The sequence below is a fragment of the Phoenix dactylifera genome, chromosome 16 (genome assembly GCF_009389715.1).
Source record: "Phoenix dactylifera cultivar Barhee BC4 chromosome 16, palm_55x_up_171113_PBpolish2nd_filt_p, whole genome shotgun sequence".
Classification (NCBI taxonomy): Eukaryota; Viridiplantae; Streptophyta; class Magnoliopsida; order Arecales; family Arecaceae; genus Phoenix; species Phoenix dactylifera.
This window is the reverse complement of record NC_052407.1, coordinates 3,797,267-3,940,509: the sequence shown is the minus strand read 5'-3', so window position 1 is coordinate 3,940,509 and position 143,243 is coordinate 3,797,267. Positions and strand designations below refer to the sequence as shown.

At 39.1% G+C, this 143,243-nt stretch overlaps 8 protein-coding genes and 1 pseudogene across 18 annotated transcripts; 7 read left to right on the top strand and 2 right to left on the bottom strand.

The window, feature by feature from the left end:
- Nucleotides 1-3,434: 3,434 nt before the first annotated feature.
- LOC103705988 (sec-independent protein translocase protein TATA, chloroplastic-like) lies at nt 3,435-7,162 on the top strand. The gene is made up of 2 exons (XM_008789918.3): nt 3,435-3,860; nt 6,704-7,162. Exons 1-2 carry the CDS (start codon nt 3,543-3,545, stop codon nt 6,845-6,847), a joined length of 462 nt encoding a protein of 153 aa, XP_008788140.1. The 5' UTR covers nt 3,435-3,542; the 3' UTR covers nt 6,848-7,162.
- A 7,593-nt stretch (nt 7,163-14,755) lies between these two features.
- On the top strand, nt 14,756-24,316 carry LOC103705987 (transcription factor UNE12). 2 transcript variants are annotated; one of them, XM_026804226.2, is made up of 7 exons: nt 14,756-15,230; nt 15,413-15,514; nt 16,520-16,639; nt 17,015-17,080; nt 20,108-20,173; nt 21,499-21,573; nt 23,674-24,316. In XM_026804226.2, exons 1-7 carry the CDS (start codon nt 14,958-14,960, stop codon nt 23,902-23,904), a joined length of 933 nt encoding a protein of 310 aa, XP_026660027.2. In that variant the 5' UTR covers nt 14,756-14,957; the 3' UTR covers nt 23,905-24,316. The 2 variants fall into 2 exon arrangements, with proteins under 2 accessions (XP_026660027.2, XP_008788138.2); XM_008789916.4 differs by having other exon boundaries at nt 14,760-15,227.
- A 4,594-nt stretch (nt 24,317-28,910) lies between these two features.
- LOC103706009 lies at nt 28,911-36,976 on the bottom strand (annotated as a pseudogene).
- A 12-nt stretch (nt 36,977-36,988) lies between these two features.
- On the top strand, nt 36,989-44,242 carry LOC103705986. Its single transcript, XM_008789914.4, has 3 exons — nt 36,989-37,145; nt 43,004-43,282; nt 43,934-44,242. Exons 1-3 carry the CDS (start codon nt 37,004-37,006, stop codon nt 43,963-43,965), a joined length of 453 nt encoding a protein of 150 aa, XP_008788136.2. The 5' UTR covers nt 36,989-37,003; the 3' UTR covers nt 43,966-44,242.
- An 11,671-nt stretch (nt 44,243-55,913) lies between these two features.
- On the top strand, nt 55,914-65,848 carry LOC103705985 (rRNA-processing protein efg1). Of its 3 annotated transcripts, XM_026804224.2 has the most exons (8): nt 55,951-56,319; nt 58,132-58,297; nt 58,409-58,536; nt 58,858-58,996; nt 59,230-59,341; nt 64,162-64,225; nt 64,336-64,572; nt 65,602-65,848. In XM_026804224.2, the coding sequence occupies exons 1-8, from the start codon at nt 56,167-56,169 to the stop codon at nt 65,605-65,607; spliced, it is 1,005 nt and encodes a 334-aa protein (XP_026660025.1). In that variant the 5' UTR covers nt 55,951-56,166; the 3' UTR covers nt 65,608-65,848. The 3 variants fall into 3 exon arrangements, with proteins under 3 accessions (XP_026660026.1, XP_026660024.1, XP_026660025.1); XM_026804225.2 differs by lacking the exon at nt 65,602-65,848 and having other exon boundaries at nt 55,914-56,319; nt 58,168-58,297; nt 64,336-64,790; XM_026804223.2 differs by lacking the exon at nt 65,602-65,848 and having other exon boundaries at nt 55,945-56,319; nt 64,336-64,790.
- Nucleotides 65,849-70,722: 4,874 nt separating this feature from the next.
- On the top strand, nt 70,723-97,738 carry LOC103705983 (alpha-mannosidase I MNS4). 5 transcript variants are annotated; one of them, XM_039114286.1, is made up of 20 exons: nt 70,723-70,815; nt 70,892-71,050; nt 72,907-73,026; nt 73,128-73,220; nt 77,648-77,734; nt 77,878-77,949; nt 80,437-80,527; nt 83,658-83,713; nt 84,892-84,964; nt 88,710-88,819; nt 90,312-90,362; nt 92,024-92,112; nt 92,288-92,369; nt 92,446-92,559; nt 92,644-92,723; nt 93,894-94,029; nt 94,181-94,243; nt 94,315-94,385; nt 94,479-94,716; nt 96,981-97,738. In XM_039114286.1, the coding sequence occupies exons 2-20, from the start codon at nt 70,928-70,930 to the stop codon at nt 97,257-97,259; spliced, it is 2,028 nt and encodes a 675-aa protein (XP_038970214.1). In that variant the 5' UTR covers nt 70,723-70,815; nt 70,892-70,927; the 3' UTR covers nt 97,260-97,738. The 5 variants fall into 5 exon arrangements, with proteins under 5 accessions (XP_038970214.1, XP_038970216.1, XP_038970215.1 ...); XM_039114288.1 differs by lacking the exon at nt 77,878-77,949 and having other exon boundaries at nt 70,725-70,815; nt 96,981-97,342; XM_039114287.1 differs by lacking the exon at nt 94,181-94,243 and having other exon boundaries at nt 70,725-70,815; nt 96,981-97,342.
- Nucleotides 97,739-105,406: 7,668 nt separating this feature from the next.
- LOC103699568 (protein OSB1, mitochondrial-like) lies at nt 105,407-114,945 on the top strand. 3 transcript variants are annotated; one of them, XR_005506427.1, is made up of 6 exons: nt 105,407-105,845; nt 106,001-106,127; nt 106,253-106,337; nt 112,106-112,212; nt 113,638-114,346; nt 114,464-114,945. XR_005506427.1 is itself a non-coding variant. In XM_039114285.1 (5 exons), the coding sequence occupies exons 1-5, from the start codon at nt 105,454-105,456 to the stop codon at nt 113,824-113,826; spliced, it is 912 nt and encodes a 303-aa protein (XP_038970213.1). In that variant the 5' UTR covers nt 105,409-105,453; the 3' UTR covers nt 113,827-114,945. The 3 variants fall into 3 exon arrangements, 1 of the variants encoding a protein (XP_038970213.1); XR_005506426.1 differs by having other exon boundaries at nt 105,409-105,845; nt 106,001-106,139; XM_039114285.1 differs by having other exon boundaries at nt 105,409-105,845; nt 106,001-106,139; nt 113,638-114,945.
- Nucleotides 114,946-116,593: 1,648 nt separating this feature from the next.
- LOC103705981 (auxin-induced protein 22D-like) lies at nt 116,594-118,046 on the bottom strand. Its single transcript, XM_008789910.4, has 4 exons — nt 117,633-118,046; nt 117,333-117,538; nt 117,139-117,238; nt 116,594-117,036 (listed from the first exon to the last, which is right to left on the bottom strand). Exons 1-4 carry the CDS (start codon nt 117,845-117,847, stop codon nt 116,961-116,963), a joined length of 597 nt encoding a protein of 198 aa, XP_008788132.1. The 5' UTR covers nt 117,848-118,046; the 3' UTR covers nt 116,594-116,960.
- A 17,660-nt stretch (nt 118,047-135,706) lies between these two features.
- LOC103705980 (auxin-responsive protein IAA30-like) lies at nt 135,707-138,814 on the top strand. Of its 2 annotated transcripts, none has more exons than XM_017842499.3 (5): nt 135,707-136,138; nt 137,047-137,276; nt 137,803-137,944; nt 138,083-138,144; nt 138,460-138,814. In XM_017842499.3, exons 1-5 carry the CDS (start codon nt 135,885-135,887, stop codon nt 138,558-138,560), a joined length of 789 nt encoding a protein of 262 aa, XP_017697988.2. In that variant the 5' UTR covers nt 135,707-135,884; the 3' UTR covers nt 138,561-138,814. The 2 variants fall into 2 exon arrangements, with proteins under 2 accessions (XP_017697988.2, XP_008788131.2); XM_008789909.4 differs by having other exon boundaries at nt 135,717-136,138; nt 138,523-138,814.
- The last annotated feature ends 4,429 nt before the right edge of the window (nt 138,815-143,243 follow it).

Here is a 143,243-nt window from a genome sequence, read left to right as displayed (position 1 = left end):
TTCTCACGACAGTCTTCCGAAGTATCCTCTCTCTCTCTTCCACCCTTGCCCATCTCCACCACCAGTTGGCCATGGACCCCCTCCTCCTCTTCCATCCCCAAATGCCCCTGACCAATTAACCTCCTTGCTGTCGGCGGCCTTATGTTTCCGCTGGATCTTGCTACCATGGACCACCTTTTGGAGACCTTCCTCTTCTTCTCTAACCCCTCCCTCGCTCTTGTTCTCCATAACCCAAAATCAAGTAAGTGTTGATACATGAACCTCTTATTTGATGGTGAGGTAGTTGGTGGAGGTTTTAAGGTTTGCTTGTACTGTATGAATAAGTGTTATTTGAGATGGTGGTTATTTGCACGTATGAAGTAGCACGGATGGTTGATACATGAACCTCTTGTTTTTTTTTTTTGGTAAAAAAAAAGAAAGAGGGGAGGAAGAGACAAGCCCACCCCCGCGTAGCAGCTCCTACTGGGCCCCCACCCCACCAGGAGAATGTTCGATGCGGGTAGAAATGACCGTGTGTTGGGCACCCCGGCCGGTTTTACTCATACCCTCCCCACCCATGGGCCGATTCGGTTACCCGACCCGACCCTCTTTGTGAGTACGTCACACCTGGCACCACCCAGGCTACCAGCCAACCAGTAGCGCTTCCAGACCCCGTGTCCAGGCGTGGGGCATCCGGTCCTCAAATTTAATCGACGCCCGTGCGTTTCGAACCTGGAACCACTTAGTTGGAAGCAAACGCCCCGTTTCAACTGGGCTACCACCTTGGTGGCCATGAACCTCTTGTTTTTGTTGGTGCACTCACTCTATTTATCCAAGAGAGCAACAATTGAATGATGTTTGAGATACAAGCAAGGCTTGCCAAATGCTAGTCTTGAATTTGAAGATAGTTTAATGGTCAGGCATAATATGACCTTAATGTTACTTTAGAGATCATACCATTCTCCTTATAAACAAGGATTCATAATTTGAGTTTTGGAGTGATGCTATCCCCAAAATTTCACCCCCAGCAAATAAATTATGGAGGACTTCATGGTGGATTTATATACGGGTGGGGCTCCCAATAGGACTCCCACCTATTCCTTTTAGCATTTTCTTAGGTGGATAGAAAAGCTTTTGTTGACATGTTTACAGGCCCATCTACACTTAAGTTTTATGTATGTTTTAAGTATATACACGAAGAGATGGGTATAAGCTAAAATTGCATCTTTCAAAAGAGAAAGACGGACAAATAAGAACACTTTACTCTCAATCCTATAGCATAAAAAAACAATATGCATCCATCTAGTAAAAAGATCCCATTACCTATAATCTCAAATTTATCACTTACAATCAAAAACAGAGACAATTAGTTCCTAATACACTTATCCAGTCTAAAAAGATATTCATGTCTTATGATGAAGCTAGATTTTTCTTTTGTGTATATATGCATTTAACTCTTTCACTTTAGAACTCTATGCATGACCGTACCTAACTTGAATTTTTTCAATTGAGATCGAGTTATACATGGACTCAATTTGATCCGAATAACCTATTGGGTCAAAAATTTTGGCCATGAATTTGACCTGACCTGACCTGATATGTTATTGGGTTGGGTTTGAGTCCAACATTAACAAGGAACCATGTCGTGTCGAGGTTACTCATAACATGGTCCAACGCAACCTATTTGCACCCCTATATTTATCATAACGGTCAAAACTGTCTATCAAATCAATTATCATACTTGACCAACCTCAATCTTGTTAGAATGTCTTCATTGAGCCTACACCATAATAATTCACCTTGGTTGTCTTTTTTTAAACTGCCTATAGTATGATCCCACTACAAAGGCATCTTTAAACTGATTTGGTTGGCTGCCCCTACACCATATTTGTTTGCTTTGGCCTATCAAGCATCCTTTTCTTTCACCAATCCCTTAGGTGACCGCATGTTACAAAAGTTTTAGATCCTGACTCAAGACTTGGAATCTCTTTTTCAGATTCTATTTCAAAATCACATGTGTATGATAATCACCATGTATCAAGTATGGTATAAACAATGTCGATTAAGAGGATGATGGAATATAATAGACATGACATCTATAGCAATAAACATCGCACTTGGAAGTTTGAAATACTTATGCCTTTTGGAGTTGCTGCCCTTCTGAGGCACATGATCAATTAGAATCATGCTAAAGCATGATTTTGTATGTCACGGATTTCTTTTTAATGACTTGGAGGAGTCATCTTTCACCATCACTTCTAGCAACTCTTGCTCTCCTAGACCTCTTCTCCTTCCTTAAGCTCCAACGCCCTAATCCATGATTTGCAACAAGTTGTGCCAAGATCCTACTTTCCTCCATACTCTCACCCATGAGTAGTTGAAAGAACTCGAACCTTTCAAGGTTCTACAATCTATAGATCCTTAGATATTGATTCAGAAACCTTCCAATCATTGTATACGAAATGATGTTTTTAAATCCTAGATACCCAAACCTCTTTCTTCTATCTTTCCCCACCACCCTAAATAAACTTTTCTTTATGAGAGGCTAGGGTTTAAAACCTTGATTTGGAGGAACCCTAATTATCATCAGCCATAACCCATCCAGCTTTCGAATATTTTGGCCTTTTCTCGTTTCCTACTTGCAGTTAACTAACTTTTGCTTCTTGTTGTCTTGTGTTTCTGGTCTCCCTCGACCAACCCAAGCCTACTATGCTTCGATGTTTTTATTAACCTCACCAATTGGCAAAGTATTTAATGCCAATCCCCCAATTGACATCGCCAAAAATGATTTTGGTCTACCTTTGAATAAATCAACCAGCTATAATTTCTTTGTGCAAACTTTCCACCATCATATCGGATAGTTTTCTCATCAAGAATATATTATCTTTTTTATAGACTGGATCTATAGATACCTACTATGCTCTCAATTGATCCAAGTAGTCCAAACACACTTCAGGTTGGGTGCAACTCTAGCTAAAAATCATAGCCCTCGCTCTTCTTGTATTAGTTTGTCTTTACCAAAGTCTTAGAAAACTCAAAAAAGAATCTTTTTGCCAATCAAACAATAAGTTGTTGTCTTTATTTTTATCCTTAATTTATTATTTATTTTTTTAAAATTCTATGCTTTAATTTTATAGTAGAACTCTAATTTATCCATAGCAGTAAAATAAACTTGTAACTTTGGTGGACCTTATATTCTACTCTTGTGGGCAAATAATACTATGGTAGCAAAAGTTTTTGGAGGCTTACTTACCTGGGCGTATGCTAATTTTTTTTATCTTTTTTCCAGCTTTTGGATTTCAATGGTACATATTTAACGGTTCAAAATTGTAATAATTTTCGACTCTTTGTTTACCCTAATTATCCCATTTTTGTCTCCCGGTTGCCCTAGAACATCCAATTAGTTTTTCCCTGGCCAAAGGGGCATTTGAACCGTCCGATCGCTATATAAACCGTGGAGATCACACTATTTTTAAATTCATATCCATTTGCTGACGAGACAGAAAAAAAAAATCTTGAAACGAGAGCGAAGCGGACTGGGAACCAGTTGGAAAGAGCGATAGATGGAGATGGCTCGTTGCTCTACGTCTCTAATGGCGTCTCGGCTCCCGGCGAGGCCCCCCTCCCTTCCCCGCGCTTCTCTTGCCGCCTCCAGCTCCGTCTTCTTTTCCAACGGGGGCAACGCCGTGGTCGGGACTAGGCTCGCCGTCGTTGCCAGGCGCCGGCGGCGTCCGTCCGGGGGCCTCGGGTGTCGTTGCCTCTTCGGCCTTGGCGTCCCCGAGCTCGTTGTCATCGCTGGTGTCGCCGCGCTGGTCTTCGGCCCCAAAAAGCTCCCTGAGATCGGCCGGAGCATCGGAAAGACCGTGAAGAGTTTCCAAGAGGTCCTGTTCCTTTTGTTTATCTCTGAATCAATTGAATGCCTTGATTCAATTTCTCGTCTGAAGAAGATTTATAGGATTATTATGCTTAGTTTCTGTTTTTTGTTATAACAATTTTATCTTTTGGGCTTTTCAATGTGTTGAGGATTTCGGGATGGAGGTCTCTAGGTCTGTATGTAGAATCTAGTGCTGAGTAATTGAGACTAGTGAAGAACTAGTAATTTATCCACTGTAATTTGGTAGAATTATGAGAACCCCTGGAAATACCTACACTTGAAGTTCCAGAGATGCTAGGGTAAGTGTAATTAATTCTCCATCCTTTTTTTACTAGTGAAGAGCTTGTTAGATAATTTTAATCAACTTTGAGTCTGCTTTTGTTAAGTTTATATTGTTCTTGTATTTTGATAGTTCTGATCTAAGTAATAATGACTTTGTTCAATGAATTTGATAAGAAAATTATGTGCCAATTTACCCGCATCTCATCCACAAATTCTTAGTGTTGCACATCAGAAACACGCAGTCGAGACCTCTCTCTTTCTAAATATATTTCCGCACCCTATATTGCCTTATTCTGTCTTTGTTTGGAGTCTTTCCAAGTCCAGGAGAATCTTTCAAAAATCCCAATTCAGTGGCCTAGGTAGCATAATCAATATAAATGGTTAGGGCATAATGCTAACTGACGTCTAATTTTCATGGCAAACCTATGTATTGCTCAAATCTTAATGTTGCATTGGTCAAAAATGAGGTACTAATTTATAAAGTACTATAACATTGATAACCAAACATAAGAGGTTCTAAACAACGACTGATCATGATTTAATCCTTAAATTGACTATGTATAGATAGAAAAGGCTTTTCATTTAAAATAGAAAATATATAATAGTGTTACAGATATAAAACAAGCAAATAAATAGCTCCCTTTGGATTTAAGATATCGATATGAGATATTGTTGAATAAGCTTATAGTTTTTGTGTCTTATGTAGTTTAAACTTTTGAACTTTTAAATTTACAATTTCCTTAAATGATATTCACTCGGATAGTTCCAAAAGTCGATGGAGAGATGACAATAAGCTCTCCTTTAGAACTGCTTGACAATCAAAATGCTTCTGCATTGTAGTGGTGTTTCTGTGTCTTTCAAGTTAATGTTATAATTATAGACATTTGGTGACAAATCTCTGCATACTTTTATTATCAGCATCCATTTGGTTTCAGAAACATGGATAATGTGGTGGAATGTTGATGTGATAAAATCTACATGCAAGTTATATTCCTTAATAGTTTTGGGTTTTCTCTTTCTACTACTCCTGAGATGCCATTGACATGAAGATCAAGCCTAGGAGGAGGACTGAAGCCTTGATCATTTGCAGGAATTCGAGAGAGAAGATACTGAGCAATTTGTTCGTCTCCTGGATTCTCTTTGATAACTGTTAGATAGACCTGATGCAAGACACAAGGAAATAGGAAACTAAACACAAAGAAACCAAGTACCCTAACTAAGAATGAGCTGACAGAGGTTTGGCCCAAAACAATGGTAACTTCTCTGGGTTTTATGATTAGCACGCAACAACCACCTGTGAAACATCTCCATGGACTGACTTAGAATGGCCTTCCAGTCATGATTGAAAACTCCCATCGGAGTTCTCCAAAAAAGTATATAGTTATGCAATGTGTTGGCTTTTGCTTATGACATAAAATGCCAAAACTTTTAATCCAGAGCTGTGGAATCAAGAGGCTGCTTAAAAAGATTGGTAAGATTGTGAGGGTTTGTGGGGAAACTTTGCTATCAGAAAGTAAGGTGGCGTTGTGATTCATCTTGATGCTGCTGTTTTCACAGGAGTTCCCTGTATTCTGTGTTTGTTGTAGTTTTGCTGGTTTTTATTTGCTCAATATGAAAAGACTGGATTCTTTATCAAAGCAAAAGGTCCTTTCACAGAACATTCATCAATATCCTTTGTCTTTTTTCCCTGGAAAGAACCACCACTATATTATGAGCCCTCCCTTTTATTGCCCCCCATTCACAACTGACATCATTGGCTTTCCATCTTTCTTCTAGAACTTCCTTCGATTGTCCTTGTTATGTGGCGACCATTCGTTGCTTCAAAGACAAATTGGTGCCAACCTCTTCTAGGCATTAATCTCCACATTTGTTACCTTTTTTCCAAAATGCCCAAATAATCCACATGAACCATGATTATACTAAAATTTATTTGGAGCTTATACTTATGTTAGGTTCATCAAGCTTTCCATCCCACCTCTACTAGTTCAGCATCTGGCTGATTAAACTAGTTTTTTAATAGTGTACTGTCCTTCTATTGCCCTGTTGAGCTGGTACTCCTATTGCCCTGTTGGGCTAGTGCTCACTATTTTGTCGTTATCAAGACATGAGCTTCTAGTTTTGAGCTTCAAATTTCTTCTTCTCTTACCAGTTGTGATAATACTCGCAGGTCTTATTTCATTTATTTGTCTTACTTCCATTTGTTTGCTCTAGGCTTTATGTAATTGTTTCTTCTCTACATTTGCTTAAGCCCTCATTTTTTTAGTGATCCTTTCACAACAATTGCAAAACCAAGTTTTTCGCATTTCTTTGCGTTGTATGAATGTCACGACTCCTCCTGATATTGTTGTCTCGATCAACTTATCTAAATATATTTTTCCTGAGTTGATATGCAATCTATGCAGGTATTTTACTCTGTTAGAAAAAAGTTTATCTGAGTGACCTTTTTTATTTCCCTGAGAAAAGTTCTTGTATGTATGTCTGTATCATGTACTTACAAGATCTCTCAATGCATTCTTTACCCTCTTCAGTCACTACCTTGCTGACATCTATGTCTTTATTTGTATTCAGGCAGCTAAAGAGTTTGAAACTGAGTTAAAAAAGGATGGTGAAGATGCTAGTAAACCCCCGCCCCCAGCTGAGAGTCCCAAAGTTGTTAGCAGTGAGGATGAGAAAAAAGAACTTGAAGCATCAGGCACCAAAGAGAGTTCGTGAAATGGGACCATGATCCCTCTGTTTCCCAAGGTGATCTGTAGCTTCGATGTTGTATCAGCAGGTTGTATTGAGTTGACTATTTTTTTTAGATTAAATTTCCTTATGCAGCAGACATGGAGCTGTATATAAGTTACGGACCGAGTTTCTCGTAGTTACTGAGACATTATGCATGGAGGTTCCTAGTTGCATATCAAAGAATGTGGTGCCATCCTGCTGTCGCATCTGGTTCATCAGTCGGAAATTATAGTAGGATCAGACTGATTTGCAATAGAAAAATACTCGAAAATTGCTCAGGGCCTCCAAAGTTCAGCTTCATTCCTGAAGTGATGGAATAATTAAACCTGCTCATGTGATCGTGAAGTTCTGCAAGCTATTGTGACGCAGTGATGAGCAATGTCATTTGTTGCAATCAGATAGGCAATTGGATGGAACACTATATGTTAACCAATTTTAACATATAGTGTGTAGGGCTGAAAGTGGGCTCGGGCCGGCCCGAAGCCCATCGGGTCGGGCTGCCCTCGGGCCGGGCTCGGGCTGAATGATTAAGCCCATATCTATTTCGGGCCGGGCTCGGGTATTTCATTGGCCCGGCCCGAGCCCGTCCAAGCCCGAGCCCACACCCAGCCCGAATCGCGGCTAAACGCGTAAAGGCCCTAAACGGCTAAAGCCGCTAAACCCAGTTCAGTTGCCCTTGCCCACTTGCCCGACAGGCGACAACGGTGGAGGCGACGACCGACGAGGCGTGGAGCTAGGGTTTCTCCAGTCGTCGACGACAGGCGATAGCCCGAATCGAGGGATTTGCAGAGGCGGAGCCGCGAAGCGGACGAGCGGTGGAGGCGACGAGGCGTGGAGCTAGGGTTTCTCCGGTCGTGTCGTCGTCGACCATCCAAGCTCGGCGAAGTGGTGAAGAGGAGTTCCGACCACCCTATCGTCGGCGAAGCTAGGTTTTGAGGTACGATTACGAATGATATTCTTCGTTCTGGTTGGGATTTGCAGAGGCGCAGAGCAGACGAGCGGCGGAGGCGTGGAGCTAGGGTTTCTCTGCTTCTTGTTGGCTCGTCATCGGTCGCCAGCCGTCGTCGATGACCTTCCAAGCTCGGCGAAGTGGTGAAACCCTAGATCTGAGGGCTCTTCGACCGTACTCGACCGTTCTCAGTTCTCACCCCCATCGTGATCTGAGGGCTTTCACCCCCATCGTGATTTGAGGGCTTTCACCCCCCTCTGGTATCTATGTGATCTCTGCTTTGCTTCCATCAAAAAAATTATGCTTTGCTTTCTGCCCGAAGATGTATGTGTCTTTTTTTTTTGGCTTGTTTAGCAGCTGCAAATTAAGAGATTGGTTGGCTTGTCTTTGTACCCATGCAGGACATGCCTTCAGTTATATGCATGATGATCCTTTTCAAGCTAAAATAGTAGTTGATGTCTTGAAACTGGCTAAAATGACTTAATACCATCTCCAGTAGCAATATATAATCAACAGTGTGTCAATTCACCCCAAAAACCACACCCTTGTGCCCCCTTGTTTTTCAATATGCAATCCCCAAATTCCCTGATACTGTCTTGATCTTGAAGATATGCACAATGGGGCTGGCCCAAAGGAAATTCCCCAATCGGGCTGGCCCAAATGGGCTCGGGCTGGGCTCGGGCCTCGTTCCTGTAAAATTGTTCGGGCCTCGGGCCAGGCTTGGGTAGGGGTGTGGCCCGGCCCGGCCCGGCCCACTTCCAGCCCTAATAGTGTGTTCACAGAGCTGCATATAAGGGTCGACATTTACCTCTTTTGAGTTTCTGCTATCTATGCTATCATATAAAGGGAACCGAAGAACATTTACCTTGCTCTTCAACACTGGACAGTGTACTCTCTCTTCCTCTTCGGCTCATATTCCTTGACCTTATCTCTTCTTGAAGTTTTCAATTATTCAATGTCGAAAATATCTTTTTAATCACTAATGTCAGATAGATCTGAGCAAATTGTGCATTCATCAATTCCTGAATGCTCACCCTGCACTGGAGCAGTACATGCATCAAATGTGATGGCTTCCCATTCATGATTTGGGGGAAGTAGAGCCAGTTCTTAGAAGCTTTCTATACTATTTTTGAGTACACAAAAAAACATGGATGGCCGAGGTGAATCTTACATGTGATAAAAGAATTTTCTTTTCTAGCTTCACTTACACAAGAAGAAACATATATGGCCAGGTTGAATCTTACATATCTAACAAAAGATTTCTTTTTCAGCAGTCATAAGATCTGATAGCTATGCTCCTGCTTCTGGCCAACGTGCTTGCACTTTTCTCACTATTGAGAAGAAAAGGGAACCGAGGATGTTTTAAAATAAAAAACATAGAAAACTTGTCTTAAATACTAGCCTCCTACAGGGACTTGAGCAGGAGAATGCATGTGTTCTTACTAGTGCCGTTACGCGGCGTGCCGAGACTAACTCAAAAACTTGGTTCTGCATTCTTATATTTAAGCCCCTAACTAACATTTAATGTCAAATTTCCACTGGGTCTTATTGTTATAGGATAACACTTGATGCTAAATTTGAACTTGTCTTTAAAAATAACCATCTTCAGGGACTTGAACAGGAGAATGCATATACTTCTAGGACCGTCATTCTTATATTTAAGCCCCTAATTATCTTTAATATTAATTCCTACGACGTCTCGTAGTTATATGATAATACTTATAATAAATTTGAACTAGTCCCGGCAAGCAGCATGCCGAGACTACTCAAAACTTTGCATTACATTCTTAAGCACAAAGCTCTATCAAATTTAAAATATTAATACTAGAGGTAAGTGGCTATAGCATCTCTCTCTCTCTTTCTCTCAACAAAGATGCTATTGGCTCCCAATGGATGCCACTGGAATAGGTTCGATCCATGACTTCCCTCTTAACACGTTTGGAGATTTCAATTCAAATATTTGTTCCTGAAGAAATTTCTCATGATTATAAGGTTTTATCCTGCTTCTTATTCCAGTGATCTGAACCTTAACTCGAGTACTTGAGGGGGATCTTTTAGGCATTTTAACGTGTCCTGGATTTTGTGATGAAGGTCTGTACGCAGAATCAAGTGCTCGATAACTAAGAGCAGTGAAATGTAGTATTCTATCCACAATGATCTGCTAGAGATGTATAAACTCCTGAGAAATCACTATACAAGGCAATTATGAGTTAAACAAATGTGATCAAGTTTAAGAGTTGAGATTATCTTCTCTAGGGATAAGCTTGTTCAGATATTTTGATAGTATGAGTGTGACATCTCTGCTCAATGGATCGCTTACCTTCCTTAGAAACTCCAATATAGTTTTGTTGCATTGGGCTATAAGTTTTTCATATTTTGTGGGGGGTTTTTTTCCTCTAGCAGCCTAGGTTGTCTTTAATTTAAAGTCTACTAAGGTAATATATGAACCTAAAGAACAAGTTTTATTAATCAATCCAGGGTTGATGATATGAATCATGCTTTGCCAATGGTTGTAATCCAAGTCCAAGACCTCAAAAATTTATTTCTCCAAGTCATTCACCTCCACCTCCTCATTCCAGACCCATCAACTTGCAACCAAGATCCATTCTAGATTAGCTGTCGCTGTCCTGCATAATACTCGATCAAACTATCTCTAAACAAACTTATTAATTTGTGTCACCCATAACCTTTCACTTGATTCTCATCATCTCCTAGTTCACCATGTATACAACTGAACAGCCTCATTCAGCTAAAGATTTATTTCGCGTAAGGGTTTTTGGGTTTATGGGTTTTCTGGTTGTCTAGAGTTCCATTCTATGGCTAGTAGGAATATTACAAACATAATTATTAGAAATGAATACAAGCATAAATGATGTGCCTTCATTGAACTTGGGCTTGTTTATATGGAACCTACTTCACCATTCGCTCATATGTTAGGATAAAAAAAATTTCTCACTAACTTCTTCCAAATTATCTTTGGCCCAACAGCTTGCATTCAAGATTCGCTCCCTATTCTTGGCATTTCCAATCTGTATGAGACTTCTTGTATTCTGAAAATATTTGTATGTTTAAGTGGTATTTGAATATTGTTTTCCATTATAGAGGCACGTCTCCACTTCATCAATTCCTATATTCTGAATATCTTAGATCAAAGATCACAAGCCTTATCACCAGAATTCACAACTCACTCCCGACTAATTAGAGGTGCCTCCGTCCAAGCTTGATAGTATTGAATGCTCCTTCCATACAATCCTGATGCACTCATTCTTGTCCATCTTTGCATCCCTCTGTATAACAGATCCAAGCTAACAAAAGTGATCTATTTTGGAGTTTCTTGTCCTTACTCATATTGTACCTCCTCCACTGCTTTATTCCTTGTTAGAGTTGTTCTGATGTTGCAATCTTTCTCTATCTCACCATCTTTTTATCGGACAGAAGCAATTCAGATCTAGATTTTTCTAAAATCTACAAGTTAAAGGACTTATTTATGTTTAGGTAGGGCTTCCTTCACTTTCTTTTTTATTCATAATCTTTACTTCGTTTTGTAATTCAGTTCTTTAAAGGGTCCATCAACCATTTGCGATTGAAAAGTATGGAGTTAACCTTTCATGAGAAGACAGTGGAAGATCAGACCTTATCTATAGCTCGATCAGAAACTTTATAGGACAAGACAACTTTTCATGAATACTACTGCTAAGAACAATCCTTAGTAATCATTGATATTCTTTACCCCACCAGCCCCCCTATTCCCCTGCTCACAGAGCCTCATGTTATATTGTTGGCTTTCCAGCAGTCTCCTAGATTTGCTCCATCTCTCCTTGGAATGTAATTTGCATGTTACTCCAAATGCAAAGCCAAATGGACTTCTGCAGGCAGCTGAAGCCAATTACTCTACACAAACCATAGTTTTATCAAAATTCAATTGGTGCTTTTGTCAGATCTATCAAGTTTTCTGCTTCATCTCAAGCAGTTTATCACCCACAGTGGAATCCTTCTTCCTTTTCTGACTATCTGAAGCTATCTGCGAACATATAACAATTCATTCCATGCAAGCCATGCCATCTTTATTGTTATCGATCTCAGGTTTCAATACCACAGATTCCATAAACAAAGAATGGTGTTTAACCTGCCGGCCGCAAGTTACAAAATGTCTTATTAAAAATCTTGGCTGTCTGAAACCTGCTTCTGATATAGTTTTGTATGTCCCAACTTCCAACTGAAATCAAAACTGGTCGTGAAAACTTCAGGCATACAATTTTCAACTACTGTTCTTCAATCTTCAAAGGATACAATCCTATTGCTGGACTTGAGAGACTGAAAAGCAAGTATTTGATTTCCGCGAGAAATATAATTCGAGAGATGACCGAGGGAAGTTATTTTCTCTTATTGAAGAGGAGTACTTGATGGATGTGAAAGACCTGAAGTTGTGTCAATAGCTAGAGTTTCTTTGGGAATAGGAATCCGATTCCATGTTTCCATTTCCTCTTTCAAATAGGCTCTTGGATGAAAATATATATAACTAATATTGATACTAACTTGTGGAGTAGCTGTTTGTGAAAGTTAACAAGAAGGAAATATAGCGTTGAATGGCTGGTCCATTCTAGCTCTCAAGAGTTGCTCAGGCTGGAGAAAAATCACAGGAATGGAAAGCTCTCCTTAATCACAGCACGAGCCACGTATTTTTAGAGCAATGGAGGACTCTTCTCTATCTACTAGAGAGATTTGAAGAAAGAAAGGAATGTTTTAACTGTTTTGAATGATTTTGTGTGGTTAATCAACCATCCAAAACTCTTCCCTCCTATATCTCTTTTAAACTGAGGTTCACCATAATATAATTCACAGTATAGATGCGGGAGCCGTTTATCCTTCTCATTTTTCATTTTCCTTGAACAAACACATGGAATGATGCATTGGGAATTAAAGAAAGTTAGATGCAATTTACCCCGGGTAGAGCCATTGCCCTCAAGTGTTTACTTTGTAATGGTAGTAGAGATTGATCTTGATATGCACAATGTATATGAGAGGAAATGTGAATGACTAGAACTTGGGGTTGATTGAAAGCATCTTACAACTTTCATCAGTTGGTAAATCTAAACTAACTTTTGTATGGTACTCCTCTTTTCTCTCTCCTCTTAAAAGTAAAAAGGAGAGTATATATATAGTTACTAAAGCTACTACAGTTACGTGAGTTGGGAGGACACGCCTTCTCTTTTTTTCCATTCCTTTTCTCACGATCTGTTGGATTATGCACAATGGACTTCCCTATTTCCTTTGTTGCACTGCTTAAGTGTGCTTTTTTACCTTTTTTTGATGGATACATAATCTCTCTTTCTCTTTGACTAACATAAGACTTCAATAGAATTCTTTCTTTGAGCATTTAATATACATCTAATAAAAGTTACGTACGAGGAAGATATTAGTGCTTGGCACTCACAATCCACATGGTTAGTCAAAAGAAAAAAAGAAAAAAAAGCACTTGATGGTTGCCTCAATCCCATTACTTTGAAGTGTTTAAGGTAAACATGCTATCCATTTCAATCACTCTGCTCTCTTTCATAGCCATCTATAAGAGAGTGAGTATTGGAAGATATCAAAATGCGGAGAAATTTTGTTAAGAGTAAGATTCTATTTTTATGCATGACAAACTCCAAATCCATATATGAAGGAAGATAATTATTGCATGGATTAACTATAGCCTCACTTGCATCAACTCTCTCATGCATGAATCTCAGACTCACTTGCACATATTGTGTTACTCTAGTCTCATTCTCCTGCACGATTAACTACATATATTAATTTAATAAAATTTAGAATGATATATGATAATATATGCAGCAAGTAAATTTTGCTGTCTATGAAAAGTGCCCAGCTTTTTTTTATGCATAGAACAAATACCCAAAAAAAAAAAACTTTGCAAAAGGAATATTCTCTCAAACATGGCTGAGCACCTCCCTTCTTATTTTTCCAAATTTTCCCCCTTCATCTAACGTCTAGATTAAGCAATTATTTATTTTTTATTATTATTTTTTTTAGTACACCGGCTCCTCACACAAAACGAATATGAGTACCGCTAACAAAATCAAAAAAAAGAAGCTGTCTGAACAAGTTAGGAACGTCTACTTGGTTCACCCAGAGGAAACCTCCAGAGTGATACGCCACGTAGGAGGCCACCCAATTGGTGGTTGTGTTCATCTTCCGACAAACACGTGCAGCCCTGAAAACGCCATAGTCCTTGATCATCCTCCGTATGTCCTTGACTGGCGACATCCCGTCCGCCACGATGTGTCGCCCACCGATCCTTTCAATCACTGAGGCCGAGTGACCCTTCAGATAAATATACTCACATCCAGAGTGCATCCAGCGAGTGGCATTTCACTTCTAGCCACAACTCATTTGCAAATATTTTAGCATCAGTGAGTTTGGACGTCCACTTAGTTTCACCTGAGCTTTATTTTGGTTATAAATAGGTCATCCAGATTCAGGTTTATAAGCAGTAACAATCGCTCACAGAGACCCGTTTTTACTGCGGCTCCGATTATATAATATATATATTCTCTCTAAACATTCAACTTTTCTTAGTGATATATATCATAAATGCCTAGATTTTTTTCTAGCGTCATACTTTCAATTCGTGACTATAAAATATTAGAGTCTCGTACGCGCCATTGTCCCCTAAATCCAGAACTACCCGTGGTGTGGAGTGCCGTGCCTCTTATATTTTCGTTATTTTCCACATTGGTCTTGGCTACTGTAGACCGTACTGAATGGCTCATCCATCCGATTCTCCCCCAGATTCTCTACCCCATCCGAGACGCAACCCGATTAAAAAATAAATAAAAATAATAATAAATAACACTAAAAAAAAATTAAAAGTAAAAAAAAGAGAAAATCCGCCTTTTTGATTCCTTTCCTTTTTTTAACCTCTCCTCTTTCCTTATATTTCGGCTCCCTCTCCACCGCCTCTCCTTTTTATAAGCTCCCACCCCTCGTCGCCTTCTCGGCCTACCAAATCCTCTCTTTCTCCACCGACGGTTTCCTTTTCTCTTGCTCCCGAACCCTTATCCTTTCGATGCTCTTGGAGCTCTCCGGCGAGCATCTCGGCTTCGTAAGAGTTGTAGTAGCGGCCGCTTCGCGGGCTTCGGCACCATGGCGAACGCACCGCCTCCTCCGCAGGATGGCATAGGGGACGATTTTTTCGAGCAGATCTTCTCGATGCCGCCGCCGCCTTACGCGGGGGGGGACGGCGGCGGAGGCGGAGGAATCGCTGGGGGAGGCGAGGGGGGCATGCCCCCCGGGATGGTCCTCTCCCGCGAAGGTGGCTCCGGCGCCGGCGGGACGTCGGGGTTCCCTCTGGGGCTCAGCTTGGAGAGGGGCTCCGGCAGCGGCAAAAGGCTTCGGGAGGAATCGGAGGCCAAGGTGGTGAGCTGATCCTTTTTGTTTTTCATTGGTTTACCATTTTACCCCTTACCTTTCTTCTCAATGGCGCGTGTCGAGGTCTGAGGACGCCTTCCCCGGGAAATATGAGGATGACCTTGTCTTTTTTGGTGGTTGTTGAGGGTATTTTGGACTTTGGAGCTCACTGGCTATTTGCTGTCGGGCAGGAGAGGGATCCGGTGCAGTTAACGGGACTGTTTCCTCCGGGGTTTGGTCACCTTCAGTCTCATCAAATCCGGCCGAATCCTCCCGCTCCTACTCCTCCTCAGGTCCGTTACCTTCTTGAAAAACGCGGCGGCTATCACTTTTGTGTTCTTCTTCTTATCTTAGTTGACATTTAGAATTATTGGACGTCTCGGCACCTGGGAGTGAAGAGATTCCCTTGCTCAAATTGCAGTTTTAGTCGCTAATTAGTGCAGCAGAAGTAGTTGTGGGATTGCTTTGTCGTTCCAGTATTGTTTGGAGTTGCATGGTTTTTTCAGAATGGAGAATTTTTTTATATTTTAATGTTTTTCTGATTTCTCTTGCCTAAGTAGGCATGATACAATCATAAAACTCCACAAGTTTGTGTTTTTCACAAAGTTCTTATTTTTGAATTTTGTTTTGGTGCTGGTGACTTTGACTCTGGTGCTAGGGATTAAACTCGATGCAGAACTCAATGGGCTGACAATAGTGTCGAATTTGAGTTTACAAACCACAGTCAATTCTGCGGCATAAGAAAGAAAACATTTGGGCCTTGCAGTGTCTTACAACCTTTTGAAAGGCAAAGGATGTGGTAACGTAAACAGTTTGTAGACTGTATTGTGTAAGGGTAGGCTTTGGCGCAATGGCAAGGTTTCTCAATTGTGACCAGGGTGTCACAGGTTCAAAACATAGAAATAGCCTCCTTGCACGAGGGGAGAAAGGCTGCGTGCATCCGACCCTTCCCAAACCTTGCAATAGCAGGAGCCTTGTGCATCGGGCTGTCCTTTTTCTATTATTTTATGTTGTGTTTAATTGGTTAACATCATAAGAAATTATGTGGATGAATTTCCTATTTGGAAAGTCTTAATGGAATTCTCAGGACTATTTTCTTCGATATCACTTCTATAGGAAGAAAGGAAGCGCATTTTTAACACTCACCTGACTTGCAGAGTGCAGCATATTTGCTTGTATCTTTTATCATCTACTACATGCCAACGGAGGCTCATGTGTTTCTTCCATTCTGATGTTATTGGAGGGTTTATGTATATTGGATATTAATTTTCTTGACTTCTATCATTTGTCCTGTGTAGACTTTTCATGGGCAAGCGAAGCAAGGAGGGGTTGCTGCAGGGTCACAACCACCAGCCCCCCGACCAAAGGTGCGGGCACGGCGGGGTCAAGCCACTGATCCTCATAGTATTGCCGAGAGGGTAATGCCACATGATATATTTCCATTACAGTTTTTGCAGCTTGGTGCCTAATTGTCTGACAAGTGCTATCAAGATTGCTGTGCATGTCAAGGAAAAAGATTTGCTTTTTGAGGATCTGTCACATGTCAATTACATTAATTACAAACACTTTATTAGTCTTATTAGCACATATTTATCGTTCCTTCATATGCTTCATTTGAGTCTTATTAGCTGTTTTCTGATATTTCCTGAAAAGGATCTTAAGATGATCAATAAGTGTGTTGCTTTATCCAAGTTACAGTGCTTGCTTTACAGACCAAATCCTAATTCTGCAGTGATCCTAACTTATGGGACGGCAGCATTTCTAACATCTTCCTTTCTTTTCCACGAGTGCAGTTACGTAGAGAAAGAATAGCAGAAAGGATGAGGGCTCTGCAGGAGTTGGTCCCAAGCACCAATAAGGTCAGCGTATGAGTTATGTTGCAAATCAAAGTGTACAGATCTATGCATATGAACCGATCGAAAATTTATAATCTGAACATTTGATTATTTTCTTTTGAGTATATTTGAACATGTGTCTTAAGAATTTCATGTTCTTAACCGTTTTTCTAATGTCTTAGTTAGGGTTAACCCCATAACTTTAGGCTACATTTAGTCTGAAGGAATAACTCAGCTTTAGGCTTGTATCCAGGATGAGTTGAACTTCTAAAGCTTTTGAAGAAAATTCATCTTACAGACTAGAGACAGGCATTACTCTACATTCTTTTGCTATGCATTATTTCCTGTTATTGTCTTGGGTGCTGACATGAGCTCTCAAGAGCTATACAACATGCTTGTTCATATACATGTTTATGAGCGACAAATCAGACTACGTTTCATTTTAAAAAATTCATCTGGAATAATCTATTTATATGGGGAAAACAATCTTCAAGAATGAAAAAAAATGTTTTGCTGAGGATTATATGGAAGTATACCAAACTCATCAAATAGGAGTCAATTCGATGAAGGAATTTTTTCTGGTATTTAAGCGGAGATTTATCGTGTGAAGTTTGGTATTTAGAGGAGTTTTGATGTCTAGAACTATGAGTGACACCATCCTGATGAACTAAACCCATTTTTATTCTTTATATGGAAACAACAGATGAGGATAAATCATCTTTCTATTTGGTCTGTAAGATGCAGGAAGGGAGATCCAGTTGACTAGAGATTTCACCAAAATGAAGTTGGCCTTACACTAATTTGATTGGAGTCTATTTAGAGGTTGAATTTAGTGTTGGCACATTCATTATTTGCTAATAATTTTGAAAGCAACAAAGTTCTTAAAGGAGGATAATTTGCACATTGATAGAAGATTCGATGCAGCATGGACCATGTATGAAGATAAATAAAACTCATGATGTAGAGGAAGAAATAATGAAGAAATAAAGAGGGTATGTGGGACCCACCACAATAAAATCAGCACTTTTTCACAACTTCGTGATACACATTCTTATGTTAGCTTACATGCATCTCTAATTTGAATGCAGATCATTAGATTAAAGCCCCAACAGGTCACATGCTTAACAAGAAAATGTCCAAAAATCAGATTAAATTCATGTTCAAACTATATATGAAGCTTGTGATGAATATCTTTGACCCCTAGGGTATTGCAATTTTGCTCTGGTGCATGAGATAGCACCTACAGATCTCAATAAAATTCCAATGTGTGCGCGCACAAGCAGTATTGTATGCCTTGTTGAAGCTTGCTGGTTCTCTGAGATTGCAACTGCAGCTGGCCTTTCCATTTGATTGACCCTCGGGTTTTTTCTTCCGTCAGGTGATCATCGTTTGACAAATAGTTCCAAAAGAAACCTTTTTTTGAGGTTCTTGGTAGGTCTTTTTATTTTCTGACTCCAAGTTAATTCAAGCTATGTTTCATTCCTGGAGCATTAGAATTAAGTCTATGCTCAAAGAAATATGATATTTTTCATGTAGGGCAGTGTCATTCCCGTCCTTTTTAGATGCATATTGTTGTCTCATCTTACTTGATGTATTAGCTCTCTTTTTTTTTCTTTTTCCTCTCTTGGAGAAAAGGAAGGGGGTTACTCCCCACCCATCCAGCTGGCTATAGGTGGGATACAAACCTAGATTATTAGCTACTGCTGCCCAATGACATTACTAACTGTACTAGTTGGCACCCACCTTATTTTATTAGCTTTCAACTAGTTAGTTTCATCATTCGACAAATTTTTCTTTTTCTTTTTTATTTGCTATATCCAAATTTCCATAAACCATTGAGAAAGTTCAGCATTAATGTTACTCAGCCTGACAAGTTGTTGTATCTGTTTGCTGGAAATTGTTAGATGCTAGACTATAAAAGTATGAGAGATCAACAAGTTTCTTTTTATTTCATTATGGGTCCTTTGTTGGGTTCTTTTTTCTGTTGAGGTGTATGTATACCTTTTGGGTAATGGATCCATTCAAATTGGATAGAGCTTACTATTTCGGTTGGCATGGAACTTATAAGAAAGGAACAATAACATTCTATTTATATATATTGTTTTGTTCTTGTGCATTGCCAATAGTGGTGAGCTCACAGAAGATAAAGGCTTCTTCATGAAGTCTTATTTCTAGTTGATTTGGAGCACAAGAAACTGAATTGGACTAGCATCTTCATAGTTGTGTGTGATCAAGTGCACATGCATAATTGTTGACATCAGCATGATACTGCTGTAAATGTTCGCTGTTATAATCTCCCAAGGGTTTCTACTGCTGTGAGATTTTGCTGGTACCATCTGCACACCAGTTGTTGGTAGGAACGTACCAAGGTTCCGGATATCTTCTTTTTTCTATATACTGGACACCAACCATGTTTTAATTGGTCAAATTACATGTTCTGCATTCCCCTATTTCCATCATTTGTGGTTATCCCTGTTTGTGATTCTGCACTCCTGCTCAGCAGGCATGGATGTTAGGAAAAGTATGACCTATGATAAAAGGAACAAAAAAAAAATGCTACAAGAACTTTTGATAACAATTTTGTTTTGAAAATTTTCCTAAAACAGTCTCCATGTACTGCATTGCCTCTAGATGCTGATTATTTTGACCTCGATCTACTAGGTTCTCTGACATTTGTCTTCATCTTGGTTCCTCGCTTCCTATGTATTAGAGATGGTCCCATCTATTGTGTGTGTAGTAAAGAGAGACTTCATTGATCATAGAAAACTATATACTACTTGGTAACAGAGTGGAAAAAAGTTGAGCACTTTTACCTCGTGATCTAAGCCTTGTTAAATATGGAATCATAGAGTCTTGAGCTATTTAAGGTTTTCTTAAATGAGATCTTCATTTCATTATTATGTCTGGGAAAAAAAGGAATTATTCTATTTAGAGTTGATTTGTGTTACTGTCTCCTTTTCTTCAAGAAAAAAAGATTAGCTTCTTTGACAGTGACTTAGAGAGCTCTTGTTTTCATAACTCCATGTTTATAGCCTGTGTATACCTGTGCAGACAGACAGAGCAGCCATGCTTGATGAGATCTTAGATTATGTGAAGTTTTTGAGGCTCCAAGTGAAGGTAAGCTATTTCTATTTTCCATTTAATGAGCATTATTGTTGCTTTTTTTCAAGGCAACATCATACTACTTTCAAAAAGGAGTACTATACATTTACTAATTTATTTTTCAATTATTGTGCTGGTTACAACTTTTTTTTTTGGGGAAAAAACCCTTGTTGCGGAGATACTTTAAACAATCACATTTTATTACTTCTATTATGACAACAAATTTTGATCCAGTCTCCCTATGTACTTGTTTTAGAATGCCTTTGTACTTATATCTGTTAGCATCGATTGTAACCCCTCACATAGGATTGTATTTTCCATTGAGATGCTAGTTCTCTCAAAGGACTGTAAACAGGAGGTCTATTTATGCCCACTCCGCTTGCTTAATAGTTGGCCCTACTCAGTGGCAGATCGAGGACTGCATAACGTGGTTATGATGTTTGAAGCAGTATGTCTGAGTTCATAGACTATACTAGCTAAGCTCTATGGACCTTCTACTTCATTCAGGCCAGCTGGAACTGATTTTAGCAAATTATTGTTACCCTATGGTTTCATTCCAGACGAGAACTAACTATTTAAACAAATTATTGTTACACCATATGTTCATTTCAGGCAGGAATTAACTATTTCAACACTGTACCTGCCTTGTATTGATGCCCTCGTGAACTGTCAAGAACCACACAAGTCTGGCATAATTGTCATGTTGCTGGAACATGATATACTAATTTTATAATTGTCGGTAGCATGACATTGTGGGAAGCCGATCACTTCAAACTGTCACCAGCTTTACATGAAAGTTGCATGATATGGCTTTCAAATGTCAGCATATCATATCCATACTAATTCAACTAATAGCATCAGCGCACAACTTAAATGCAGCTAAAATGACATAAATTTTATCAAGCAGTATCGTTTCAAATTGAAGCAGGAATGTGGGATTCATATTAGGTTTGAACATATATCTCCTGCAGTCCATCTGCAGCAACTAGGATTTTAGTGAAATTTTTGGAAAAAGTACCAAAGTCAGGTGACAGGTGGCATAACCTAGAATGCGTAATCCTCTCTGAGGTATATCAACCTGGAGAACTGCTCTCGATCCAGCAAGCTGCACAATCGGTTCCTTCATTTTACAAGATTGTTGTTTTGTTACTCTATATTTCAAATAGGGTCATATAAGTTGCACAAGAACATTGCTCTTGTCAAGTGCTGGAACTGATGATAATCTCCTGTCTAATGTGCTATTTTTTTAAAACTATTACTTTGTACATATGCTTCATTGATTTCTTATTACCTTCTCTTAAACGCACATTTTCAAATAATGTTCTTCTACTAAATGACAGGTTTTAAGCATGAGTAGGCTGGGCGGCGCTGGTGCTGTGGCACAGCTGGTAGCTGATATCCCACTACCGGTTGAGGTAATACATTACAAAGGAGAGAGTGCCATTTTTAGCATGTTGCATGAATATCCAATATTTTTCAAACTACTATACACATGTAATCTTTCCTTGTCGATGGGATAAGGCTTGTCAATACTATACACATTATCTGCAAGTTTTTTTTTTCTTAATTTTTTGTTGTGTCGTATGCTGAAGAATGTAGGTTTGGAATTCTGTAGTTTTAGATTAATGAATTGTATTTGATGTTTGCTTGCTACATACGTATTTTGGTGTATATATTTTAGCTAATATTAATACATGGTGCAGAAGGGTTCTTGGAAGTGCATTACTTAACCAATATTTATTATATGAGCATTTTCATGTTTACATTTGTGCTTGGGTGCCAAAAAAAAAAAACCATTCATTTTTGTTCAGATTCATGTGCATGATCGTTGTTAATTCTACAACAGTGATAATAAAGTCTATAACCAAGCAATCATTTCCATTATTTGGGTTTGGCTATACTAGTCATTTACCATAAATTCTTGTTACATGATCTATAATTTTAATCCCTTCTTTTTTCCTCCAAACTTCTTCATCATAATTTTTGTCCATGTTGTCCCACTACTATTACATTTTCCCTCACAAATTTAAGCTTTTCAACTTGTGGTAGTGTTTGTTGCACAAGATGATAAGACCAATCTCAATCACTTCTCCCTTGCTTTATCTGCAATAGATGCAACTACTGTGCTCACTCTCACTTGGTGCAATTTCTATGCTTCCTCTAACACCAATCTTTAACCCTAGTTTTCCTTGTAGTGCCACATATTCAGTGCAGCGTTCTCAACAGCATGGTCCTCAGCTTATGTGCTTGGAATCTCTTCAATTGCAAATTCTCCAATACAAATAAAGAGTGATCGCTGTTATTGTCTATTTAAATCCACTTATGCCTCCAATGCATTGAGTTTCCCCTTCACTCTCAAAGTTATATAGCGATTGCCCAACATTGTCACCTCCCTTCTCATAATTACTGCTCCACCATTCCTTTTATCTTATTCTTGTTATATATGTCTTCAATGACCTCTTCATTATGATTGATCCAAGAGAGTGGAGATTTAAACATGGATATCTCTTCTATCAAGGACTCTGACCTCATTTTCTGTTGCATATCAGCTAGAATTATGTTTCATATTCTTGACATTGTTTTTCTAATTTCAAATGCCTAAAACTTTTAATGATAATGCCAATTTAGGATCCAAGCCTATTCCTGTCTTACAAGCTCAGTTATCTTTCTATCTAGTTCAAACAATTGACATTGATCCATCATCGGCATTCTAGATATAACTATAGTATATTGATTCAGTTTCATGGAATGAAGTATGAAAGACCTGCCAGAAGACTTCATTTTCTGTGCTGTTTATCTTCATGGAATCAGGGTGTTACTGGTTCAACGTTTCTTTAGACATGGACTGGGTCTAGACAGGGAAAAAGCTATGCTCAATACAAGGAATCACCTTCATCTTCAAGGCACAATCAGAAATCGAACTACAGGCTAAATCGTGATTTCTCTGACTTTTGCTTCAATGCGTACCAAATTACCTCCTAACTTTTTCTCTTTTTTTTCTCAGTTAACACTTTATTGCAGTTTTCTTTTCTTATCTCTAGATTTTTCCTTCTGTTGCTTAGGTAAGTAGTTTTCATGGTTAACTTTTATGACATATATCCAGTTAGGTTTTGAGGGGTGGTTGTCTTTTCTTCATCTTCGGTTTCATCGCACGCTCCCATGTCGTTATAATGGCTCATTAAGTTATTCTGTGATAGTTGGTGATGTTTTGGACACCACTTGTGTTCTTATCAGTGAGTACCAAACAATTCCCTATCATGTGACACTTTCCTTTTCCTTTTTAATGGTCTAACTGTATAGATTAGTTGGCCAGTTGCTTATTATATTCTGCTCCGCGAACACATTCAAAATACATGTTATGCCTCACGGTGGTTTCGCTCTTTGTTTACAGTGACATTATCTTGTCTATGATTGCGCCTGGGTATGTTAACATTACTGTTTCTCGTGCCTGTGCACTCCCGCAATATGATAAAATGTATCTTAGACCTGATAGTTCTTTATTCGATCCTCATCAGGGGGAGGCAAGCGAGAGTGGGAGGAAGCAGCAGGTGTGGGAGAAGTGGTCAACAGATGGCACAGAACGGCAAGTAGCGAAGCTCATGGAAGAAGACATTGGAGCAGCAATGCAATTCCTCCAATCCAAAGCCCTGTGCATGATGCCAATCTCCCTTGCCATGGCTATCTATGACACGCATAGCCAGCCTGAAGGCCACACAGTAAAGCCTGAACCCAACACCTCTTCATAGACCAAGACCATCGTCCATAGAACCCATGGACGGCTACTGCATTTTGGCTCCATACATGTGTATGAAACTTGCACGGTCCAATCCTCCAATAGTACTTCTGATAGAACCTGAGAAGCATCTCCGTAGCTGCACGAGTACCAGATGTCACATACTCATTTACCCTTTTTCCTTTCTTTTTTAGTGTGTGTCAAAGGAGCTGTAATTGAAAGGCTATGGTAAGGCAAAGAGTCTACCAGTGTCTCCATATCTTTTGACATTTTTGAGTGGGAGGAAGACGTTGCCAATGGTCATGCCTGCTCTTATTGTCCTGTGGCGGCTGTAGTGCACTAACCATACACTTTGTGGTGGGGACTTCTTTTTTGTAGTGCGTTCAGGGACTAATCAAAAAGGTGTGGATGGTTTTTTATATTTATACATATGCTTCACTAAAACGGTGAGAAAGATGAGGGGGATAATGATGATGACACTGAGGCTACAGTTTCTCATTCTTTTAAAAAGTGATATTGGAGAGTTGAGTCAATGATGGCCGATCATGCACTCAAGTTTGCTCGCTAGTGGAGCGTGTCTTTTTTGTGGGTTTGTTCTTTTAATTTCCTTTAGGTCATTGGATCGATGATAAGGACCGTTGCCAAGGGTTCATGCCTCTTCCTCTCATTGGTCTGTTTATCCACCCACCATGCTTCCTTCGTATTGGAGGAGGAGGAAGGTATTTGATGCATGTTTTATCGCTGAGTAGAGCAATGGCGTGCCGTGTCCGCACAGGGAGCCAGGCTGAGTCAGCCTTGAAATGGTATCGTTTTCTCTTTTAACACTAGTACTGTTGAAGTCATAGGGGTAGCAGAAGTAAAGTTGCAAGCGGGATTGTCCGCAACCATGGTGTGGTTTCCACCACCATTGGCTCACCACCACCACCACCATCACTAATGGTCACCATAATGAGTATCTGCTGACGAGTTTGAGCCGCACTTGAAAATGGTAGAAAGTTTTACGGAGCTAAAGGTCGGAGTTTTAAGCCTGTTTGGGGTATTTTTTTACATTTCAAAAGCATTTTTGAATGAAAAAGGATATTTGGTAAAAATTTTAAAAAGCTGTTTAGTTTTTTAGAAAGCTAAAAACAGCTTTTTGGAAGAAGCTCTATTTTGGAGCTTTTTGAAAAAGTTGTTTTGAACTTTGTCGGAAAGTTGTTTTTTGACTAAAATATCTATCATAAAATATAACAATTACATACTTTGTTTCTTTATAAACTTAAAAATCTGCTGGAGTCCTAATAAAGAATCCTAGCCATGGATCAGACTTTCTTTCGTCCAACAAAAGATATTCTTGTTTTCTATTTTTTTTATACATCTTTTGAATTACGTTTTAAGAAAAAAAATTTAATTTCTTTCTCTGTTCCTTCCGAAATCCATCCTCTTTTTTTTCATCGACATCACGGCCCACGCTGAGGTCCTCCTCGAGCATGGACCGTGAATAAGAGCATATGGACCGTGGCATCGCGATCCAGGCTCAAGCGGGGACCGCGACACCGCGGTCCTCCTTTGAGCATGGACCATGGCATCGCGATCCAGGCTCAAGCAGGGACCGCGATGAATGGTGGACCGCGGCAATATTTTTTATGATAATTTTGTCAGTACTTTCTCAATTTGTTTACCAAACACATATTAAAGTATCACAACATTTTAGAAATATAGTTACCAAATAGTAAATAGCTTTTTATAAAAGCTTCAGTTTAGAAAGCTCAACTGCTACTAGCTCTCCCAGGGCTTTATAAATCCAATTATCAATGGTTGTATAACTTATTGGAGGCATTGAAGCAGTTCAGATTCACTGCCATACACGGCAGGCTTTGATATTTGGAAATGGTTTACCAAAAAGCATCGACAATGACTCCAACTAAAAAGAGAGTAGCTATCAAGGAGGCACTTCCAAATCTCAAGTTTGCTGAGTATGGCAGGCAGGTCTGATGTGAAAACCTAGTTCTTGACTTTGTAGAGAGGACCTAAACCGCACTTTAGAGGCATAGCCTGGTGCTGAATTGCCTTGAAAGCAAAGGAAGGGCAGCTAAAAATTATTGCGTATAATACTGTGATTCTATACCTGCCAAAAGCCTTGCCAAGGCCAACTTGCCCGTGGAGCTGACATGTCAGGTTTAGGTTCTACTTCTACACATTTAAAACACCTATAATGCAGTGGGACCGGCAATATCTATCACTAACTTAAAAATTCCCCTTGGTGCTTCGCCCTGTAGCGACCAAAGATCTTTCCATCTTGATATCCACCAGATAAAACATGTGGGAGTAGCGAGGTATGGAATTCTGTTTCCTTCTTCTTCTTCTTCTTCTTCTTCTTCTTTTTTCTTTTTTGTTTTTACTGGGAAAACGACAATTTATAGTTCTAACATAAGTACATTCTACCAAATCAATAGAAAATAAAGAGTACAAAGGATAGAGAATATCTCCTATAGAAGTCCAGAGGAACTTCCTAAAGTGTCGGACGACGAAGGAAGCAACCCAGTCTACTGCTCAGTTCACCTTCCGAAAATATGTGCTACCTGAAGACCACCCATCTCCCGAACCAATCTATAAGACTCTCTGATGAGAAGGAAGCCATCACCATACCTATCTAAACTCGTATCCAGTCAATTACCACAGAAGAATCTTCCTCGAGATGCACCCGCTCGGCACCGAAAAACCTCCTTGCATATGACAACCCTTCGTATGCAGCCCAAAGCTCTGCCCCTATAACAGTGAGATCAGGCGTCCGCCGACCTCCGGCTGCTACCAACCTGCCAAGAGAATCTCTGATCACAAATCTAACACCCCCATATACAACATCTACCGACATGCTAGCGTCAAAGTTCACTTTGAGATGACCAAGGAGTGGAGGCACTCAAGAAACATAGGTGAACCTGGGCGCTGTGACAGCGGAAAGAGTACCCCATATGTTCCTGACCATCTCAGTAGAAAACAACGCAGTGGCTGCAGTAACCTCCTCCGCCTGCAATGTAGCTCTATCCACTACTATCCTTGGAGACGCCCTCCTGCCCTTGAATAGGCCAACATTCCTATCCAACCAAATATGATAAGCCATGTATGCTCTGGTAATCCATTCCTCCCAGAGTCTGGGACTCTGCATAGACACTCTCAACAGATGGATCAAGTCCTGAATAGACTCCACCGACTAGGGCAGGGGAACCCGTGATCTACTCCATATCTCCCTCACCCTGGGGCACTGCAAAAGAACATGATCAATGGTCTCCTCAATCTCCACACACACCTCGCAGCACTAGGTGACCCGTACTCCCCGCCGAGCTAGCATACTCCTGGTCGGTAAGCCATGCATGGGATTCTATTCATACGTGTGCCTTTGCATATGTGATGTGAATGACAAACAACGAAGCTCATTATCCAACCTTCAAAAACTTCTGTCCCAGGTGTTGCATCTACTCTCAAAACTTCCTTCTATTTTTGCTCCACCTTCAAGTTCTTATGAACCCTGCTTCCATGACGTAATCTTTCCTTCTCGTGCTACATACTATAATTTATTTGAGAACCACACACTTCGAGTTCTGATAACTTTAGAAATGATCTTACTCTAAGAAATAAAAAAACTTTAGGAATTATCAACTTCTGCATCTTTCATGCAATGAATAGATTTCATCAAGGTCCATCGAATCAGTACCGGGACCCATACAAGTCAACCCCCATTATGGTTCGGTACTAGCTCAGTATCATACCGAACCGATAGGAGTAAGGCATGCCAATCTGTGAACCGACACGTCTTTTTTTTTAAAGTTTTTCAAAGATTTAATTAGTAATCACTCTTTAAACTTTTTCAATGAATTTAATTTTATTTTAATATTTTTTTAATGTTCATGAACCGGCACGGCTTATTTTTTGAGTTTTCAAAAATATTTAATTGGTAATCACTCTTCGAACTTTTTCAATGAATTTAAGTCTACTTTGATGTTTATTTAATGTTTCTATGATTTCAGTTTAGCCTAAATAATGCATCTTATTGCTTTAAAATAATACAAATTATAAAATGAACAATATAAAAAATTCTCAAATCAAGTAGGGACGTAAAAATTTAAAAAAAAATACAATTAATTACATATATTTAAAGTCCAACATACATACCGATATCTAAAATCAGGTCGAATGACGATACCTCTCGTTTCTGATTTTACAGTTTTTTTAAATTTTTATTTATTAAAAAATTATTTTTTAATTCAAAAATATATTTTTAATTCTTAAAAATTATATATAATCCGAAAATTAAAAATTTTATGTCAGCGTGTAGATCGTCTATAGATCTATAATATATAAAAAAATCAAGTCCAAATCGAAAATTTTGGTATAATTAATTTTTGAGCTATTTTTTGAAGTCCAAAAAAAGAAGAGAATGGGGTAGGAAAGAGAAAACACACCTAATTTAGCCTTCTGATAGCCTGAACCACTGTTATTTTTTGAGTATTTGAAAAGAAGAAGCGGTCGAGGAAGCAAAATAGCTTTCAAAATGCTGCTCGGCCTTCTCAACAGACACCTAATACTTTAAAAAGCATTAGGTACAGTCTACGAAGTCAACCCAGTTTGAATCGGGTTGACTCGGTGCGAACCGGCCTATCAAGTGTAGTCTACAGAGTCAACCCGATTTAAATGGTGCAAACCAGCCGGTTCATACCAAGTTTACACCGAACTGACCAATTCTGACCGGTTCGAGCACTTATCGGCCGGTTTCGGTCAGTAAGGGACCGGTTTCAGCCGATTCTATATTGGTTCTGACTGGTACTATATAGGTTCCGGCCGATACAGAGCCGGAACCGAAAGTAATAGGCGAACCGACCCAATTTCGCACCAGGTCGGTTCAGCAGTCTTTCGATTTTATTGTTTCTGTCCATTAGTCATCCTATCACATTGCTTCAAAATGGATGGCATGGAAGTGCAAACCCGATTGTTCAGAATGAAGGATGAAGTAGCTATCTGAAAAAGACTTGTTAAGAGGATATATGAACGTTCCATCATACAGCACCTGGTAAAAATTCTGCATCAAGAGTTTCACTGTTGCTAACGAAAGCTAGCCAGACAAAAATTACAAGACAAACATATGAATGACCATTGGCCTTGAAAGCCAATGGAGTCTAGACGACCTTATCCTGTATCTCTATCCATAACCAGGAGTAGAGTGCTGTGCAACAGCAACTGGGCTTCCAAAAATGAAGCCAATAAACAAATTTGATTTCCATTAATGACAATACAATTCAATCGAAATTCAACAGGCATCAAGATTTCTGCACGGTGGAGCTTTTTGCTCCCCAAGCAAAGTTGTGTTCCCTCCAGCAGGTCCACTCCTCGTCCGATCTGGATTCTGTGTACCAACCTGAAAGAGCATTGCGATCACAAAAACAGAACTATAACCAGACTAGCAAAAGATTCGTTGCCCTCTCATTTTTAACCAACTTACCGGTGGTTTTTCTCCCTTTCTCAGCATCTCAACAATCTCTATCACTCGCTTGGGAGTGACATCTTCCTGAACAAACACAAGCAATTAGGAATCAGGAAAATATCACAGGAGAAATGAATTCTCCCTTAGTGACTACAGATAACTGTTAAATTAATCATCATTAGAGCTCGATGTTTAAGGGATCATTAGGGTCACATCATGGATTGTAAGACCCTTGCTTGATAATTAAAAAGTAAAAGCAAAAACTACATTAAAAGTAAGAAAATGACTCAAGTGCAGTCTAAATGAATACACAAAAAACCAACATATTTGATATAAAGAACACCCTTCAACAATGAACAGCCCACATATAACATATCCAGTAGACAAGTGTTTAATTGTCCAATACAGTCCTGTACCAACCATACAAGTCCAAAGGATATCTTAGTCTGACCAAGAAAGATCTGCACAGACATAGGTCTGAGGTGAAAAATCAAAAGACAAACAATATGCAGTCATTACATCATCATCATCACTTGATCCAGTATACAAAATTGCCTCCTTTCCTTCCTTTTGCTTCTTGAGTAAGAAATAAAATATTCTTTCTCGTCCTGTTGGCATATGGATATTGAGTTCCTCACTTTTGCAAAGAAACAGGTAAAGCCTAATATGCCCAACAAAGCATATTTAGCTCACCAAACATATCAACTTAATTCTCCTTCACCGTAGAAGATTGTAGACAAAAAGAAACCAAACTCTGTAGAAAAAGATTGCAATTTTTTTGTTTTAGCTAAACAAAACTCTAATATTTGTCTTTCTTTGTTCTGAAATGTTCAGAAAGCCAAGAACATTGTTAATTGTTTGTATTGGAGGCTTATATATGTTAAGAAATCCATTTTTAAACTCAAAAAAAGTTGGAAGACAATAAGAAGGCGTTCCAATTAACGGATGTGTAAATAAATATGAATTTTATATCTGGATTCGCACAGGAATTCCATGATCAGGATCTTATGATCCAACCTGATTTCAATCTAAGAATCCAAACCTGTGGATCTGGTCCAGATTGTTTAGGGATATTTTGATCCGGATTGCACAATCCAGATCATGGATCATAAGATTTTGACAACAGTGTGATGGCTTACTTGGAAAATAGCATAAAAGGCTAACTGGCACAGTTTCAAAACATTATACATCAACATTTATTTTATTGGTTTAGATCTTTCAGCATTGAAGAAATTTACTGCACAAACGCTAGATGTTCTGCGGCATCTCCAAGCTTCAATGCTATAGTCATGTCCCTTGAAATATCAAAAGAGAAGAAAAATGCTGAAATCTGAATTACCAATAATTCATTACCTCCTGCCCCATGATGTGGCATTAAGAAAGCATCTCTGAAGCTACTCTTTAACACAGCCCCTACCAAAAAGACAAAAAATCTTCTAGTTGATTATTCTTAAGCTTCATCCATCTTACACCACACTGGAAAATGTTCCATCTCTTGTGATCTTAAGCAAGAGTCCACACTGCACAAGCACACACACACACATGAACAGTTATAACAAAGACATCCTTCTTGCTGATGGCACTATAGTTGCATTTCATTTTTGATCTCTGAAAAGGTCGCACAAAGCTATTTACGAACTGTTTTCAACACTAAATAAAATTCTTATCCTTGCAAACTCCATAAAAAGAGGCAACCTCCAGCAGATGACCGAAAATAAAGCACTTTTTTTTCTGTAATAATATGCCTGTCCTAGATTTCCAAAAACCACATTACCATGAAGGCAAGGGGATCAGAGAAATCGAAGAAGTGTCATGCTGTACTTTTAAACAAATTTCAAAAAGTCTCTCTTATTTTTGTAATGATATTTGTATCAATTAGGAGGTAGGCACTCCATAAACAGAATACCAACCAACCACTGGAAAGTTCTCATTCCATTTCAAAACTTAAGAATCCAGAATTGCATTGAAAATGACTTCTGATAAAGTAGCTGAGCAGGTAGCATGGACAGTCTCCAATTTTGTCTTCGCTCAACACTCGCCTCACAACCTTTATACACAAGGGAAATAGTCCCTACCAATTCCAGCATCCACAATGACTTGTAAGGTGTAAGGGAACCGAGGAATGAAAACCTCCGAGCACCTTTAATAACACTATTTTGATCCAGAATAGTATTTTGATTGCTATCTAGCCTACGATCCCAAGAAGTATCCAAGATGAACCTAGTACAATTCAAAATAACTTAATTATAATTTAACACCCCCCCCCCCCCTCTTCTCAGGTCATTTCTCTTTAGGATCAAATATTTTAATAAGCTTCACGTAATTTAGCAAAGCCCCTCCATCCAATTTGCCATACGAAATTGTTTCCTTGATATAAACTGATGAACAAAAATTTTGCACTTCAATTTTATATATATTACCAGGTCATGAAACTGATGAACCAGCACCTCTCTCCCCTAGCACGAAGTGCCCTCACCCGGCATGGGGGGCGCAGGCCCTGGCCCGGGGTCCACAAGTCCGCAGGCCCCCTTCTTCTTAGACGGGCTTCTTGCCCGCTTTAGTGGGCCTGGCCTGTAGCTGCTTTCCCGAGCCTGACCCAGCTCCACGGTTTCTATCTAATATAGTGGTTTCAGAGTGATAGTCAAACCAAAAATAGATTAAGCATTTAAGATTCTTTCTAAATGATAAATTAACTAGAATGCAAAAAAAATGGAAGAGGATTAATGTGAACTCACATAGTAATTGTATGTATATCCATCTGAACCTTTAGTATAGTCAGCCACAGCAATCATTGGAGCATTCACACAACATCCCTGTGGTAGATAATAACTGCTATAAGAATGCGTTGAATTGAGTGAGTACCAAAACTAAAAACAATAATTAATGAGATATGGTCCTTTCACTTTCAAGTTTGCATTTCTCATGAATGAACCAAATTGACCAATTGCCATCCAACAGGTTTTATGGTGCAAGTTACATGTGAAAGAACTCCACCACAACCATAACAAATTGCAATCAAGCATCATTAAATCTATTCATATAAACATCAACAAGTTCATAATAAAAATTAAATTGACAACACTGCTGGCTGAGAAAACACATACCATGCACTCTATCTCCCCAACAGAAAACATGCCATCGTTTGTCACTTCTGCAAATAAAATGCAGCTAATTAGTTTACAGATGCATAAGCTTCAATACGCAAACTTCAAGCTATACCTGCCCTTCCCATACAACAAAATAACATTGTGCATGCACAATGAGGGGCAGAAGTGTGGGGTCCATGAAAATACACACCATTGCGCTTTACTTCCAGGTGTTTTAGCAAGGCCTCTTCAACATCACGTGATCCGTGTATCATACAAGGTGTTGTTCCACAAACCAAAAGGTGATATTTACCAACCTGCACAACATCAACAAGTTACTAAGGCGTAGGTCATGCATCTAAATACTAAATATTTGCATGACTGCATCTTTATGCATGGAAGTGTTATTATATACTGACAGCAATATTGGACAACTATGAAGCAGAAGAAAACATTAAATTGACATATTCACCTTAGTCCTATTGAACATTGAATAAAATGTGGCAACTTCATATACACGGATAGGAGCAACTTCAATGATCTTAGCTACCTGAAACACCAGAACATGAGATTAATAAATGCAAAACTTTTGATAAAGGATTATCAGCGCCTAACAACAGAAGAGAGAAATGAAAAAAAAGAACAAAAGTCAGATTTTGCATAGTTGTTTTAGCTGATTGGCAATAGTCAAGCTTCCAGCCATGTGAAACATAAATATAACAGAGGTTCAGCAAAACTATCACTGCATACAAGCACCACCACTACTGTTGCTCTAATTAGATGACGTTCTCACTAAAAAATGTGTCTATTGAAATTTGGAATATTCTGCCTAGGTTGTTGCACTGATGCTGATGCATCATTCCCATTCCAACACAAGCTTAAACAACTGACGTCATCCCACTCCCCCTGCCCCAAAAAAGAGTTTAAGGAACAGGAAAACAAAAAAAAAGAAGAAAATCCCCTTTTCCAATCAGGCATCTACTATCACCATCATATTTTATACAAAACAATCTTAATCAAGAAGGGTTGTGTTTTTGACTTCCTTGATTGTCTGAGTATTATATCATATTATTAGTTTTAGCGGCCTTATCAGCTTCTTCTCACCACATCTGATGTGAGTAATTACAGATTACTTATCTTCTTGGTAATGGCATCAAAAATCATTTAGTTTTAGTGGTATGAGTGCTTCAATTCACTCTGCAGAAGCCGTTTCCCATTTCAATGTACATGGAAAAAAAATATAAAGGGCGCAGAGGAAGAGATAACAAAATCGACTAAATTATAGAATGGAAGAAACGAATGCCCCCTGACCTCCCTTCCATGCACCACAATAAACCTATAAATGCATGTTGATAATAAAGATAATCTTCTAGTACTTTGCCAAGTCTATTGCATCAGATGATTCATTCTAAATGAGTCCAGATAACTGTAACATGATAAATACCTAGAGAATAAACAGATCTTCCATTCAAAGATGACATATATTGCATCTAAGTAACTTCATCGGCCAGGAAAAAAAAACATAATTAACCATCTATCTTAAACATACTGCATTCATTGAAGCAACTGGTAACCATCCACCATGCTGTTGCTGTCCAAGATCCAGTAGTGGGATAACAGCAGATTGCTTGTAGTTGGAAGGGTAGTGGGATAGTATCTCCTTGACCTGAAGATATGCATGCAGATGATCATTAACTTTCTGCCCATCTACATAAAGAGGCAACACAAAAATGGAATAGGGAAATCACAGTCATAGAGCCCTATACTAGTCAATGAACTAAAAATTACTGAATCAGTTATGCAACTGTCCAGACAACGGTAATGTAAGAAGACTTCAAGGCTATTTTTATGTATTTGAGGTATTGGTTGTCGTTGTAAAGAGTAAATGAGAAGTCTCCAATCTGCTGTCCAACTAATGTAACAACTCCTGTTATTTTACGATGTGGCATTGCTGGAAATAGTACAGACATAAAGCTTCCAATTTGCCATTGAATCAACAGTGATGTAACATGAGAATGGAGAGTTGATCTTTTGAACAGCATTTCAACAGTATACTTCAGCATATAGCATTCTGTTTGCTTGATTTCACAATATTTATGAAGGATGGCATACGATCTATCTTTTTTGTTTTCCCCCCCTGAGATTCTAAATATGATGAAGGATGATGAGATTGAGATTTTTAAATGACTCTTAACAGTCGAAATGTTCCTTTCAAAGGTAGCAGCATATTGACTATAACTTTATTGATGAAAATTAGGGCAGCATAACAAGGATGGAGATCCAGACTTACAAAAACAAATCAAAAAAATCTTCTAATGAAGTAGGCAAAGGGGCAATAGTTGCAAGTTGCAACACTACAACTCAACATGAGAGACGAATGCACCACACACAAATGAAAATGTGGTTACATTATAGTGAATCCAGAAACCAAATACCACTGCAACCCACCCTAAAGAAACAATAAAGGCCAGAAGTGGCCCAAATACTGCAACCTCATGTTAGCCATGAAGTGTTTCCTCAATGCAGCTCCAATGTCATCTTCTCTAGATATTACATGAAGTTCAAAGTTCTCTTGTTCCCTTCTAGCTAAGTCTTAACAATAAGAGAACTTCACAGCATTATTTGTGAATACATTCTGTCAAGAGCTCCTTGTGTTGGACACATTTTACATTCATTGCATTCTCAAGTATAGTTTACCTCATAGTGTGATATTCTTAACATGCTGGTTTGCACCTTATTTGAACATGATTTTGTATGTTGGGCGCCATAATGAGATATTGTCTGCATGAACCTTCTATCTTTTTATAAGGATACAAGAACTTACAATTATGTACAAGAGATTTGTGAGAATTTTATAACTTGCTTATCAGTGATAAGTCTCTAATTATTGCTCCAATCATTGGATGTCATCATGCTCATATTGTCACCGGGCTTCATTCTTGAAGCATAACCAATATAGGTAATCTAAGCAATATGTCAAAAAATGAGGGCATTCAACAGATTCAGGGTGAGTTTGGACCCTCGGGGATACATTATATGGTCTTAGAGGTTTGAGCCCATCTTGTCCAGGAAGTGAATAGTGTCATTTTACAAAACTTCTACTGCATGATAAATTTAGCAAGTTTTGACCCCTTAAATATTGTTAGTCTTTGTTAGCTTTGATGTCACTCTCCGTTGTACCACTTATTTTTCTTTTCTTTAAGAAATTAATGGAGCTTTGTGCTCTCCTCCCCATCACTGACCTACTGACCATTCAAAGCTGGTAAATGAGTCAGTCATTTTCCAAAACTTCTACTTCAAGATCAATTTGGCAAGTTTTAACCCCTTAAATAATGTTACTCTCAGTTTGGGGATCACTCGCTCCTATACCACCTCCTTTTCTTTTCTTTTAGAAATTAATGGAGCTTGATGCTCTCCTCTCCATCACTAACTAGTGACGTTCAAAAGCTGATGCATGATTTCGTCTAGCATTTCCAACCACATTTGTCACCCTTTGACTCCCTAAACTATCAACATTACTTTAACCACTTCTACTTTGCACCTTCTATTCCACTTTTCCCCCATTCTTCTTTCTTCCTACTCTTCTTTTTCACTAAATTTTCCTCTCTTTGCATATTTGTTCTCAGATTTGATTGTGCATTGGAGTCGCCAACATCTTGGCTTGGCTTTGGCGGTTCCCAAGAAGGGTCACGCTTAAAGAACTATCGCCAACACAGTTTACAGTCGCATTGGAACAAACATAAATCACAATAAGATTCATCTAACCAAAACCTTAGATTTCAAAAGTAGGTCCCCAGTTTTTTTCCCCCTCTTTAGATATGAGTTCCAACCACCCAATAGGTGCCCATTCATGTTGTAAAGGTAGAAACGAGATTTAGGCATTAATCAATGGTCCAGATCAATTTATGTTTGTTTTATTTAGTACTCAGATCTCAAATAAATCCAGGAAACACATCAAATGTCCAAAATTCTCACAATTAGTGTAAGGGAATAAAAACAAAAATTAACAAATAAAAACGAAACCACATACCCTTTCCATATTGGCTTTCGTGAATTCATGTCAGAAATGTTATCCGGAGAATCAATGTGCTGAGAAATGATAAAAATAAACACAAAAAGTTCAACACAAAAAAAAAAAAAAAAAACCCACAAAAGTTGGTAACTTCAAGCCAAATCTGATAATATCAACAATGAGGGAGCCAAAATCTATCAAGAACTCACGTGGTTCAAGGCGGTCAAGAAGGATCTGGAGGCGAAGGAGGGGAGACGACCTGGAATAGAATCCAGTGAGAGAGAAGTCGCACAGAACAACGAATAGACTGAAATCGAAGCATATAGTTGGATTGCAAGGGGAACGGAGGAGAAAACCCTACCGGAGGAGCGTGCAGAGCTCGCCGAATCTTGAGGAGGCGCTGGGCCGCGAGGCGGGCCGCCGGCGAGAACATCGTGGAAGATGGCCAGGAGAGGGTGACGGAGGGAGGAGTGATCCGAGAAATATAAATCTTCGGGTCGAGATACCACAAAAAATACCAATTATAAGTCGCCACGTCGCAGAAATTTTACAAAACTACATGTGGGGCCCGCGTATATGTTCCAGCTCCTTTCCCATTAATACCCCACGCGTTCATTTCGAACCCAGGCTCGCTCTCCGCTCCTCCGCCGGGGACTTGAGAGGGCTTCTTCTCTCGCCATCTGATTCGATTCTTCTTGAAGGTAAGAGACTCTAATAGCTTCGGCGCTTTTCCCAGATTGCTAGAGGAGAGAAATCCGGCAATAGAAAGAACCCTTCCAATCTTGTATATGGGAAACCCTTAAAACCCTAATAAAACTTCCTCCTTTGTTTCGTCCAATCTTTTATATTGGACGGAGTCACGGAGGGACGTTTTGATTTCTATTTTGATGCTAAAAAAATGATTTTTCTTGAAAAAAGTAGACGGCGGAGAGCTGGGTTTTTGTGATTTTTCTTAAGAATTAATGGAATGAGAGAATTGCTCTTTGTTCTTCTATAATGGCTTATTGTGTCTGTTTGCTATGAAATGGTTGTGAGGTTTTGATACTCAGTATTATATTAAGAAAACAAATGAACCGTTCCTTTTTGAATCTTAATTTGCCGTATATTTCGTGGCATCTTGCTATTGTTTTGGATATTATTGTGGTAGCATCAAATTTTCGCTTCTTCTAATTGTAAGATTGTGCATGTTGCTGATAATGAGGTTGTAAAATCTATTACTAGATGAAAGGAAATTACTAATTCTACTTTTTCCCGTTTTGGCTACTTTTTATATGTTCAGTTTTAAGTATTGCAAAATTAATTTTTTTATGTGAATATTGCTGTTATCTGGTTGGTGTAAAAACAAAATTAAATTTTTTTGTGTCACCCTTGGTGTTTTGGATGCCTGAAGCGATAAAAAATAGAGCTACAGGGTACAATATTTTGTTTTCTTTCTTCCTTCGTTGTTATAAATATCTCATCATGGTAAGTAATCCTGTGATTAATTTCTAATAACATCTAGAACATGCCTAATCCAATTGTAGCTAAAACTAAGCAAAATTTTAGTGCTTGTTGTTTGACTCATGGGACATGTTGTTGAATCTGAGGGTTGAATTCAAATCTCCAGGTACAGGGCAGGGATATTATAATTTTGTAGGATTTCAGGTGATTGTGGGGCACATGTTTCTTAGGTTTTGTGCTTGAGCCCTAGTTAATTATGCTCATTATGAAAGAGTGACCTCCGATCAAGCCGGCTGGAAATCAATAACCCGTCCAATAATATTAGATATAATATAAAGCTTGCATTAATTTATAAAGGCATAACCTTTTTAAAAAGGTATGATTTGTAGCGTAAGGGTGTTAAGGTGATTAAATAAGTTAGCATATTACTGCTATCCAATATGGAATACCTATAGTATTCGATAGGATGATATGATTATATGGCCTTGGTATACGAAGCCGTTATATAGGATATGATTAAGATCCCTAGATAATTAGGGTATCATGATAAGATGAGTACAAGATATTACAAGTATGCATGCACATTTTTTATGGGGTGGATTAGGAGTGTTTAGGTATGAACTTGATTATGCATAAGGTTGCATTTCCAAAAAAAAATATTATGCATAGGGTTAGCATCTCATACTTGAACCTTTAACCACTTGTGGTATTTATAGAACAATATTTTTGGGGTTAATACAAAATTGTAGGATGTTATATTTGAGGTTCGGGCTTGAACTTTCAATCCTAAAAGTGGTCACCTCTAATATTTAGGACATTCACATGGCTAACATGCGATACTCATATGTTGAGAAGACCTGACATGGGTTTAGGCTCATACTCGGAAGAAAAAGAAAAAAAAAACTTAATTGGGAACAATTCATGATCAGTATGTATGATAACATAAGCCAGGTTGTGTTTGATTGAATCATTTGGTGAGCCCTTAACCCAATAAAAATTAAATAAACTCACATCAGACCTAGGATCATGCTTGAACCTGACTCTTCTGAGTTTAGGTCAATTAATTAAAAATCAAATATGAGTAATATTTGGGTTTTTTCAGATTAATCCATGAAATCTTTCATATTTGCAGGCTAAGTCCTGTCTTTTTCATATTTTTGTAAAAATCCTTATAAAGTTTTTTTAAACAATAGTCCTTCCACTAATTTTCATTAACTGAATCCTACTTAATAGTGATCGAGTTTGTGAAAGGATAAAAATGCCCTTGGCTTAACAGCGAAAGAGGCTTGGGACTCGGCCTCTGCTCGCTCACTTCATCCTCTTCTTTTCTTCACCTTCTTCTCGCTTAAGAACTGATCATTTGGGGACGAACAGTGGAGGGGCACATGTTAAAGGGTTGGTTAAGAGAGAGAGTGAGAGACAAATTGTCCAGAAAATTAGCGCCAATAGGAGGATATAAGCTAAATATTCCAATACCATCTAGTTAACCTTAGGGATGTATAAGAAATAAGTTATAAGATTTCAGGGATCAAAAATACAAATACAGAGAAGATATGGATTAATACTCAAATATAAAATATTAGGCTCTCACCTTGAACCTTGTCTATTGGAATTTGAGTCCATCATAATTCCCATTATGAATTTATCATGGTCAGGAGTTGTTTCAGGAAACTGTCTGATCAGCCATTTTGAGTGAAGTTTTGAGTTATTTTAACCAAAATCCTATCTGCTCAACTTGGGACCTATCTATGGATTTGACCCCACTTCTTCTTGAACCGGGTTAAATCCAGCCATAAAGTCAACTCAAATATGTTCGGGATTGGGATTTGCATAAAAATCCACCTGATTATCCATGAGTTCATATTAAAGCCTTGCTGGTATGAGTTTAGGTTGGCCAAAACAGTAGTGGCTTCTTATACCTGATTTAGTCATCTGAAATCGAGGTTTTTATATGAAACCTTGTGTTACCTAGGCACCCATGTTCGGCCCCAAAAATCCTTGTTGGACATGTATCTGAGTTAGATACGTATCAGACAGTTGTATACATATAAAGTTCTGTGGTTGCCACTTTTGAAGATTGGTGGCGAGTTGAACTCTTCCAACAATGAGTTTGACTTTCCATTTTCATGTTAGAAGTGACTATTTTTCCTTTTCAATATAATAACTTTGAAATTACTATTTTTCTTATATTCTTAAATTAATTAGGAGGTTTGAATGAGAAATATTATATTGAAAGGTATTAACAAACAATATCTTTTTAATATTTTCTTTTAATATTTAAACAAAGAATAATAAATATGTGTATATATGTAATAATTTGGTTAAAATTATAATCTATCTTGCATATAATTGTAGCTCTTTTTCCCTGCTTGCCAAATCAGACACTTGGATATGCATCCAAATCTGATTCTCGTATCTATGGTAATGCAACACTGGTGAAACCATCTCATTCAATTAGTGGCCAAGCTTGATTTAGATCTTAATCAGGTTCAGGTGTGGTCTCAAGTCAAGTTTGAATAATATCTGATCACATGACCAACTTGGATCTGCTTTAGTTCAATTTCAGGCTTTGAACCATCTTTAACTTGGCGAGATCATGTTCCATCATTTTCCAAAATTTACAAGATTGCCATTGGCAGTTATCTTCAACCTCCAGTTGATTCTTCCTCGAGCTTTTCTTCTTTTTATTTTATTAGAGCCAGATGCCTAGACTGGAACAAAGAGCCAGGGTGAATTATTGTCATGTTTGAACCAGTATATGGCTGTGTCTGTTTTAAGCATGAGTTTGATTTTATGGGATCAAATATATGGGGCCTCATTAGAAATCGCATTATTTCAAATTTTCAATCTTGAAACCTGCTAGCCGGATCATATCTTAGATGAAACAATGAATTTACCTGAAACAGCTTGTCCTTGAATCATGAGGCTCCTTTCTTGGAACCTCTATGATAGAATGGATTTGTAAGAGAAAGGTCTCTTGAAACAAAGGTTGCATGCAACCTATGAAAAATGATGGGGTACCCCCATCTTATTTCTCTGCAGTGAGAGGGAAAAATTTGATTGAGCATAGGACTGTGGAGATATGCTGGCTGTGGAAGCAAGGGATATGACTAGGAACCTGCAGATTCCAGGCTCGATCAGAAGCATAGAAGTCTTCCTCTTTTTAGATTCAAACTTAGCGGCACCTCAAGGTCGCAGTCAAGATTTCTCCTTGAGACCTGAAATCAGCAGCACATTGATGTCAAAATTATATCTCTTTCGGCTTCACATGTCCCAGCAAACTCAACCATTGTAGCATCTGAGCATTGAACAAGGCAGCACTCCAACTTCAAGCTTAGGATCCTTGCGATGGAAGTGTTACAGCCTAGAGGAAAGTTTGATGAATCTCCCAAGCAAGGAATACTGAATCGGCCCGTATCGGCCGGTTCAGCCTATGCCGAACCGGTCCGGTCTCTGACGGGTTCGGTTCGGTGGTGGAAAACAGTTTTGGCCCCTATGGAGCCGAAACCAAGTGGTACTGGTCCGGAACTGACTGGTACTCGAGGCATACCGGACGGAACCGACTAGGAATTGGTGCGAACTGCACCGGTTCTTTTTTTTTTTTTTTGCCACAGTGCATCCGCGTTGTGGTCTGATTTGACCAAAGTGCGGACACGCTGTGGTCAAATCAGCCACAACGTGGACGCGCTGTGGCAAACCAAGATACTGGTTTAGTACCGGTTTGATTCAGTCCGAGTCGGTCCAGTAGCCGACCGGTACCGGTTCGGCATACCTTGCTCCCAAGACGCCAAGCGCTTCGGGTGCTCTTTCTGATTGCAAGATCAGTCTCTGGATGTTGAGGAAAAGCAGATGCTTACACCATGAGGGAACCTCAGAGAAGATCCAACACTTAAAGGAATCGAGGAAGAAGTCTCTCTTGATCATAGCAGCAACTGGGCGTCGAGCAAGGTAACACTCCAACATCGATGGAGAAGAAAGATCTCTCCCTCTCCTTGTTCATGGCAGCCTCTCTTTGTTTATAGTAGAACATAACATGTTGGGACACTGCATTGAAGTTTCAGACTTGATGATCCCACATAATGAGTTGGTTCTTACAAGGAGAATATTCACCTCATGTGTGGTGTCTCAAGAATGAAGTGAGTTGGCTTGAAAAAGGTCACATTTCTATGTGGACATCCTAAGATTGCACGTGCTATCTACTGGAGAGTTGCAAGATTAGTGGATTCTGGGTGTTCATGCAACCTCGAATCTCCTTAGATAACGTGATCACATTAGCAGAATCCAGATCCCTTTGAAAAGGTCCTCTTATTCTCTCCTTTTGTAGGGGGACTGAAGACTGGATTGGTGACGTGAGTCTCATGAACCCATGAAGAGGTGACATTTGATTTGTGGATAATTATACTGATTTTGAATCCGGTGGAGCTGGCCTTTTCTAATGAAAAGAGAGTGGGAACATGCAGGATTCTCTATCTTAATTTCTAATTAAAGAAGGAAACATGTGACTCCAACTAAGCCTGTTCCCATAAGGCACAAATAATCTCCTATTATAGAATCACATTCAGATTTGGTGTAGGCTCTCCTTATGTGACAGAACATTGGACGCCCGGTTGTTCATATGCTTACAAACCTTGGTCACCCTCTTCCATTGTGTTACCCCACATTCATGCTCATGATTGGGTCTTATCTGATTGAGTCTAACATTCCATGCATGGCTTGGCTTTAACTTTGAAAATGGATCAAATTTGAGTCAAACTCCGATAATGATCTCTAGAAGAGTTCATTAGTGAAAATGCATCACCAGCACTTGCCCTACGTATTTATTTTAAATTTTAGTTATCTGTGATTGTGTATTACAGACCAGAAACATGACTTACTTACCCTTCCTGTCATTTTATAGCCTGCTAATTTTGAAAATACCCTAGACCATCCCTCTAGGAAAACCAAATGGAATGATGAGTTAAAAATTCTAAAATGTATTATCACATTCCTTTGTTGACTGGATCTTCTGAAGTTCGGTATAACCCCAGTACATTCATCATTCTTCAAGATTGTCTATCTTGAAAAATCTTTTTTTTCTTTCTTTTTTAAATTCATTGATCTATTTTTGTGTATCTGGCAGTTGTCTTAATTCAGATCATCCAGAGCGCCATGGGAACTGAAGACTCTAAAGACCTACTGAAAAACATGGATTGGAAAACAGTGGGTGGTGCTGTCCCTGGTCAACCAAGTGTGTCGGTCACAAAAAAGCGGCTTCCGAAGAAAATAAGACAAGTCCCTGACTACTATTTTCTTCCTCGGCGATCATTACCCTCTGCTATTGCCGTCTATGGCGCTCTCTGTGCAGCTGGAGTTGGTGCTGGGATGCTAGTGGAGGTTTGGATAAACAAAAAGATTAAAGGTGCAATCTTATTGCTTTTAAGCTCCAATAAATATTTAATTATTCATATTAGGTGAAGCAACTCATCTCGAATGGCCTGCACAGGCATCATCAGCCACTGGTTGTGAGCCATTAGTTCATATGGTAAACCCTTCTGTCTATGGTATGCCGTACTGGTCCAAATTAGACAATAAAGGGCATACCGTACCGTCCCAATTCGGTACCAGTACTCGGTACAGATGGCGTATCGAGCCAAAAACTCTTCATATCATACCGTACTAACATTGTGCTAGTGTGGCACCGGTATGAGGTCCAGTACTGAGACGGCGAACTTTGATTCTGTCGATGGACCAGTTGGAAATGTATTGAATATATGCTTAATCACCATAATTAGACTTCTGGCTTACTCCCAATTGGTATATTAGTGTTTGGTGGTTGTCCATGGATAGGTTGCCTGCAGATGGTGGTGGGAGAGTGGAAGTTTATGGGTTACCATGAAAGATTATTGTTCTAGTCACTTACCTCTATCAGCATGTTTGTTGATGCATGTGGCATTTATAAGAAAAAAGCATATTGACAGATAGCTAAGTAGGCAGAGATATCTCTCAGTTTCAGATCGTTTTTTGTCCTGGTATTTTTGCATATTTTGAGGCAAACTATATTGAAATGCAGAGGATGGCGGCGTTGTCTGGGAGATGAACTGAAAGGGCTGAGCATATTTACGGGTGACAGTAGGAGGTGCTCTAAAGTTTTCTAGCATACTCAGACGCAAAGATGCTTTATTAGCTTGAAATGGATTATCTCTAACTGTATACTGTAATGATGGCCAAGATGTTTCCATTTATTTCGTTCCACAGGCATTATGCGGTGTAATGTTTCTTTTTTATCCCTAGTTTTTTAAGTCTTCACTGGATTCTTCATTCCTGGAAATCAAGTAATTTATTACAGTTATACATGTTGCCTCAGCAATTTTGACACTGATTTGGAAGCTTGTGACTTTAAGGTATGGATATAAACGACACATGTTTAGCATTCTGGAAACAGTGAACGAGAAAATGATTTAAAAAGGTTGATAACGGCCGATTTAAACCAGTAACTTGTGGGGTGTTCTATGTATGCATTCTGTGTGGATGAACCTACGGCCTGCTTAGAGAGCTATCATGCTGTCGAAAGGTAGCAGCTATCATTTTGGGTGCATTAAACATGTGGTGAGATAAAAAGCATGATATGTATGTGGTGTGTATATAAATTGGATCCACTTCTGTCATAGCATCTGTAAATTTTTTGATGGTCTTCTCAGAATTTGTGGTGGAACTCGGCATTGAACAATGATCCTATTTTTGCATGAGATGGTGCCATTGGAAGTGTTCGTAGGTTTTGGATCTTGTACTGTTGGCCAGTCAAGCTTTGCTGCCAAAGCAAGCCTATCAAAAACCATGGTTGTTACCTGAATAAAAATAGGCTTTATCAAAGTTTCCCTCCAGTGTGCAGTTAAATGTTTTTTGGAGATGAGACTGTATCGTAGAGATCTACCATTATTTATAACATTTTTTGATGGGTGATAGTATTAGCATCCAATCATTCAGGTTCAGCACATGCAATGCCATCTCATTTTCTAATCTAATACATTTGTTTTTGCCAACTATTTTAGTATTGGCCGTGGTAAGCAGATATACTTTCATAAAAGATCTAAGGGCCAAGTTTACGGAATTTGATGGAGCTCAATTGGATGTGCAGACATTTTACTTGGCTTATTATTTTTTAAGTTGAACTATCCTTGAGGTAAACTTTAAAAGTATTTATATTAGATTTTATTGCCACTTCCATAATTGATCGCATATGAAACATTTGATAAGCAATACATGAGACCTGCAATAATCAATGCATTTATTGTCTAGCAACATGGAGTAAGTTCAACAATTCTTAGTTCTTATTATCCATTATAACATTTTTAACTGTTTCTCTGCAGTGTGCAGTTAAATATGTTCTGAAATTTCATTAATGGTCAATGTAATTGCATTTATTCTAAAAGAGAAAAGAATCCATCCTTAGGCCTCATAAACTTGCCCAAACAATTAATCAAGAAAGGTTTCCATCAAACTTTGAGTTTGGTTAAACAGAATTCATCAAGAAAGGTTTCTAGCAGCCCTAGAATTTAGTAATATCATGGAAATTTTGAGTTTAGTTAGGTCTAGTTCTACTATGGATAAGTTTTTTTTTTTTTTTTTTTTTTTTTTTGGTACAGTGGCTGCTCACCCTATCCAGGTGTAGGTGCAACCAGCAGAGTCAAGAGCTACAAAATGGCATAACTGTGGAGGAGGGGTCTCCTGATGCGTCCAGAGGACCTCCTCGGTATGCTGCGTTGCTTAGGAAGCGACCCAGTCGGCGGCTCTATTCGCTTCTTATACACATGTACGGCCTGAAACTCTCTGCAATCTTGCACCATCCGTCGAATATCGTCAATAAGAGGGTGTCTGTCCGTCCTACTCTCCTCCTCTCGTATCCAATCGATCACCGTAAAATCTTTCTCAAGGATGATGCGCTCTGTCCCTAATCTCCTCCTGGCATAAGAAATACTTTTTCATGTTGCTCTGAGCTCCGTTTCTAAAGCTGTTAAATCATAAATGCATCACCCATCTGCAACTATAATCTATGAGTCATGACTTCTTATCACAAAATCCAAGTTCAATAAAGAGATTTTTCTTTTGAACTCCAGACACCCAAGTTGGTTGGCTGCTGAAAGAATGCTGATTGCTGGTAATTTGGGAAAGAGGCCTCGGCCATGACCAAGTTCTTTAAAATGTGCATACATGGCCTGGTTCGGTGTTGTCTTGTCAAGGATCAGAACTGATGCTAGGAAAAAGTGGTCAGGAATATTTGGTTGCGTTTGTCATTAGTCATACCAAGTAATAGTAAACTTAAAAACGGTGTTGATTTATTCAGATGTAAATATGTTTATGGATCTTTTATACAACATTCTTGTTATAATGTATTGCCACAACTTTTGCCTATCTTTTTTTATCAAAAATAGAAGAAAGGCTTGAGGAAAGGAAACATGGACCCATCTAGTCCCAAACCAAGTTTTTAATAATTCCATTACTTTGTCATAGCATATCCCTGCTTTATTGATCACTGTGATTATTGTAACCAATTGTATAAGGTTAAAATGAAAATAATCATGATAGTTGCTCTTGTCCATCTTAACAACCTTGCTTTAATCCTACGATAACGTCTTCTTCAGTCTCTCCTTTTTTATGACTAACTGATCCTAAGTATTGAAAATAATTATTTTTAGGATCTTCAGGATCCTCAATTTTTTACTCTGCTTTCATATCTAATTTTAATAAAATTACAAGTAGAGATAAACATGAAGTAAAAAATTGAGGATCGCGAAGTTTCTAAAAGTAATCAATTTTGGTATTTAAGATCAATTATTCATAAACAATAGAAATTTGAGGAGGATGTTATCTATAGAATTAAAATATGCTAGTTACAATTGAGAAATGCAATTGGGTTTCTATGTGATTCTAAGATATGGGTGAAATTGAAGAAAAAATTTTATAGTATAACCATACAACCAGCTATACTTTATGATATCAAATATTGGGCAATTAGAAAACAATGTGGGCAAAAGATAAGCGTGATTGAAATGAGAATGTTGAAATAGATATACGGTAATAAAGAAAAAGGTAAAATAGGAAATACATGCATTCATAAAAAAGATGGAGGTAGCATAAATTGAGAAGAAGTTGAGAGAATGATAACTTAGATGTTTTATATATATAATGAATACCAAGAGACGCATCAATATGAATAAGTAATTTGATATAAGTAGAAAGAAAGAATGTAGAGATAGACTAAAAATCACATAGAAGAAAGTAGTAAGGAATGACCTGATATTACTATATTTTTTAGAAAATATAGCTTTAAACTGAGTGGAATAGAGGAAAATTATCCATGTAGCCGGCTCCAACTTGTTTGAAATCAAGATTTAGTTAAGTTGAGTTAAGTTGCATTTATCATTGATGTTTTTTGGTGAGCAAAAGAGATTACCCCTAAAACAACTCACATCAAACTTTGCAAGTCAACACCATATGCATCAACAAGCTTTAACACTAATATTAGGTGGCCAATTGGGTGCAAACCATTAGGCAGTGTTGAAGAACAAACCATCCCAGCTTTACCACCTTGATTACGCTTCCGGCACGTACGGGAGTGGCTTTACACTGTAAGACTACAGAGACAATATCAAATAAGCATGGAGGAATATGAGAGTTGGAGCTGCCAATAGTGTTTGCAACTTATATGATATTTCTTATTATGTATGAGGGCAATTTCCTGTTGCTCTCTCTATGTCCATACAATAATTAGCCTCTCATTGATGATCGAGTGAAAGAATATTTTTTTATTATTATTAATCAAACAAGTTTTGCTTTAAATTAATAATCAAATTGAAATTTAGAAATCAATATATTTAGCAAGCAATGCAAATGCTAAGCACAAGCATTTGTGTCCCCTTAATTAATATTATTACCCTGCACATGCTATGTGAGAGAGGTGGCATATCCATGGTGGATATCTGTTGGATATCTCACATAGGGGTGGCAATCTAGTTGGGTTAAACTAGATATAGGTCGAGTAGGATACATGAGAGATCAAAAAAAATCTGTTACCTGTTTACTAAAATGCTCAAACATTCATACCCAAAGCTAGCCATTTTATTGAACAAGAGACCTAATCTGACCTCGTGTGGACATTTCCACTTTATAAAGTATAGCCTATATAATGTGTATGTATGCGAAAATTGTTATGGACGGCTTAAATTTTGTTAAAAACAAATTGCATGTGAGGTTTTATTTTTTATGTAGAGGCAAATCATGAGTGGGAAATTATAAGGAGTTTTGTAATTTATTCTAGATTTCATTAAAAATAAATCACAGGGATTTCTTTTCATGTAGAGCAACACATATGGTGGGGAAAAAAAAATAAAATATCTTGTAATTTGTTGTGCCCAGTTACTATTTTGTTTGGAAAGGACCTGCACGTATGCACACACATGTGTACGGTGGTGGTGAAGTGCGTGCATGTGTGTAAGCACATATGCATGCATGCAGGTATATATTTATCTATTTTAGTGATCAAGATATCTAGACATATGTTTTTATTGTTAGGAAAAATTTAAATGCGCACGCGGCCCGAAATTTGGCCGCGTGCGCGTTTAAGAGGGAAAGCAAAAAGGTAACGCCCAGCGGGCGTTACGCGTTTGGTTTCGGAAACAACCGAGGATTTTCAAAGAAGGAATTAAATGCGCACGCGGCCGGTGTCGGGCCGCGTGCGCGTTTGAGAAATAAAACGGGCATGCCCGTTTGAATTGGAAACGCCCAACGGGCGTTTTTGGTTTAAATGGGAACATGCCAGCGGACAGGCGCACGTTGCCCACGTTCGCGTGAAGAGCGCGGACGCGTCCGCGGAAGGCGCGGACGCGTCCGCCAAAAAGACCATTTTGCCCCTGCGTAAAACCCCTATATATACCTCCTATTTCATCTCTTTTGATACACGAAAAATTTCAGAAAAATAGTGGAAAAATTCTGAAAAAATTCTTCTCCCTCTTAGCCACTTCCAAATTTTATTTTACATTTTTTATTCAGTTTATTTAGTTCTTTTCATTCCGTTCTTTGCTGGATCTGCAAGTCCGATCGGGTTCGCTTTGACTTCTTCCGAGACGTGCCGAAGAAAAGGTTGTAGGGTCGTCGTATCTCCGAGAAGGATTGCCGGGTGACCCGTACGTGGGGGCAAATACTTCTTTGGGACAGCGTCTACGCGCTTCGACCTGCTTTCAATCAGGCTACTTTCTTCTACCTTTATTTTTAATTTAATATTAGTAGATTGGTAGGATTTGAAATTCTATGATATAAACTTATTAAATGCATAGATTTACTTTGTGCTAGAATAGATTTATTTTGTATTAAAATAGAATTATTTGAATGCCAAATGATATGCATGTATATTATTTCCTTTAAGATTTTTTTTTATTAATTGAATTTATAGATTTATTTATTTAGTTAGGAGATATATTGCTAACAATCCAAAGAAGTATTTGTTTTTTGTTAGTAATATATAATTAATTAAATTCTTTATTACAATTATGGCATGTTAGATTTTAATTGCAATAATTGTTTTTGCTAGCACATCATTAATAATAAATTATTCTAAAGAGTTAATAATTTGGTTAACCTCCAAGAGGTTTATTATACCTCCATTTGGACTCCTCAAGGAGTAATTTCCAGATCCCATTCAAACGAGAAATTCGGAAATTGGTTGATATATAATAATTAATCTATTGAATTGACTTATTAGATCTTAATCAATTATTCTAATAAAGAAATAAATCTTTTAATTCATCGAATTGACATCTTAATTACAATAATTGATTTGCTACAAAATTAGTAATTAATTATTCTAATAAGAAAATAAATCAATTCTACTATATATAATTTATTGAATTGATAAATTAGATTTCAATTACAATAATTGTTTTACTAGAATTAAATTTAGTAATCAATTGTTACTAATTCGGAAAGGTCAAACAAAAAAAAAAATTCAAAAATTAGTTAATTCGTTTAAATTTGCATTTAGGTTATTTTAAATATTGAATTTGTGTGATTTCTAGTGATTATATCCACTAACTAATAGTGTCTAAGAAAAGCTTGTCAAAAAGGCATACGTGCCTAAGAAAGGCTGGTACTTAAGTGAGCCTAGTGCTCCACCACCGATCTGGAGCTGATCTGGCTATTAGTTTTTAGATATATCAATTAGACATCCAAAGTTCAATATAAATATTAGTGCAATCTTTTGACATAGATTTTTTGCCTTCAATCAGGTTTCTGTCACTATTCTGTAACCCTGATCCTATGGCCTCAAACACTAGTGACCATCTTAGTGCCAAACCTGAAAAATTTGATGGCCATAACTTTAGGAGGTGGCAGAACCAAATGCGGTTCTGGCTCACCACATTAGGGTTAATCTCAGCCATAGGTGAAAGTACGACCGAAGTTGATAACGGATCCAACCCAACTACCTCTTCCAACACTGAACATTCTGCCTCCACTAGCACACCCTCTAGGACACCTGATGAGATAGATTATCATTGTATCCATAGAATCCTAGGTGCTCTTTCTGAGAGGCTGTATGATATCTATTACACAGCCAAGAGTGCCAAAGAACTCTGGGACACCCTAGATAGCAAATATGGTCTTGATGATGCTGGGGTAAAGAGGTTCAAGGCCTCCGATTTCAATAAGTTTAGGATGGTGGACTCAAAGCCTATGAATGACCAAATTCATGAATTTGAAACCCTGATCCACCAGCTTAGGGCTAATGGAACCAATTTGGATGAATCATTCCAGGTAGCCTATTTGATAGATAAACTACCTACTTCCTGGTCTGATTTTGCTAAGACCCTGAGCCATACCCAAGGAATTCTCACCCTAACCCAAGTCTTAAACTCCATTAGGATTGAAGAGCAGCATAGGCTTAGAAATAATACCTCTACTGGACCTAAAAATAATGCATATAATGTAGAAGCTCCTCCTAAGAAAAATCAGAACCGACCCTTCCGTAAGAATTTCAAGAAGAAACCCTACAACCCTAGAAACCCTAACCACCACTACAATGGGAAGCCTATTCAATCCCAGGAGCAGAAGAATAGGCCCTAAAACAGTGGATGCCATATTCATAGGTTATGCAGCCAATAGTAATGCCAATAGATTTCTGGTGATAAGTTCAGAAGTAAATGATATTAGTAACAACACTATCATAGAAGCTAGAGATGCAACATATTTTGAAGACACCTTTCCACTTAAGACTAGAGTAGATAGCGGTATAGCTAGTAGCTCTAGTAGAATAAGGACAAGAGAAATAGAAGTAGAAGCAGAACCTAGGAGGAGTAAAAGATCCAGGGTAGAGAAAACATTTGGAGATGATTTTTATACCTTCCTAATAGAAGACTCTCCAACTACCTTTGAGGACGCAATGAAATCTTTGGATTCACCTTTTTGGAGAGAAGCTGTGGATAATGAGATGCAATCAATTATCTAAAACCATACTTGGGAATTGACTGATCTTCCTCCTGGTTGTAAAACAATAGGATGCAAATGGATCTTTAAGAAGAAACTTAGGCCTGATGGCTCTGTAGATAAATTTAAGGCTAGATTAGTTGCCAAGGGCTTTACTCAGAGACCTGGGGTAGATTTCTTTGATGTTTATGCACCTGTAGCTAGGATAACTACTATTAGGGTCCTTATAGCATTAGCCTCCATTCATAGATTAGTGATTCATCAGATGGATGTTAAGACAGCTTTTCTAAATGGAGACTTAAATGAAGAAATTTATATGGACCAACCAGAGGGATTTAAAATCCCAGGCCAAGAAAATAAAGTTTGCAGACTAGTCAGATCTCTTTATGGTCTTAAACAAGCACCCAAGCAATGGCACTTGAAATTTGATGAAACCATAATGACATTTGGATTTGAAATCAATAGCACAGACGAATGTGTATATCATAAGAGAGTTGGACACAAATTTGTGATCTTGTGCCTTTATGTAGATGATATACTGATCTTTGGGACAGATCTTCAGATAATTGATGAAGTAAAACAATTTTTAAGTCATAAGTTTGATATGAAAGACTTGGGACAAGCTGACTTAATTTTAAATACCAAAATAATTAGAAGTGCAAATGGAATTGAGTTATCCCAAAGTCATTATGTTGACAAGATACTCAATAAATTTAATTATTCGGATTGTCAGCCTGTCTCTATTCCATTTGATCCCTCTACTCATCTTAAGAAGAACTTAGGAACTCCTGTCCTTCAAAGCCTATATGCTCAAATCATAGGCTCACTAGGATTCCTAACAAACTACACTAGGCCAGACATAGCATATGCTGTAAATAGACTTAGTAGATATACTGTTAATCCAAATAGAGATCATTGGACAGCATTAGAGAGAATTCTTAGGTATCTTAAGGGTACCAAGTCCTATAGTTTGCACTTTAGTGGGTTTCCTGCTGTTCTAGAAGGCTATAGTGATGCCAACTGGATCAGCGATACCTTAGATGTTAAATCCACCACAGGATACGTCTTTCTCCTAGGAGGTGCTGCTGTGTCTTGGAAATCCACCAAACAAACCTTAATATCTAGGAGTACCATGGAGTCTGAACTGATAGCTTTAGACACTACTAGCACTGAGGCTGAGTGGCTCAGAGATCTACTTATAGACCTTCCTGTAGATGAGTCACCTTTACCACCTGTCTCCTTACATTGTGACTGTAAATCTGCAATAGATAAGTGCAACCAAGAAAATGCCAATGTAAAAATGAACAGGCACTTAAAAGTACGTCATAAATCATTGAGATATAAATTGAAAAATAATGTTATTGCCTTGAATTTTGTAAAATCAGAAAATAATTTGGCTGATCAGCTTACAAAAGGTTGATCTAGAACAGTGGTTCTAGAGTCGTCGAGGGGGATGGGGCTTAGCCCATAAAGATAGATCACCACGGTGGGAACCCAACCTTAAAAGGTTCAATGGGTAGAAACAAACCGGAGTGTGACTAAGAGGAGCACTATTTCATGTTTTCCTCATCCCTATGGCGCTAGTGCTCATAAAAGCAAGCGGTAGGATGAGTTCGTTTGTATAACTCTTAATGAGTCCGAGACCCAAGAGGCAGGAGCTTCCTTGCTAGCTTCCTTATTAGGACTCACCTATATGTGCAATCGTGAGGCCGCGATTATGGGAAATGGGCGATTCCCTAAAAAGCACATGATAGATACCTGCGCATGGCCATAATAGCGCAACCCGCTTAGAACCCAGATCGGGCTATATTATGTGTGCTGTTGATTTAATCTGAGCCATGGACCGAGGTTCAAGGTTAAGACCACCTTGGCTCCACAGATGTAATCAATTGTCACTAAGTGAAGGTTCAAACCGAAAGGTACCTACACCTATTACATAATATAAGATATCCAGCAATTTATTTTGATTTTAAAATTATTTAAATTTTTGTGGGGGATTGTTAGGAAAAATTTAAATGCGCACGCGGCCCGAAATTTGGCCGCGTGCGCGTTTAAGAGGGAAAACAAAAAGGTAACGCCCAGCGGGCGTTACGCGTTTGGTTTCGGAAACAACCGGGGATTTTCAAAGAAGGAATTAAATGCGCACGCGGCCGGTGTCGGGCCGCGTGCGCGTTTGAGAAATAAAACGGGCATGCCCGTTTGAATTGGAAACGCCCAACGGGCGTTTTTGGTTTAAATGGGAACATGCCAGCGGACAGGCGCACGTTGCCCACGTTCGCGTGAAGAGCGCGGACGCGTCCGCGGAAGGCGCGGACGCGTCCGCCAAAAAGACCATTTTGCCCCTGCGTAAAACCCCTATATATACCCCCTATTTCATCTCTTTTGATACACGAAAAATTTCAGAAAAATAGTGGAAAAATTCTGGAAAAATTCTTCTCCCTCTTAGCCACTTCCAAATTTTATTTTACATTTTTTATTCAGTTTATTTAGTTCTTTTCATTCCGTTCTTTGCTGGATCTGCAAGTCCGATCGGGTTCGCTTTGACTTCTTCCGAGACGTGCCGAAGAAGAGGTTGTAGGGTCGTCGTATCTCCGAGAAGGATTGCCGGGTGACCCGTACGTGGGGGCAAATACTTCTTTGGGACAGCGTCTACGCGCTTCGACCTGCTTTCAATCAGGCTACTTTCTTCTACCTTTATTTTTAATTTAATATTAGTAGATTGGTAGGATTTGAAATTCTATGATATAAACTTATTAAATGCATAAATTTACTTTGTGCTAGAATAGATTTATTTTGTATTAAAATAGAATTATTTGAATGCCGAATGATATGCATGTATATTATTTTCTTTAAGATTTTTTTTTATTAATTGAATTTATAGATTTATTTATTTAGTTAGGAGATATATTGCTAACATTTTTTCCCTATGAAAAAGGATACATATGAATTAAAGAGGGAGACTTTAATCTTTAAAGCCTCTTGGTGCATTTGAAAATGCTAGAACCATGGGTAGCTTCAAGATTTGGGGCAAGTTGCTTGAGGTAAAACCCATCATATCATCGTTTCAATTGCCAGTCCGACGTGAAAGTTGGTCATTGACTAGCTTGTGATATAGGCGCTCAACTAGCACAACTTATTCACCCTTGTACCTCACTAGACTATCACCCTTGTACCTCAACTAGCACTCCTTATTCCCATTTTATTGATCGTTGCTGTAACTATGATAGCTTCTATTTACTTAAATATGCTGAAATTATAACATTTAATATTAAAATAAAGATGATCATCATAATGATTGTTTTTGCCATTACTATTCTTAATGATTGTTTTTGCCATTACTATTCTTGTGTAAGCAAGAAGAATTATAACCAACACCTCATGCATTGGCCAAGATTTTAGTACTAATACAAATTAGCCAACTAGAGATTTCAGTATCAAGAAGTGTTGATGAGAAAGCCAAGTTGGCTGTATGGTCTACCACTTGATTACCCTCCCAAGATACAGGTGATGTTAACACCCTAAAACCATCAAGGCAGACTTCATATTAAATAAGCATGGATAAATAAGAGAGAGTTACGAATCCAGTCAATTTAAAAGATTATGCCCTCTAAGCTCCTTTTTTTTTTTTTTTTAGCCCTTTTTTAATGGACGAGCGCAGATGAAGAAGCGGGAGCGTAGACTTTAATTGCCCTTTATGAATTTGTAGGATAAGAAGTGCGAGCAAAGTTACCTATGTGGCCTTCAATCGAGAGAAATTATACTCTACATAGTATGCACTGCGCGACCATGCATACAGCCAATCACAACCGTTTGTTTTTATAAAGGTGTGCCAAGATGAGCCCTTCATGAATGAGGCTTATAAAAATGAGCGGTTATGATTGGCCACGTGCATAGCCACATGATTCATGCAGTGTATAGAGCCAAAGGATTATATTTTATAATAGATATATTTTTTTGGGTTTTTTGCATGAATGCTCTCTTAGATATAGAATTTTGCATGAATATTCTTCCAAAATTAATATTTGCATGTATACCCTTGTAAAACACTTATTTTACTATTCTACCTTTTTTTTATCTTTGTTTTTGTATATATACCCATACCATCTAACGCCATTAAAAAATTAACAGTTTCAAATTAAAATGACTAAAATATCCTTAATGGGATAAATGTGCAAAACAAAATATATATAAGGCCATCGCGATGGAGGACCAAAAAGTAATTTCAAAATTTTATTTTATTTTAAATTAAATAAATATGATTTTTATTAACGGTGTTAGAAGAACCATTATATTAGGGGTATTTGTGCAAAAACAATATTTTATAAGAGTACGGAACTAAATATAAATTTTAAGAGGTTATTCACGTAAATTTAAATTTTTAGAAGAATATTCATGTAAAAAAATCTGTGTTTTTTAATCTGGTATAATATTTTAAATTATATTTAAAAACTAGACCAATGATACAAATGTTAAGTAACAGCCTTATATATATCCGTCACAAAAATATACAACGTAACGAATCTTTTCCCCTCAGCTGTTATTACATAATAACAACCGTTATATTAACCCATGTCTCACGCAAGCCGGCTCGGGCGGTTCAGCGTGAGAAGATCGAGAAGCACTCGGGCACGCTGTGCGCTCGGCTTCCAGAGGAACTTAAAAGGCTCGATAGGATGCAGCGAAGGTAAGTCTGTCCCCGTCCCCCAAAAAGAGAAACCCTAAAGATTCCCCGACTCGATCATTGAATCCTTCGCTGCGCTCGCTCTCCCCCCAATCGTAGACCCGCCGGTGATCTGATTCGATCTCCGGCTCGGGGGAAGACCGGAGTAGATGGCCCATGGCGGCTATGCCAGGCGTCGGGTCGAGGAGCGGCGGCCCCTCGGCCGGCGATCGAAAGGGATAGGATATGATAAGAAGAGGAAGAAGAACAAATCCGTCTCCCTCAAGAACCAGATCCGGTCCACCGAGCGGTTGCTCCGCAAGGTATCCAGTTCCTCTCCTTTTCTGATTTTATTCCTGATTTTTTATTGGTTAATTAGGGTTTTTGGGTAATTGTAGTCTGATTCTTGGGCGGGAATTCACTGGCTTCTTATTCTTCTCCTTATTCTTTTTGGTATCTTTTTTCATGATTGCTGGTTTCTAATTGATAGGCTTCAGAAAAAAGGGATATGTATTTGCATGCATCGCAAGGTTGCCTTGCGTTCTTTAATTAATTTTATGTTTCTTTGGAGCTAGCGATGCAAACTTTGAGCTTTATAACTGAGTAGTCGGAAATTTTGTTTCATGGTAGTCGAATCTAATCCTACTGGGTTATTTTATGGTCATAATTTGTTGTTGTGTCTAATGTGGTTTTCTTGTCTTTCTCATATTATGGGCATTTTAGGCTTGCTTCATTATGGGGATAATTGTTTAAAAATGGCTCATCCAGGCACAGGAACCTGCGCATGTGTTTTTGTCATTTCAATCAGTCCTGCCCGATCACTAGGTGGTGATAGATATGAGAGAAATCTGAATGTCGATTAGTGCACCGCCAAATGCAGCCTCTCTGTTTGGATATTCCTTCTGGGACAATTGTTTAGTTCATAACCTTCAAAATATGTCAGAGAGATTGTAGGGTGAAACATGATAGTAGCAACATATGCAATTATGTGGGGTGTTGTGATTGGTGACACAGTTGGGCGTGGCACGTAACACATGCATGCCTTTTATTTTCTTTTTTAATTTTTTATAGCAACTTGGACCTGTCCAAATCAAATCATCATGTTATGTCCTGTCATTTTTTTAACCTTATAGTGTCTTTTCCACAATGCTTGTAATGATTTCAGACCTTTGCAGCATGTATGTTGTCCTTTGTTGGGCGAAAGTGGCACAAGTCAAAGTCGTTCACTTTGGGAGGCTTTGGAGCTTCTCCCACCGTAGTTGCCGAAGTGGGTTTTTATAGTTAGAATTTGTAGAACTAGATAGAAGTCCCAAACTGGCCAGACTTCACTGCGGTGGTTACTTCAGGCAACCAAAGAGCCTGTAATGTGCACTTATAGGAAAACTTCACTTCAGAGGTGCTCACTTTTGGGCAACCAAACATACCTGTTATGGAAGCCTATATGTTTTATGCGGCAGCTTCATCTTTGCATTGAAAAGTGTAAAGTATTCCGATGATGCATTGATTATGATGAATTGCATAAGTTTATTGTGAGCCTTTTTCAACCAAATTCACAGATAACCCATCAACATAAATCTATGTTAGAGTAAATATTAAATGATTATCACTTATGTTCCTTTATTTTTAAAATTTTATTTTGCCATCAAAATTTTGATAAAGCATTCCCTAAGCTTTCTAGTGGCTATTGAGTACTCGCATGACTTTCTAGTCCTGCAAGAGAGGAAGAAACACCTGGTAAGAATTCCACTTAGCACCACGAGATTTTGTTTCTGTTTGTTTAAGTGTCTTAAATTGGAACCAACCATATATTTCCATATTTTCTTGTTTTCTATTATCAATCTTAGATAAACTAGGGGAAATCAACTTAAGCATTTCAACCTTATTTCAGCAAACAGCCCTAAATCTGATATTAAAATGTAAATTGAAAAAAAATCAAGAATTCTGCAAAAAGTAGATCAACTATAGCCATTGAAATTTGAGTCTGACATTTTCACATTTGATCTTGCGGTGTGGTTGCTTGTTTTTGGATTTACATCATATTATTCTTTGAGACAAGCATCTAGATAGTGTTCAGTTCCTACACTTTTTGTAATGGTAACCATTTTGTTATCTGCTACATGGACATTTTGCTTCAGTGGATGGAATTTTCTGACTTCTTGATTGTTTTCAAGGACCTGCCAGTTGAAATCAGGCAGGCTCAGCAAAAGAAACTGGAAGAACTTAAGAAGCATCAGGAGATCCAGAGTCGACTAACTGTAGAACGTAAATTACAATTGAGAGACCGAAAGATAAAATTTTTTGGTACGTAAGTTTCTTCGTGTGACCTTTTAGCTCATTGGCTGGATGACATCCTTGTTCTATGTTCTTTATGTTCTTGTTGATTATCTTGAGCTTGTTGTTTGTCCAAATTAGAGAGGCGAAAGATTGAGAGGATGATAAGGCGGCTTGAGAAACAACAACGTTCTTCATCTGATCATACATCAGAGGGGAAAATTTCTGATCAGCTTTCCAAATTAAGAGAAGATCTTGAATATGTCAGGGTAAGCTATATGCATGACATTTCTGTGAAAGTGATTAACTACCTTTTAGAGATCTTATTTCTTGTGTTATCCTTTTCTTCTCTGATTCTTGTTCAAATCAAACTTTAAAAAAAATTGTCAGAAATGATAACTCTCCAAGGTTATCATATACCAGCTATGTTATGCATTAATTATTACTGCAAAAAGTCTTTTATCTTTGCTAATTATGTGGTTTAATTAATATGTATGCGCTTATAGTTGCATAAATCTATGTCGAATACTTACGTCCCGAAACTTTTGTTTCCAAACTAAGCATCTAATTGATTGTGCTCTCTAGTGCAGTTCTTTCCCAAGACTGAGAAATATGTGTCATTGTTTGTTGGCGGAGATAATCCTGATATTGTTGATGAGAGAAATAAGTTGCGTAAACAGATTAAAGCCAATCTCATGGCTGCCGCAGCTAGTGGAAAAGAATTAGAAGGTACTTTAGTTCTTGGATTTTTTTTCCAAACATTTCTATGTTCCATGGTTTAATGTGCAGTTGTTTACTGCCAGCTTTCAGTATATTTAATGATTTAAGGCTTTCTTGAGCAAGATTATAAGCTTTCAGTAGTTTCCACCTTTGATTGCCATTTCTATCTACATTATCATATCTTATAGTTCTTCACAGAGGTTTGTGGTGTGATAGGATGTTTCTTCTTGTTTGCTGAACAGAAACAGCAAGTGATGATGATGCTTTAGATATGAGTGAAGACGATTTCTTCTTGTCTGGAAGTTCAAGTGATGAAGCAGAGGCAGATGATGAATGGACTGATAAAAGTACTAGGTACATATATATTTGGATAAATTTACATGAATTACATCCGGTTCTATCTGAGTATGGTTGGTTTGATTAATACCTTTTCCTAATCCTTAGCAAAATATGTTGTACTGGTACCGGTTGGCGTACCGGTTGCCTACCAGACCGGTACGGTTCCGGTTCAGACCGGTTTGAATCGGTACTGAACCGGCCAACGCGCGGATGCGCACCCGCCGCGTTAAATGCCACAGATGCCACTCTGTGGCATTAAACGAGCCCGTGCGGGGGCGCGCCCGAAACCCAACGCGGGGTGCGCTACCCTGAGGAATCGCGCACGGGCACGGTTCCTAGCTCGCGCACGCGCGATTGCACTTCCCTGAGGACAGGTACCTGTGCGAACCGCTCCGGTTCGCATTGGTACCGGGCTTGTACTGCTTTGGAGTCGGAACCGGAACCGTTTTCCACGCTTGAACCGGTCCGGTCCCGGTCCGGTACGGGCCGGTTCAGCATACCATGCTCCTTAGAAACTTAAGGATAGTTGCCAAGGAAAGTTTTCTACATCACTCAAAAGGATGTCTTTTCTTTTTGATCATCTTAGAATTTCAATGTGCTTTATGAAATTACTATCTTTTATAGTGGGGCTTCTTTTGCCCAATCACATGAGAATTTGATATGCCTTTATATATGTTAATAATGCCATTCAAACATTTTAGTTATTTCATGTTGAAATATGTATAGTATTGCAGATTTTCTAGCAGAAATAGTGCAATTTAACCTTGAAATATTCTTTTTCCATTCAGCTGCCCATCATCAAACTTTTACCATTTATGTGTGGCTTTGGTATGTAGAAGACTCAATAATTTTTATGAGAAGGTGCAATCTTATATGTAATGGTGGTCTAGTATTTACTAGGGCGAGCTTGCTCTATGTGGTGGGAGTCAGTAGCTACAAGCCAAAGGACTTGAGCAATTGAGCTATTTGTACAACTTGATGTCTAAGCAAGTTTGTACTGTATCCCAGGAAAAGGTGGCGAAATATTCAAGGTCTTAACATTACCATAATATAGTTGAAGGAATGCTTCAGCTTTGGCCCATGATTGCCTGACCAGTATCTTTCCACCATAGTTCTAATATGATTGTGACAGGCACATGGTACTTTGCTTTTCATCATTCTTAAGGCTGCAAATTGGTCGGGTTGATTCGTGACCCGACCCATTGACCCGATGCAACCCGTTCTTGGAGATTTGTGGAGCCCAGGTGGACTCAAATATGTGACATGTTCCATATTTCGGGTCATGTTTGGATTTCATAAACTTTGACCTGACCTGACCCGATCCGTACACTATATGGGTCTATTTTGAGGCTTCCGACCCAATTGAAATTGACCCCAAAAAAGTATTCCAAATCATTTCTTCTTTTCCTGTGTTAAGAAAAAAAGCGCTCAAACTAATCTCACGACATTAAGAAAGGCCAACTGTTGAGGTTATTAACCTCTTGAAACAAATTACAATTCTAGATAAACATTAGTTCATGGAGTTTTAACCATGTTAGCTAACAATTTTGTGGAAGTCAAAAATCAGTTTGATTCATAGGTAAGAACAATTTTTTTTTATGAACTCTTATTAGTAAACAAATGTAGAACTGCACCCGAATGGAACCTAAATATTTTGAGTTGGGTCCATGTTATATATGACCACAACCCTATTTGAATGACCTGCTGAGTCTAAAATTTTTTCTATGGGCCCAATCTAACCCAACCCAACCTGATCCTTTGTTTGAGTCTAACATCAAGACCCGTACATGAAACTAGGTCAGATCGGGGTCAAGCATGCTTGATCCAACTTGACCCGTTTGCAACCCTAATCATTCTATACCTTACTCAGATTTTATTGGGTTGTAGTAAGGCATCTTGGCAGGAGATACAAAACTGTTGTTTTTAACCTCTGCATATTTGTTAGGGAAGCCTAGAAATCTTGACCTGTCACCTCTTGACCTTCACACACACACACACACACACACACACACACACGCCCGCGCGCGCACACACACATATTAAAAGTTCTGCTTTTTTTGCCCTTGTACATGGAACACTAGGCAAATGAGATCACTTTAAAAATCACACTGATTGAATAATTTATTGAATATCTCAAACAATGAGATATAATTTTTGGAAGCTATTGTGTTTTTTATTGAAATATGTAGAAAATCCTTTATTTTGTTTAGATAAGTTAAATTGGTTGAAGCATCAAAAACTTTACTCTATAACAAATTGCTAACAATTCAATTAAATAATAGCAATCAATTGAAAATTCTCAGACTGCTTTCAACTTTGACGAAATGTTGCTATATGAGGTTGTACGGATCACACCTCGATATGGTATCTGCCACTGCATGCCGCCGTGTTTGCTCATGCTTTATCTATTTTTTTGAATATCACGGTATGATATGTTACCATATACCCTCGCTATGTCTCGATACACTTCAGTACAAGGACTTATTGTATGGTGGTACTGTTGTTGTTGAGACCTTGCTTTGATGTATCATTTGTTTAAGGATTGTATTGTCAATTCTACAAACCAAAATATCTGTAATGGTTTAGGCAAAGTAGATTCAAGCAATATGTGTCATGAGGTAAATGATATCGAGCACATTGTGGTGAATGGTCCTTAGATAAAATCACGGAAATTTGTTGGCTCATCAACTTTGCATATGCAGCTGTCGAAGGTAGTGGGATGGAATTAATGAATGCAGATACAATCTGATGTTGATGTAATGGTGGATAAATGTATGGATTTTTTCTTTCTCTGCTTAAAATGTTATTGTAATTAAAAATTAGATGTACAAACATAACCCATTGAACAGTGTTAAGTGGATCCATAGGGAGGTTTCAACTTTCAAGCATGTTTTCAAAATTTTTTTAATACAACACTTTAGTTGTTATGCATCCTGCTGGTTTGCTATCTAGTTGGGTCAGGTTTTGCTAAACCAAATCTATACCCATTCAGGTTTGGGTTCTAACTCTTGTTCCATACCCAAACCACTGAAGGATCGGATGGGGTCTGGGTTCAGGTTAGATGGAGGTTGGATCTAAGTACCCATTGGGTATCAAATATTCTTGAAGAGTTAATCAAGCTAAACAATCCATGCTTTGAGAAGTTCATAAACATCCAATACATGCTCCACAAATTGAATCATGAACAATATGCTCTTGATGGTTAACTATATAACAATAATGGACTAAAAATTGAAAATATACACTTTATTTATAGTCAATTATAAATACCCAAATTTGGTCTAACATGTTTATATATATGTATATGTCAATATATGTGTGTGTGCGTCTGGATTTATGTATGTATGATAAATTGGGTAATATATACGGTTTCAGGTTGGGTTGGGTATAAAAACCTCAAACCAAGACCCAACCTGAAAGTTTCAACAGATCTGACTTTGATTCCATATCCAACAAATTCATTGTTGGGGTCGAGTCAGGTCCGCATCCGGTACCAGATTTGTGGGTCAGATTGACAGCCCTATACTGGTAAAAAGCTTAGACTAGCAAGTGGAACGGCATGGGTTTGAGTCCCGAAGCAGTCATTTTGTACAAAAGTTGCCATAAGTTAGGTCTATCACCAGTCCACCCCTCAATTGCCAGGATCATAATTGGGCAGTGGTGTTTCTATGCACTGCAGGATGTGTATCGTTATCATGTGGTGCTGAAACTTGTTTCATCTGAGAGTAAGTTGGGAAAACTTATTTGAGAAAATAGATTCGAATTCATTGAGTAAAAAAAAGTCTTCCAATTTTTACTATTTTGGATTACCTAATTTTAACGAGTAACTATGTATTAACCATCCATCAAGCCACATGCTTAATCCTTATAAATGCATCATGCACAATGTTAAAAGCATAATTGCAAACAGATTTGCTACATAAATCAACAAATCGACTACAAATTCATATATAAAGAACTTATTAAGTAAAATAAATAGTAATAGTGCATGCATTTTAAAGTATTTGAGTTTAACTGATATCTGTTTAAGATAATGCTTTGCTCTTTGCAATTGTGTACATGTAAATATGCAAAATAGTTAGATACATACTAGGTCAAGACATCTTGATATGTGAACAATGATAATAGAGTTCAAATTGTGCTAGAAAGACTTCAACGTAGTAAGGATAAAAATGCTAGTGTTTCAAGCACTTGCACAATATATATCTTGCCAGTATCATGCCTGCAAGGCATTAGCACATTTAGTACATGGCACTTGTGAAACAAGTTACCCTATGTTAACATATGGTATATGTCATATTGTACATAATCTCAACCATCATAAATGGTGTGCCTTCAGCCTTTTCCATAGAGGTAGAGGCTGATCCTTTTGGAAAGATAGTAGCACCCTCATAAATGGTATATCATATAGTAGCACCCTTGTAGCGTCGAGAGTTTAATTTGGTGCCTAGCACACTGAAATGGATACTGTATGAGAAAGTTATATCCTTCAAAAGTTGCTGCTTGGGATTAAATTGTGAATGCAGCGGATCTTGCTCCCAAACCCTGTCCATACCTACCTGAAGTTGCTAAGTTGGTCTGCAACCTTCTGGACCAAAGGGCAGCTTATATGATGGATAAAACAGATTTTGGCATTTTGAAGGTTCCAGTTCAAACATGATTATATCAGATCTCAAGCTTTAATAACACCATCAAGCAACCATCTTGACATGCATATGTTCTTCTTGTCTGTATGTATTTTTATGGAAAGAGTATCAGATCCAGTCAGTGAAAGAATATATTGACTTTGTAATTTATATTGATACTTGTATGTGAATTTGTTATATTTTTTGCAGAGAACCAGCTTCAAGTGCTTCTGGCAAAGCAGCATCTGGCATGTCCAGTGATGAAAAAAATCAGGTTTTTCCAAGAGTGCCAAATTCTTTTCATTTTCCTTTTTTATTTTTGCCCAGCTTTGGTGGGTTATAACTGCTTTACTTGGCATGCATTTTGCGCTTACTTCCACACAGAGGCAGATATCAGCTCGAGTTCTCATGCCGCCTCCTCGTTCCTTGCCTCCAAGCAGAAGCCATTCTGTAGGTAAGGTTGATCTGTCAACATCCAGCAACGCATCAAATAGCAGAAGTGGCCCTTCCTCCAAAAACTGGAGACCTGTAAATGCGCATGGAGATCATAACAGCAACCTGAGTTCAAATTCTGATGCTCGTAAGCCTCGCCGGAAAAGAAGACCAAAGAAGAAAAAGCAGGTGTGGTTTATATTATGACGCATCTGAGAACTTCTATTATTGTAAAATTTACTTTGCTGCACATCATTCGCAACACTTCCATCATTTTCATCAAACCCGTGCTACATTTACATAGAACCTTGGAAGACATGTTTTAGAACATTGCAGTTGTGTGATAAAAACAGTCATTCATTTAATGTCTCTTCTGATACCCTCCATCAACAAGTAAAAATGTGGTTTCAATGCACCTTACCAGAACCCTTCCCCTGGGTTGACAATAACAAACGGGAGGTCACCTTTTATGTATCGTGAATAAATGCATCTATGGACCAATGGATGAGTTTCTCATATATGATGCTGATTTATAATAATGGTGAACCTGGTTTTGCAGTCCCTAGTCAAAACCGTAAAAAACAAAACCTTATCTCATTTGCATGTTCATGAGCCTGTAGAATCTGATTTCCAAGGTATCCTTCTGGGGCATGTGATTGGTCTATAGCTTCAATCTACAAACTTCTCTTTTTATTTCTACTCCATTTAGCTCGGATGACCTACTGATGAAATTCTTGTTGGTTCCCTTGTTCAAGACAATCTAAAGGGCAAAAAAGCTTTTAAATATAAACTTATCCGCTGTCTGTAACTAATCGATTTAGTTGTTGGAGTTCGTGAACTAGATCTGCTGAGACAAAGGTGCTAAAAAAAAAGAAAACAGGTTGAACCTTTTGCAGCGAAGGTGCTGTTTGCTTTTAGACGTTATACACGTAGGAGGTGAAAATAGACCATTCAATACATTGCCACTGAAAATACATGACGTTCTGCTGATTCTTCATCAGCAATATCATCTGTTATTTTAGGTCCAAAATGAAGTAGCCCTTATTCTCTAGTAAAAGGTCCGTTTTTTCCCTCTTGTTTCTTTGAACACCAGGTCTTTCTTGCTTGATTCATGCTACACATTTAACTATACAGATTAGCAGCCTGTTTGTTCAAATCTCTTTGTGCTTTTTCTCACTGCAATGGAAACTCATTTTTGATGTTTTGTTCTCTCCGCAGGCATGAGTAATGGCAGCCGTGAAAGGGAATTGGACCTGATGGTTCTGTGACATACATGCATCCACACTGTTGAATTCTAACAAATGGATCTTGTTGTTTGTGTGCAAAGGATTTAGTCTATATCAACTGAAAGGCAATGTTTCTCCATATAAGTATATTTTGTCTTTTTTTTTCATGTTTTAGTTTTTCCCATTTCTACTCCGGTCTTATGATGGGTTATCTATTTCCAATCCAAGTTTGATGACCACCCTAATTGCCTCTGCCTGGTACTTGAGTTTTGAGTGTTAACTTTGATGGTCTTCCATTAACGTTATCCCCTTTCCCATTAAGTTTAGTTTCCTCAGATCATTGATTTTGATTTGTTAACTTTGATGGTCTTCCATTAACGTTATCCCCTTTCCCATTAAGTTTAGTTTCCTCAGATCATTGATTTTGATTGGTCGAGCACTGACAGATGATTGTGCTCCTAACAACATTACATGATTATCTAACATGATATCCCCAACTTAGACATTGATGCTCAAGTCGCATGATCCTTAGAGTCCCATACTATGTTCTTTTTCCTCTCTTGTTCGTTGGGTTAGCGTGTTTATCTTGGACAATATTTTCCGGAAACAATTTAACATGGCTATGCACAGTGGAAGAGCTTTAACTGTTACTTCTAGTTCATAATCAAGTAGTTATAGATTATTTGTGAAATGATGGTAGTGAAAAGATCAAGTGGAACTGAGTGAAGCAGCTGGACATATCTAAGGCTCCCTTGATTATTAATTAGGCCAAGCAGTTCAAATATTTTATGCTTTCCAATGAGAGAAAAAATTACCCATGTTACCTGTAATTGAAACTGGCATAAGGTGTGTTACTGGATCTTTAGTCATTCTGTGGCAAAAAAGTTTACCGAATTACCCCGTGCTACCTGTAATCAGACCTGGCAGGAAGAGGTTTCGTGTTATTAGATCTGTAGTCATTTAGTAGCAGCTGTACAAGATTTTGGTGGAAGTAATCGATCAAAGCTCGTGACCAACTGTAATGCATGCCAAGTTTTACTCAAAACATATTCTTCTGAATCTAGCTGAGATGGCTTCAAAGAAATTGTGTGGTTCTGTCAGAGACTGTCCTAGTCAGCTATCAAGATGTGCAACCATGCAAAGTACATTCTCTTCTGAGGGTTGTAGTCTATCAATCACATGATCCGTTTATGTTCTAATGGAATCTCTTTCATACAATGTTATCATCAAACTTAGCTTTGACGATACTGGTAAGCAGGAGGAAATATTCTGCCATGTAATTTCTTGGAAGTCTACTTAGATGCCTGATACTCCTGTCTCAGTACATATTTCAAAAAATGCTCATCCTCTTCCATGTCTACTTTTATATGTACTGCGGTAGACGTTTGAAATTCTGGGAATGAGCATAGATATATCACCGAGGAAGTAAACAAGATGAAATTCTTTGATATTGCCCTTAGCTTCTAATTGTTTACATAACTATCAGATTCCTTGACATTATCTCTCTTCTGGGCAGTGTGGGGATGCAGGGGCCCTGATGGGTGTGGATACGGTAAAAACAAGAAGTTTGTTTAAATACTAGTGTTTTGTTTCTCTGGTCGAAGTTACTTGTTTTTAGATCAAAGTATCAGGTCAGGCGCCTATACTAAATTGAGTGTTGGCATTGAACAAAGTATAGGAGAAGAAAATTAAATTTTCAACCACTCCTGGAAACTGAACATCCAATGGATATGGGATTTACAAACTTGGACATGGTTTCTCTCAAAGATATTCCACTGTCAAACTCTTAACTGCCGATTCCATCTCCACTGTTTCCTCCAGTCTTCTTATTCTGAAGTTTAATCGCGACTGAAGTCATCTCCTGAACAGTTTACCTTGCCTATTCTAGACCCATCCATCTCTCATCTCCGTTATTGCTAGATATAATGCGTGTCTACTAAAAGATCGTAGATGTTGATAGATTTAAAATTATTTTAGCAGGGATTAAGTGCTAAGTGCTAACTATTTAAGATTTTATTTGATATCTCATGTGTTTAACTTGGATAAGTTTATGTTGTGCATATTTGATATCTCATATTTGATATCTGATAAATCACGATGGTCTGTATTATGGAGGGTTTGGGATTCTTGTTATGGATGGAATCAGTGAAATCTCAACTTGAAGAAAATTTTTCTCCTTGGACTCTGACAGAATCTGTTGGTCGTAAGATCCTTCCTGTTAGAATTTTAGCTTGCTTTAAACTTCTAAGGAAAAAAAAAAATCTAATTACAGTAATTATTTCAATTGAAAGTCAAGAAATGTGACTACTTTATATAGTGTTAGGATTAGAATTAAATAGGGATTAGATTAAGATAGCACCTTTAGTGGCTTGCTCGATTTAGTTTATTGGCATCTTAGTTGCAGCTTCTCCTTGACCCTTTAGTAGGGATGACAGCAGGACGGATATAGCTTGGGTAGGCTATTATATGCACTCAGCCCTATAGTTAGAACCATGTATCCATACCTACCTTATACCTATCTCGAGGTGGGGCGGAGCAAGTAAAGTTAGATGAGGTGGATAGCATTACAAATATCTTTTTTTTGCATAAAAGTTAAATAAATAAAAATAATGTAAAAATAAATATAAGTACTTCACATAATATTGAAGAACATATGAGTCGTAAATATAGAACATTATAAACCAAATTTTTAACAAAAATAGAAACAACAAACATAAATATTATTGCTTAGATAGTCAAATATCTTTTAAATTAAGAAAAGCAATTAACTAAAAAAAAAATAACCAAGCATGTATTTTGTAATCTTTTATATGATTAATCTTATTCATGGTTTATCACAATACTTTCTTCTCTATTATTATCATAATCATTATAATCCTCAAGATTTATATATAATTAGGTAGGATTCAAGACGGGCTGCCATTATCTATATCTATCTTGAATTTGCTACAAGTTTTAAAACGAAGACCCATCCCCGTCATCAACTCTAAACAAGTATAAAACGCATTTTGCTAAAGTTAGATTGGGTTGGATATCCAATGAGCAAAGTAAATTGTCAACCTTATCCTTCATTTTTTTTTTTTGTTTCTTGTGCTTGACTTCTTCGCCCTTCTTCTGATTAATATGAATATATCAATGTTCTTTTTTTTTCTTTGGTAGAATTTACTTTATTTTTTTAATTTTTTTATTTTTTTGGGGTAAAAATAGCATTTCATTTCAAATATCTCAATTTTGAGTACATCCTGCCAAATCAAAAGAAAGTAAACAGCGTAGCAGATGGGGAACACCTGCTAAACTCGTCCAAATAACATCCCCAGAATGTCGTGCCATATATGAGGCGACCCAGTCCGCTGCTCTGTTCACCTCTCGATACACATGAACTATTTGGATAGCGGACAGCTCCTGTACTAATCTGTGGATATCTCGGATCAACGAGTAGCCATCTCCATACCTATCTGCTCTCCGTATCCAATCGATCATCGTAGCGGAGTCTTCCTTAATACTCAATCTGTCGACACCCAAAACTCGTCTCGCATACATGATGCCCTCCCAAGCTACTCATAGCTCTGCCCCTATAACCGTCAAGTCTGGTGTACTCCAACCACCACCAGCAATCAGCCACCATCATGGTCCCTGACAACAAAGCCCACTCCACCGGCTACTCCATCCATCGCCATGCCACCATCAAAATTTACCTTAAGATAACCAGGATGTGGGGTTACCCAAGAAAGAGAAGATAACCTGGACGCTAAGACAGCGGAGCAGGTACCCCAGGTATCCCTGACCAACCCAGGTGAAGTTGCTGATACCAACAAGGAGACCTCCATAGCCAGGGACACGACTCTGTCCATCACTAGCCTTGGGGGTAACCGTCTACCCTCAAACAACCGGTCATTTCTATCTAACCATATATGATAAGCCAAATATGCCACTACAACCCCCAGCTCGTCTATGCTAGGCCTCCGAACAAAGTTCCTCAAGAAATATAACAAATCCTCCACTGACTCCCACCCCAGGGGTAGAGGCGCCGAATAACAACTCCATATCTGTGCAGCCCTGGGGTAGTGAAGTAAAACATGGCATATGGACTCCTCGATGTCTGGATATACCTCGCAATGCTGAGCTATCCGCATCCCCTGTCTGACCAGCACGCTCCTAGTCGGAAGATAGCCTCAGGCTACCTTCCAAAGAAAGAGGGTCACACGAGGATGCACTCTCATCCTCCATATCCAACTTGCATCAATCTATCTACCTAGCTCCCTGCCAATCCACACATGAAGATCTCTGGCGCGCACTCTTGACCTGCCCGTCGGCTCCCAAATCAGTTTGTCTAGCTCCTTCCGTGACGGTACTGGTAAGGCTATCACCTTCCCCGCCAACTGCTCCCCAAAAACCTCCCGTATCAAAGCCTCACCCCAATGTCCCTTTCCTGGGACAATCAAATCACTAACCCTGAGCCCCTGTAACCTGTCAGTGTCCACCATAGTCGGCAAGCGACTAATAGGTAACTTAGTCACCCAACTATTCTCAAGGACATCAATAGATCTCCAGTCGCCCACTACCCATCTGATCGCAAGTGTAGTGGCTCTGACACACATCTCCCTCCATATGGGCGATTTATGATGTCCTGTACGAGTATCAATCGATGGTCTGCCATACTGGCTCTCATCAGAGAAGACCATATACTATCCGGCTCCAATAGAACTCTTGCTGTATGTCACATCACCGATGCCTCCCATCTCACCAGAAGTGATGTCACCTTCAAACCGCCAAGCTCAATTGGCTAACATACCACCTCTCAGGATACCACCTCTAATAGGAAAGAGTAACATTTAATAGGAAAACTATTTTTAAAAGTTCAGAATAAAAAAAAGAAAAACCACGATTTCTCTACTAGTGCGGACTGTCCGGAAGCCGTGAGTCACCCTATGGATCAAATTCTATACCCTCTCTTTAATGTTTCTATTCTACGCTTGGGTTCATTTAATTTTTCTGCGGATTTCTAAGGAGAAAAAAAGTGATCACCAATTTTAATTAAAAGTAAAAATTTAATTTTGAATTAGATATTACGTGTTCTAAATGCAGGCGAATCGAATCCAATCTGCTAACTTACCAAGCACCAGCACGAACCCAACGTTCGCACCTCACGCCGCCTCTCCCCGGCCCGCACTCCAGTCGGTGCTCTCGATCCCTCCGCCCCGACTCGGTTCGCTTTGAAAGCCTACCTCCCTTTTTTTTTGTCTTTTCTTTTTTACTTAGTTTTCTTTCTTACCGTTGAGTAGTCTCGGACCTCAAGAGGCGAAATCGGAGAGAGATCTATGTACCGGAGAGAAATGGGGGCGGTGGCAGTCTACCATCTGATCGCCTTCGCTGCCGTCTTTCCGCTCGGAGCCCTGGCCGATGGCGTTTCCCCTTCGGAGGCCAAGCAGCTCAGAGACGAGGTACGCCACTGTTCTTAATTTTTTGAAATTGCAGTGGTTGTTCTTGTCCTTCTTTTTCCTTTTTTTGTTGAGATCGATTGAAAAACGGGGGTTTCTTGGATCCAAGAATTAGAAAGCCTTTTGCTTTATCGGAAGATTTGAATTGGATGGAAAAAAAATAGAAGATATGGCAAAAGATGCAATTTCTTTTCTACCCCGTCCGAAACAATGGGAACTTGGTGCAGAAGAATGGGTTCTTTTATGAACAATGATCAGTTGGGGCCTGATACGTTAAAATTTTGATCTTTCCTAGATTGGGAAGTTGAAATAGTTGATGGTTCTTGAACTAGCAAGCTGACTGACGGGTGAAATCAAGAACAAGGTCTATCTTTTGGACAATAAAGATAATATCATTTTTGGAAGCTTAAGATATTCTTGAAGACTTAACATTGTTTGATGTATAATTGTTTTTCTGGGTCACGTTTCTTGATATGTGCAATTAGGTCCTGACGAGGATGAGAAGAGGAAGAAAAAAGGAATGATAGAAAGTTTGTGTTTGAATTCGTTGGCATGTTATATTAGGGTAGTGAGTCAGGATGTCACAGTTCTTTTAACTGTTAAATAGCTGGTGGGGGCAGTATAACTAAGAAGGATGAGATGGAAGATGGAGAAATTAGTGATTGAAGATGGAGAAATTGATGAATTATGCACATTGCAGTTCTTGTTCTTGTGAAAAATATTAGAGTGGCTAGTCTGTTTACAGCCAAATAATTAATCTAGTATTATGGCCCGTCATTCTGGCAAATTCTTATTGAAGATTGAATGCTCTTCTGAGGATATCCTTGTATGTGTCTGCACTTGCATCTGCAGATCCTCTAGATAAAATGGTAAATTCACTCTTTAGTACTTTTATTCTGATCATGTTTCCTTTGTGGATTTAAACCTGATTTGGAGCCTGAGCAAGTTGTAGAACATCTGAGTGTTCTCAACTCAAGATTTTTAGGCACTGAAAGTTTTTCATACAATGTTTAGGCAGCAAGTGGGTATGAGATAGAATATGGTAAATTCAGGAAATCCAAGGGAAGAGATTATCACTTGCAAAGTTAAGATTTTGATAGAAATTCTAACTGGACCCTGGGAGTAGTAAGAAATGGATTGATGTTGGTCCATCTGAAACGAAAGAAGTAGGAAGGCCTATGGAGCAAAAAGGGGAATTTATTTTCATTTTAGTCAAATGGTTTCACAAATATATGTATATTGCTGGTCAAGGGGAAGAGGGATGTTGAGGCCTTTCTTATCCTTTTGTGTATGTGTTGTTGAAGATGATAAGGAGAAGATGTTTAGTTCTATGTTGATGAATGATGAAGCTGAAGGAGAATTGTGCAAATTACAGTGGGTCATATTTAATTCTTTGGGGCCTAATATGTGATAATAATATATATTGATCATACTGATTCAACAGTCTTTCGAACTCCTAAGGCATTGGTAATTACATGCTTGATGATGTTAAACATTCTGAATGCTGGGACTCAATAATTTTTTATTTTTTAATTTAAGAAATTATTTGATTGTTTATTGGATGTTATATCTAGAAGAAGTCTTGGTAGAAGTCATTTCTTTGTTAATAAACATTTTGATCCTAATCACAGAAATATTGATATTCTTCTACCTAATTGTAAGGTTAAAAACCGAACTTAAAACATAAGTGTTCAACTATTATTTAAGTCACAATTTCATCATCAAACTTGTTCCCATGCTACAGTTTGCTTTTACAAGTTGCAGGAATTTAATGAGATTTTGCAGGCATGCTGCCAAGGAAATAAAACTCTGTACCCTTTGTTAATTATGAGAAATAAGCATCGTTTTTGTTTGTGTAGGTGCGTGAGATGTTTTATCATGCCTTTGATGGATACATGCACCATGCTTTTCCTCTCGATGAACTAAGGCCCTTAACCTGCAAAGGTGAAGATACACTTGGTGGTTATGCCTTGACTCTAGTAAGAACATCATCAATCAGTAAATTTATAATGTTTGATTAACTATCAATATAATAATTTTATCATTTTTTTTGTTTTTTTATCATTTATGCATTGACCAGATTGATTCCTTGGATACGTTGGCCTTACTAGGTGATCGCGAGAGATTTAGTGCAGCTGTTGAGTGGGTTGGTAAGAATGTTTGGTTTGACATTGTGAGTATCACATTGTTCGTGTTGTTGATTTCACTATCTCCAATGTCTTGTCGCCTTTATCACATGTATTATCAATGTATCAAAATGTGTAGCTGATTTAACCTCAATGGTTATGTTATTGAACTCATAACGTAACAAATAGCATGCCATCAAACTCACTAAGTAACCAATAATAAATGTTTGGAGCAGAAAACTAGATTTTTGCACCATATAGTATTTTATTTGTCTTAGCAAATAGCCTAGGACATATTGTAACTTTCAATCCTTATGCCATCTGCTCTGGGTTGGCATTGCACACTTTTTTGCTCTTCCTTTCTGCTAAATCTACTGTTGTAATATTCTTTTATACTTCTTTTCAAGATTTAAGTGCTAATATTTTTTGATCTGTTCATCCTTTTCAAACTCAGCCACACTAAGCCCCTATTCTTAGCTTGTTCTCCTTTAATTTATTGCTGAATAGTCTCTCAATCTCTTCTCTTTCAATATCCATGGTAGATGTAAGACATGCAAGGGTAAGAGGCTACTTACTTGGAATGCACGATGCCCCCATCTATATGGAAGTATAATTTGGCTTCAGCATCAAAATAACTTTGTCATTACATCATTCCAGAATGAGTTTATATATCCTTGTTTTTGAGAGAGGGGGTGGGGGGGGGAGGAAGATTAGTAACATCTTTGTAAAGGCTTAGAAACATGTGATTTAGTGTTCAATGTTATTGGCAATTAGGCCCTTCACAAGACAATTCACATGCAGCTCTCTTTTTAGCTCAACAACATCCCTATCTGGGCCAGGTGGGTGTCTTTTTTGGCTTATGGAAATAACCCAAAGGCCCTATTGTCCTTCTTAAGGTCCATCACTCTAAAGACGGGGAAAGGTGCCTATATGTTGATGATTATTGCTGTAGGCTCAGTACCTCACAATCAATTATACATGAATGTTACTCATGCACAATCTTAACATGTTTGATTATAATTAAATGGTGTCCACTGTTCATTTCTCTAGCAAACCTTCATGTAAGGTTTGGTTTGATTGCTGAGAAACTAAAGAAAAAGAAAGTTAGAGGATCTCCTCATATTGTTTCATGTATGGTGATCAAAAATTCAAAGAAAACTCAATGAGTAGGTTTCTAAAACTTTTCCTCTTTTTAGGTGTCAGTTTTGAGGAATGATAAAAATTAAGAGAAAAAAACATTACAGGATCAGGTAGCTCCTTCATATACCAAACCATTTCCTTTATAGCTTTCTCAGCAGTTTCTTAATATGAATAAACACCAGAGAATTCTTATTTTTCTTATGTTTTCTTTTATTCTCCTTCATAGAATTAGCCTGCCTTTGTTTCATTTCCTCAAGAATTAGTATCAAAACTTTGATTCTTAAGGCATCATTGTTATCTCAAAATGTCTTTACATGTCAAATTGCTCTTGAAGATGATTATGTAATTTCTTCTAGAAACCTTTTATGCTTGTTTTACATTCTAATGGTTGGATATAATTATTTTTGATAAGAAACTATTCATCTTCATTTCCTGCATGGAGTTGAAAAAAGTGCATCTACAATATTACACAGTAACCATGTCATATTATTCTTCGGAACAGGTGACAATCTTTCTAATTTGTGCCTAATTTCCATTTTATTAACAATTTTGTCAAATCCTTTTTGTAAAACTCATACTTCATTCTTTTTAAAGCTTTTATTAAAAAGAAATTCTGAAATGATGATGCCATTTTTCTTTTGCATTTAAAGTTCTTTATGATGCTTATTCCGTATGTTACATACAAAATAGATATAATAAACTTCCCCGCTATTTTGGATCAAATGAATCCTTTCTCAATTTTTATTTCATTATTTTTATTTTAAGTTTATCTGGAACCAAATTGTATGAAATACACTATCTCTCCTAGCTTCTTTTCTCATTGCCTTCATTTAAAAATTCTCTTCCAGTTTCCCTCTATATGGCTCTTTAGTATGAACTGGGGACTCCTCTTCCCTTCTTTACTAGGGTTGTATTTGACCAGCACCGTTACATGGGCTTATCATCTCAAATGGATTTCCCTTATTTTCTCCTTTATCTATGTTGGTACTCTAGGATTCCTTAGATGTTCTCATTTCAAATCCCCACACTATCATTCAAAGTACAATACATGCATATCTCAATATTCCAATCTTTGGGAAGCGCACCATATGGCCATGTGTCCTCTTCACTGCCTAACATTGTGATTAAAGCATTAAAGAAGTTCTGGTTACATTTTTCTTTTTTTGATAATCCGGATAAATCATATCGATCTAGTATGAATACATCCAAGAAAGTTAGAAAAGAGAAGATGACCGGCGTGGGGGTGGGTTGGGGGGGGATTGTGGGGTGGGGAGAGGTCTCATAGCTGTCCCACATGAAGCCTTGTGGAATGTTGGGCAACATATGAGGCAATCTAATAAGCTGCCCTATTGGCCTCGCAGTATACATGGGTAATCTGGAAGGCAACACAATTCCTCAACTATCCGTGGATATTCTGCAACAGCGGGTGCTCGTCGCCCCCCAAAGACTGACTTCGGATCCACTCGATCAATGTAGCCGAGTTTCCTTCGAGATGAATGCGATCCACCCCTAGGGTGATGATGCCCTCCCAAGCGGCCCCAACTCAACTCCAGGGATAGAAGTGTCGTAGATCCAACTACCCCTAGCAACAACAAGTCTCGATAAACTTTGGCAATTGCAATATACAAAATATTCAAGATGAACAACCCCTCTATGTTTACTTTGTTTTGTTACATGTTCTTTCAAATTAAATAGAATCAAGGTCATATTATGCTCAGGGAACCACTTGTTTCTCAGTCATTGTGGTTTCCCTCGTTCCACACATATTCTCGGATGTGCTCTATGCAATATTTAGTTTCCCCCCTTAGATTTTAGCATTCTTTAGGATTTCCTTCCGGAATTTCAACACAACCTTTTTTCTATATCTTACACAGGTAATATCCACAAGGTATGAAGTGTAAAATGACGAGGCTTGAATTTGATTTTGGGTAAAGGCATACAACCTTGGGGAGAACGTGAATATCTTCATAAATTAGAGCTATTGCTTTAACATAGTCAAACATAACTGCATGCCTTTCTTGCTTGATGCTCACAAATTAAGTCCTTGTGGTAGTCTATGCTTTTCTTCTAGAACAAATCATCTGTATTTAAGTCCTTTTCATCTATAGAGTTCTTTTGGATATTTCCAAAAATTGCTTATTCAGAAAAGATGAAACACCTTAATTATTACCTTTTGAACATGTACGTATATGGTTTCCAGTATAACTATGCAACTTCTATCTATCACCAAGCATTTATAATAGTTGTTCTTGATATTGATCTGTAGAGAGCGTCTATGATGCATGAATGACAGCTATTATTCCTTTGGGGTAGGGAGAGGAGCAAGGTCCGCTGAACCAATATCGGAACCTATACCGGTCGTAGATGGGTCGGTACCGTACCGTACTGTATTGTACCGACACACGGTACGATAGGTGTGCTGGTTCCATACTGGCACAATTTTTTTTGGAATTTTTCAAGTTTATTTAATTGGTAATCAATCTTTTTGAACTTTTTTAATGACTTTAAATCTAATTTGATATTTTTTGATGTTTCTATGATTCCGATATAACCTAAATGATGCATCTTATTACTTTAAAATTATACAAATTATAAAATTATTAGTGAGATGTTGCATGCTACAAGAACATGAAATATCTTGAAATCAAGTAGTGAGGTGAAAAATATACTTGGGCGGGAAAAATATGGAAAGCTCTTCGCTGCTTAGCCCAATTTAGAATCAGGTCGACTCGGTGCGAGCTGTTCGGTTAGCACCGAGTTCGAACAAAACCAGCCTGTTTCGAATGGTTCCGGCCGGTACGGTCCGATTCAGACCTTTTTTAGCCGATTCCGGTCGGTTCGGAATCAGTTCGAGCCGGTTCGGGGCCAGAACCAACTCCAATGGCCAAACTTACCCGTTTTTCTTCCGGGTCCGCTTGGTAAGAGCCAAATCGGGCGGTTTGGTCCGGTTTGGTCTTCCTTGGAGGGGAGGGTGAAGGAGTTTAATGATTTTAAACAACCTCTATATGAACTTATTGGACAATTTTCTAGTTGTGTAAAACATTTGTAAGTCTTTCTATTGTACAGCTCTTACTTCATGATTTCTTGAAAGTATGATAACTGGTTAGTCCACAACCACAAGGTCTCCAAGGTGTGATGTGTCTTCAGGGCTATCACATTTTCTGCAAGCTACTCCCATTACCTTTTACATAAACTTTTGGTAGCATATAAAAAATCTTCAGTATTTCCATTTCATCACTGACAATTACCTTTTTCTTGTCAAAATGATTTTCATCTTGTTCTATGAGTTTATGTCATCCTGGTATGTCAATCTCTATTACTACTGTATATGCAGGATAAAACAGTTTCAGTATTTGAGACCACAATTCGGGTTCTTGGGGGTTTACTTTCTGCTCATCTTATTGCAAGTGATTATGCCACGGTATATTAACCGCCTTTGATGCATTTAAATTACTACCAAGCCTTATTAGGTATTTAAGATTCTTGCTTCTTGTTTGCATTATACTGGTTATGCTGCTTACAAATTTTACATTTTGAGACTTTAGTTTATCATTTTAATTTCAGCATTTTATGAGTTTCTTAAATGTATCAGCTCTGAAATTTCTGGTTGCAGCAGCCAATTCACAAAATGTGAAGGTGGGTGGCAATGCGCTCAAAACCATTGTCCGAGCTTTCTTCTTTCCATCTAATGAACTCTTTTTCTTCACATTGGATGCAGAATTTGGCTTTGACTTCTCTGTTAACTGGCAATCAAAACCATCTCCCCAACATGCATGTAATAGAAAAGGAAAAAGAAACGCAAATAGCGATAAATGCCAGCGAAGTATGCGATGCTCTCCACACTCTATATGATAGAAAAGAACATCACTGTTTCACAAGTTCTAAAGCAGAAGGCCCCAAAGAAGGATTGGAGCAACAATATCAAATAAAAAGCTCAAGAACTACATCTCTCTATAAATAAAAATAATAGAAGCTTCCACTGTCAAACTTTCAATACATTCACCTAACAACAACACATTATGTACTCTCCCAAAATAAACACATAACTAAGGAAAAAAAAACACAACGGAGAAACCGTATATGTATAATTAGTTTAGCTCTCATGACGTTAAACTCTAATTCCCATCATTCAAGTGAGTGGTCAAACATGAAACAAAACTTATTTGTTGACATGCGCTACAATAATTTGGCCATCTGGTATCTGGGTGTAATGTTCATCAAAAACTTTGAAATTAATCCACAATCAAATCATTGGAAACTTACGGTGCCCCATCAGTTAAAACCCAAAAGGAAACTACGCCAAAAATCATCTATCGAATATCAATACAATGCCCTCATCAAACATGATGATTAAAAACAAAACACCATATCTCCCCTCAAACTCCATGATTAGAGACTCCCAACGTTCTTTGGTAAGCTGGATCCGGATATCAGAGAAAGAGAGAGAGAACCAGTTGAAGCTGGAGTGGTGAGCAAGGAAGGTGGCTTGAGGAGAGGTGCAAGACAAGATCGTTCACTCTCTCTTCCTCAATCTCTGGGTCAGCTTGCTGCCTCCCTTCTCTCTCTTCCTCGATGGATGCATCTCCTCGCTGGCTCGCCCTCTTCTTCTTGCCCCTCTCTTTTTCTCGGATCCTCCTCTCCTCAGAAATCGCTGGCGCTCGGGAGAAGCCAGTGATGAGATAAATGGAGACCAATCACCTCCACCCATTTATAGGATATTTCTCCTAAAAAATAGAACACCATATCTCCCCTCAAAAAGGATATTTTTTTCAACAAATAATCCAAAAGTGATTGTTTTGGACGATTACAACAATTTTTTCCTCCCAAGACCCATCAAATACCTTCTTCTAAGCCGATACAGAAATACTCGAAGAGAACCATGTCGAGAGAATAAGATGGAAACACCTTTTTCAACACCAAACCAGGATCCAATAGCCAAAATTGCATTCAACAATACAACTTTTTTCTTTTTCAAGAAAACACAGACAAATCATCAGATTGAATACCTCCGTCCAAAAAAATCCAATATTTCAGCTCGAATCGGGAACTAAGACGAAAGACCAAAGAAAACCCAACTGGAGACAGAGCAACAAAAATCCTAAACCGACGGTAGCGATTCGAAATACCTGAGGGGGGAGCAAACTAATCCTTCCTTCTGGTCTTTTTGGGGGCCTTTCTGGAGCAGGGGAAGAACCACCCCATCTCAAACTCCCTTCTGCTTCCTCTCTTTTGGTGAGAGAAGAAGCGAGGCCTAAAAAGAGAGATTGGAGCATGCTGCCTAGTGCCTGTGAACACAGTGCGTAGTGCCTGCCAGGGCCTTTCTTTGGGCCGGGCCCAGGGTTGGGCCAACCCTGGGTGGATATATATCTTGTGTACTCAAAAATAAAAATAGATGGAGTCAGAAGCATGTTTTTGAAAAAGGTTGTCACCTTATAGTGTGCTGCGGCATCCATCTGACTTACGGCTTGTATGGTAAGTATATGAAGATCAACCAAGAGGCTGATCTCAAGGGAACTCCGATTTCTAATTCATGTTTGCATTCAAAGCACCTTTGGCATTCCCCAGAACCAATTTTCATTTTAATCATTTCGTAACATACAAAATGTGGCCTATTCTTCTTGTTTTTATTCTGTTAGATAATAAGATAATCTTTTTTACAAGCGATGGCCAATACTTTACAAATAACTGATGCTAGATTTATTCTGATCATTGCAATAAAAAAAAGATTTGTTCTGATCATTGCTATTGTTAGTTGAAAAATTTAATGTGCTTGATTACAATATCAAATTGTTTTATCTTAATTTATTGTTAATGAAGTATGTTGTCTCTAAAAGTGTGCCCATTTTACTTGTTATAGTATAACATTTAATAAATAAATTTATCATATGGAAAATTTAACTATTGTTGGTTTTGGTTTGTGAAAACCAACTCATCATTAAACCTGTTCACTGACATGAATTATAATGAAATAGAATGTAAAAAAAAAGAAATTGGCGCCATACGAAATTGGTCATTGATATAGATGATTTACAATTTTGGTAATTTTTCTTGGTGCTTGATATGTAATTTAAAGGCCTCGATACCAGAAAGTTCTTAGTGGATTTAAGGATAATTTATCTACAGGGTATGAAGATTCAATCATATGATGATCAGTTGCTTCATTTAGCTGTGGATTTGGCAACAAGATTGTTACCTGCATTTGACACTCCGACAGGTTCATTACTTCTTTATTCAAGTGGCTTTACAAACCTGTAACCTCTAACACCTGACTAATATGTGGTTAATTTATATCTTTTAAACTTTGGAAAGCTAAATTGAGTGATTTGTGACAATTAAAAGTTGAATCCATCTCTCTTTATGAACTATGGATGATGTAAATGTACAATGTAACTTCTGGAATGCAACTCTAATCAAGTTTGTTGAACAATACCTGGCGGTGATTGCCAAAGTAAATTTTGATGTCTAAATTAATTATTCCTTTATTTATGCAAAATTTATTTTGATTACTATGGATTTGTTATTTCCATTACTACTGAGTTGGCTAGGATTCTTTTGAGCATAATGTTTTTTTTTACTTAGATGAAAGAGTGAAACCTGTGTACACGCCAATTGCCTGCTCCATTCTTTATTTGGTTCGTCTTACTTTCTTACCAGGATTTTTTCTCCAATGTAACAACAACATCAATAGTAATTCAACTATTCTATGATTTTTTTTTTGCAGTGGAGCTTTCAAAACTGAAACAAAGAATAGAAAAAAAGAAAAGAAAATGTAGAGATGAAAATAATCTGTGGACAAACTCTCATAGGATCATCCTTTGTCAATTTGGACAGATATTAGGAGATTCTCCATTCTTCTTCCTAATATGGTGATGCTGAAACCCACCTTCCTCACTCTTAAATCAATAGTACATAACTACATACCATACTTAAGTCCTTCAATTCTGAGCAACATCAAACAATCTTGTCAATAAATATTTGAAATTTTGAATACTAGCTTCCCAAAGTCAGTCTGTCTCTCTCTCTGCCCCCCCCCCCCCCCCCCCCCCCCTCCCTCCCTCCCTCTGTTCCTCCCTCTCTCTCTCTCCTCCCCCCTCTCTCCCCCCCTATTCAGTACCTCATAGTGCAAACTGCAAAACCACCCTTAAATCCCTGTGGTTGATTAACAAGATCTTCCTTAATTGCTCATGTTATATTTGCCTCTCCATTCTTCTTAGAAATTTCTTTATATTATTTTCTTCTGACCACTGATTTGTAATGTTCTTTGTTGGTAGTGAACATCCACAACAACTTACCTAGAAGCTAGTGAATATCCACAATTTCTTACATGCTAAATATCCATTTCTCTTTTATTTCATCTTAGCTCTCTTACCCTTTAAAAGAACAACTGTCTACATCCATTTTATCATAATCTCTTTATCTAGTTTCTTTCCACATTTAGGGGAATCCAGAGGTTTGCTTCCTGATTTAATGAGCTTAAGCTATCACAAATAAGCTAAAGTTCCCTACCTATCTACTGAACTTCTAGGTTTCATGTTAGGTTCTGGTCTTTCCAACTCTTCTTAGAAGAAAATTACTAATTTCTTCCATTGAGTCTTCTTCACTTGAGCCATCCTCCATAATCGACCTGTTTTTGATAGAAAGAAGGATTGGAAGATGATGATTGTAAACTTTGAGCTTGTTGAAACCTCTCCTTTCTTTCAAAGATATTCTCTACTAATGCATTAAAACTTTTTTTATGTACCATTGTTGAAATTTTAAAAACCAGGATTGTCATACACTAGCATATTATAGAGTGCTAAGCCTTTCAACCTTCCAAAGAAAGAACTTACCTCTAAGGCCAGCTTACCTTCCACCAATCTTTCTACAACTAGGTCACAGTCTTTCTTCTTCTAGTTTTAGTTAGAATTTTTTTTTTTTTTTTATTTTCCAAAATAGAATAAGTTGCCTATAAATGGCAGTTATGAAGTAGTGCTTGGATATAAGGATGGTTATGCTGGAACTTGGTGATTGGGTTAAAACTAAGTTAGGATTATCGTTCAGTCCAGCATTACATCAACAACTATGATCAACTTGTAGAGGAAAGAAGAAAACCTGGGAAGATGTCAAATTGAGGAAAGAGGTGGAGGCATGGGTTAGGTGTTGCTGAGAGACTGGTTCATAACAGCATTGTCAGTACTTAAATTAAATTACAAATTCAGCCAGACTTATCAAGTTTCATGACCTCATTTAGACATAAATTAAATTTAGTTATAGTTTCAAGCTCTCAATGAAGGGAAAAAGGATTCAGCTCTTGCTTATGTGAATCCTCTGTCAATCATTATCATGCCCCATAAATTAATCATAAAAAAAAATGTTAGATTAATCGTGTTTACATTGTAATATACCACCTCAGTGAACTTATGAAAACCCTAATGCCTTTGAGATTTGAGGTTTAGGATAGCTAGGACTGTCAAAAAAGCTCTCTTCTAAATCCCTTTTATGTTATAGTGCTTTCAAATTTTTCAAAACTCATGAAAATTTAGTTTTATTTAAATAAATGCTCCGCTATATTTAAAAAAAGAAACGGCAAAAAGAGTGGTATAAATATATCGTATATACAACAAGTTTTGCTCTATAAGTTGGTTTCATTTGAACTCTGAATCCAATTCCACTTTGAGATTATTCTAGCCAAAACTTCAATGTTTTAGATTTGAGTTTAGAGTTTCATGTGAAATTTTAAACTCATGGCAGTGAAATTTAACCATGGTTACTGCTGAATGTTATATTGGACAATCAAATATTTATAATAGGTTCCTAGGTGTATACAAAAATACACAAACCTGTTTTATGTTGATGAACAGTTGGTATGTTGGTTAATAATACATATTGTCAAGGTCCGCCATACCGGTACCAGTCGGTGTACCGGTAGCGACCCGGACCGGTACGAAACCGGTTCCGTACCGGTCCGTACCGGCGGCGTACCGGTCCATACCGGTCTGAACCGGTTCCGTACCGGTTCTTCAACAATAAACTACTGATACCGGATTCCACGCTGATCCGGTACCGGTCCCAGTCCGGACCGGTACGTACCGGCCCGTACCGGCCGGTACCGACCGGTACGGCAGACCATGCATATTGTACATAAGAATGCTTCAAATCATATGCTAAGACATACATTCCTAAAAGGTTTTGATAATTAAAATATGTTCCAATTATCATCTTTCCATTTCTTAACAATTTAAAGCCAAAGCATGTTTTTATTATCTTTTTAAGTTTAAAACCCAATGTTGAAACTTAAACATGTCCTTTTAAGATGGCTTCTCTGGTTAATGTGTTATCCACTTATCATTTAATGCTTTCTGCAGGAATCCCATTTGGATCTGTCAATCTGGTGCATGGAGTGGATGAAAATGAAAGCAAGGCAAGCTCTTTAACTTCTGAAAGACTCAGTTGATTGATAAATCTACTTCATTGTGTTCAATTTCGTTGTTATGAGTAATATTCATTGGCTCCCATAGCTCACCATGTATGTTTATCATATCTTCTTATCAAGATGATGGATCTCATAGATTTAGAGAACACCCATTGATCATGATCTACAATAATTAAAATACCTAAAAGCAAGAAAACATGTGTTTTGGATGTTTCTTACCTATGCTTCATGTGGGCAAGAAATGGATGTTATTAACAAAGTAAGTGTCCTAAAGTTATATTATAAGCCATACGACTTGAGAATCCAAACCTTCAACCTCCAAGCCTTCTGATTGGAACTCACTTTCTCTCTTATCTTGTGGCAACTTATTGATGCCGGATAAATGCTTTGGGGAAATTTGGTTCTGTAACTGGGTTCATCAATGTGAAGGATGAGGTGCTGATTATGCCGCGGCATGCCTGTCTATGCTGGTTGTGCTGTACTGAGATAGATTTGTTTGCCTTGTGCCTTGCATGTGCCGATTGGTGAGTGGCATGGGTATTGGCACTAGCTTTTGAAACCTTGATTGATGTATTTGTTTCTAATTAATGCACCTTTTTAATCTGCAGACATACCATATCTTCTAAATGGATCAATTGTCTTTTCCCTTGTATGTTGGATAAATTGTAAACATCTTTCATGATAAGAATGTGTAGTCTTGTCTCTTATGCTCATTCTCTATCTATAAGGCTTTGTTTGGTTATTGAGTAGGTGAGAGAAAGAAAAATCTTAGTTCATTGCTTGGCAATGAAGAGAAAACTAGAGAAATATAACAATTGAGAAGATACAGGGCCAAGTTTTTCTTTTGGAGGTCTAAAAGTTTTCTTCTCCAAAAAGTAATTATTTTGAGGGAAATTAGCAAAATAGTAAGTAGGTCAGGATAACTCAGCCATTGCATACGTACTTTCTCTGCAAGTTCCTCTGCAATTTGTATAGTTCAACCAAATGTAAGATCCCCATTTTCTTTCCTTTGCTGTTGACTTTTTTCTCCTTCTTGCATTTCCTTCATAACCAAACAGAGCCTAAAAGCTTTAGGGCTGAAAATTTCTGTGACCATCATCTGATTATTTTTCCTTTTTCTTTACCAGTCTGTACCGCTTAATAAAATAGTTTTGACCTGGTTTTAGATAACATCAACAGCTGGCGGTGGTACTTTGACGCTAGAATTTGGGGTGCTGAGTCGTTTGACTAATAATCCCAGTAAGTGTTACTTACATCTTCTGTCTCTCCATCTATGGTTGATACACGTGAAGTTTTCCTGAAATCTCAGGTGTTTTTAGTTTAATCTAAGTTGCTGTTATGATGATTCTCTTAGCATGCTTCACCAAACTGGATATACTCTTATGTATTTAAACTATTGACAATATTATCCAGATGTTTTATAGATGGTACTGGAATATTTTCTGCACATACATTTAGTTATGTTCTTTTCCCTTGATAAGATGGAAAAAAGGTTTTTTTTTTTTTTATGATCTTTTGAACTCTATCATTAGACAGCATCTTGGGATGTAATGCGTGAATGGGATGGTATGACTGGCACCGTACTGTTTCAGCACGAGACCAACACTGGTACAAGTGTCAGGATGCTGAAACCCTATGTACAGGTGCATGCCGGTTGTATTGGTCTATAGCAGGGCATACTCGTGCATACACACAGTACCATACCAATGCATACTGACAGTTTCTTTTTTGAATCTATTAGTTTTGATATGTACTGTTAGTTCTATACCAGCACTATACCGTTTGATGGAGAAAGGGCATGGGGATCAATATCGGTGTTTACAACCTGCTTTGTATGAGCTTGGTTGTTAAATTTGATATAATTATCTTTATTGTAGCTGTCGTGGATTTAAACTCACATGTCCTAATGTACTCAGTTCATCAATTTATATCTATAGCTTCAATATACCATTACCCTTTTCAACAATTAGTATGCGCCACATTGTCTATCAATGTGCATACTACAGCTATTTTGTAATTAGTTGGTTATTCATATATTGAGTTTTTGTTAAAACTTTCCTCCGTTTGTTGAGGTGTTCTTATTTGTATTGTGACTACCTAGGTGTAAGAGAATTCTTATAACTCCTTTTTCACTTTTTATCATGTTCATTCAGTAGTTGTACTAATGCTTCTACGTGGTCATATATTATATTTAGTGCCACAAGGCTTCCAGCAATCTTTGTGCTGATATTATTGAAAAATTTGTGAACTTACATTATCTAAAGCAACAAGCTAGATATATTTGTTTGAAGATGGCAAAAATAAGAAATAAGAAATTCATGACTAGATCATGTATCATTCTACTCTACATTCATTTTAAGTTCTTAATTGATTCATTTCGCCCTTCCTTCATTTGCCAGATCTTATGAAATTTTAGCTTCTTGAAGTTTACGATTAAAATTTTCTTTTTGCTAATTGACAAGTGGTTTTTCGAGAAAATATGGCTTAAGCAATCTTGTTTGCTTTAGGGTGAGATAGGGTTAATCATTAAGGTCGGAGAATGATTATTCAAGGATGTTAAAAATTGAAGGCACTCCTGATGTCCCTAGCTTGTGCAAATTTCAGGGTGACATAGTAGATGAACAAAAGAAGTAACATACGCTAAATTAGAAGGCTAGTTAGAACCTAAGTTAGTATTTGGTAGGTGGTATGATCACAGAATAAGTGCCTTATTTCATGGTTGTACTACCAAAGGCACCTTTTCTTGCTCATAGTGTAACCTTATACCTCACATGGTATAAGTAGGAGAGAGGGAGGGGGTAACTCTATTCATCATTTTGGTGGAATAGGCTCATACTATGAAATAGAGAAAGTTATCCCCTTCAATTACATTTTTGCCCTTATGCACTAACTAAATATACAAAAAATGGGAGGCAATTTTGTCTTTGTGATAAAATCCAAATTATCATGAAATTTGATGCACATAAAATGGACGCATTTATCCCTCCAACCAAACGCACAAAATTTCTATTCCATGGAACAAGTCCTATCCCTCCAGACTTATTTGGATAAGTTTCCCTATCTCTTCAAAATTTATTTTGCAACCAAACACTACCTAATGGAATAACAAGAAGGGAACTATAAGATTAACTAGGTAACTACTAGCTTTACCTTGCTATTGAAGGTCTTTGTCAATATCTAGAATCATTTAAGGATCTCCCATGGAAACTCATGGGAATCACCAACTCACCATTGATGTTACTAGGGTTTGCTCCAGATTATGCTAGATCTCACAAAATCCACCACAAAGAGCGAACACATGAAGTGCACTAAAAAATAGTTTCATTCATTGAAAATTTGAGTACATAAGCTAGATTTTTCTGTTTACAATTTGAATGAAGGGAATAATACTTTCATGTTTATAATTTATATTCTCTTTACTTTATAATACTTTGTAACAGATAATGATTTTCATGCAAAATGCCATATTGGCACTTGCAATATCCCTACTGTTGTGGTGGTTGCTTTGTTATGCTAGGTTTGTTATCATAATGAACCTCAAAAATTTGGTAAATAGTGCCATTTCCATAACCAACAATTCTTATGCTCATAGGCAACTTCATGATTCCCTTTTTACCAATCATACCTATTAAGAGCTAAATCCTTAAATCAGTATTGACATTTCCAACAATTTGCACAATATTCATTCAACTATAAGTAGATTTACTCCATTGAATAGGGCTAGAGAATAGAATTGATCATGGCATAACATTAGACTGGTAAAGTTGGTTACTGTGCACAAAAGAAAAACTACCATCTTGTGTGATTAATGCTGTACAATAGTGTTGCCCATACTGTTGGTTATGTTGGATGCCATACTGCCCATTTAGTTTGTTCATTGACAAAATAAAGTAGCACCATCATTACATCTGCTAATGTTAATGTGGTGATATATTACAATGATTTATGTTATAGCACATACTGAGAAGAGCTTGTAAGGATTTCGGTACTGTCAAGCATATCGTTTTTGGATTGAAGTTGTTGCCTTCTAATGACATTCTTTTTTCCCTTTGCTAATGAGAATATCTTATATTCTTGCGACAGAAAGCTTGCTTATATATTATTTCATCACCAAATGACCAGAATCACTTTATGCTAATCGAAAAATGGCAGTCCTTTGGAATCTTGGGATATTCTTTGTAAATTGATCTAGAAGAAAATGATTGCATAAAAAATTGCATATATGGTCAATTTGTTGAGAAATTTATAAATGCATCCTTTTTATTTGATGTGAGAACAGATATTAACCGTGTTAATATGGCGATTGAATATGGTCTGCTATAATTTGGTGAGCTATTTTCCTTTCATTTGGTACCTTGGTGGCATTTCTGTCACTTTAAAAAAGGTAGCATACAACCCAACCATTTCTTGTTTGTTTGGCTATTATAAGTAGTCCTGTGGCTAATATAACTTAATGAGCAATGCCTATGCATTTTTATTTGAAATCAACACCAGAATTAGGCTTTCCTTCCATCACCCATGACTAGTTATAATATATGCAAAAGCTTGCCTCTCACATTCTGTCAACCTGCAGCTGTCTTCTTCCTCTTATTTTTCCAACCTCCATCTTCTTCTGTTTCAACCTCCAGCAGGCGGCAGACTCTGTTTTCAATCTCCAGCAGCAGTCTGCCTGCCCTCCTCTCCTCTTCTGTTTTTTTCCCTGTTTTCAGTCTTCAGGAAGCAGCTGTCCAGCAGCCACTCTTCCTCCTTATTTAATTCTCATACAAATTTTTTACTTCTTTCTCCTCTGTATTTCTTGTTTCCCTTGTTTCCTCCCTCTTTTCTTCTCCTTTCGTATGAGTTTTATATCCTTACTCATTAAGAGAAAAGCTAGAATTTATTCTGCAGGACTATGCAGTGATTGTAAGTTGTAACGATGCTATGTCTTTCTGACCTGATGATCTGCTATATGGATTAAATAGTTGCTACTTCTTTGATCATGCAGTTTATGAGCATGTTACGAAGAATGCAGTGCGAGGAATATGGGCCCGGAGATCAAAAATTAACCTTGTTGGGGCTCACATCAATGTTTTCACGGGTGAATGGACTCAAAAGGTGACTTCTCTTCTGTTGTATGCAGTTGCCAAGCACTGGATGAAGTGTGCATTTTTACTCCTAAAATACTAATCTCTCACTGTCAAATTTTATTAGGTCATCTCACTTTTGTATGCCATTTTAGCTGTTCTGCTTCTAGTTTACCTGTTGTGAGCTTTATTTTTTCCATACATGACTAGTACTACATTTGCTAAAATGAACAGGCTTTTTTTTTCTATTTTTGGTTATTCTATTTGATTCTCTATACAGCACATATTTCCAGATCTTGTTCATACAAAATTTATATTTCTTTGCTTCAAATCTGGCATATTCATCAATTTGAATTCTCTGCAATGGCATTGGAATATGTCCTTCGTTCGTTCCTGTCTTATATGTAACCTTTTGTGAAGTTATGGCATTTTCTTCTATGGTTATTCGATAAACTTGAATAGGACTATAGGAGCATGTTGATGCAGCGGGAAAAGGAAGAAGGGGCGATTAGTTCAATGGGGTTATGCTTCAAAGATCAACACGCAAATAGAAGAAAACTAGATTGAAGAATTCTTCACTTGGTGGAAGAAATTCTCTCGAAAATAATTTTATTAATATCTCAAAAGCTACTCCTTACAATGTATAAGTGCATATTTGTAGGGCATGATACTCTAACCCTAATTTGGGCATTAAACCCGATACAGAATCATACTTGAAATAGGACACGTCAATAAGAAAACATGCTAGAATTATTCTATTACAAATATGGAAACTTGGCTAGATTTTGATACTATCCCTAATGGATAATTTATAAGAAAATCTGCTGAAAACCTCTGCGGTCTTCACCTGCGAATCCGCTAGCTCCTTTGGCACTTGGCTTGGTTTAATTAATCATAGTAGTTGTTGGTTGCACCCTGTGCTGCATCACATGTGACCAGATTTACAGCTATACTTTGGTCAAGGTACTGATATAATTTATTGAAGCATCATCTCTTGGCCTTAATTCTGGAGCATGTTACAGCACATAATGTTTCTTTTATATAATACTAATTTGCTTCTCCATTATATAACTTTTTTGCCTTCTAAGTAAGGATGCCTTTGCATGGATTGATGTCCATAATTAGTTCAGATGTGCGCTTAGCATTCAAAGTTCAAACTATAACCAACTTTGGCTACCATAGTTTGCTGGAGGTTTCTGTTTAATATATCATACTCAGAACATTTCCATAGACCTGGAGACTACCATTTTGATTGCAATGGCCAAACTCGGGCATGAGCAAATTTATGACTGGTATTGATATTTGTGCCTTTGTATCAACTTGAGAATTGTTGCTTGAGTGTGATTGCAATTAACACATGCTTGATTTAGTGTATTCTTTATTTGACATTTTTGTTTAAAAAGTGTTTAAACACTTACTATAGTTGGAAACTGTGCTTCATGATGATATTTAGCCTCATATTGTGGTAGTGACCTTTCTGGTTCTTCTTATGGAATTCTCCCTTAAAATTTGTTTCGTTGCAGGATGCTGGAATAGGCACGAGTATCGACTCCTTCTATGAGTATCTTCTGAAGGCAAGCTATTTCTTTTCATACATATAAGAAAGTTTGTCAGTGTATTATCGTCCATATTTCTTGAAGTTACATCATTGGATAAAGTTAAACATTATCATAACTTTTCATATACAATTAATTGGTCTTGATGCACCAACATGTATCCGCCATCAAGATAGCAAAACTATATGAATCCTATTAAGGGATTGACTTATGTTAATAGTTTTTGTGAGCCCGACATTTGGAGAATCTAGTACAACTTCATCTATGCATATTACTTGTTTGAATTCTGAGTGTCAGGTTTTGAAGTAACCACAAGGTTCTTTGCTTCAAATAATGACGATAATCACTCCAACTTTATGATTCATGAATGAAAGTATAATACTGTAGATTATAGAAATCAGTGCCACGTCATATGTCCTGCTGATTTACCGCTTAAATCAGTATTGTTTCTTTATTGCGTAAGTTTGTTGGTTACATTATTGTGTTATTCTGCATGTGGCGACTGCTTCAAGTCCTCACATCTTTAAGCATATTCTCAATGTATCATGTCAACCCAACACTTGCTTCCCTACTTACTTGGACGCAAGGTACATCGTACCAGCCCGAATTGGGCAGTACAGGGCATACCGTACCCTACCGGTTCGATACTGGTATTCAGTATGGGTGGCGTACCGAGTGTGGGTACGCCAAAAAAAATCTGTACTATACCATACCATACTGACACTATGCTAATGTGGCACCAGTATGAGGTTTGGTACTAGAGGTGGCAACCGGGTCAGGTCGGGTCATAAATGGGTCGGGTCACATGCGGGCCGGGTCAGAAAATCATAAACCTGAACCCGACCTGTTTATTAAACAGGTCAGAAATTACAACCTGAACCTGACCTGTTTATTAAACAGGTAATCCGACCCGACCCGTTTAACTTGTTTAATAAACATGTAATCTGTTTACCCAACCCGACCCGACCTGTTTAACCTGTTTACCCAACCTGACCCGTTTAACCTGGTTAGACCCGTTTAACTTGCCCAACCCAACCTGTTTAACCTGCCCAACCCGACCTGTTTAGACCCGTTTAGACCTGTTTAGACCCGTTTAACCTGTTTAGACCTGTTTAACCTGTTCAACCCATTTAACCTGTTTATACCTGTTTAACCTGTCCAACAGTTAAACGGGTTAAACGGTTTAAACGGGTCAGACATCTAAAACCCGTATCCGACTCAATTAATAAACAGGTTAAACGGGTCGACCTGTTTACGATCCGAACCGTTTAGACCAAACCCAAACCTGTTTATGGCGGGTCGGGTTGGCGGGTCGGGTCATATTTTGCCACCCCTACTGGTACCGAGACAGCGAACCTTACTTGAACATATTCGTAACTTGGTTGCTATGTTATGTTTTAGTGTTCCTCCTATGCCAGTAGTGCAACTAGTGTTCTTTTTGATACTGTTTATTCATTCTTGTAGCAAACAATAGGTATGAGTTTGTAAATATACATCTCTACTTCGTGCTGAGATTGGAATTATTTCCAAGGATAATTCCTCAAATTTCAAGTGGCAGCAAAATAACCTGGTTTTGAATACCCATGCTACATTTCATGTTGATAACCCAGTGGGATTTTCCATTTGCTAATAGTTTTCTTGGTTGCTTTGGGGGTTCACTAAATTTATACTTGAAACAGGCCTATTTGTTATTTGGAGATGAGGAGTACTTATTTATGTTCCAGGAAGCTTACAAGGCAGCCATGCACTATCTCCATCACGATCCTTGGTAAAGTTTGCCCTCAATCTTGTAGTTCAAATGGATCTGTGATCCTCATTTGTTAGTGGTTCTATAATTCTTTACAGTTTCATATATTCAGATTCCTTTTATTGTTTGTAGCAGCTAAGTTTTACAATTTCAATTTTTTCCTACTGATTGACATGAGAGATATTGATGCATGCAGGTATGTGGAGGTGAACATGAACTCTGCTGCTACAGTCTGGCCATTATTTAACAGTCTGCAGGCATTCTGGCCTGGGCTTCAGGTTTAAACTTTTCATATTTCTTTTAGAAATCTCATGCTAAATTTCTTGGAGGATTACTTACATTATAAAATGGAAGGTTTTAGCTGGAGATATTGATCCTGCTGTTCGAACACATGCTGCTTTCTTGAGTGTATGGAAAAAATATGGCTTCACCCCAGAGGGGTTTAATCTTGCTACATTGAATGTTCAGGTTTCAAATCTTATCCCTTTTATTCTGTTAAATCTTGGTTATATCGTAATAATACCAGTTCCCCTAATCATGAACTTATTTCAGTCTGGTCAAAAAGGTTACCCACTGCGACCAGAGTTGATGGAAAGCACATATTGGCTATTCAAAGCTACTAGAGATCCTAGGTCAGCCGCTTTTTTAAGTTACTAATATCACATATTTTCTCATTTGTTATTTGCATCAGAATACTTATTTTATGGTAAAAGCTTCATTTAGAGAGAAATTGTTATTTATTCATTTGCATCTTAATTCTACAAAAACAGAGAGTGCACTGTTACACCTGATATTAAAGGAAGACACATTTTCAGTGTGTTGAAGAGACGGTTTTGCTTTCCTTTCAAGTGTCAAAGGGGTTATACTGTATATCATGCCTTTTTTTCTTTTTAAATTAAACAATCAGTTATCAAGTGGATCTTGATTGTTCATTGACATGTTAAAGTAAAGTCCTTAGTGCCCCAAAAACGTATTAGATAGAATTTTTCCATGATTCTATTATTCATGACAGAATTACTCTTAATATTTGACTCCTGCTAAACAACTACTAAAAAAAATAATGTAATATGACATTAGTATACTAGTTGTTGTATATATAGTATATACCATGATAAAATGTGTACAAATCACAATATTCTCAACATTTTATGTATGTTGAAGGTGAGTAAAGATATCTTATGTAACATATATATGAACTTCATTTGCTTAACCATGTTGTAAATTTGTACATAGCTTATTGTCGGCAACTTATGTAATGTATACTATATACCACATACAATCATTTGTTAATATGTACATAAGTTCGTGGGATTATCATATGCAGAAAGATAATGTTTTTGAAAAAAAGGATTAGTGTTAAATATTAATCTTTTTCCAGATATGGGGGATTTAAAATAAGTTTGGAAGTGCAGACCTATAAATATTCCAATGTCCACTTCAGGAGATGTTGGTAACTTTTCTCTTTTATATTTTCCCTCCATATAGATCCAATTTAATTAGTTGCAATACACAGAGGTGTTTGAAGCCAAATTTAGTTGCAATGCATGTGCATACTCAGAGCCTATAGTGATGCAGACATGCATGTTAGATCCAAATATCTAACAACAGTATAGGAAATTGAGCATGTATGAATTATGAACTCAGGCTTCAATTCCAGGTTGAAACATCTCAAACTGACCTAATGCATTAAGTTATTGATGTGGCCATATAACTAAACTCATTGTACATATATTTTGAGATATCTATCTATATTTAAATATCAACAGCTTCAATATCTTTATTTAGAGGATTGTTCACTTTAGGTACCTTGATGCCGGCCGAGACTTTGTAACAAGCCTTCAATATGGTTCACGGTGCCCATGTGGATATTGCCACATAGCAGATGTGGAGTCTCACAAACAGGATGACCACATGGAGAGTTTTTTCCTTGCCGAGACGGTATGGCTTTGCAAGACATGGTCATCTTTAAAATGTCTCAATTTCTGATGTGGAATATGTTTGCCATGTGAGCCAATACTGGTTTTCTAATTTTTCTAAAAGTAGGTTCTACCTCATCAATCATCTGATCCTTTGATCGGATGGATGACAGATTTATACTTCACAGTTCACCAACTTTTCTGTGGCATGCAATTTGTCTAAATTACAGATGAAGGTTTTTTCCCCCTTTTTGCATGCTTCCAATATATCTTTCTGCATCACACATCTAACAGCAGTTTATTCCAGGTTAAATATCTTTGGCTTCTTTTTGATTTAGCTGTGGGCCCAGATAACATTGTTGAGAATGGCCCGTATAAGTGAGTATGAAACAACCGTGTCCACGACATTCATATTATTCCATAACAAAGTAATAGTGCCTTATAACAGATAACATTTTCTCTGGACTGCAGGTATATCTTTAGCACAGAAGGTCACTTGTTGCCTGCTACTCCTGAAATTTCTTTAGTAAGTGAGCACTGTTCATATTTTGGAGCTTTTTGCAAAGGTGATGGAATGCATAAATGTCATCCAATGGACACAAGCTTTGACCGTCAAGAGACAAATGATACCCAATTTCATGGTGATTGGGATCCTTCAATTCGTCACACCAAAGTACAGAATTCCTTTTCATCCTCTGGTTTCATCAAGGTACAAACACTACCATCGGCATCATGCAGAAGTATGAAGAAATAGTGAAGGTTTTCCTTATAACTGGAAAAATCATTATAAAATTTCTGAATGATTGAATTCAGTTTTAGTTCTTGAAGTAGACATAAAATTAATAACATGACTTTTCACTGCAGTAGGTGTCATAATGAAACATCAAGTAAAAAAATCACAAACTATATTCTTTTGTGCCTGTACCATATTTAAAAAGTTAGAAGAGAGGGCTTTGCCTAACATTTTATTTCCCAAATTGCCACCAGTTTTTCTCATAAAATTTAATTTCAGATTGGCATTGTTGACAAATGTCAGGACAACATGCCCTCTTTCCTCTTCCAAATAACTGTCTTCTATTTTTTGTGAGTGGGTTTTCTGCTTGGGCCTCCAAAAGTCCTATTCACTCTACCTCGAAATCAATCCTCAAGCTTCATCTCATACAGTCAAGTCACATATCTCGCCTGCCAAGGTCACCCTCTCCCTTTCTCTCTCTCAAATCCAATTAGTCCTTTTATTGCATACAACTAGTTTTCAATGCTTCTTTTATGTTATATTTCCATGTTTAACAACTCATGTTTTAATCTTTCTAACCCCCAGCCCCCACACACCCAAAGAGGAAAACCAAACTCTACAAAAAAGAAAAAAAGAAAAAAAATAAAAGAAAAAAAGAAGCATGATGATTGGCTAAATACCATCTGTGCTAGAGTTATTCCCTCTTTCATGTCCCCCTCGCTTCCTATGTATTGCCCTCTGGTTCTTTCTCTTTGTTCTGTTTTTTTTTCACAAATTTTCTTTCATATTATTGTCAGGAATTCCCAGATTTAAAAATATAAACAAATGTGAAATATTTTTATAGATCTTTGATGTGCATCATACTTAGTATGCTATACTTCCACTCAAATAGATGGATGAAATTTTCATGCAACATTTTTCTATTACTATCAAGGTCTTTTCTGTACTAGCCAAGCATTGGGTGCCCAGCCTACATGATTGGAGCCTAAGAAGATAGGATTTTATTTGCAAAAGAAATCAACATATATGTCAGACTATTTGGACCTATCATGGTGTTCTATATAGAAAAATGTCAAAACCAATGTTCGGCGAGCCAATACTAGAGGTCGTACTAGCCGACGATCGGTTTAGTACGATATAGGTCCGCGCTGTACCAGGCCGGGGCATACTAAAACGGGGAGATGTGGGGGGAGGGAGAAGCAGAGGGAGGAAGAGAGAAAGAGAGAGGGAGGGAGAGGGAGAGAAAAGGGAGGGAGAGATGGGGAGAGAGGGAGAGAGAGAGAAAGAGAGAGGGAGGGGGAGGGAGAGGGAGAGAGAGGGAGGGAGGGATGGGGAGAGAGGGAGAGAGAGAAAAAGGTAAAGGGGCTTCTTTGGGCATCAATGGATGTCGGTCAGTGTCGAAGAGAAGACTAGTGAGCGATCGAGCAAGTAGGACGGGCGATAGAATAAGCGAGATGTGGGGGTGGGGAGGGAGGGGGGGAGAGAGAGAGGACCTTGGAGGGCATCGGGAGGGTTGGGGGGTGGGGGTGCGCTTCCTTGGTCCAAACTAATCCGACCACCCAAACCGTAATGATTCTTGACCAGTTCTGTCCAGTACAGCTCAAACGACCTGATTCAGGTTGATTCGGCCTTCCTTGGTCAATGCCACTCTAATATGTTGTGTCTCTTGAACTTCTGGTTAACAATAACAATAGGACCTCTCTACTTCATATTGGACCTATGACACTTTTCTTGCTTGTCTTAATTCATAAAGAACTATAGAATGGCCGATGAATCAAGTTACTCTCCAAGTCATGCCATGACTCAAAATACCTAGCCAAACCAATATAAGGTATATTAAGGATGCTGAAACAGAAATCATATTTCTAACTAGACAGAGTCTTCTAGGAACCTTGACTCTAGCCTCTATAACATCCTAGCCTTCTTTATAAATCCTTATGAGCCAGTTTGCATTGCTCCACCCATTGGAACATGGGAAGCAAACGGCATTTTCCTTTGAATAATGCAATCTTAAGGTCTCATCTAGAGTCCTTACCCATCTAATGCTACCACTTCCAGCTCCTGGTACATAATGAATCTTGCTTGCTTTGGCTTCGGACTTCCCTTTTCTGAACCCTGTGGATCCATGAGCTTTTTCAGTACTTAGAAGTAATCACAATTTCAGGCTTGACACTGGGTACAGATTGTTTTACTTCTTTCTGTGGATATCTATGGAGTGAATTATTTTACATTTTTTACAGGGTCACTGCCCAGGACTGACACATGGGCAGAAATTTGGCAAATTATATGTTGAGAACGATGAGAATACTTATGAACACAAGTCCATGGATTACCCTCAAAAACGTTCTGTTGTTTTCATCTCTAATCCAACTGCGAGACAAATAATGGATGCTGATCAGGATAATACTAGCAACATCCAGGAGATGAATCAGAATTCAGAAAGAGTGGCATATCTCACAGATAGCAAAGAGGCGGAAACTTTTAGCGAAGAAATGCAACAGGTTGATGATACTAGCTGAGCAATACTCTTCTCTTGCTGCCTGCTGAGTAAGATGGCTATGTTCCATGAATTTCACTTTCAACCAACTGCAGACATGTCATTGAGATCTCAGACTTGCCTCGAAAAAGCGCTCGGAGATAGGTTTTCTGATAGCTGGCTCATCAGTGATATCATCATCTCCTGGCCTATTAACATGAACCACAAGCAATCGTGTGTTATTTGGCTTGTCAAAATGGCCTACAATCAGAACATGTGGTCACATCACTGATTGGAATGTTGCCCAAATTCAGCATGCTACAATTGTTAAATTAAATTAGAAAGATAATATGATACTCTATGTATACTGCAGGTATCACTTATAAGATGGATAAAACCCCGAAGATCTTCATGTTATTTGCTTTAGATGACTGTAAAAGGAGTGGTGTACATTTCATTACATTCTTTTGGATTACAAAGATGATTATAGAAGAATATATCAGACATCATGTTACCTGTTAATATTTTTATCAATTTGGACAGGAGTCCTTTTCTTCTTTTCTTTTCTTTTCTTTTTTGGTCTGGGGCCGTGGGGAAGAAAATGGATTAGATATTTTTCTGATTCCGTTCCTTTCAGAAATAGGCCCCCTTAAGGCATGCACCATAAAACCTAATACCCAACTTCATTAACTGTAACTGGAGCCTAAATTGGCTTGTGTATCTCCGATGCTGTTTGTTTTGTTATATGGAGTGCTTTACTCGATAATTGGATTTATTATACAGAAGTATGGGAAGAGAGAGATTTTTTGTTATAACCATAGTTGGGTAGATGATGTAGAGAGGTGCTCCTATGTTAGGTGATCAACTCATACATCTGGTGAAAGGACAAATTATATTAGACTAAAGTCGAGTTATAATGCTGTATGGGATCGGGAACAAAGATGAGAATGTCAAAGGCAAATGGAGCTAAAACTAGGAATGAGGAGTAACGGAAATCATTGAAAATCAAATAGTAGGTCAGCATGATCGTTTGATGCAAAGATTTGAGAATTCCATCGTTTAGCATGCTTAGAACAGAAGGATGAATGGATATACCATAAGTGGAATTGAAGTCGTGAGGATCGGTAGAAGGTTATGATAGCATTATGACTGCTGTTAATGAAAATCTTGGCGGGTTTTATAATAACTAGTTATAAAAAATTTATATAGAAATAAATTTTTTGAAAAAAAAATTATAGATTAGGCACTAATATACGTGTTTAGGAAACTGTTTAAGATTATCAAGTATATTATGTTTTTTTCTAGATAAGTTTCGGTAGTGCCATGACAACAATTATAAATTTGGATTTTTGAGGCTATTAAATTCTTACATGTAAATACTAACTTTAATAGATTTTCCCTTACTTATCAAAATATAACAATGCTAAAATCTAAGAACACTATTCTGACATTATACATGACAACTTTTCAATTTCGATAGCAAACTACTAAGATTTCTCTGTTAAATACTTAAACCATGCTAAACACCTACAGAACGATCTTTGTGCGGTTTTAGGTGGTAATATTTTAGGCACAGTACAAATCCCAGCGGAAATCTGAAAAGCAAGCTGAGAAAAGTCAACAAACACAATAAATTGGCTATGATGCGTCATACATATGTGATATTTTATACCTATAACCTCTTTTTTTTTTTCCCAATGAATTTTTACTTAATTTTTTTTATCATTTTTTTTCATTAAGATTTCTTTTTTTTTCTTAAGCGAGTACTTCATATAGTGCATAACATATGAATACACCCAATAAAATCAAAATATAACAGCTCGCGGAGTGCCAGTGGCAGCTCTCCCTCTCCTGAGCAAAGGATGTACCCTGAGTGGTGGGCCGCATAGGCAGCCACCCAGTCGGCCGCCCCATTGGCTTCTCTGAATAAATGCTTGGCCTGAAAGGCCCCCATCTATCATCATCATCCCTATATCCCGGATCAAGGGGTGGTCCGTGCTCTTACCCCTCGACCCTCCTAAATCCACCCGATAATCGTGGCTGAGTCGCCCTCCAGAATGATCGAACTAGCCTGCAGCAGCACCCGCGCATGTCGAAGACCCACCCAGGCAGCTCGCAACTCTGCTCCCGGAACCAACGTATCAAACAACTGGCAGCCACCTGCTACCACCACCCTGGAGTGCGGGCCCCGTATAACAAAGCCTGTACCGCCCCGCGTACTGCCATCCAACACCGACCCATCGAAGTTGACCTTGAGGAAGTTAAGAGGTGGGAGCTCCCAGGTGAAAAACACCGTCTGAGGAGCTGCTGGAGCAAAGAGGGAGCCCCAGGTGTCTCGAGCTGGCAAAAGTCTATCTGAAGAGGGGGTGGGCCTGATCTCCGTGGCCTGTGCTCGAGCAAACTCCGCAACAAACCTCGATAACACCCTGCGCTCGCCAAAAGTACGAGCGTTCCTTGTCATCCAGATCTGATGGGCTGTGCAAGTCGCTCTGATGGCCTCCTGACAAGTCTGCAAACTGGCCAGCCACTGTTGTATCACCTGAAGAAACTGTAGCCTCTCACTCCGAGCCTCCTGCGGGATCCCTGTCCACTGCCATGTCGACCTCGCCCATGTACACTGGAAAAGCACATGGTCCACCGACTCCTCAACATGTCCCGCACTCTACGGAGATCCCCCAGCCACACTTGCTCAGCACTGCTCTCGTCGGAAGGTGATCCCACATAAGAAGAGGGCTGCCCTCGGGTGGAGCCCAGACCTCCAGATCTAAGTACAATCCGGCCCCGGCTCATGCTCCAGCTGGATAGCACGGGAGAAGTCTCCCAGTCTAACACTAGCCCGACACGAGGTACCTCAAACCCTGACATCTAATCCCGCATATCTTGGTACCGGAAGTGACCAGATCCTCTCAGCTAGGTGTACCCCGAATAGCTGTCGAAACCCGACCTCATCCGACTCTGCCCCTCCTGGTGCTAGGAGGTCGCACGCCCGCAGCCCCTCCACTGCCTCTGTATCAACCATGGTCAGCCAACACCTCAGGGGGAGGGTGTCCACCCACGGATAGCTGGTCACATCAATACTTCGTCCATCACCTATCAGCCACCTAGTGTTTGTCGATGTAGTCGGCAGGTATTTCCGAATCTAGCGCCACATGAAGGAGACTCAATGACCCCTTCGTGCCACCTCTGAACCTCCACGACCATATCTGGATGCCATCACCTGACTCCAGAAGCCGTGTGACTCTAAGATAAACCGAATTGCGTGCCGAGCAATGAAAGCCTCACGCCTCTTTAGGAGGGACTGCACCCCTAGACCACCCTCACTAGTGGGAAGGCAGACCTACTCCCAGGCCACCAAATGCACTTTGTGGCTTCTACTGTATGACCCCCACAAGAAGCTCCGAAGAAGACGCTCGATCCTCAATAGAATCGTCTTCGGTACCATAGTGTTGGCCATGAGATACACCGGCATGGACCCCAACACCTATCTGACCAGTGTCAATCTCCCCATCATGGATAGGGAGGACGCCCTCCATCCCTCCAACCTGCTCTAGACACGCTGCACTAGGCCCGAACACTCTGCCACCCATAGCCTCCGGCCAGTGATGGAAACTCCCAGGTAGGTCAGCGTCCCCTCCTGCTCCGGTATCTGCAAAATCCTCCGGATCTCTTGTCTGACTCCGGTCTCCGTGCTAGGGCTGAAAAAATGGCTGACTTCAGGAAGGTCACTTTCTGGCCAGATGCCATGCAGTAGCCCGCCAACACCCTGCGAAGGACCTGTGCCTCAAAAATCCGCGCCCCGGTTAGAAGAAAACAATCATCAGCAAAGAGTAAGTGGGAAATAGGTCCAGCCCCCGGTGCTGGAACATTGGCCTTCAACTCCCGGCTGACGCACGCTCTCTGCAAAGCACAGGACAAAATGTCAGCATAAATAATAAACAAGTATGGGGATAAGGGACATCCCTGACGCAACCCCATGGTGGACTCGAAAAAAGATGACGGTGTGCCGTTGACCAAGATAGAAAACTTTGGCCCCCGGATACACCCCATGACCAATCCAATCCACTGCCTGTGGAAACCGAATGCCTCCGGTGCCCGCTAAAGAAAACTTCACCTGATCTTGCCGTAAGCTCTCTCCATATCCAGTTTGACTACCATCAAACTTTGCTACTTCGGTGGTCGCTGAAGATCACACATCATCTCGTAGTTTGTCCAGCGTCATAGTTACCATGTGGAGGAGAAGAGTTTGCAATCTGGACGTTTTCCATGTTTGCGAGCAACAAGTAGTAATGGTGATCTCGAAGGGCGATGGGGTACTGTGGGTTCTTGCAGTTGTTTATGCAAGCATGGAGTTCAGAGAAAGAAGGGTGTTGTGGGAGGAAGTTACGAGGTTATCACAGCAGGGCTATCCCTTAATAGTGGCAGGAGACTTCAATATTATTGATGGCCCGCAGGAAAAAATGGGAGGGAAGGCCTTCACTAATAAGAGGGAATTAAGGGAGTTCCAAGATTTCATTGCTCAAATTGGCTTAATTGACTTTGGTTTTGTAGGCCTGAGATTCACGTGGTGTAATAACGGGTAGGGCTGTGCTAGAGTGTGAGAGAGGATTGACAAAGTTTTGCCCTAGCAGGGTGGCTCCAGAGGTACCCGCACCACCAGGTGATCCATCTGCTCCGAATTGCATCAGATCATTGCCCACTACTAGTGAGTACTACTGTCCCAGTTCCATATCAATGCCCCTTTAGATTTGAAAAGATTTGGCTATCTTACCCCAGATCATGGGAAATTATGAGGGAGGCTTGGAGGGTGCTAGTGAAGGGAGAGGCTATGTACAGGGTGTCTCAGAAGCTGGAGATTACAAAAAGAAGTCTGCAATGGTGGAATAAGGAGGAGGTGAGAAATATCTTTAGAAAGGTATAAGAGATTGAGGAGGCCATAGCTGTGTGGCAGTCCCAGGAGGAACAAAGGGGGGGATTGACTGAAGGGGAGATGGGGGAGCTGAGGAGCCAATTATCTATGCATGATTTTCTTCTCCAGCAGTAGGAGGTATTATGGAAGCAGAAGTCTAAGATACAGTGGATCAGAGAAGGTGACAAGAATACTAAATTTTTCCACCGGTCGGCGATCATCAAGAGGCAGAGAAACAAGATTAGGATTGTGAGGGGAGCTGATGGTCAGAGCACAGAGGACTCGGATGACATTAAGGGGATTTTTGAGCAATTTTTCTGTACTAGGTGGACGGATCAGGTGGGGAGTGGGAGTTTGCAGGCTATATAGCCCCTTATGACCAGGGTCTCGTAGGAAGATAATGCAGCCCTGATCAGGCCGATTATTGCTAAGATTCAGAAGGCGTTTTGGTCCCTAGCTAAGAAAAAGGCCCCAGGGCCAGATGGTTTTCCTCCTTTATTCTTCAGGCGGTATTGGACAGTGATTAGATGAGATGTGACCGAGGCTATTCAGCAGTTTTACAGCGCAACAATGATGTCGGTTAACTGGAAGAGGACTTTTGTCAGTCTGATTCCGAAGAGATAGGATATCACGGAGCCGTGCCATTACCGACCTATCAGTTTGTGCATCACATTGTACAAAGCTATGACCAAAATATTAGTGGCCAGGTTGAGAGTGCTACTACCGAGACTCATCAGCCCAGAGCAGGAAGCTTTTATAGGGGGGGCAGAGCATCATCGATAATATTCTGATTGCCCAGGAGTTCATGCATGATCTGCACAAGGACCCGAGCTGGAGGAGCTTTATGGTAATTAAGCTAAACATGAAGAGGGCCTATGATAGGATGCGATGGGATTTTCTACAAAGTTCACCGGTGAGTTTTGGGTTTCATGAGGACTAGATTGGATGGGTGATGGGTTGTGTTAGGTCCTCCTCCTTTGCCATTTTGGTTAATGGCACGCCTACACATTTCTTCGAGTCCTCGGTGGGGCTGCGGCAGGGGTGTCCTTTATCTCTATTGCTTTTCATCTTATGTTTGGATGCGTTGTCTAGAAGACCTAGATTCTGGATGCATATTGTCCAAGGAGAGAGCCAGTTCAGATATTACACCTTCTATTTGCTTATGACTGTTTGCTATTGGTGCGGGCTATAAGGCAGGCTGCATGGGCTATTCGGAGGATATTGGGGGACTACTGTGCCACTTCTAGGTAGCAAGTCAACTTGGCCAAGTCAGCAATTAGTTTCAGCCTGAAGGCCAAGCCATAGGTGAAGGCAGCTATTAAAGAGATACTAGGTGTAGCGGAGCAGGTGGGTACCATGCGGTATCTGGGTGTCCCCATTACAGGTCGTCGCCTTCGAGTGGGTGATTGTGCCGATGTTGAGCTTAGCATCGAGCAGAGGCTTGAGGGTTCGTAGATGGGTGCACTATCGATGATGGATAGGGTGACACTGGTGCGGTCTGTACTTAGCTCGATTCCCGTATTTCTGCTGTCGAACACCACGGTGCCAGTGTCGCTTTTGAAGTCCCTAGAGCAGTTATTCAGGAACTTCATGTGGGGCAGACATGAGGGCAGAAGTGGCATCTATTTGGTGGCATGGGAGGTAGTATGTCAGCCGGTCGGGCGGGGGGCCTGGGGATCCAGTCCCTTGTGGTGAGGCGGGAGGTGATGGGGACGAGGCATGCGGCCAGATACTTACTGGAAATTGATAGTCTATAGTGCACCCTGTTGAGAGCCAAGAATGGAGCTCACACATCAACGGTAGATTTTCAGTCCAGGCGGCAGTGCTCTCACATTTGGAGGAAGATATGTTCCTATGCCCCGAGGGTGCTTGCTGCGCTGAGATGGGCGGTCAGTACTGGCAAATCCATTGACATATTGGAGGATAGCTGGGTTCTCGAGCAACCGTTATGTTGAGCACCGACTTTTGTGGATTTTGCGAGACTGGAGGGTTGCAGGGTTAGCGATCTGATTGTGCTGGGCTAGAGCAGATGGAGTGAAATGCTGGTTAAGGAGGCATTCGGGAAGCAGCTGGTGGAGAGGATTCTGGCCATGCCATTACCCATGGGGGAGGTGGCGAACAGACTGGTGTGGGCCGCCACAGGTAGTTCCAGGATGAGTGGGGGCCTCGGACTTACATGAGGCACTGGGTGGCGCGGCGTTCAGGCAGATGGACAGTAGGTGGATTTAGAGGATGCATGTCCATCCCCATATGGCCCTATTCCTATGGAAGGTGGCATGGGGGTGTCTTCCTATGAGGAGCGTGCTGGTGGGGAGAGGTATCAAGATCACTCCGTGCTATGGGTGGTGCCCGAAGGTGGAGGAGTCCATCAGCCATGTTCTACTAGGATGCCCGAGAGCAGCACAGATCTGGAGCAGGGTTGCCTGTACCTTGCCACGGACCACTCGGTCAACTGATGATCTTCTACTCCAGAAGAGGGAGGCGATGCAGAGCCCGAGGACTATAGAGCGGGGGATCACCGCGCCTACGTGGTGTATTATATTTAGTTGGACAGGAACGCTCGGGTCTTTGAAGACTGGTGGGTGCCACCGAGGACTGTAGTGGGAAGAGCCACTCTACAGGCTGCTGAGCTCACCCAGGCCACTATATTGACTTCATCTGGAATAGTTGGGGATATCTGAGATACTCACTCTGCTGGTACAGTGCCCAGGTTCATCCTTGTCTCTTGGGTGCCCCCAACCCATAGCCATCTCAAGGTGAATTTCAATGGTAGTGTGGCCACTGAAGGAGGTAGAGTAGGTGTGGTGTTCATGATCAGGTGCCACGACTCACAGCTGATTGCTGCGGGAGGCCGACGCATCGTCGAGTTATCAGTTGCAAGGGTGGAGCTCAGGGCTGCTTGGGAGGATATCACCTTCGCGAGCCGGCGGCTGGAGGTGGAGCACATCATCCTAGAGGAGGACTCAGCCACATTGAGAGATTGGATACAAGAGGAGAGGTGGAGGAAGGATGCGAGCCCTCTACTTCATGACATTCGACAGATATTGGGAGGATGCAGCACCTTTCAGGTTGTGCATGCTTATTGGGAGACAAACCGAGCTACCGATTGGGTATCTATACAGCGCAACATTCTCAAGAGGTCCTTTGGACTTACCAGAAGGTCCTTCCAGCACCATTGTGCCAGGTTCTTACTTTTGATTTGGTTGGCTAAATCTACATTAGAGTAGGATGAGCAGCCGGTGTAGAGAGAGTGGGAGAACCTTAAAAACGGCTATAAAGTATGGGAAGCGTTAATGAGAGCGGAACTAGCCGAAAGAAATTATAGTGAGAAATGGCTCTTCCCACCCCCTGCCATCTTGAAACACCACTTCTAAAATCCCGTCTCTCCATCTCCCCTTCCCCAAACCCTAACCATAACCCTAAGGCAACCTTCGTCTCTCTCTTGTCTTCGCCTCGTAGAGTGAAGTTCTCCATATCTCCGGGGTTCCGCGGCCCTTCTCCTCTGTTCCCCATCCGATGCTCTAGCGGCGGCAATGAGGACTACGAGCACGCGCGGGTGGTCCACCCGAGGCCCCAAGAGATCCCCTGGAGCAAGGAGCTCGCCAATTCCGTCCGTCTGATCGGAATCGTAGGGGCGCCCATCCAAATCAAGCATCTCAGCAGCGGAAAGGTCGTTGCTTGGACCCGCCTCGGCGTCAAGAAATCCCCCTCGGAGACCAGCTGGTAGACCCCAGCACTCTCGCTTTCTTCCACCATTGTCTCCGTCTATCTTCGCCAAGCAACCAAAAATGAATTTTTTTGGGTTCGCGAGGCCGCAGTCCAGGTGTTCGACGATATTCTTATGGAATTGTTGATTTATGTGTTGGGTTGTGCTTCAGGATCAATCTAACATTCTGGGATGAGCTGGCTCATGTAGCCTTTCAGCATGTGGAGAAGGGTCACCAGGTGTATGTTTCTGGACGGCTTGTGTCAGATGTCGTCGAAAGAGACGATGAGAATCAGCAGGTTTATTACAAGGTTCTGTTTCAATTCCTTCTTTGACACCGCATCAGTTTCTGCCAATCAGTGCATGTTCTTGTTTAGTTGATAATGGATTCTACGCTTCTAAAATGGTGCTCGTCTCCTGGCAGGTGGTGGTTCAGCAGATGAATTTTATTGAGAGAAACTTCCCGCCAGTATTGTTGTATGAACCTCAGGCAAACTCGGGGGTCTCAGGTACTTATAGTATTTTTTTTCTTAAGATAAGCCAAAAGAGTAGTAGGGCTGGTAAGTTCTCAAATTCATGTGGGTTCCTTGTGCCAAGAAACAAGGTTTTACTTGTTAAGTGAGCTGTACCTAGATGAACCAATTTACTAGTTTACCTTGGCTAAAATAAAAGGCTAACGAAATCTTAAATAACCAAAAAAAATTGAGATCTTGGTTGATATATAATGATTGAGATACTAAAATAATTTTTGATGTTGTAAGTTCAAGTTTAACCACTGCTATCATTGATTTTAGTATCTAATCATTAATAAACCCATTCTAAGATACTAGAAGAAAGATTAGAATGATTAGAATGTCAGCTGATATATTGACATAGTATCGGGTGGTATCTCATTGACATATATTGGTTTATGTTGACATAATATGTATGTATCCTTACCAATATATGTTAAGGTACAATTTATTTAGAGCACCTCAGTCAAGTGATATATCTCAAATGGTCATACCATATATAATTCAGCTTAAAAAACAAGCCACCACCTCAAGTCAAGTCAGTGTGAGTTGATCTTATATTTTCAGATTTTAGGACAAATGGAAGATCCTCAAACCATGATAAGTGATCAAACTTTTTGGCATCACTTGGCATGACTAGGGATCCTTCATGCTGAGTGATGACATTTACATGAAAGTTGTTTTGGATCACTCATCATGATTTGAGGATTGTCAATTTGTCTTAAATTTGAAAAATTCTAAATAAAATGCCTTTATAAGATAAACTCAAATTTTCATATGACGTCTCAAAAAGGGGGAAATTTCTGGAAGAAATTTCAGGCTGAAAGAAAACACAGATAGCTGGTTTATATTAAAAACTCTCACTGTTTGGCAACAAGCAAGGCCACAAGTTTCAGCAAATTGGCTATTGTTATGTGGCAAGCAAGATTACAAGTCTCAGCTACATAGTTATGCCAGCAAATTAACAAGTCTCAGCTGGTTAGATATATGATTCAAAAACCAGATTTGCTGGAAATAATTTCAGCTACTTGATTACTCAAATGCAGCTACCTGGCTATTTAATCCTTACATGAAGTTTCTGGGGATTCATAAAACAAATTTCAGCTGGTTTTTAAAATTTTACTCAAACAAATTGAGGGAGCAAACAAATTTAGGTAGCTGGGCACTAGCTTACAAATCATATAAGATTCTTATTGCTTTGTCATAGCCAAATTTATAGGAACATATTTTTGCTAGTTGATAGCTGGTCAAATGATTTACATAAAGGTTTTTATTTTTAAGTAGAGTTGGCGGAACCGATATCAAGCACCATACTAATTGCCCGGCGGGACAAGTCGGTACGGATCCGTGTTGTGCCGTGCCGGGCCCGTACCGACACAGTAGAAGAGGCGGGAGAAAGGAAGAACGAGAGAGAAAAAAAAAGAGAGAAGGGGGAGGCCGAAGGATGCTGGCGGAGGGCCGGGGAGCCGCCGTGTGGAGGAGGTGGAGGTCGGAGAGTTGCTGAGAAGCCGCTGAACAAGGGCTCCTGCGGCTCCCTCCGTGCGGCGGCTCTTTGGCTTCCGCCGGCCGGCCGACCGTGGAGGCCGGCCTCAACCTTTCTCTCTTCCTTCCTCTCTCCCTCCCTCCCTTCCTCCGCCACTCTCTCTCTTTTCATTTTTTTCTATCTTTTCCTCCAACGCGGGTCTCATTTTCGTCACCGGAACCATTCCAATCTGCGATTGGTACGGCTCGGGATGCCCCGAACCGGGTGGTTCGGGACGGTTGGCGACGGTTCCGCCAACCTTGTTGTTAAGCTTCACTGTTTTGAGATAAATAAGTTCACATGAATAAATTTCAGCAGATATATACTCTATATGGAAAGCTTGAATGGGATAATTGTCAGCTTGCTGACCATATGACCCCAAAGTTTCGATATTCCAGCTGGATGCTTGGTTGGTTACATAACTTTCAGTTGGATAATTGTCACAGAACTCTGTTACTTTAATATATAATTTTATTAAGCTGGAATAAATATAAGAACACTTAATTGCAGTAAACAAGCTTCATGCGGTCTTAAGCATGGAATCTAATATTTTAAATCTATGAGCTAAGGTCCATACCCAGGTCTCAGTTTCAAGAGTAGGGCATTTGAATTCCAGGTTTATGGTCAAGGACTCAAGAATTAAATAAACAATGAAATTTCATTTCATGATGAAAAGTCTTTGTCAGTTCAGAACCTATATCTGCACATCCAAGCAATAAGTGATAACAAAGAGAAAAAAGGATGGCCTTTAGGCATAACTACCAACACTTCTTATGCGTATAACTAAAATTCAGGTTTAGAGAACAGAGTAGCACCAAGTATCAAAAGAAAACACAAAGCTTGAAGAAGGAAATCTCAGGAGAAGCTTGACAAGGAGTCAATATCCAATATCAAATCAAGTGATAAGAAGCAAACAATACGTATTGGGTGTTTAAAATGCAAACAGCTGCAAAGAAAGTAATAAACAGAAGCTTGGATGGACAAACCTCATAGCACCAACACTCATGTTGCCGAAAAGAAATCAGCTTCAATTGTTTTCTTGCTGACTGCTTCCACTAGAGAAAGCAGCCAGTACATTGGAGCTTGAACCTTCCTGCCTGGGTCTTGAGGGAATAAGCCAGCAAGTGGCAAAGCAGGACCTGTTTAGAATTGAAGTTGCTACTCTTCAAGATAGAGTATCTTATGCAAAGCCCTTTTATGTTAAAGATCAGCCTTATGATCTCATGGACAAAGTGCTGCTAAGTTTTGTAGGGGTGAACTTGGATTTTTAATAGGACAACAACAGAAAATTCCATTGCTGACATGGAGTGATGAACAGATGTGGGTCTAAAAAGGTTTCAAATTGGTGTTTGAATAGATTTCCAAATCAAGATATGCCGATAAATGTTGGGAAGTAAGTTGAGATGGGAAAGCAGCTAAGCTAAATCCTATTATATGCAGGACTCAAAACAATGAATTGTCTCTTAATTTGGGAAGCATAAGGAAATAAAACACTGATTGAAACAATGTTCAATAAGTATACACCAATCTGATCATGGGGGCATTTATTGAGACATTATTTATTTACGGTGCCTTGATCAAGTGATACATCTCAAATTGTTGTATCATAAATAATTCAGCTTTAAAAAACAAGCCTCCATCTCAAGTTGGGCCTCAAATCAGCTTTATCTCAAATTCTTTGCCTCAACTTAGTATCGGGCAATGTCCACCAACCCGAACCATCCAGTTTAGGGCATTATCGAACCGAATAGATGTAGGACCAGGTGGATTCAATAGTTCAGTTGGGACTCTATTCAAATTGGCTTGAACCACTTCAAACCGAGCAGAATCGCCCAGTTCCATACAGTTCTAAGCGGTTCGACTTAATTCAAGGGATGGTTCATCCAAACCGTCACCCCCCATCCCAATTCTCGCTCGATCGTGCTCGCCTTGCATGAGCGCTCACTCATGATCCTTCTCAAGGTTGAGACTCTTGCTGCTAGGGTTTTCGACTTTTACCGCCACCACTATCAACGATGACAACGACAACAATGACGAGACCAATGCTGGGTACCCTTCTCTCCCTCTCCATCCCTCCCTCCCTCTTTTTGCACTCCCTCTCCCCTCTTTGCCTCGCTCTCTCTCCCCCCTCTCTCTTGCCTTCTCTTTCCCTCTTCCTTCCTCTGGTTCTGATATGCATTTAGTTGGTACAATGCATCCCAATACCATACCAAACTAGAAGCTGGCCAATATAACTCCCAATATTGATTTGCGGACCTTGATTTCACCTCATTTAACATGTCTACTTCAAATAGACTCTGCCTTAGATCTGGTTCCACCTCTAAGGATTCATATGCCATAATTGACCACTTCTCTAAGGAACTTAAATCGGTTCTTTCTCCAAGTTCGATAAATATTGGATGAGCACCTCTAGGAACACAAATTGGTTTTTCCCTCTAGAGGATACATGACTCGAATGTTTCATCTACAGATTTTTTTTTTTTTTTTAAGATAAGATACCTTTATGGGATAAGTCCACTATTTGAGATAAATCGGTCGGGTTCTCAAAACAACACATGTTTCTTAATTGATAGCTTCTTTAATCTTCAGCCAACTTTCTCGACTAGATAGAGTGTAATACCACCTCAAATAGGTAAATCCCATCGCTTCATATTAAAATAAGATAGGTTTTATCTATTCTTCGATCCTAAGGAGGGAGGGCAAAGCTGCTAAGGGATACATGCAGGAGATACGAAAATTGCCGAAGAGGCACTCTTTGTGAAGAAGTAAAGACAGATGCTCATCACAAGTGCTCGATGTGCAAAAAACTCGAGACACACGATCGACAAAAGGATAAAGACTCAAACACGAAGTAAAAGCTACAACTAGATTTAATCATCTGATTGCAATGTTAATTTAAAATATTTCCATTTGATCATGTAACCATGAGACCATTATGTAGCGATTTATGAATTAAGTAATACATAAATATTTCTCCCTTTTATATTATTCCTTTTTTCTATGTTATTTATTTTTGGGAAGGTTCTCATCTTTTAATAGGAGGTCTTATTCTGTGTGATCATAAGAGGTAATTAACAATGTTTCTTGACTAGTCATTGGGAGAGGATGTGCCATACAATAGGAGTTCCATGCATCTGGTCTCGAAATTTCACAGTATAGAAAAAAATGTCAGACTTTATCTTCTTGGTCCTGCAAATACAGGTCTAATGTGCCCCAAAGAATTGCTCTATGGCTGCATAAACTTAGACTATGGAAATAATGTCAATAACTCAATATTAAGGTGGGATTTCCTATGGTCCTGCTGTCAGTAGATTTTATGGTAGGCCTTATCTTATGTCGAAATAGCATCTAGTAGTTAAGCTCATTGGCTGAAAGCACAGTGCCTGATGTGCCCTTTAATTACATATGTTACAAAGAACCTTTTAAGTTTCTCAGACCAGGAATATGGCAACAATTTATGGAGGGTTGGCATCAGGTTTAGGGCTGTAAATGGGTCAGATCCATGCTACATCAGCATCCTAAATAAGGGAAATGGAGTGTAGGTTTGGGTTCACATTCATCAAAATGCATAAGCTCTGAACTTGAATCTAAACTCAATTAATAGTTGGATTCTAGTTTTTTGGGGTTCAATTCTAGTTGAATATAAGTCATAATTTCTTCATGCTATTACTTTTTCATAGTTTTTCTACTATAAGTAGAAAATATTATTTGGTAAAGTTATGACTTGAAAATATTAATTGTAACAAGCATAATAATTGGTAGGAGTGATTTATTGGTTTATGAAAAGATTTACGTTTCTATTTATATTTGATCTTATTTAAAGAAATTGAAATGTAAGTGTTAGCTAGGATTTGGTAGCAATGGACAATAGTTAAGGAGAGCATGCCTTTAAAAAGTACAAATCTAAATATGGAGAAAAGGAAGCAATTTAAGTCATATAGTCGAATTTCTTTATATTCCTTTATCTACCTATATGTATTACAAGAATTTGTATCCTATATATAGAATTCAACTTTGGTCTAATAAGATAATTTTAAAATAAAATTGAATCTATAACCTGATTATTAGAAAATAATCGGTTCGACCTGCGGGGTTTTCAGGCACCATTACACCCATAATATAGGTAGTAATACATCCTCATACTTTGTTCATGCCTCGAAGCTGACTGCATAAAGATGAGGTAAGGCTTGATAGTTATGTGTAAGATTTATGGTCTTTACTCTTTGTTTTTGTGGTGTTGAAGGGGCAAAGCTTGGGAATTATGCGAGTTATTCTTCTGCTTCAATTGAAGAGCTATGGCAAGCATTCTTTGTTAATCCAATGGATTGGTGGGATAACAGGAAAAATAAGGTTGAACAATGCTCTTTTATTTTAAGCTATCAACAGATAAGCTCAGACTCCTGTGTGCATATGTATTGCTATATATGCTATGAATGTGTGCTATTGGCTCTGATGCATATGATATATCTCAAAAGCAAAATTGGAATACTCATGCACATGTTATATCCATTGACATTTAATTATGCAACATAGATTTCTTAAAGGGTTTATCTACAACTAGCCTATGCTTGTGTCATGTGTATGCATTTGCACATGCACATACATCTATAATCACAAGCACACTAGGGGTTTGATGACCAGGAAGTCATCAATTACTCAAAACTATGTTTCATACTTATAGTCTTCTTTATGCAAAAATTTTCTTTTTTCAGTTCCTATTCGTTTTGACCCTGATATGAAACTGTGCAGTCTGTACTTTGTACTTGAAGGGCCAATGCTGGGTGTCAATGTCCAGATTGCTTGTAAAAAATATTGAATTGCTTCTTATACTCGTTACTTATGCAACAGGTGGTTACTATGCTAACAGTTTCTCAGCATTCCAATATTTTCATAGTTCTGGAACCTATTCACTTTACTTGAATTTTGGCTTATATGTACTATAAGATAAGGACGAAGAGCAAGATTGGCGGAACCATTCCGAATCAGGCGATTCCGGCCGTTCCAAACCGTACTGGTGAGCCGTATCGGTGGCTCACCGGTATGGGGTCAGCAACGAAAACGAAACCTGTTGCCGGAGCCGGAGAAGGAGAAGGAAAGAGGGAGCGAGTGGGGGAGGGAGGGAGAAGGAGAGGGCGGGACGCCGGCTGAGGGCTATCGGAGGCTGGCTGAGGCCGTTCGAAACAAGAGAACCGGTCGCGGCCTCGCTTCCAGCAGCCTCAGCCGGCCTATGCCATTCTCCACCGGCCTCCCTCCCTCTCTCCCCCTTCTCTCTCTTTCTCTTTTCCTCTCTCCCACGGTCTGCATGCTGTCTCCTCTGTCAATACAGGTCTGACACAGCCCGTACCGACTCATGGCACCAGAAAACCGATACGGTGCCAAATATCGGTTCCGCCGACCTTGACAAAAAGGATTCATAGAGCCAACCCTAACAAGCTTGGGATTAAGGCTTATTTGAGCTGAGTTGAAGTGAGCTGTAATGTAGGATATGTCAATGCACAAAGAATATAGCTAATCAACTTGGATGTCCCACCATGCATTCTAGTACAGAGTGTCTTATTAGTTGGTGAAAGCTCTAGTGGGTACCCACTCCCTTCTCAGTTTAGTTTTTTTTTTCTCGGGAACATTAAAGGCCTCCTCTATATATAATTATGAGGAAAATATTTTTGGCATGCAAATTGTTTTTATTTTTTGTCTTTTGGTGCATCTATGATTATCCTTTGTGAAAACCAGCCTTGTTAAATTATCTGATTTGGAATCAAAATCCATTTTTTACAGAAAAGCCCTAAATATCCAGATTTCAAGCACAAGCACACTGGCGAGGCTCTGTGGATTGAAGCAAAGTACAACCCACCTTGGGTGAAGTCTCAGTTGGCTATTTTGGACTCAAGAAAGAGCTCTCTCCAAGATAATGGGACAAGCTCTACTATTTCTGTCATGTACAGTGATGATTTGGCACCATTTTAGTTGTGCTTGGTTTACATTGGGGATCCTGATAGCTATATGCCAAATGACAATTTTGTATGATCAATGTCTGCTTGGCAAGTTATGCTCAGAGATATACCTTAAACCAGCCTATTGGCTGTAGGTTACTTGGTGAATTTTTTCCTTTGCCAGAGATGGTCCAAGAGTCTCTGTCACTTGGTAACTCGGTCGTCAATGTTTATTTATGTATTAACTACATTGTTCATGTTTCAAATGGGGGTCTATCTTCCAAGTAATCCTTGTAGTCTTAAATATGATGGGGATCATCAGTTACTTGGTTATCGGCAGAAAAGCATTGCTGTTGTACCTTCAAGGAGCATTAAATTCTGCATTTGAAAGAAACCGAGGGACTTTATGTCAATTCATTTCACGATGAGGTAATTCTGTGACCATTTCTTAAGGTTTATGGTGATAGTCTTGTGAAAATCATGAGATCCCAGTAATAGAGGTGGAAACGTTTACAGAAGAAAGACTTCCTGGATAAGTGACTAGTGGGCATAAGGTTAGTGCATCATTGTCACCTCAAATTGGATTTCCTTTTTTTTAGTCTCCCATCTGGTTTTCTATGGCTATTTGATTTTGGAGGTTAATTATGTATACCATATATTCTTCTATCTAGGAAGATCTATTGCACTCATTATGATGCCTGCTGTCATTACCAATGCGTAAATAGCCTGGACTCATCTGGTTCTCCAATACTCTTGACCCCAAGCATACTTATGAAATGTGGAATGGGATATAGCTTGGGAGTTTCTAGTTCTGGCACAGCAGTTTCTGGGAGTTTGGGACAAGATCAGAGAGCTCACTGAAAGCGAAGCAGAGGAATAAGAAAGATGGAAGGCTGCGGTAACGTGTTACATGGTTATTGATTGGGAGTCTCTATGAGTTTTATTTTCACCAGTCTGGAGTCATCCAATGAGAGGAAAAATCTACAGTGCATCACGCACGGATATGAGCTCAGGAGCTGCAGTTTCTTTTGAGGTTCTAATTTGCTACATAATGTGGATTGAGGTTTTCTTTCTTCTTTTTTTTGTCTTTTAGTTCCTTTTATCTGCATTGTACATTAACATTTTCTTAAAGTTGTCGGTAGATCAGCAGCTATCTTGGATTCAGTGCACCAAAATATTTTTGCAATCATGTTTTAGTTACCATTTTGCTGGTTTTCACAACCTGGGTACGTTTGTTTTGGTAACTGAAAGCTATATTAATTATGCATAGCTGTATAGCATGCTGTCCCGCCATCTTTTCTTCTACAAGCCAGATACCATTAATGGTTGGACTTGTCCAAGCAAACCACCCCACAAAGCTACAAAAATATGCTGGAGTTTTAACTTTAAAAAAAATAATTTTAATATACACACACATAGACGACGCTTCGGTTGCTGCTCGTCTGAAAAGAAAAGAAAAAAAAAAAAGTTAGGTTTCGATTTCCGTAAAAAAATGATATTTTTGAAGCACCGTATCTTTAAAAATATCGCACCGTATCGGTAATTATATAAATAACTCTAGGTCCATATAACTCAATCTAAATTACTACTTTTCTACTTTATGAGATGAACAATTTTTTTTTCTCTTCTTCCAAATCTCTTTCAAGTTTTTCTTTTTATCTGGGCATCTAAAGGAGCTGGTCAGATCAAGCCTCCACAGTAATCGGACTCGTTAGAGAAGAATCGAGTTGAGTCGAGTTATTATACTTTGTGGACGAGATTGCCGCAAACCTGCACGTAGGGAGCGAATGCGATTATCACACGCCTCGATCCAAATAAACTTTTTTCAATCTTCTAATTTTATTTTAGTAGATTATTTTTTTTAATATTTTTATAAAATAAAGATACAATAATTTTTAGATAAAATATTTCCAACAAAATAGACCATTGGAACAACACAGGAGGGCCGGCGAAGCCATGACGGACGTCCACTCCCGTGCATGGCGGTCAAGTTGGCTTGCATCGGTTGGGGCTTGCAGGCTCTCTCGTGGCTAGTGTATGGGGGTAGATGAAGAAGAAGGGTTAAAAGAAGGATGAAGGTCGAGCAATGGTGGCCCACAAGTATCTCATGAGGGCCTCACTACGTCCGTGTAACCTATTTCATGGATGTAGGATGGTCCCCCATCTTAATGCTGGAGAAGATCATCATTTTCTCATCCATTATTGAATCCAACTACCATCCATAAGAAGGTGGTGAATATCTCTACCAACATTGGATGCTCCTCTACCCCATTCATGTGCATCACATGCCTCTTGTCGGAAAATCTATCCTCTTGCTTCCATTCATGGAATATGGACTACCTTTAGATCTCGTCAGCCTATGCAAGTTTCAGTGGCACAATATTTATCTATTCAATCCACCATTGGAAAACAACTTAGGGAGCACGGACTTCTTTTGTAGACTCTGACATCCGGTTCTGATGTTGGAGCTTATATATCTATCTCTCTTTGTTTGCTACACGATCAACCTATAGTTGCAATCTTGGTATCTTACAAATTAAGGAGTTTAGTTTGTTATGCAATTGGATATTGGTTCGAAAAGTTGATTCCTTAGCTAGCATCATCTGAAAAGGAGACAGATTTTGGATCAATATGTTTTAAAAGATTTCTTTTTGAAAAAAAAAAAAGGAAACCTTACAAGCATCATAGTATTATAAGATACATACGATCCGCATGGCCACCTTTTTTTTTCTTTCCTTTTACCACTTTGAATTTTTAAACCGTGATAGCGTGCATGGGAAGTTCAGAATATTCCTTTGATCTTAGATCTCTGGTATTAATTACGTGCTAGTTTCCACATAGATAACAAACAAGTAAATTTTCTTTGTACAATTGCAGGAAAGCATGGCCTTCGTCTCTCCATGTGGAGTTTTGACATGGAATGAAAATAATATAAGATATCAAAAAAGAAAGTAATACAAGATGAATGACCCCAAAGAAATGTCTACTTGATTTCATTCTTTTTCTTTTGCTCTCTTTTCGATTTTGTGAGTTGGGGAATGATAAGATGATCGCCTCTTTTTCTTTACAAACTCTCATGAAGTTGGCGAACCCGAACAAATAAGAAGTCTACTTCTCTCATGGGATGGCGTCCGTCTCTTCATTTCTTCTTTGCAAGTAGGCGAGGTGTCATGGACTTGATCGCATGCCTCTTGCTTCAGATCCACTCATTATCCTAAGCCTTTTGCAAGAGGAGATGAACATCCTGCAAATTAAACAAGGAGAGGATAAGCCTATTAGCTAATTAATTGAAAGACAACTTTCCTATATATACTACTACGCTTAAATGGATGGATTAGATACTTACTCCCATGGTACATCTCCAACCAACATCCAGTCACCATCTTTGTCTTCATAGGTGATGGCATACTCTGATCCATTGCACCCTTCCATCCCTGAAAGCTCTCCTGGAAGGGATTAAGAAGAACCTTTAGGATCATGTTCTGCATCCTGTTGTGCTCTTAATTATGTTGATTATTTTCTTAGTTACATGCTTCTTACCTAGAGAAAAGCATTTGAACAGGTTCTCTAGTGCCTTTCTAAGTTCCTTGTAACCCTCGTACACCTTGAGATCAATCTTTCTCAAGTAAGGAGCTCCATCCATGCTCACTTTCACGAACAACCCAGCAGCCTCCTCCTCTGCCTTCCTTGCTTGGAAGCTGTTCTTCCTATATGATCGAATTGGTGGCCATCCAACGACTTGTGCCCTGCCAAATATATCAACACATACTCATCAATATAAACCCGAACAAGCTTATATTACACCTCAATATTCTAAAGTAACCATGATCCAAAGCTTACTTAGCCACTGGTGCAGCTTCTTGGCCACTTGAGTCAGCCCCCAGGGACTTGCTCTTGCTCTGGCACTCCTCATCAGCGGCCAGTAGTGCCCGTTTGCTCCCTCTTGGGCTCGCTGGCGTTGGTTTCTCAGGTGCGTCGGTCCCAGGCAACCCAAGCCTTAGCTCGGTCGCCTTGAGGTTATCAAGATCGCTAACATAGGTCGCCTCACCTTCCATTTCCTTCTCCTTCTTCTTCTTCTTCTTCTTGCTCAACTCCAACCGTATCCACTCAACAAAGTATGACCTTAAAGGGAGGGGCGCAGCTATGGCTATCGACGACTTTCCGGCAGGATTTTGGGCTGAGGAGGATGTAGAGGTGATGAGAAAAGAGGAAGGTTTATGTGTTCGGTATGAAGATGGTGAGAGTCCGCAAGGGTTTGATGTTTTATAGCCTTGAGGAAAGGAATAGTTGGGGAGGGGGGACAGGGTCTCCAGGCTCTCTCTCTCTCTCTCTCTCTCACTCACTCACTCTCTTTCTCAAATGCATGGGAGATGAGGGCATGAACAACTGGGCCGGTCGGAGGGACGGGGCGCACCCACGAGCGCCGTGCCGGTCTATTCCGGGGCAGGCCCGGCCGACCATTTCGGAACCCCCGGTCCGGATCGGACAGTGGAGATTCCTAGGATGGCGCTCCCGGGCGCGCTGTGGCCGTGCGATCGGGGGGCAGCCCATGTGGGGGGCGGCGGGCCCGGGAGCCCATGGGCATGTGGTTGGGCGAGCCGATGCGGCTTTAGCCCTTTACTATAATGTGAATTAGGTCGCACATGACCTGCTACAAAATTGTCGGTTGGAGTTGGGACTCTTCCACCCTCCCAATTCCATATGACAAAAGTCTTTTGCATGTAGAAGCTGGTGTATGTCATCTTTCTAGGGTCTTGATGGAACCAATCAAGTCATCCTTGCTATTGGATTGGTGGATTGATTCCTTATGACAAGAGGAAATTGCCTAGCAAACTATCATGAGAATTAGTATATGATTATCCCCTTATAATAATCATCCGTAGTACAAATATGTTTTTTTTTATTTGTAAAGACTTTGGTAAAGCTGTGGATGCAATTGGGGATTTAATATGATAGCTCGGTCCTATTTGTTGGTCAGTGACGATATCAAAATGGTCTCGTTAGGTCATAGATTGTAGGATGGCCAAACTAATAATGGTCATGTAACGAACACGATGTTATATTTTTCTATATTAGATATTTTTATTTTGATAATCATTGCTAAAATCTAGGCAAGTGGGGTTTGATCAATGTTTTGATTAAATATAACCACTATGTGTCTACACACCACCCCTAGGAATGGTTTAGATATCGTCGTTAGTTGATGACATATTGTTTGATTAACGGGACTTAGAAAGTCGTCCTCTCATTTCATTATCTGGTGCCTTTAATCAAAGCATGGTCCCATCAGCTCTTGTAGCCCTTAGTTCTCTAATCATGTATGATTGCTTGCATTGGTTTGCTTAATAGCCGTTTTGACTAAGTTATACTTCTTTTCTTTGTTACATATTGTTCTTGATTCTCAGCTTTCTCTACCATTTGTCTGAGCACAGAGGGAGATGAGGGCTCGCTAGTTTGCTTAAACACAAGGCTTTTGAGGGATCCTGAGCCCACACCCGGTGGCAAGCACTACAAGAAAATATGGTTTTGCCTGACTCTTCATCGCCGACGCTATCAAACAGCGTCAGCGCATTTCGAGCGGGGGCGGAAATTCGACGACGCTTTTTGTTAGCATCGGGTGAAATTTGGATTCAACGATGCTTTAAAGCGTCGTCGGAGGCCAAAAGGGGCCCAACACCCCCGATCCCTTCTTTTTCCTCCCCGATCCCTTGCCTTTTCTCTCTCTCTGTGTGTCTCGCACGCGGAGCAAACCCTAACCCTTTCACCCAGCCGCCATCCCCCCCCTCCTTTCTCCCCGATCCAACTTGTTCTGCTTCAGATCCCCCTCCCCCTCCGAGCTTCGATGACGACGGTGGCCGTCGAGAAAGGTGTTCTACCCCTCCGAGCTGAGGATACGACGGTGACGGCGGGCGGGCTGTGGTCCGACGCGATGAGCGGCCATGGATGCAGGCAAATGGAGGCCCCCATCCATCTCGTAAGTTTCATCTCCCCCTCACCTCTCCATCCATCCTTGCAGCCCCATCTCCCTCCAAGAACTCCTCCTCCTCTCACCCTCCTCTCATCGGAGGCCCAAGCCGCGGCTCGTGGCATCCAAAGTTCGATCAGGCCCCGAGAAACGTTCGAAGGGTTCGGAGGCGGCTGGAGAAGGAGATCGTGAGAGATGAGTATGTTCTGATTCTTTAATTTTTTCGGTATGTTCTTTCTAGTTCCTTTTGGCATCCAAAGTTTCATTTTAATTATTAATGGTTTTTTGTTTTTCATTTTCTTGATTCTGGAACCCTGCAGATCGGCGCATCTGAGGGCGATGGAGGTAGCCAAGGAAGCTGATGCTCTGCTCTCCTACGACCCCAATCGCCGGCTGCCCCTTTGGCCGTCGACAGTGGAGGCCAGAGAGTAGATCATGAGCATCTGGGATCAGGCCGACATAGTTAAGATCAGCGATGCCGAGCTGGAGTTCCTGATCGGGGAGGACTCTGTGGAAGATGAGGTTGCCATGAAGCTTCTCCTGGTCACCATCGGGAACAAGGGTACACCAAGGTATTTGCAATTCCCAGTAATTAGAACAGCATAATTCTGTTCTTTTGATCTGATTGAAGTTTCTCTTGATGCTGTGGCTACCCTAAAGCAAATCAGAGAACTGATGAAGGTTGACGGGCTCACCAATGATGAAGTGAAGAGCCATTTGCAGGTAGGTTTGGATTCAATTTGATTGCCTCTTTGCTTCTTGCTTCTTAAAGTTTCATATGGTTGTCATTTCTCAGATGGCATTGATAAAATGTTCTCTTATGCTGTTTCAGAAATATCGGCTACATACTCGAAGGGTGCCGAATGCTTCGGCGGCAGTGAACCGTCCTGTTGTCATTATGGGAGATTTATGGGTTCCCCAGGAGCACTATTCTACTTCACAGAAGAGTGCCTCCCAGTCTGGTTCTCCCCAAACCCCTCTTCAACTAGCTGGTGCTGGCCACACAATCTCCATTACTGCTGGAGATAGCTACGAGGAAGAAGATGGGAAATCGGAGAGCTGCAGCTGGAAATGAGAGGAAGTGAGGCCCTAGATATCTGTTGAAGAGACTGACATATGGGAATCGATGTATAGACAAATCAAGAGTTCTACTGATACCATACCAGGGAGAAACCAACGGGTTGGGAGTAAAATTCTGTGATATAGAGGGAAGAGAGGAATAGCCATGCTAAGGAAGGGAGTTAAGCCAACAACCATCGGGGACACCAAGTCCCTGATAAAAAATATTTTTTTAAAAAAAACTTGGGGCCAAAGCCGACGCTTATACTTTTTAGCGATGCTTTTAAGCGTTGCTAAAAAGCGTCGCTAAAAATCTTTACAATGCTTCTCAAGAGCGTCGGGAAAAATTTTTTCCACTCCGGTATCGCCGACGCTTTGGCGACGCTTCTGTTTGCGTCGGCAGTACTTTAGCCGACGCTTATAAGCGTCGCTAAAGGTCGCCAAAAGCGCCGGAAAAAGTTGGTTTTCCTGTAGTGAAGGTAGGGTTAAACCAATGCTTCTTATTCAAAATAAATTAAAATAAAATAAAAGTCTTTTGATGCATTTCAATTTTAATAATTGTTTTATTAATCTTTTAATTTAAAAAGTCCAAACTCCCGCGTAAATATAACATTTAATATATAACACAAGTAACGTGCACGTAGAACCTTCTATCAATCTTAGCTTGCATAGTACGATGTTGGCCGAGTTTGGACCTAGTTTTGACCTATGTGTATAGAGATCCTTGATACTGCAAGCAATGCCTCTGTTTAGAACCCACGTTATATCTTTCACTTGAGAGAAGGATTCACCTTTCTTTGTCTGAATCCATCATTGGATCATCCACTACTCACTTTGAGATCTTTACAAGTGGATAAGTGAGAGTTTAGATCATTTTGAGATGCATGCAATACTCTAAGCTCCAACCGAGGTGAGAGTGAGGTGGGCACAAGATAAAAAGATTCGGGTTATATCTTTCGCATGAAAGAATGGCCGATCTTCTTTTACAATATCAACTACTGGATCACATCTTGCAGATCTCAAAACACTCCAAATTCCTTCATTTATCCACTTGCACTAATCTTGAAGTGGCCTTTCCATGATCCAATGGTGGATTTGTGCAAAGGTAAGTTCAAATACTAGAGGCAAACCAATAATGTAAAAGGAGATGACTAAGGTTAATATGAAAAATGGGATTAAGTGACCATTAAGGGGGGAAAAAGACTAATATATATAGGAAATGGTAAATGCCGCTATTGAAAAGAAAGCAAAAGTATTAGAGTGATGCTATCTTGCAGGACCCGAGATCCTTTATGGTGCGACTTTTGTACTGCATAATTCTATACTACCGTGGATGGTAACCACATCATCCATCTAGGAGATGGCAGCTTTCCTTCATCACCACAATGCGAGCCTCATTGTATTAATTTTAGGAATGAATGAGAGCCATTCGTCTCTAAGATAGATGATGTGGTAGCTATCTAGAATTCTACATTACAAAAATTATACCATTGAGGATCCAAACTCTTCTTACAGATACATGCACGAAAGTATTACGAGAGAAATCATGTCATGCTTCTACCGAAGTTTTTATGCATGTACATGGAAAATGCATGGTGTCTCATAGTTACTTGGCTAGAGCTTGTTGGCCCCCCTAGAAATGATATGAGAGATATTCATTGAATGTGCTCTTCTTCGTAAATCCGTGCATTATCACATCTCACGTGTATCGTAACCAACAAAGAGTAGGTGGCTCGATCAACCGGCGTCATGCACGTTATAAAAATTTCCTGTTGCTAGAGTTATCGTTGAATCAGATCTAGAGCTCAACACGGATCCTGTGGATTGTTTCAATACGATGCATTATCTTCTCTAGCTAGCTTCCAATGCTCAGGCCTCAGGTTGGCAATTCCATCTCTCAATTTGCCCACCATTCTGTTTCCTAGCTTCGTAAAGGATACGAGAGCAGATCTTAATTTGTCTGTGGGTCCTGAACGCATGCATGAAAACAAACGAAGTCAATGCAAACAACCAATCCTCCAGCTCACTTGAAGAAGATGCACAGGACCTAAACGTTTTCTCCTTTTTGAGAACTAAAGGAGAGTTGGACCCAAAGCCATATATAAGCAGTCAAATGCCTCTCCCTTTCTCATCATAAAAGCTTCGGCAGACACTCACACGCACACTGTCCTTCATTAAATTAAGCTAGGATCGATCATATGATCCCCACCCAGAGGGGACCAATGGGCATATGACCTTCTCACCATTATCTCTGCCACCACTCAAGCTCAGGATCCCCTACAAATAAAGCTCACTTACTGCAGAACAGGAGAGAGGATGGGAAGCAGTTACGGTAAATGCACCAGAACAATTGGAAAATATTCAAGTATCTCTGAGAGCCAGTTATATCAGGGTAATTATGCTGGAGCTGAGCCGTATAGCTTCTCCTCGAAAACCTTCTCTTCGGCTCAAGATTTTTTTTTTTTTTTTTTCCTGAAACAAGTAGATTCTTTCACTTTCATAACAACAACTGACTTCAAACCCATCTTTCTGGCGGATTATCTTTAATGTGTGGAAGAGAGAGCTTCGTTACTTTAGCTCATTGGTTTTGATGAGGAACAGAAGGAGACAGACCTCCTACAGGGCCTTGAAGCTGCGGCCAGTACGTTCCATTTGCCAACTATAACCCAATCTAACACTTAAAAGTACACCTCGTGAACATTATTTTGTAGGCCATAGGACAGAGAGCACTGGTTGAACACGGGAGGAAATGGTCCCCTGGACACCATGAACAAGCTCCATAAGCTTAATTACAAACCAATCTCACCAAATTTCTAAGAACGGCATCATGATAGAAGTATCCCATGAGATGAACTTGAGCCAACTAAAAACCATGAAGAATATATACTTTACAAATACATGTTAATTACCGTTGGCCTAGACGAATAACAAATGCATGCTTATCTTGTTATCATACACGCAAGTTTGGATGTACTAAGATCATGTCAGAATCCACCTATGGGAGCATGGGTTCCTTGAAACTATTCATGAGAGGTACGTAAATCATGCCAACGTGCACGTGTGCTGTCCTTGGAGCTTTTCTGGTGTGATTGGTGGGGCTTTATGCCATTGTGAAGCTGTGAAGGTACCTCCCAACTTGTTCATTTTCTATTTTTTATTTTTTTTGAGAAAATTGGAGGGGGAGAGGCGAACCTCACATGCATAGCAGTCCCCACTGGACCTCCCTTCTATCAGAAAATATTCGGGCTGCAAATTTTCGCATACCCTCTCCAACTCATAGACTTCCTTCACTGGGCTCATCATTTATGTGTGAGTACGTCACCCCAGCGCCATCTCGGTACCAGCGAACCAGTAGCACTTCCACCGGCAGCATCCAGGCATAGAGCATCCGGTCCTCAAATTTAATCAACGTCCGTGCATTTCAAATCTGGACTACCCTGTAAAAGCCAACTTCTCGTTCCATCCATGCTACCACCTTGGAGTGGCACCTCCCAACTTGTTTGGGGTGGAAGGGAGGTCTACATCAAGGGGCCTTCTTAGCTGCTCTGCCGTATAAAGCTTCTGTAGTATGAGCAGTGTGCTCATACCGCTAGTTTGTCATGCTACATCATAGCTCCAGTGCATTCAATTCTCACCTAATCTCATGGGGATTAGCTTGATGATCCAGAGTTGTCAATTTCTAATAAAATGACAAGTTGCTAACTCATCTCTCATCGCATTGTTTCATTCATTCATTCATTTATTTATTTTATTAACTCAATTACTTACTTATTCACTTATTTTTGTTGGTAAAAAGATTGGCATGCATGAAAGCCTGCTATCACTAAGTTATGGCAATTTTAGGGACCAAAAATATTTTACTGCATTCTTCTTTCATAGTAATGAATATTTACGCCCTGTTTGAATACTTAGAAAATTTTCACTCAGAAAAAAAATCTTTAGAAAATTAACTAATTTATAGGGGAGAGTGTATCTCTGCTATGATTGTTTCTTAAACAATTCGTCCTTTAGATGAGCTATTCCTTCAAGACGTGGCCTTTGGTGTGGTTAGAGAACTTGTCCGGAAAAAACCAAAATGCTATATGTTTGGTTGCCGTATGGTTTAATCATGGCACTTTCAAAGGTGAATCTTTTGTCAGTGAGACCCACATGTTCTTCCTAAATGAACTGAAAGCTTCGTTCACCATTTAAGGGGGGTGAAGGAAAAGAAGTAGAAATTTGATTTACAATTTTCTCACCGTACTGGGAAAGTGAGAAAAACTATGTTTCGTTGTTTAAGGAAGCACCAAGTGATATCTGTCCATGTTTCCATTGCATTTCCCTTGCCCTGTTAGCAACCAAACAGAGTCTATATCAGCATCCAGACATTATTGAAGCAAGAATCCACGCCATTGCCTGTTCATTTGTACGTCAACGTGCATAAATATCCATGACTACAACTATTAGCTTATTCACATGCTCTTGCTGTGATATCTGACGAACTGTGCATGTGTACACAGCGATAGGTCCAATTCATGGCTTTGTTAGAATATCAACACAAAAATGAGTAGACTATGAACACATTAGATGCTTCTAGGGTAACTTGTTGCCACTTTACTTTCAATTGTACCCTTTATAAGGAACGGCTATAATCATTTGATACACACACACACACACACACACAGATATATATATATATATATATTAAAAGCATAGCAAAACCCATGTTGCAACTGCTCATGTGTTGCATCATATTCACACATCATGTGCCTATATCAACCTTACATTTAGCACTATACTTGCATATCCAGGATCAAGCAAGAATGGCGGTCGTTGGCGCTAGGAACCAGTCTGATTAAGGGGTCGAGCTGATAGGGTCGTTGGAGCGCTCAGCTCATCAGCCATCCAAATCAGAAAAGTCGGCTAAAGAATACCTCACATTTCTGCGGTGATGGTCCAATGGCCATTGCATTCGAATAGCAACGTCTTCGATATTGTGCATCTTTAAGTTGGCATTAAATGATGGAGGTCTCGCTCTGACCGTTGTTCCGATGTTAGATTCAACCTAAAAAAATAAAGACAAGAAAGTCCACCCACCGGAACATATCCGATAAGAGACTCTCCATTGCTAAGTCAAACACGACTCTCAAGAAATAGGAGGAGAACTAAAAGTAATATAAAGGCAACATAAGAGAGCCAAAAAAGAACTTATCTGGAGGATCCCTGAAATGCAATATATAGGCGAGGGTCGGAGCTCGTTGCCAAGTAGTTCGAGTGCGTATGCTGGTTGTTATGGTAACAGCCCATGTATTTTGCTTGTGAATCATGCCACACATTTTGGCTACATGGATTGTTTACGTATCGCAATTGTTTGAAAATATTTCGTGATCATAGCCAAGCCGCTGTTAGCTGGGGAGAGAGTTTGAAATGTAAAAAACTCTCCGCGTGCCTTTTAAATCAGCTACAATGATCAGCCTGCTCTGTGTGGCGGATCCTCATTGGTGGTTTGTCACATCAGCAAAGATCGGGTCTAAGATGTATCAGCAGTGTTTTTCAAAGAAAGAGGAGAAAGATGAATATCACATTAATGTTGCACAAATAGTTGGGTGCGATTGACCTCTCTTCTGTTCCCCATATCTTCCTGTTGGAAGCACAGTCATGGAGGAGTTTTGATGCTGCTCAATCTATCGCATATCTGAAATCTTTCCCTATTAATGAAAGAAACCCCAAGCGAAAAAAAAGAGACATGCCTAAGAAATTATGGTGCAAGCCATGTTTAGCCAAAAATTAGTGGACAAAGTACCAACATGGAATTAATGATCTTTAATTCCATATCTTCTAGGCTGCTTTAAATGCTGTTCTTTGATATATCTGGCATGAAGAAAACAAAAAGTGCTCAGCTATTGATGGTAAATAGGTAAACAAGGTGGAGGTAGACGATTGCAGGCCAAGTGTAGTGGAATCAACCAACATGACTCCTGCCATGAGATATCTGTGTAGGCCAGAAAATCTGAATTGAATAAGCTCCTTATTGAATGTAGAATTTCTGTTTGCTTACTAATCAGCCAACTATTAGATGAATAGTCCTTTGCTTGTATGTTATTTCTTTGAGGATACTATATGTATGATCATTCTCTATAAAACTACAGGTGGGTGGAGAAAATTCTTGTCAAAATAATTCCACACTAATTAGATCATAGAAGAAGAATGAAGAAGAAAGATTATGGATGATGGGCAGTTGCCATGAATTTTATGAACTTCTTTGAAGATCTTATACACTATATATATCCTAGTGAGAAACGAGGGCATCCCCCAGACCCTAGTTTCATGTGGTGAACATGCAAATTTGGGCTATGATAGTTCCTGGTCACTTGCTTTAACCAAAAGGTTCTGGTTTTAAAGCTGTAAGCACCTTGCTGTGTTCTTCCTGGAACCTATCCAGGTAGCCATGTAACTATGTAGCTCTTCTTGGTTGGCTGTGTGCCATCCTCTCTTTCTCCCCGTCCACTTCCACCCTTCCTGCACTCCCTCCCTATCTAATCCCTCTCTTCGCTGTAAGCAGAGAAGAAGACTTCACCCTCCCCGATATCTCCGGACTCCGAGGATCTGGAGTTGATCCGATCATCGGCCGGATAAGATTAGGGGTTTCATCTATTTATGGCCTCTTTCTCCTCTGTTAAACCCCATCTTGAAACTCATCACGCATCCCTCGAAGCAAGCCGCCAATCCCAAGCTCTTCTTTCGAGTTTCTTTCTCGATTTTTTGTCGGAAACAGTTGTCGAATCACCTAGCCGGATCGAGGTAAGTGTTGTTTGCCTCTCTCTCTCTCCTTCTTTTCCTAGATTTGTAACCATCTTTGCCTTGATTTGGGTTGGCAAATCGCCAAAATTTTATCCAAAATAGGGGTGTTCTATTTCAGTCACTTTCTCCATAATCATCATCGACGGCTGTCGAGTTTGATCAGGTTTTGTTCTAGGACCTCCATAGTCGTGTGGCCATTGGTTGGGAAGACAGTCATATTCTAGGATGAGTTTGATGATTTTTTCATGATGAACTTCCTCTTCTCTTCTTCCTTATGTCGGCCAGCCGTCGTTGCCGGCATTGCTGTAGTTGAAGGCCAGTCGTGGCCACCATTGTTGGGGCTAGGCCACCATGGTTGTCCCAGGTGCTGACCGAAGGGGGAGGGGGAAGATGAATTTCCCCATTCATGAAGAGAGAAGAGAGAGAGGTTTCTCTCTTCTTCCCTCTCTTCTCTTCCCTCTCTCGTTTGCTCTCTCCTCTTTATCTCTCTCTTCCCTCTCTACCTCTATTCTCTATCATTGATTCTTCCTCTCCCTTTTTCTCTCTCTAATTGACCCAGGTAATTGGTCGAAGGGATTCGAGGGACCTAGTGATGAATCTCTAGTGGACATTAGTAGGCGATCTAAGTTACTAGTCCACTATATGATTGTTTTTTGATAATTAAGTTTGATTTTATAGAAAGAGAGTTATCTACGTAAGAAGATTTTGATCGCGGTACTCTACACCCCAGCCTGTAAATTGTGAAGTACGTCAGTGATTGCTGTATTTAGTCAGTCTTCGGTAGAGATAAGAATTTCTGTACTTGATCACCAATATATATATATATACATACATATATACATATTTATTGATTTGTACTGTAGATTTGCATCATGAGATTTACATCGTAATATTTGTATCATAAGATTTGCATCACGAGATTTACATCGATAGATTTGATTTGATATGAAATGGTATAGTTATATGATTTCTAGTACATATATACTTGCATAATTATTATATGTATAAGATATTGAAAATATGATTATGGGAATAATGATATCTTAAATTTGAGAGAAATGCATCGCGCAAGTGGATAGTGATTTGACAAGAGTAACATATAAATCAGACAAATAAGATATGGTTTGGACTAACCTTGTTATGGACTAGCTTCTACAAACTTATGCTTGGGATAGCCTCCACGAGCTTATACGTGAGATTATCTCCACAGGCTTATGCGTCGAATTTTGTATAGCAGTTTTAGACTGGGTCATGATCTTAGTTAGTCCAAAGTTAAAAAAATATTGTTATAAAATCTAAAAATTAAATTAATGAGAAATGTATGACATAACATAAGAAACTGTTGTTAAACAATTAATTAAATTTGATATATATATATGTGTGTGTGTGTGTGTATGCTTCTTTGGTAAGATGATAGTGAGGGCTTATATGCATGTTATTTGAATGAGCTTTTTGAGTATTGATATAATATTTATTTTATCTGATATTATTTATTTAATTATTTTTTTATTACTTATAGTGTAGCAGTTCAAGATTTTTACTGGGCTGAAAAGGCTCATATTCTTTTTTACATTTTTTTTCATAGTCACAAGATGCATAGTTTCAGATGTATGGGACGTGGAGTTCGAGCAGCAATTAGTTAGTTAGTTAATTCCATTTTTTTTTTGATACCAATGAACATCTAAAACTTTGTAATTGAACTAGTTGATTTTTTAATGATAGTGGTTTTATTGGATTGAATTGATTATATATGTTTGTATTATGTGGATATTGTTAATCTTAGGCCTTACATGATCTATAGAGTTTCACTTTAGAAATTATGTATTATGTCATGTGGTCGACCCGGGTGATGGATATGGGGCATGATAGAAGTGGTATCAGAGCTTAAGATTTATGTATTCTAGGATTTAGGTTCAAAGCAAGAATAAGTGGGGGGAACATAAATAAATGATGTTATGAAGTGTTAGATGTAATATATGTACTTAAATAATTTGAATTAAAGATTCATGATGCTAGAAACATGTGCAGGTTGATATGGCGCGAGGGAATGGACATAGGCATGCTAGGAGGCTGACCCGATTTGCGGATAGCTCCACCACTTGGCCACCATCTAAATAGCAAGAAGGTGCTCCACCCTCGCCGACCAGGGGTATGCATCAGCAGGAACACCCCATCGAACCCACTAGCAGTACTTTAGAGACAGAAACTCTGAGGATAGAAACTTCTGGGGGACCCAAAATTCAGCCTAGGGAAATGATTAGTGCCTCATAGCTGATGCAAGTGATGATGCAACAACAGACTGCTACTAGGACAAACATGATGAGGATGGTGGACATATAGCAACAACAGCAAAAACAATTCATGCAGCAACAGCAACAATATATACAACAGCAATAGCAGTTTTTGCAGCAACAATAAGTGTTGTATAAACAACAACTACTGCAGCAATAGCAACAGCCATAGGGCACTGGGGTCCAACTAGAGCATCAAATTAGTTTGATTGATTTCAAAAAGTATGCATCGCTAGCTTTGAAAGGCACTGCTCATTCTATGGAGGCTAGGAGCTCGCTGAAGGAGATAGAGAAGATCTTTCAGGCCTTGAGATGCCCTGATGAGAAGAAAGTCATTTTTGTTATATTCATGTTACAAGGGGAGGTAGCAGATTGATGGAAAATGAAAAAAGGGAAGCTCAGTCTGTATGATGCTCCTTTACTTAAAAAGAATTTAAAAAGGTCTTTTATAAGAAGTATTTTTTCTCGAGTATCCAATTCTAGAAATTCTGTGAGTTTGATCGACTAGAGCATGGCAACATTACAGTTGGCCAGTATGTAGCAAAGTACAAGAAGATGTCTCAATATTCTCCAACCTTAATATCAACGAAAAGTGGACAAGCAAAAAAATTTGAGAATGGACTCAGGGGGTAGATCCAGCGACAAGTTACTGCATTCGAGCTGCCTGCTTATAAAGAAGTTGTTAATAAAGCTTTAGTGATAGAAAAGAGGCTCAACGATGCTCAAGCTGCAAGAAAGAAGAGTTTAAAGAAAAGGGCTCAGCCAAATAATTCTTAAGAGTCAAAACAGTAGACCCTTCAAGCCGAAGAACCATAGATCGAATCGAGCTGCCACTGGAGGTAGAGCACAGTCTCAAGCTGCCATTAAGTGCTATAGCTATTGTAGACCTCATCTTAAGCGGGATTGCACATGGGTTGGAGGGAATTATTTTTTATGCGGTCAAGATGGGCATACGGTTATTGTTTGTCCTAGTGGGAAAGAACCACATAGGTGTCAGGCACCTCAGTCTTCTCAGAAAGCTCTTACAATTTGAGCATCTCAGGAAGGACAATAGCAAGAAGAAGGACAGCAAAAGCCTAGGACCTAAGGGCGAGTCTATGCACTCACAGAGCAAGATGCTAATGCTTCCAACTCGGTGGTGACAGATAATAATACCAAATGTTACGCCTCCGCCTGCACGGGGCATGTGAGGTACCCAGTGCCCACGTGGGGGCCACATGAGGGGAGAACATGGGGCTTCCCTGTCAGATATTGTCCGGTTCCGAGGCCCGCACGCACGCGCACCTCAGACCCCTTCTCGATTTTGTTTTCCACCCAAAACGCGTCTACAGGATTAGGAGACACCTGCCTCATATGCCGAGGCTCCTAACCGAGTCTTTCCGATGTGGAACTATTGGGCCTCACAATTCCATTCTTGATACCCTTCCTTATTGCACATGTCATGAGATTTTTGTTTAGGATATATATTTATCATGTGGACTTGTAGCTAAAGATTATGAATATGTGGTATGTGATTATGTGGCAGGTATGATTAGGATATCATCCAATATCGTTAATATTTTATTTGACTCGGTGCTACCCACTCCTTCATATTAACCAATTTTGTTAGAAAGAATAATGAACTAGCACCTCTGTCGTTAGACATTAATCTTTGCAACTCTACACCAAGTGGAGATGTTATATTAATTAACTCAATTTGTAAAGACTGTGTTCTAAGCATTGAGGATAGGGAGATGAAAGCAGATTTGTTGGTCTTAGAGATGAAGAATTTTGATTTGATCTTTGGGATGGACTGGTTGGCAGCGTATCATACTACTGTTACTGCTTTGAGAAGACGGTCAAGTTTCAGATCCCTAGCCAATAAGAGTTCAGTTTTGAGGGTAGCAAGTTATTTCCCTGAACTGAAGGTGATCTCGATTCTACAGGCTTAGCAACTTTTGAGAAGGGTTGGGAAGGATTTCTAGCTACTATGATAGACACCTTGCAAAAGATGCCCAAGTTAGAGAGCATTCTTATTGTAAAATAATCTTCTAATATTTTTTTCAGACGATTTGCCAGAGCTACCTCCTAATAGGAAGATTGAGTTCTCCATTAATTAATTTTTGGCACTGGTCCAATTTCTAAGGCTCCATACCAAAAGGCTTCAGCTGAATTGAAAGAACTAAAAAAATAATTACAAGAGTTATTGGACAAGTGGTTTATCAAGCCTAGTGTATCTCCCAAGGGTGCTCCTGTATTCTTTATGAAAAAAAAAAGATGGTAGTCTCCGGCTCTATATAGACTATCGGTAATTAAATAAGGTGACAGTACAGAATAAATATCTCTTACTGAGAATTGATGATTTGTTTGATCAGTTGTAAAGGGGCCAAGTTTTCTTAAAAGTTGATCTTCGTTCTGTATATCACCAATTAAAGATGAAGGTTGAAGATTTGCCGAAGACAACCTTCAAAACTAGATTTGGACATTATGAATTCTTGGCGATACCTTTTGGGTTGGCGAATGCGCCTGCTACCTTCATGGATCTTATGAACCGGTATTTAAACCCTGTTTGGATCGATATAGTAGTGTTCATTGATGACATTTTGGTCTATTCAAAGAGCTCACAAGATAATGAGGAGCATCTAAGAGTAGTGTTACATACTCTTAGAGAGAATAAGCTTTATGCTAAGCTATCAAAGTATAAGTTTTGGTTAGACAATGTTACTTTTCTCAAACATGTGATCTCTAAGAAAGGTGTCTCTATTGACCCAAAGAAAGTTGAGGTAGTAATTGAGTGGAGAAGACCTTCCAATGTGTTTGAGGTGTGCAACTTCTTGGAAATGGCGCATTATTAGCGAAGATTTGTTGAGAGATTCTCTTGTATTGCCATGCCTTTATCTTGCTTGATCTAGAAGCGAGTAAGGTTTGAATGGACAGATGATTGCGAACAAAGTTTCCAAAAGCTGAAAAGACGATTGATGACGGCTCCAGCGCTAACTATTCCATCTAAACTTGAAGATTTCACCATCTACAGTGATACATCTCATAAAAGACTTGGGTGCGTTTTGATGCAAAATGGGAATGTGATAGCTTATGCTTCTAGACAGTTAAAGTCATACGAGTATAACTACCCTATGCATAACTTGGAGTTGGTAGTTTTAGTTTTTGGCTTGAAGATATGGAGGAATTATTTATATGAAGAACATTAAGAGGTTTTACAGGCTATAAGAGTTTGAAATATATCTTTACGTAGAAAGAGTTGAACTTGAGGCAAAAAAAATGATTGGAACTATTAAAGAATTATAACCTGACTATCAGTTATCATTTAGGAAAGGCAAATGTGGTGGTTGATGCTCTAAGCAAAAAAAATTTGAGTGAATTAACAGCTCTTCCGAATAGTGATATGGTATTTATTTTATCTAGTATTGTTTATTTGATTATTTTTTAATTACTTGTGATATAGCAGTTCAGAATTCTTATTAGGCTGGAAAAGCTTATATTCTTCTTTACATTTTTTTTTCAGTAACAGGATGCATAATTTTGGATGTGTGGGACGTAGAGTTCGAGCAACAATTAGTTAGTTAGTTAGTTAATTCTTTTTTTTCTGATACCGATGAACATCTGAAATTTTGTAATTGATCTAGTTGATTATTTAATGATAGTGATTTTATTGGATTGAATTGATTATAATTGTTGGTATTATGTGGATATTGTTCATCTTTGGCCTTACATGACCTATAAAGTTTCACTTTAGGGATTATATGACCATGTCATACGTGGTTAACCTAGATGACGGGTTTGGGACGTGACATCATGAAAGCTTTCAATCATAGTAGGAAACCTCATTCTTTTTTCTTTTCTTTTTTTTGCCAAAAAAAAAAAAACTTCTTAACATATCTTTTCCATTTTGTTATTTTCTTAGAATTTCGTTGTGAAAACAAACTATTTCCCAAAAGGGAATAAAAAATTCTCTAAGTACCACTTCTCAACCCCTAGAAGTTAATTTGAAACACAAGGAAGAATCAAGTAAGTACTTCACATGCATGTTTAATAGCGGGGAAAAGGAGCACCCTCCAACAAAAGTCAACAACTCAAAGTATTGAAAATCTAGTTGCTAGATTCCTTGCCCCCAGATTTCAATTCTTGAAGTGGACCTTATCTGTGAATGAGCCTTGGTTGATAAAATGTCATACATCGACTCTAAACAAGTGGGAATTCAATACTTATTCGGTATTCACATAGCATCTCTTTCGAGTCCTATGTCCTATCGCACGAAAACGAACCATCTTTTCCTTGTATCTTCGCAGCCACCCAAAAAGAAATAAATAAATAAATAATGTCGGCATCAAAAGGAGAAAACTTTACATCCTATCTATAATCAAACAAATGTGAAGCGAAATCTGAAACAATACATTTATGAAACGGTTTCTTTACATCACAAGAACTCATTTAGAATCAAAGTAAGTGCCCTAAAATAGAGACAAGATGTTAAAATACCCTGGTTTTTCAAGTCATAATCATAAAAGTGGACCAATAATAACCCCTAATTAAACCGGATTAAGGGAGACACGCCGCCCTCCTTGGGCATCACGTGGCAGTGGCTTTTGAGGGGCCCTCTCGACTTTGCCGACAGCGTCACATGGGTCCCCTGGTCCCCTCTCCCCAGAATCTTCTCACATGCCCGCCACGTGGGACCCACCCCCTCGAACCGGACCGCCCGTATCGTCACCGATTTGCAACCACGCGCACAAATTAACCCACCCTACCTATTTCGTGCGCCACGCGGTATCGAGGTTTCGAGCAGCTGCATAACAACTGTTACTGCAGCCACCATAACAAAAAATTACTCTTTTTAATTAAATAAAAGCGAATGAAAAATAAGACGGTTAGCCCAAAGCACTATCGAGCTCTGAACTGCAGGGGTGGAGCTCATGGCAGCTCGGGAAGGCCTCTCCTTCGCAAAACGAAGGCTGAATGCAGGGCGCATCATCCTGAAGAGAAACTGAGTCACAGTGATAAGATACGAGAGGAAAGGTAGAGGGGGATACGAGCCCTCTACTCCATGACATTAGGCATAATAGGAGGATGCAATACTGTTCAGATAGTGCATGTCTACCGAGAGGAACCGTGCCGCAGATTGGGTCGTTTTCTATGCGGCTCAACATTTCGAAGAGATTCTATGGACTCATCAGAGAGCCTCTTCTATACCGTTGTGCGAAGTTCTTGTTTTTGATTCGATAGGCTACACTTATATTATAATAACATGAGCAGCCGGTATATCAAAAAAAAATAATATTGTTGTTTTATGTTGTCTTTTATTTTAAAACGGTAATGAAAGCTATCATAATGATAATTATTTTAATATAAAAATTTTTGAGATGCATGATTATTTTCTTCTTTTTTATTATTACTATTTATGGCGAATCTCGGCGGCGGGCAAGACTGGATGGGCGGTGGTTGGCTGCTTTGCCGGCGAGCAGTTGAAAGGGACAGGATGGCCCCTCCCCGTCCACTCCGATTGCCGCAATCATGCGGGTGGCGACGTCAGCAAGCGTCACATCAAAGCCTCTCCCGGCAAACTCGCGCCAGGAAACGTGCCAACACGTGTCGGGATTAAACCCGGTCGGACGGTCCGACCGACCGTATCTATACGGGGACGGAGGTTGCATCTTTGCGCGAAGGAAGGATCCACCTTCCTACGTGCGAATCCACTGTTGGATCGCGCAAAGTCGCTTCCAGATCTGTGCAGGAGGATCTGGAAAGAAGATCCAACGGACGTCGTATTGAAAGAAGATCGATCATTCTTTCGGCAGAAAGACACAACCCGAACCCATCTATGCACGCTGGCCGAGTAGGGGCGAGAAGCCACCCCGCCTCTCCAAAAGCGTCCACCCCAGTTTAGTTCTCTTTGCTGGACTCATACGAAGAAGCTTGGAAGCAAGTAGAAGAAGAGAATAAGAAGGGAGAGGAAGAGAAGGATTGGACTGGAGAGTTTGAGGTTAAGGAGTTCTTTGGAGAATGGCGAGCCTTTTGGTCCCGGGGAGGGATGAGTATGGCTTGGGGTTGGAGGAGACTGAGCTGCGCCTGGGGTTGCCGGGTGGCGGAGGAGGAAAGAGGGGCTTCTCGGAGACGATCGACTTGAAGCTAAAGCTTCAGACAGTGGCTGACTCGAAGGAGGTGGTGATGGAGGTGTCGGAGAAGATGAAGAGGTCGCCAAGCCATAAGAACATCCTTCCTTGCACCAATGACCCTGAGAAGCCCCCAGCTCCCAAGTATGCTCTATTGTTTTTCTCTTTTTTTTTCCCGTGTCTAAGAAGTGATTTTGTCAATAGGTAGCAGAAGAAGTGATTGATCCTTCTGTTTTGATGGCTTTATTTTTACCATCTCCACCTTTCTCCTTGTTACTACGATGGATTACGAACACAATTGAATGCTAAGCTAAGATTCAGAAATTCGCAACGTTGTAAAATTTTCATTCCATCATTTTTATTTTTGAGAATTTTAAAAAAATGAACATATTCTGTTTAATGAAGGATTTTGGTATTAGAGGATAAGAATAGATTAGATTATCTTAGTTGCCAGTCACGTCTGCCATGTTCTCTTTTTCTTGGTAAACTTGAGCTTGAGTTGTAACAGAAGCTAAATCGTTCATCTTCTGTGCAGAAGCATAAAATTCCTGTGATTATCAGCCTACTAGCTACCCATACAGATGCAGCCACAAGATAACAATTTTTCAAAGAGAAAGACATAAAATAAAGCTTAAAATATTTTCACCTCTGATATACTTTTAAAACAAAAAACTCTTTTAAGGAAACATCAACTTCATGTTATGCGGTGGAGGAAACAAAACAAAAGCAACAGACCAGCACAGTTAATACATAATTATGTGGAAATTCAGTTGAGAAAGAGGTCATATCTATTACATGCACATAGTATGGAAAAAAATAGATGGCACCATTTACTAGCTTAATAAGGGAAAAAATTAGAAGGCAAACTATATAAAAAAAAAAAAAAATAGAAGGATTTCTTTTGTAAAATTTCAGTATTACTCAACCTCGTTCTTTTCTCTTCCTTTTCTTTTCTTTTTTTTCCCCCTTACAAAACCACTAAACACTGTACGGATATTCAGCACACCTTGTTCATTAATCGATAATAATTATTAGAATTATTTCAACTTCAGGGCGCAGGTGGTGGGTTGGCCACCAGTCCGATCGTTTAGGAAGAACATGATGGCCACCCACTCCGACAAGGGAAGCAAAGAAGGAGGGGAGAAGTTCAGCAACTCGGCGGCTCTCGTGAAGGTCAGCATGGATGGCGCACCTTACCTTCGCAAGGTGGACCTCAAAATATACAGCAGCTACAAGGAGCTCTCCATGGCCTTGGAGAAGATGTTCAGCTCCTTCACCAGTGGTAAGTTACCATCCATCCTGGACCACTTTGGCGTGCATGGAGCCCTAAATAGGATGATGCAGGTGTACTGATCTTGGTCATCTGATCAAGATCAGGGAATAATATCCATGTGTGATGGTCAGATCAATGCACCCTACTTGGGTAGCTGTCCCACTAGCTCTGTTCTGTACCCCACACCACAGTGCTATTTTTTATACCAACTCAATAATGGAGGTATTTTTGCATGCATGGGCGTGCACCTCGTTAGTTAAATCGGGTTTTGGGAGGTTTTTGTTTGGTGTTATTTCCATTTCTTTACATTGATTATAATGTGTGTGTGTATATATATATATATATATATTTATATCACAATATTGGATAATATATCCTCTCCAGGGGGAAAAAATTAGACAACATTAATTTTGGCCCTACCAATATTTTTTGAAACGAAAACGTATGTTGGTTTATAGCATAGGAGGGCATGTTTGGAGCTAAATTAAAAAGAGAAGTATGCGATGTTTTAGAAGTTCCCTTTGTCGAATTTTAGGGAACTGTGGCTCTCAAGGAATGAATGGAAGGGATTTCATGAATGAAAACAAGCTAATGGATCTCTTGAACGGTTCTGAGTATGTGCCCACCTATGAAGACAAAGACGGTGACTGGATGCTCGTCGGCGATGTCCCATGGGAGTAAGTTTCTTGCCATCATAAACATGATAGTCTAGTCCCATGCCCTTGCACTCGTATAATCTACAAGAAAACAAGTAATTGTACATTTGGGATATAGAAAATAGTTGAAGTATTATTCATTCTTTGCCAACATTTCAGGATGTTCGTTGATTCGTGCAAGCGCCTGCGGATGATGAAAGGATCGGAAGCCATTGGACTCGGTCAGTATCTTCACGCACAGTTGATTCAGTTTCTATATATATTTCTTATAAAAAAAGTGATTCTTTTAAATCAGTGAAATTATTGTCTCCAAAATCTTGTTAACAACTTTTTTTTTTCTGAGGTTTGAGAAAACATATAGTAGCAACTTCATTTCTCAAGCAAAAAGTGATGATCCTAACTTTCGATCTCTTTTTCCCCCCTCTTTTTTTATTTGCTTGGAAGAATCAACGCTACTTCCTCTTTTATTTTTCGTTAAAAAAGAATCCTAATTTCATTCATGTATCCAGAACTGATCTTCTTACTCTTCTCATCAGTCATCTATGAATCCAACTTCACGTTTAAATTAAAGTGCTTTCATTCACTCTTGAATAATTCAGCACCGAGAGCCATGGAGAAATGCAAGAATAGAAGCTGAGAAGCAGAACTGATGACCTTGGCCAGTGAGTTGGGTGTGTCATATTTTCATATATATGTAATATATAAATATGTCAGCATAAAAGAAATGGGATATGTTTATATTTGTTTCATGGACATGTTACCTCTTAAGACCAGCTTTGTCTACATTGTTTATTATGGTGTGTTTAATATCCTGTTACATGTTACTATTGCATCTGAAATGTGCTTTTATTCCTTTGGTTAAACTGGAATTCTATAATGAGATTCTTTGCATCTGCTGTTCTTTCTGCTTCCCTTTCTCTAGTCATAAGGCAATTATTAAATTCCACAGCCAACTGGAGAAGGGAGCAAGGCATGTGCATAGTGATGGGGATATATTTATATATCTTTTTGCTCCATATGTTCATGTTTCCTCCCCATATTTTTTATGCACCTATCTAGTTGGTTACATAACAGCAAAGTGGCCATACATATCCTTCCCTCATAAGTATTTTGGCCAAGTGATTAATTTAAGAGCAAGAAAAGATCTCAAATCTGCTTGCTGTTTGTGGGGAATTAATATAGCTATATGAGCATATGAAGCTTTTCAGGTTCCCTATTTGGGTTGTGCTGCAGTGCATCTCAATTTCTAATTTCTTTCTGCATCATAAGTAGAAATGCCTGTTAACCAGAGAAGGGTGTGATTGACAACATGCATTCACTTTAAGAAACTTGAATTCTTACTCGATAACGATCAAAATTTGGCCAAGTAAAGAATTGGATTAGGCAAGAGCTGAATTCATCATGTGTTTTTCTGATTACAAATTAAAAGGAGAAAAGAAAAAGGAGGAAAGGAAAACTTCTTGCTTTTGTTTCTCAGCCGGCCTGGATTTCTGAAGGTACAGCTGAGAGAGATTTACTTGGACCATATAGCAAAGAACCGGTATTGGAACTGTTAAGACTGCTTGAGTTTGAATAGCCAGGTTAGTTCTTCATGGATAGCTTCATCCTTAATTAGTTCTACTACTCCCCCAATCTCACTTTTATGTAGTAATATATATATATATATATATATATATATAAAGAATCCCTTCTAGCTAGATGATGGTTTTCACCATCTGGCCAAATACTTATTTTCTTCTCTTTTCTTTCCTCTGTACAAACTCTGTACATTCACACATAAATAAATGAAAGGTGGTATAGACTCCCGTTTAATCAAAAAAAAAAAACTTAGACCATATGGCATCAAATACGTAAGTGACTCCCGTTGCTATAACATGGCAGACACTTAGGCAATGATTTTATAGCCTATATCCTATAACCACCGAGCGCAAAAATAAGAGTAGGCAGCAAAACTCAATTGCTCAATAGTAAGTCAAGGCATAGTGTAACAATTCAGAACCTCACCAAAAAAGACTAGCGAGAATGTATTATTTGAATTCCTTGATCCTATATAAGTACCCAAAATCTGCCCAACGAATAACAGATGTAGGACTAAACACACGCCCGCACAGATCCTGACATACTTCCCCCGTTCATGCCCTAACATCCTCGTAAGGCTAAGGATTCAAATCCATTCAAATTTAATCATAAATATCACGATCGGCTCATGATCAGCCCCAATGGATCCATGCTGCAGTTCCCCAATTTCACATAGGTTATGGGTCGGGTCCTCTTTGATACTATTAGTAACAACCCAGGACCTCGCCCAAAAAGGCTAGCCAGAAGGTATAATTTAGGTTTCTTGATCTTGTATAAGTACACAATATCTATCCAGCGAATAACCGATGTAGGACTAAATACATGCCCGCACAGGTCCTAACACATCGGTATCCTCCGTGGATAATTGTCATGTCATCCATATCCAAGTTGGATAGTTGTCGCCTGTCTTCATCTTTGAGATGAATAATGGAGTAGCTATCCATGGTTATACAGCCCTCTACGGTGCAGAACCTAACTACAATGGAACAATAGGCCACGGGCTGCTGAAAAAATCTGCATCAGCCAGCTGGTTCACCAATTTACATTTATAATACCTCCACTTCACTTCCACAAACACTTCCTCAAGATAATTCCTATCAGAAGCATAGTGTATTTGACTATACAAACTGATATTTGAAGAGAACGACCATTACTTCATCAAGTGGTCAACCTGTTTAACAAAATCCCCCTTCGAGCTGAGCAACTGCACATCTTCTGCCGTTATCAGTAATGAGTCCGTGAATGCCACAGATGGCGATTTTTGGTGTCGGTGTTGGAGTAGCATTGCTTGATGCTATAAAATTCCCGAAGACAGAGCTGCCGTAGCCACAAATGTTGCTTCCAAGAAGCTATATTGCACTGCATGAGATGTTTCCATGATCCTTGGCCCATGCATGCCTCGTTTACCTTCTTCCTCAGTATTTTTTTTTTTAATCTGATCTTTTTTGTTGCCTGCTCGATGTGGCATTGCTCTCACGTTCAATTGGGAAAAACAAGTCCCAGACCTGATCCGGGTATTTTCACCCTCGTCAAAGGCAGTGTTATTGCTTTAATGGATGATGGTTTTTTACTGTTTTATAGAGAAGTCCTGCATGAATACATCTTAACGGGCCCGGCATTTGTCCCACTTCAGAAGACAGAGCTGGAAATAAGCTGGATTCAAGTCTGGCCAGCCCTTTAGCTGTCCTGATCGAAAATTTACAAAACTTTCTGTGATCGAACTCGCCTGAGCTCGAATCCAAACAGGCAGCTTGTCCTCTGCTATCTTTGGGCATCTTTGTAGTCATAATGGGAGTTCATGCTTCAATGCTCGTCCTGGAATTTGGTAAGATGCCAAAGCTTTTCAAGTTTTATTTAGTCCTAGACCATGTCTTGTTTCAGTTTTCATTAAACGTTGTACATAGTCTTGCTTTGCCAACAGCTATTAGCTGAGCTGCTTGGCACCAAACTCTCTATGATATATATATATTCTTTCTCTATTTTATTTTTAATATATTTATACCTGATATTTCTCGCATTTTGTTTTGTGCAGAGATCAAAGACTTTGCCTGTGCACAGAGCAAAGATGAAATATTATACACTGCTAAGAGGAGAAAAGCATGCAATCAAGTTGCCTTCATGCTACATTTAATATTTGTGTGTTGATCTTATCTTTAAAAAAATAAAAAAATAAAAAAAGTTATTTATGTGTTGCAGATAATCATCTCCATGTAGATCCATCGAAGCCATTTTAGAATCCTCCAGCTTGGATGAATCTAAATGACTGGATTTAATGGCATCTAGCTCTACAGGAAGTTCCTGTTAAGATATTTTCTAAATTAAACCTTCAGATCCAGCTTGCTTGGTAATAAAAGGCATTGCATCTTTTAGGATTAATGAAGACATTTTTGTAATCATTCACATAAGGACGGTAGGTTAGGTGCAATAAGGTGACAGTACCACATTGCTACCTTCCCCGATCAAGATCAAAACATTTCGTGCCAGCTTGATTTGCATGAGTTCCAATAGCTAGATGCTGATACAGGTTGTAATTTATGATCCGACATATCGACCCGACCTACGAACGACTTATTTTAAGCAGATTTGGGTATGACATAAATAGGTTTGAATCATAAAGTGGGTCAACCCATCTAGACATGTTTATTAAATGGGTTGGATTCAGATTTAGATATTTGACCTATTTAACCTATTTTACCTATTTAATAATTGACCTATTTAAAACCCGTTTAACCTATTTAAAACATACTTGGCCTATTTATGATCTATTTAACCCGACTTGTTAAATCTGTTTAAACCCATTTAATCTGTTAAAAACCTATTTAACCCATCTAACCTGACTTGATATGTTTAATAAACATGTCAAATTCAAATCTAAAATTTTGACTTAATGAATAAATAGGTCGGGTTCATGTTGATAAATTTTTATCCCAACTTGCATCCAATACGATCCATATCTGACCCAACCTGACCCGATTGTTGCCCCTAGATGCTGATTTGTTGCAACAAATTAAGAGTTTAACAAAGCCAACGAAATAGGATAGCTAACGTAAATCTTATCCCTAAAAATGGATACAAATGAGCATGTTGAAGAGAAGAAAAATGCTCCGAAAAAAACAAAAAGGGAAGGAAAATGCGACACAAATAATGAAGATCATAGAAGCAACAAATAGTATGAGTTATATTTGCTTGAATAAGTTTTTTTAAGTTATACTAGAAGTGCTGCCATCTTTTCCCCTTAAACTAGTCTTTAGTATGATAAGGAGAAGGTTGGGATGTTCCATATAAACCGGATTTACAACCTTTTAGGAGATCTTCTAGGGAGAAGAACATAGCAAAAATATGTATTGTGGATTATGGTGCACAGGCACAAACAGACCACCATCTGCCACCCCTCTTGCCATCGAAGCTGCCTATTTGTGGATAGTAAATAGCGAGTGGTAGCATTTTCTAACCAAATAGAAACCTCCATAGTGAAATTATTTACTAAATTTCGGGAATAGAAACTAGAGTTCAGCAATTACCTGCCCTGAAGGCGACCAAAAACTAAATCTTTCTACTATATTGTTGGTCATTAATTTTGCCTCTGGCTTGCTTAGGGTTGGAATTTGACCGAACTAGGCCAGGCCACCCGCTATCAAAGATCGCTCCGAAATTTTTTTTTATTTTTAACACTTCGTGCTAGGCTTAGGCTCAAAATTTTTTCCAAAAATTCTGGCATGAGCCTGACTCATTCTTGGGCCTG

Excerpts from the sequence above, each read along its gene's own strand:
- LOC103705988 (XM_008789918.3), top strand. The coding sequence starts at position 3,543 with ATGGAGATGGCTCGTTGCTCTACGTCTCTAATGGCGTCTCGGCTCCCG. Across the intron at positions 3,861-6,703 it reads CCGTGAAGAGTTTCCAAGAG|GCAGCTAAAGAGTTTGAAAC; the intron begins GTCCTGTTCCTT and ends ATTTGTATTCAG.
- LOC103705980 (XM_017842499.3), top strand. The coding sequence starts at position 135,885 with ATGGCGAGCCTTTTGGTCCCGGGGAGGGATGAGTATGGCTTGGGGTTG. Across the intron at positions 137,277-137,802 it reads GTTCAGCTCCTTCACCAGTG|GGAACTGTGGCTCTCAAGGA; the intron begins GTAAGTTACCAT and ends GTCGAATTTTAG. Across the intron at positions 138,145-138,459 it reads ATCGGAAGCCATTGGACTCG|TCATCTATGAATCCAACTTC; the intron begins GTCAGTATCTTC and ends TCTTCTCATCAG.
- LOC103705987 (XM_026804226.2), top strand. The coding sequence starts at position 14,958 with ATGGCGAACGCACCGCCTCCTCCGCAGGATGGCATAGGGGACGATTTT. Across the intron at positions 16,640-17,014 it reads CTCATAGTATTGCCGAGAGG|TTACGTAGAGAAAGAATAGC; the intron begins GTAATGCCACAT and ends CCACGAGTGCAG. Across the intron at positions 17,081-20,107 it reads TGGTCCCAAGCACCAATAAG|ACAGACAGAGCAGCCATGCT; the intron begins GTCAGCGTATGA and ends ATACCTGTGCAG.
- LOC103705986 (XM_008789914.4), top strand. The coding sequence starts at position 37,004 with ATGTGGGGCCCGCGTATATGTTCCAGCTCCTTTCCCATTAATACCCCA. Across the intron at positions 37,146-43,003 it reads TGATTCGATTCTTCTTGAAG|TTGTCTTAATTCAGATCATC; the intron begins GTAAGAGACTCT and ends TGTATCTGGCAG. Across the intron at positions 43,283-43,933 it reads GATAAACAAAAAGATTAAAG|AGGATGGCGGCGTTGTCTGG; the intron begins GTGCAATCTTAT and ends ATTGAAATGCAG.
- LOC103705983 (XM_039114286.1), top strand. The coding sequence starts at position 70,928 with ATGTACCGGAGAGAAATGGGGGCGGTGGCAGTCTACCATCTGATCGCC. Across the intron at positions 73,221-77,647 it reads AGAATGTTTGGTTTGACATT|GATAAAACAGTTTCAGTATT; the intron begins GTGAGTATCACA and ends CTGTATATGCAG. Across the intron at positions 92,560-92,643 it reads TTGCTACATTGAATGTTCAG|TCTGGTCAAAAAGGTTACCC; the intron begins GTTTCAAATCTT and ends AACTTATTTCAG.
- LOC103699568 (XM_039114285.1), top strand. The coding sequence starts at position 105,454 with ATGGCTCTTCCCACCCCCTGCCATCTTGAAACACCACTTCTAAAATCC. Across the intron at positions 105,846-106,000 it reads TCCCCCTCGGAGACCAGCTG|GATCAATCTAACATTCTGGG; the intron begins GTAGACCCCAGC and ends GTTGTGCTTCAG. Across the intron at positions 112,213-113,637 it reads GGGATAACAGGAAAAATAAG|AAAAGCCCTAAATATCCAGA; the intron begins GTTGAACAATGC and ends CATTTTTTACAG.
- LOC103705981 (XM_008789910.4), bottom strand. The coding sequence starts at position 117,847 with ATGGAAGGTGAGGCGACCTATGTTAGCGATCTTGATAACCTCAAGGCG. Across the intron at positions 117,539-117,632 it reads GAAGCTGCACCAGTGGCTAA|GGCACAAGTCGTTGGATGGC; the intron begins GTAAGCTTTGGA and ends TATATTTGGCAG. Across the intron at positions 117,239-117,332 it reads GTTCAAATGCTTTTCTCTAG|GAGAGCTTTCAGGGATGGAA; the intron begins GTAAGAAGCATG and ends AATCCCTTCCAG.
- LOC103705985 (XM_026804223.2), top strand. The coding sequence starts at position 56,167 with ATGGCCCATGGCGGCTATGCCAGGCGTCGGGTCGAGGAGCGGCGGCCC. Across the intron at positions 58,537-58,857 it reads AAGATCTTGAATATGTCAGG|TTCTTTCCCAAGACTGAGAA; the intron begins GTAAGCTATATG and ends TCTCTAGTGCAG. Across the intron at positions 58,997-59,229 it reads TAGTGGAAAAGAATTAGAAG|AAACAGCAAGTGATGATGAT; the intron begins GTACTTTAGTTC and ends TTTGCTGAACAG.